Below are 144,179 nucleotides of genomic sequence, written 5' to 3' on the forward strand. Positions count from 1 at the left end.
GAGGGCCAGGGCTGGGCGTTTAAAGAGATAACTATGCAGCCACTCAAGGCGAGGCCTCTGCAATCAAAATTCATTGGGGTCATTTTGGTCTTTGATAGTCAAATACAGCCTGAGGGAGAGGGATTGGGAGCTCTGTCAGAACAAGTGGCCCCTTGGGAGAGGCGTCCCATGCCCAGTTCTATCCACCCTCATTTGTCTTCCGTACTGTCATTCATGAATCCACTCTAAATCTCTTTAAATGTAAAACAGCTGCTGCTGGCGATGGTGCTTGCTTAGGATCCCTCAGCAGCAAGCAGCTCAAAAGCCAACCCTGAATGCTCTCCATCCCATAATATCCCTCATTTGGAAGCAATTAAACCCTCAATTGGAGATCCTCTCAAAAGGACCCCGTTCTACGAGCCCTCTGATCTGCTGCGACCCCCGTCCCGTCCCTCCCTTTCCCCTTTGGACTGGGGAATAGCCGCCGTCTCCTTTAAGAACATCTGAGAGTTGGCAGCTGTTTGCCAGACAGTAACCATATCCATAGTTAGGGGAATTTGCCATCTTAATTTTATTTATTTTGCTGCACTCATCCATACGGCTCAGGGAAAGCCAAGCCAAAAAGCGGGCCAGCCTTGACTCACACGCAGGGCGTTCCAACAAGAATGCACATTTCCTTTTGCTCCCTCCTTGGATCACAGGGGTCTTGTTCATTTCACACATGTTTGGCATCAAGCACTGGGCCTCGCTATCACTGAGTCTCGAGTGATATGATGAACTTGAGATTAATCTCTTTTAAGGAGAAGCATCTGGCTCTAAGCTAATAAAATCTCAATTTGTAACAGGGAAGGAAGAAAGCTCGCTCTCCAAGGCCGCCTTCCGAGAGTTTTGAGACCTGATTTGGCTCCGGAAGTTGAATCTCGCTTTGTATCTCTTTCGAAGCGGTGGTCTTCACTTTCTCGAAAACTTTGCGGTTTTGGAACACCCCCCTCCCCTTTTGTTAATCGCATAACCAAGCCCTGCGTTTTGCCGGCCCGCAGCCCCTCCTCTCTTTTCAGAGTGGTTTGTTGGCCAGATGTGGTGGACCCCTTGCTGGGACGTTAAACTGGCAACACTCTTGATCCAGGCAGACAGACACTCAAATCTGCAGCTTCTGGAAAACGTCCCCCTACACTGGGAGACTCCTGACACAAACCAGCTGAAGACATTTCAGTGCCAGAAAGTGCTACAGCTTGACTGTGTGACAGACTGGCAGCACACAATGCTGACTCGGGGTCCTTCGTGGAGCGGGCGGGAGGAGCGGGTTGCAAAACTGCTCGCTCACTGTCCAGGCGTTGAGCCACTAATCACAGTTTACATTAAGCAATTGGATACTATTTCATTACAGAATGTATCGTGTTACTGGTTGCTTCACCTTCCGTAAGGATGCATGTGTGAATTTGGGCGTAGACATACGAGGGCCTGGAACTGGTTATAGCTGCAGGGCCAGCTCTAGCTGTCTGTGGCAAGTTGGCCTCACAGAGCCCCTTGACCATTTTGGGTACAAGGAGAGAGGGAAGGCCCACCTGGGGAGAGGAGAACAGGGCACACAACCTGAGGGAATGCTGCAGCTAGGGATCTATGGATTTTCTGAAATCCATTCTGTTTGTGTTTCGTGGATTGCCAGGTGCCTTTCGGTCCATCGTCCGCACATTGACAGAATCAGATTTTTTTTTCCAATTCCCCAAATTTGTGCAATTTGCATTTACGCAAATTCACACTTGTCAAAGTGTGCAAATTCTCCCCCCAAATGCATAAATCACCCCCCAAATGTGCAAATCCACTCAAAACACATATTTTCATTCTTCAGCCTTTGGGGAAAATGCACATTTTTGGCCCCTGTGTGTGTGTGTGTGTTATTTTACATATTTTTCTACAACTAAATGTGCATAAAATTCCAGAAAGTAAAGCAACGGGTTTGCAAGTCTGCGGAATCCATGCAACTCAGGAAAAGCCAGTCCGCTACAGAATCCATGGGTCAGATACATAGAAATCCAAACTCATTTGATTCCATTGCAGATTTTTTGAACAGCCCTAACTGCAGGGTTCTCTAGCTGTTATATATATATATATATATATATATATATATATATATATATATATATAAAATCTAAGGTCTGATCGACACATGCAGCAGAATGAGGTGGTAAAATCCTGACATGGGAGAGTGGGTGGTATCACTTCTAGCTTCCGGTGTGGGGTGCCGTGAGGGATGTGTGAATCAGAAAAACCTGAGTTTCTCCGAATTCCACCTTGAGACCTGTTCTGATGTGTGTTTGCATCAGATTGGGTGCCTTTTTTCTTTTCTTTTCACATGAAAACGTGTGCATGTTTTTCTGTGTATTTTTCCAGATGATTTTCCAGGCTTCTAAATCACAGGGAGAGCTCTTTCCTGTAGTGATGAAACTTACAGGTATCTATACAGAGAGTTGGGCATGATGGGCAGGGGTTGTAAAGACTGAGGTCAGAAGGGACTGAAATGCTGAAAGTACAGCAATAACGACTTTATTAAGAGTGGCCATTCACAAAACAAATGTTGGGTGATGACACACACATCCTTGCATTGGTGAGCTAATAAAAACTCATAGGGGCTGTTCACACAACGTGCTAACCCACACTCAGTGGTTGAGTGTGGGTTGTTGTTGTTTGAACCATGGGTTAGTGTGTTGTCTGAACGCAGCACGTTTTCTGCAGGGTGGGTTACCATGTTGTCTGAATGCAGTGAGGGTGGCTTGTTAACCATGCAGTGTGGCTTGTTATTAATTTATTAATTAATTTATTTATTTATTTATTACATTTATTACATTTATATCCCACCTTTTTTCCTCTTTGAGGAACCCAAGATGGAGTACATAATCCTCCTACTCTCCATTTTAGCCTCACAACAACAACCCTGTGAGGTAGGTTGGGCTGAGAGTCTGTGACTGGCCCAAAGTCACCCAGTGAGCTTCCATGGCCAAGTGGGGACTAGAACCCGGATCTCCCAGCTCCCAGTCCGTCACTCTCACCACTACACCACACTGGCTCTCGTAACCAACCACACTGGCTCTCTTAACCATCCATGTCCGAGTGGGGACTAGAACCCAGATCTCCTGGCTCCCAATCCAACACTCTAGCCACTACACCACACTGGCTCTTGTTAACCATCCACAGCAACCCAACAACAAACTATGGGTTATCAAGGGGGTTTGTTACACTGCATGGTTAACAAGCCACCCTGGCTGCATTCAGACAACATGCTAACCCATGGTTCAACAAACAACCCCACAGTTCACAACAACCCACACCCAACCACTGAGTGTGGGTTAGCGTGTTGTGTGGACAGCCCCATATTGTGATTAAATAATAATCCTTATCCCTGTTCAACTAGGCTACCTGAAATATTGCCTTCTCCCACATTTACCCACCTGAAACTTAAGATTCTCTTTGGAGGCCCATCTCCAAGGGCCCCCACCAAGTCAAATGAGGTGGGTGCCCACTAAAGAGAGGGCCTTCTTGGAGGTAGCACCCCAGCTGTGGAATAGCCTCCCCAGAGAGTCTTGCCTTGTGTCTTCTTTGTTGACTTTTCAGTGGCAGGTGAAGTCCCTTTTATACACCCAGGCCTTTTAAACCCTTTGCATTTTAAACAAACAAAATGGACTCTTACTGTTTTAGTTATTGTTCATCTTTAATCTGAGCTGCTAATTTTGTTATTCTGTCTCTGCTAGAAGAACTGTTTTATACTTCATTTTTCTTTTTGCTCTTTTATTATTATATCTTGTATTTTTTAATATTTTGTTTTAGTTTTTGCTCTGTAAACCACCCAAAGACTATTTGTTGATGGGGTGCTACCTAATGGTAATGGGCTGGAACCAGGGTCTGCCTTCCGTTAGCAGAAGGGTTCCACTCATAGTAGGTGCCTCCATCCAATTTTGGGAGCTCCCTTCCCCTTGCCCCCCCCCCCACAGCTCACCTTATTCATCAGGGTTTCCTAATCATCTGTGTGGCATTTTCAGTGAGTTGGAGGTGCTGTCAGGGGGAGGCCATGGGAAAGGAGGAGGAGGAAGAGGAGGATATATAGAAAGCATTTTTAAAACCACAAAGTGGCATATCATTTTTTACCTTTACGTATTTAGTCTTTTTTTTTTATCTATCTGTACACATTTAGGGCAGTATCCAATCCTGCCCATGTGCTAGCAGAACCTACTGCTAGTCCATTGGGAACATCACCAATGACAGAGAGCTTCGGCTATTGGGCGGTATAGAAATAAATAAATAAATAAATAAATAAATAATAGCAGTTCCCCAAAGCAATAGGAAACTAGGATGTAGGAAATCCGGCCTGAACCAACCGTTGCACTACGCTCTGCATCTAAGGCCCTCCTCTGGAAGCCTCTTCCAAGGGAGGCTCAGAGGGCAGCAAGAAGGGAGAGGGCCTTCTTGGTGGTGGCTCCCTGTTTATGGAATAATCTCCATTATGAGGCCCACCTGGCGCCACCATTGTCATCTGTTTGGCACCAGGTTAAAACTACCATCTTCTCTCAGGCATTTGGCAGCGTATAAAGAGTCTGTTGATTGTCTCTGGCTGATAGTTTTTGTTTTAGATATATGTTGTTGTTGTTGTTGTTGTTGTGTTATTTGCTCTATGTTATTATGTGAATGGTTTCTATACTTTATATACTGTATTTTATTTTTTGTGAACTGCACAGAGAGCTTTGGCTGTGGGGTGGTATAGAAATATAATAAATAAATAGATGAATGATGTTGCGAGAGTCTGTGGGGAAGGTGGAGTCTGATGGACGTCCCCTTGCGGTCCTCCTGGACCCTGCTCTCTGAACCGCAGGGTGCTCACGGAGCCTCTCGGCAAGCACCCCACAGCTCGGTGAGTGCCCAGCAGCTTCCCTGTACTCCCTGCAAGCTACCATTGTGCACAACAATGGCGGCTTGGGCACTTCTGGGTAGGTAATGTTGCATACTTGGCAGCCATAAAGGGCCCATTTATGCAACATTATGCAACAGCATCCACAACTGTAATGTTGTGTAAATGAGCCCTTTACGGCCACCAATTACACAACATGACCCAACCGGAAGTGTCTGAGCTGCCATCGTTGCGTACAATGACACCTCGCTAGGAGGATGTGCGGCCCTGTGGGCTTCATCGATGAAGCTTGCACGGCACCCTGAACAGGGCAGGTTGTGGTCGTGGCTTGGTGAGTGCTCGAGGAAGCCAGGCACAAGTGAGTCCATCCATCCCTATAGGAAACTAGTGGGAATGCTTATTTCTGGAACACCACCGACCTGTTCTGTTGCAGAAACGACCATTTCTGCTCATTTCTGGGGCTGCGTTAGGAAGCGTCAGCTCCTGTCGTGGTCACGGTGGGTCGTGTGAGCACAATGGACCCAGCAGAGACCCAGCAGCAGTAGTGGATCCTGTCCGGAGATAGAAAAAGCTAAATTTGTAGAGGTGATGAAGAACCAGCGTGCATAGTATTCCAGGGCATCTACATTACTTTTCTAGAACTTTCTGTTGGGGCCAAGCACAAATCTGCTCCAGCCCTGAAGGGGGCACTTTATTTTATTTTATTTATTTTATTTATTTCAGTTCTATACCGCCCAATAGCCGAAGCTCTCCAATTCACTCTCCAGTTCAAGGCTCCCTACATCAGCTCCCTACAAACTGGAGCCTTAGCCAGGAAGCAGAAGGCAATGCCGCATTGCCTCGCCAGGGAAGGGCGTCTACTTATACCAGGCCTGCCTGACCAACTGAAGCCAGAGGCTTCACACGGCCTGCCAATTGCAAGGGTTCATGCTGCTGCACATCCTGTCCTCTTTCCTGCCTGAAGATGGCATCGAGGTCGAATGCTCATGGTTCCAGGCAAGACGCCGGGTGAAACCAAACACCCCTGGTGACGACTGGTTCCAAACCTCAAGATACTTAGTTCCTTCAGACTCTCTGAGAAAAGCTAGGTACGGTGCAGTGCATATCAAGAGCTCTGCTTGAAGGAGTTAATTGTGATCTTGAAAGCTACTGACAATGCAGAGAGAAGTAGCATTTAATTTGGCACCAGCTGGAGTTAACTTTTCTCCCTTAATAAGGGAAACAACAAAAAGATTACGAGAATGTATATTTTCTTCCCCTGAATTTGCGGGCTTAAAACACATGCACACGCACACACTCACGCACCCACATAAATCATGCACTTGACAAAATGGGAGCTTGCTGAGGATAAAAGACATTTATTAGGTAAATAAACTGTATTAGTCTAACAAGCTGGCATGTACAGACTTGGAGCCTGAGAGAGAGGAAAGGGGAGACCTGAGGTGGAATGGATTACTCATTGAGGCAACTTGGCTGTGCCACTAATAAAATTAAGTGTTGGAACATAAATGTTTTAATTTCAGTGCAAATGTTCCAAGTGAAACTGGTCCCCTCCCCCTCCTATCCCCTCCCAGCCTAGACTAATCCATTTAGAGACAAATTTACATTTTATTTCCCCAAACCCATTAGCATTAATATAAAGGTCAATGCTGAAAAGGCAGCCTCCAGAGCTAACGTGCCAGTATAAGGCACTCTCTTACCAGAGAAGGCCACCAAGGGTCTCTCACCCACTGAGGCAGACAAGAATTTTTAATTTAAGAGGTTGCTTCTTCATCACAACACTTAGGCAGGGAAGTACTCATGCAGTGATCTCCAAACCAAAACCTGAACTTTCAGTTTTGCGATATCTAAGATGCTGACAAAATCCAATTACAAAACACCCTAGAAATTATCCTTCTTGAAACCATCTTCTCTGTGTGCAAAGGGGAGCAGGTTCACACCAGATGGACCCAACTCTTGGCCTCCATGCATTCAGTGGAAGGTCTGAAAAGGGCCTTCACAAGACCATATACACAAGCAGGACATGAGTGCAATAGCACCTTCCCACCCATGTTCCCCTGCTGTTAACCTTGGTAAAATGTGAATAAATTCTAGTAATTCTAAATTAGAATGCATGTATATCCTTCAGAAACTTTGCAGTTTTCTTGCTGAGGGACACCTCTAATGAACTGTGCATTCTCATACAAATTTACCCAAAAACTATTGGGGAAGGGGTGAATGGAAGGGAAAACAAATCAGTCCCTCACCCAAATTGTAGAACTCCCCTTCCACATGAACTGCTGCACCTATCATTCTGAAACTTTGCTGGTTTCTTACTTAGGGACAACTGTAGGCTGTCTGTAATTTTCAGAACAATGGTCCACAAGGAACATAGGGAGATAAGTATGTCCTCTTTTGGAGCCCTCAAAATGTCAAGGCCACCCTTGCACAAAACCCCTTGTGGCTATCATTCTGAAATTTGGCAGACATAATCTCTGATGGGACAATGAATCCTGAAATTTTTATCCAATTCTTCCAAGGAATAAAAATGCTATTGGCAGTTCCATCTTCTGTGCAACTATACACAGAAGTCCCTTTCAGAGCATTCACTGAATGCATGAAGGTGAGCAGATGGGCAAGTGGGTGAAAACCTGCTGTCCTTCCACATGTATGGTATGTGTGTGAAGTAGAAGGTCTCAATGAGGGCTGGACGGATCTGTCAATTTCAATTTCATTTCTTTTCTTATTTTTCCAAAGTTCATTCCGTCCCATTTCTGCATCACGTTGCATTTTCTTTTTCTGCATGGAAGTCCACACACAAAAATGTGTGCATATTTCTGTGTGCATTTCTCAAAAATGTACCCATATTTGATGCATTTTTGGGATGCATTTTTCAAATTATATGCGTCGTCTTCTTTTCTCCAGGCGATTTCCCCTAAGATAACGCATTCTCGTGCATAACTCTCTGTCATATATGTATTTCTGTGTGCACTTTTCTGTACTATATGGATTTAGGACACATTTTGGAATGCACAATCTTTGAATGCGAACTTTGTAAGAGTGCAGAAAGTGATGGTGAACTGTACTGTTGTTTTGAGTGTGGGTTCAGGTAACAGAACAAATTTCTCCTCCACCCTATCCTGTATAGGGTATTGTCTAAAGGATGCAAACGTCTCTCACAGAAAAAAATGTAACAAGAGTATGTATTTTAAAATGCTTTTTTCCCTCAAAATACACATTTTAAAGGGTGTAATCCTATGAAGATAGATGCCAGCCTCCAAACTCTGGGACTGCTGACTATTCAATGCAGGGTGGCCGGAGCACAGAAGGGATCCTCTCCTCTGTGCTCTGGCCACTTTGCATTTTCAGCTAGATGCGCAATTTCATGCATCTAGCCAGTAGGGGTGCACGAAAGCCACTTACCTGGACTCGCAGCTTTTCGCGGTGGGGGGGGAGGCGCTTCGCTGCTCTCCCCGTGAAGTTCAGGCCGGGGGGGGAGGCTTCCCGCCTCGCCTGGCCGAAATTCAGGCCGGGGGGGAGGCGCCTCGCCTCGCCCAGCCGCGAAATTAAAAGTAAAAAAACAAACAAAACAAACGCCCCCGTGATAGGCTACGTGACGATTAACGTAGCCTATCACGGCTAGATTTGCAAAGTCAGCCGTGATAGGCTATGTAAATCATCACGTAGCCTATCACGGGTGACTTAAAAAAAAAAAAAAGCGCGTATGCAAATGGCGGCCCCCATAGGGAGCCGCCATTCGCATTCCTTATTTGGTCGCTGTAGTCTACGTAAAGATTACGTAGACTAGGGCGAAAATAAGGGCAACGCAAATAGCGTTGCCCTTATTTTCGCCATAGTCTACGTAATCTTTACATAGACTACAGCGACCAAATAAGGAACGCGAATGGCGGCTCCCTATGGGGGCCGCCATTATCCGTACGCGCTTTTTTTTTTTTAAGTCACCCATGATAGGCTACGTGATGATTGACGTAGCCTATCACGGTTGACTTTGCGAATCTAGCCATGATAGGCTACGTTAATTGTCACGTAGCCTATCACGGGGGCGTTTTTCTTTCTTTCTTTTATTGGAATGGCGGCGGCGGCAGCCGGTCAAAAGACCGGCTGCCGCTCCCGCCCCAGATGAAGACCCAACGAACTGCCGGCCAGACCAGCCGCCGGGAGGGACATTCAGGAAAGGTAAGTCCCGTCCCGGGGGGGTGTGCGGGGGGCAGGGGGGGCAGAGAATTTCTCCCTGAAACTTCTTCGGGGGGCCGAACATGTTGGCGCTTGGCCCCCTGAAGTTTCAGGGAGAAATTCTCCGCCATCCCTGCTACCCAGGGACTTCAAAGCGGGAGCAGGGGAAGACTGCGTGGCACATAGGAAGCCTAGTAAAGAGGCTTCTGCAGTCTCCTCCCCTCCCCGGCCCTGAGAATTAGGGATGGCGGAGAATTCTGCCACAGACTCCAGTGAGGCCAAATTCTTTAGAATCTGGCCCCCCGGAGTCTGTGGCAGAATGGAGCAGTCCCCCCCCCCACCATCCCTGCGAAGTCCCCACGGACCAGATCCTACCTGCCTCCAGCGGTCTGGATCCGTCTGTTGCTGGCCGCTGCTTTGGTGTGCAGCCGCGAATGGCGTCCTGTGTAGGGGACGCCATTTGCGTCGCTGCTTTAGCCATGATAGGCTACATAAATATTTATGTAGCCCTCTACGCAGGACACCATTTTCGTCTGCAGCAACCCGGCTGCGGATCAGCCTGGCCGGCAGCTCCGCAGCTGGGCAGGGAGGATTCCAGGGGGGAGGAACGAATCGCCTCCCCCCCTGTTGAGGATTCTGGGGGGAGGAACGGATTGCCTCCCCCCCTCAAGGACCCCAGCGGAGCAAGGTAAGTGGGGTTTCGTACACCCCTACTGAGAATGCCTCCTTTTCACCCTCTCTGTGCTCTGTTTCCAAGCTTGGAGACAGGGAAGAACCTCACCAGCTATGAGGGGGAGGGGGAGAGGGAGTGGAGCATGGCTTCTGGGAACTGAGCTTGGAGCCAGGGCTCCGACCTTGGTTCCCAGAAACCCCAAAATCCTATGGCCCTCTAGACAGTGTGTAGTGGCCATAGGATGGCTCCCTAAAGTATAGTTACATTATTATGGTGTTTTTTTTTTAGCTGAGAACTGCACCAGAGCATTCAAAAAGGCCAATTCCATTGTATAATTAAGTTCAGTCCTGCACATTTGTCCAGGAGGCATTGAATCATGGCAGTTCGTATCAGAGTTCACAAATAGCACACTTCTCAAGTAGCTCTAATCCAACATGGGCTGGGTTTGGTTTTTGTCTGGGGATGGGTGAACTTCCCACCACTTGCCCTGCGCACCACTGGCTGGACCCCCACTGGCTGCCTGACCCTGTTCACCATGTGTGGTGAGCCGCTGGACCATCTGTGGGTACCCAACAAGTGGTATATGAGGCAAAAAATGGCTGCTAGACTTGTTCCGCAAAACCCCAATTTTGCACAAATGGCGTCTGTAAATAGGGCCATTTACACAAAATTAGAGGCATAGATGGTCTAATCAGGCCATTCATGCTTGTAATGTAGCATAAATGGCCCTATTTACAGCTGCCAAATGCAAAGCCAGTCTAGGACTCCCTAAATCTGGGTAGGTGAGGAGTACAAAGCTAGAACTATACACGAACACTCTACCCCACCTTTGCCAGACCAACCACCCCATGTGAAGATTGCGGTAGTGGGCTGGGGGGGGGTCTTTTGTGTGGAGGTTACTAACGGCAATGATGCTGAAAGTCCAGGTGGGAGGTTACTAATGGCAATGATGAAGCATTTTTCCTAGAGGCATCCCACCAATCTCAACATCTAACATGCCACTTGGAGTTGCTAGCTTGTCTTCGTTTTTAACATTTTAGGAAAACAAACAGCACCTTGTATAAAGGAAGTAACTCGAGACCCAAACATTCACCTCTGATCTCGGGGGGGGGGGTCTCACCCTATCCCACCCCATCCCTGAAAACTCCAAAACATGGGCCAAAGGTTTGGCCCAGCTGTATGTGGAGCAATATGAACAGAAGAACACAACTTGGGCGCTGCTGGATCAGACCAAGGGTCCATCTAGTCCAGCATTGTGTCCACACACTGGCCATCCAGCTGTCAACCAGGAACCCATATGTAGGGCATGAGTGCAACAGAACCCTCTCGCCCATGTTGCCTCTAGACTGTAAACTCATTGGGTGAGGAATTTCTGTTTTTTTGTCTGTCTCAGTTTTTGCTTTGTTCCTCTCTAAAGCACCATGTACAATGAAACAACAACAACAGGAACATAGTCTAAGACAGACATAATCCAGAGTACAAAGGAAAAACAGTGTATGGACAATGCTGGTGGGTATTTACTTCTCCTGGGTTTCAGCTTGTTGCCTCTAAAAGGATGAGAACAACAACTGGCAGTGTGGTGTAGTGGTTAGAGTGTTGGACTGGGACTGGGGAGACACAGGCTCTAGTCCCCACTCAGCCATGAAGCTCACTGGGTGACTTCGGGCCTAACATACCTCACAGGGTTGTTGTGAGGAAAAATGGAGAAGAGGACGACCATGTAAGCCACCCTGGGTTCTTTGCCAGAGGGAAAAAAGATAGGATAGAAATATAACAATAACTAAAGAAATAAATAAAACAGAAATTGTATTGATACAAGAACAACACCTGGAAAACAATAATTAAAAATTATACAATGATAAGAGGCAAGAAGCTGAAGCCCAGATGCCCATTATCCACCAGCATTATCCATACATTATTTTAAAGAGCATTTGTGCAGCGCTGTAGAGTGTTCATAGCATTCCATAGGTTCTATCTTCTCACAATCCTCACTAAGCCCTTGTAAGGTAGGTCCCCAAATTGCAGTCTGGAGCTGAGCCCAACTGGCATGCCTAAAGCCACCTAATGCCATCTTCCTAGGGATGTCAGAGAATTCCGCCACGGATCTCGGTGAGGCCGAATGCCACAAACTCCATGGCGGAATGGTCTGCCACCCCTCCCCCCGCCGATCCCCCCCGGGATGAGACTTACCTGGGGCGGATGTTCTGGGCGGCGGCGGCGGCAGCGGCGGCGGCTGGTCTTCCGACTGGCTGCTGCCGCCGCCATTTGCATTCTTGTGGGTTTTGTTTTTTTTTAACAAGACGTAATAGGATACGTAAAGATTTGCGTAGCCTATCATGGCTGGGTAAAAAAACAAAACAACCTGCGTACGCAAATGGCGGTGGCTACGGCCGTCGCCATTTGCGTTCCTTATTTTTGGCCATCTTGCTCTACATAAATATTTACGTAGACGATGATGGCGAAAATAAAGGGGAACGCAAATAGCACAGCGGCCGCTATTTGTGTCCCTTTTTGAGTTGCCGTTTTAGCCTACATAAATATTTACATAGGCTAAAATGGTGAATCAAAAAGGGACGCAAATAGCGCCTGCTACACTATTTGCGTTCCCCTTTATTTTCACCGTCATGGTCTACGTAAATATTTATGTAGATTAAGACGGCCAAAAATAAGGAACGCAAATGCGTACGCGTTTGCGTACGCGTTCCCCCCCCCCGAACCCTCCACAGCTGGAAATCCGGCTGCAGACAGCTCTGGCCTGGGCTGGGCCTGGCCAGCTGCTCCGCGGAGCTGCCATGGAGCACAGCCGGCCATGGAGGATTCCGGGGGGGGGGGAGGAACGGAATGCCTCCCCCCCACCATCAACATAATCCGCGGAAAGGTGACTTTCGTACATCCCTACATCTTCCCCAACCTGGTGCCCTCCAGATGTTTTGGACCGCAACTCCCATCAGCCCACCTAGCATGGCCAAGGGCTGGAATGATGGGTGTTGTCATCCAAAACTTCTGGAGTGCACCAAGATGGGGAAGGCTGACCCAAGGGGTTCATAGCAGAGGCAACATTCACAGCAGATTCAGATGCTCAGCTATTGCGTGGTACCAGTTTCTTAGTACCAAATGACACCGGGAGGTGAGGAAAGGTGTGGGAGACAGCATGATAAATCTGCTACTTTTGGTGCCAAGAGTAGACCTATGCAGGGAGCTCACTTTGTTCTCTCCCCGCTGTGCACCAGGGTAAGATGAGAGAGTCCAAGAAGAGCCTTTGTGCTCTCCGGGGATGGGAGTTCCTCCCCTGCTTCCATATTTCTGCCATTCATCAGCCATTCCATTCTGTTAATGCTGCCTCTTTTGATAACGCGCCATGTATAAAGCAATCAATACCTACTGGTATCATTCTATTAATGTCCTGCCACTCAACTGGTTAAAGAGGGCTGTGTGTGGATGAAGGAACTGGGGGCACAGCGTGTGTAACTGGGGGAGGGGGAACGTTGGTGGGGGGAGCAAGTTGCACTCGATCCTTATGGAAGCCCGTTAAAATTAATTGGAAAAAGCTTTTAAAGACCCCAAGATGAAGACCAAATGGATCTCATGCGTACTGCCTCATCCCCATCGCCGAACGGGGAGGTCACTGCGAAGCTGTAGATTTATGCGGAAGGCTACAGCGATGGAAAATTGAGACAAAAGCGTTTGGATTTTATTATTCCATTTACTCTGACCCGGGGCCAGCATGGGGTTTGGGGAGCCTGGTTTATGTATTCAGCTGGTTGCCACACCGACAGGCATTTGGAGGCACTTAAACATCCCCCCTCCCCAGCTCACAGCTGTAACAACACCGTATCAAATACAGGTTAGAGTGGAAATGCAGACCCAGTATCACCAACAGGTGCATGGAGAGGGCTTTTTTTTCCCCCAACTGCCTTTCTCTTGGAAATATTTATCTTAATGGCGTGGGCTTTAAAGAGCATTTAATCGCCACTGGAGAACCTTTGGCAGGACTCAAGAAGCTCAAAAGCCAGCCTGGTTCAACAAAACGGAGCCCCTGGGTGGGCAAGTTATTTCTTTAAGCAGAGCTCAGCTGTTGAACTGAGCAAGGACGGAAGGAGTAGTAACAACAGCTCCACCCCCTGACTCACTCCTAGGAGAACTGAGGCAGGGGCAAAAGGCCTGTTAACTCCCTCTGTCCCAGTCTGAATAGCAAAAGTGTGGGACTGGGAGTTGGGAGATCCGGGTTCTAGTCCCCACTCGGCCGTGGAGGCTCACTGGGTGACTTTGGGCCAGTCACAGACTCTCAGCCCAACCTACCTCACAGGGTTGTTGTTGTGAGGATAAAATGGAGAGGAGGAGGAGGATTATGTATGCCGCCTTGGGTTCCTTGCAGAATATAAATGCAACATATAAGTAAGTTAAATAAATAAATATGCACTTCAGCTTCTGGTTCCCATGTGCCAGTCATGTGCCAGCCCAGGCAGAGGCAAAGGAGAAAGAGTAGCTAAGATGCATCCAGGAAGAATTCGGACAGACAATTCCAAGAAGGGAAGGTTAACATGGCTGGCCCAATACATTTTGCCGCCTGAGGCAGAGCAGCAAATCCAGCCTTTCCACCCACCATATGTCAAGGTGCATACTACCCAAAGCCAGTCAAGTTACTTCGACATCTGAGGCAGATAAACACCTCTCTCTCTTCCTGGCAGTAAAAATACAATAGTAAGACATTAAAAATACAACAGTAAGAAATTAAATAACTATCAATTTGCTGCCCTTTCCTGACACCACAAACAGCCACATCAGTCTAGGGATTGATAGTTAGGGAGAAGGTGGGCTCTCCCACATTGGAGGCATTCAAGATGAGGCTGGACAGCCACCTCTCACGGATGCTCTGACTTGGATTCCTGCACTGAGCAGGGGGTTGGACTCGATGATCTTGTAGGCCCCTTCCAATCCTGCTATCCTATGATTCTATGAATCTCCCCATTGGTAGGACTGGCTCTGAAGTTTAAAATGCCCTTTCGTGGTCAGTCATCTTCCACCTATATCATGATTCAGGGCACTTAAGACCTTAGCTAGAGATATTTTCCTTCAAGAGAGACATAGAAGTAGATTCTTCAAACGCTGGCTTGTCACTTGGTTTGTGCCCAAATTAGGTTCACGTTTGCAATCACTGCTCATTTTGTGCAAATGTGAAAAGCGCACAAAAGAAACAGCAAGTGAACATGGAAGCTGTGCAAAGATCCTCAGATTTGAACAATTTCCCTCCATAGACTAAACCAGGGGTAATTTAGAAACCTGCACAAACCAAACAGGGAAAATTGCGCAAATTGAATGCAAGCATCTTTTCGGTAAATGTTTGCAAACATTTTCGCCGGACATTTTCTCATGATCGGGATTGCAAATAGGGCAGGCTTGCAGGTTTTGTGAGCAGAAATGGAATTTGCATACATCCCCCACCCCCAGGGAAAAGTTCTGCACTGTGGCCTTTCCACCTCACAGTACCATAGGAGCTAGGGTTGGCAGAGAATTTCTCCACGAATCTTCGGGAGGCTGAGCGCCGACGCATTTGGCCCCCCGAAAGTGTTGGGGAAATTCTCTGCCGGCCCCCCGCCCCCCCCCGGGATGGGACTTAACCTTCAGCGAATGTCCCTCTCGGCAGCAGGTCCCGGCGGCGTTTCGTCGGCGTTTCGTTGGGGGTGGGGGTGGCAGCCGGTCTCCCGACTGGCCACCGCCACCGCCATTGCAAAAAAAAAAAAGTAAAGTTTAAAAAAAAAACCACACCTGTGATAGGCTACGTAATGATTTACGTAGCCTATCACAGTTAGATTTCCAAAGTCAGCCGTGATAGGCTACGTAAATCGTCACGTAGCCTATTACGGGTGACTTTGGAAAAAAAAAACGTGTACGCAAATGGCGGCGCCCATGGGGCGCCGCCATTTGCGTTCCTTATTTTGGTGCGTCTAGTCTACGTAAAGATTTACGTAGACTACGGCGAAAATAATTGCACGCTATTTGCGTTGCTCTTATTTTCGCCGTAGTCTATGTAAATCTTTATGTACACTAGACGTGCCAAAATAAGGAATGCAAATGGCGGTCCCAATGGGAGCTGCCATTTGTGTACGCGCTTTTTTTTTTCCCCCAAAGTCACCCGTGATAGGCTACGTGACGATTTACATAGCCTATCACGGCTGACTTTGGAAATCTAGCCGTGATAGGCTACGTAAATCGTTACGTAGGCTATCACGGGTGTGTGTTGTTTTTTTTACTTTTTTTTTGTGGCCAGGTAGACGGGGCGCTCCTACCCAGCCTGAATTTTGCTGGCGAGGGATTGGGTGCCTCCCCCCCTCGCCTGAACTTTGGGGGGAGAACCGAAGCGCCTCCCCCCCACCGCAAAGCAAGCTGCGGGACAAGGTAAGTCCCTTTCGTCCATCCCTAATAGGAGCAGAAAAGCCACACTTCTTGAAACTCTTTCTTTCTGCAGGTCTTACAGATGCAAGAGTAGGGATGGTGTGGGTGCCCGATTCCATCTGGGAATCCGGCGGAACACCCCCCCATGCCCCTGAGCTGTGCTCGCTGATCCCCTGCCCCCACTTGCTCCCTGCCCATGCTTGCTGAGCTGCCTGCCTCATCGAGTTCTGCGAATGCCATTTTTTGAAAGAAAAAAAAGGCGATTGCAAAAATGTGCATATTTGCATATATGCAAAATGGGGCCATGAATCACCCATATATGCAAGATTACAGGCAAGCAAACGCCTGCAATCTTGTGTATATGGGCAGTTCACGGACCCATTCTGCATATATGTGAATGTGTGCATTTGCAAAAATGCACATACTCGCGTACATGCAAATATGGCACATTTGTGAAAATGCACACATTCGCGTATCTGCAAAATGGGCCCATGACTAGCCCATGAATGCAAGTTTACAGGCAAGGAAACGGGTGAGTGCAGGCAGCACAGGGAGCGGCAGGGGGCTTGAATGCAGGTCCAGGTGAACATAAGCGAGGGCAGGGGCTGGGCAGGTACCTGGAGAACCCGGATGGGGAGTGGGTGTGCATGCCCATCCTTATACAAGAGTCCTCTTGATGTCTGCTTTTAGCAACCTAAGCATGGACTCTTTGGACAAGCTCCCTTTCTTAACCCCAATTCCTTTCCTTTCCTGTTATATGGCGAGTAATAGTGCTCTACAAGGCATGATTATTATTGCATTTTTATCCTTGCCTTTCCTCTAAAGGCTCAAGGCTCATACATAGTTTTCTCCCCCCCCCAACTCATCCCTTTTATCCTGAGAACAACCCTGTTAGGTAGGATAGGCTCGGAGATGGTGACTGGCCAAAGGTTGCTCACTGATCTTTACAGCTAAGTTGACTTTTGAACCCGAGTCTCCCCAGTCGTAATCTGACGTGGTAACTACTACACCACACTGGTTCCCAATGAAAACAAGCACAGTAAAGATAGTAAGATGAGAACAAGTCTGTTAATGATGAACAGGGGTCACGAGTAGCCATCGAGCTCCCTGCTCATTTCTGCATAGTTTCTTGCATGTAATCAATAGCGTTGTTTTGTTTTTTACCCAGAGCCCTCTGTGGCCGGAAATCCGGCCGCGGACGGCTCTGGACTGGCCGGGCCGGGCCTGGCCGGCTGCTCCGCGGAGCTGCTGCTGAGCACAGCCGGCCATTTGAGGATTCCGGGGGGGAGGAACGGAGCGCCTCCCCCCCTGGCCAGGATTCTGGGGGGAGGGATGGAATGCCTCCCCCCACCATCAACATAATCCGCAAAACTTAAGTCACTTTCGTACATCCCTAGTGATGAACTAGCGAGATTACATCCGGTGAGGAGGGGGGCGATCAGGGATTTCCTCCCAATGTAAATAGCCGCTTCAAAGGGGCAATTTTCTTCAGGACCACAGCAGATAAGGAAAGGGTTCAGTCCACCCTACCTGTTGCATTCCTGATAATTATCACCCATCTCCAGAGGCTGCTATTTGCATTTTTTTTTAAAGTGCATGTTAAATACAAAGTCACATTGACATCATGTCTAATATATCTAAGCCCTAAGCTGCAACCCCTCAGTTGCTGCTACAATGTTTGGAGCCCAGACTCATGAATGGCTGGATGTTTTATACGTTATATAGACAAATCTGTCCATTTCCAGTCTGTACTTGCATGATTTTACTCATAATTTCTTTCAATTTCTGCATTAATTATGTTTTTTTCCTCTGAAATTTCCTATCAAATTATGTTTTAAAATATGTATCATCTCTCAAAATACTATTTTAAATGTGTATTTTCTTTTAAAAATATTTTGGTACATTTAAACTGCCAAGAACTGAATTGCATCATTTGGGGAAGTGTAAATCTGGTGGATAGAAAAATTCTGAATCTGAGAATCAGTCCGAGAGGTGTGGATCAGGTCGTTGGTATAGGAATTCACAAATACCAAATTCCTCAGGCATCCCTATTCTTGTCTATGGATGTTCTACTATTAACGCCCCCCCTCAACTCCATTTGGTCACCGTTCTTTCTTTCTTGCCTTTTAAGACCCTCTCCTTTCCCACCCTCACCCCCTGACTATCCTATGGCTTCAAAGTTACTTAGCCAAGAAATTGAGTGAAGAATGCACTGTTCTGTGACAGAGGTTCATTGTGTACAATTTTGCTCATCGTGTCTTGAATGCATGTGCATCTTCTACGAAATAACTCTGGTACTCAAGGTCGAAACCTGTGATTGCAAGTTTGAGGGACAGGAAAGATGGCCTGGAGGGATCCAGAGACTGGTGACTGGAAAAAGGCCCTGGTGTGACAAGGCTACAAAAGTCACTGTCATTCAATCCATTTCAGGGCTGTATGCGAGCAGGGATGTATGGATTGTCACAAATCCACTCAGTTTGTGTTTCGCAGATTGTCAGGAGCCTTTTGTTCTGTCGTATGTTCACAGACAGATTTGGATTGTTTTTGTTATGCAGAAAAATACTCAAATAATTCTGTAAGAGGGTTCACAACGATTTACATAATTTACCTTGGTAGGTAACTTTTAGTGTACTGTCCCCCATTCCATTCCACTTATATTTACCAGTCCCAGCAGAAACGTGCACATCATTTTCCTATGAATAAATATGCGTAAATTTTGGGAAAGTAAAAAAAAAAAAAAAGATCCGAAGGACTATGGACTCCATGTGGCCTGAGGATGTTGGTCTGCAGCCAATGCTGCCGGCTGGATTCTTAGAAATCTGAGCTCATTTGAGTCTGTCTCAAATTTCTCCAGGGTCCCTATATGTGTGAGCAGCTATGATCAGGTATGGCATGCCAGTATGAACAACAGCAGTTGTATGGAAGTGCCACGACAAGCCATACATTTTAAAAGAAGGCATGCAACTGTGATCTCAGAATAATATCAATCCTGGTGGGGTCAGCCCTTTTTTTCTTTTTTTTTAAGAGAGGTACCAGGACATAGGCTTGCACGGGAGCCCTGCCACATAATGCTGCAGTTGCTTAGTGCTGAAAAACAGGGACTCTGTACATGCCCAGATATACTTTTCTTTATGGTATAACATTAGTTTGGATTTCTTGGAGGAGAGCCGAGGCCTTCTTTTTGAACTGTGAAAAGGCCGTTTCCATGAAGTTGGTAAACATAAGAACTATATCACATTAAGAATCGGTTCCCGGGTTGTCTTGTTTTCCTTTTCCCACTGTATCCCCCTTTCCTTCCGTGTTGTGTATTTTTAGACTGGGAACCTGAAGACAGGGACTGCTTTCTTTTTTATTAATCTGTTAAGCTGCTCTGGGAGACTTTCTGGGTGAAGAACAGGATATAAATGCAATAAATCGATCCATAAAATGCTCCTTTGAAATAGGCATGACAACAGCTGGAAAGGGGTGGTTAGAAAGAGGAGCCTAGCCGAAAGTGGAAATCTCTTATATATGCAGGACCATTGACAGATATGAGAACTTCAGTGGTATACATATTAGATTTATGATGCAATCCTATACCAATTTACCTGAAAGTAAGCCCTATTGAACTGAATGTTGCTTACTTCTGAGTAGACGTGTATAGGAGTACAGTCTTAGAAACATAGGAAGCTGCTTTATATTGAGTTAAACCATTGGTCCATATAGTTCTTTACTGTTCACACTAACCCTGTTCAGATGGCCACAGGGTGGTGGTGGTTAGAGCAACTTAGGGATGTACGAAACATCTACCTGGCACCTTCCTGGGCAATCCGCGGTGGGGGGGAGGCACTCTGTCCCTTCCCCTGGAATCCTCGACGGGGGGGGAGGCGATCCGGTCCTCCCCCCCCCCCCGGAATCCTGCCTGGCTGGCTCTGCTCCGTGGCCAAGCCGCGGAGCCGCCGGCTAGCTCCAGCCGCCCGCAGCCGGACATCCGGCCGCTGGGCAGCCCTGCAGGGACGCAAATGGCGGCTGTCATAGCCGCCGCCATTTGTGTTCCTGTATTGAGCTGTTAGTAGTAGAGAGAGCCTACAATCAACCCCCTCTCAACCACAAAGCTCACTGTATGGCTTAGTTAGGCCATTCTCTGCCAGCACAGGCATAACCTACCCTACAAGGTCATTGTGAGGATGAAATGGCACAATTGCATGTATATTGTCCTGAGTGTCTTGGAGGAAGAATGGGCTACAGATGCAGTGAGTTATTAAAAAAAAAAATCAAGGAAAAAACCCTCCAAAACAAAACATATGTGTACCATGTCAGTTTTATGCAACTAACTTCCATGCAATCAAAAGCAGAAGTGAAGATGTTGGAGAAACATAAGAGTAGAGATCATTTATGTTTGGGGGAGAGAGAGAGAGAGAGAGAGAAGGAAGACTCAACATGATTTTGTTTTGTTTCCAGATTGATATCTAAATGGGGGGCAAGGGAGCTGATATTTAGAACGAATGCCTTTATCAGAAAACAACACTTGAGAGAGGGAAAAGGAAGAAAAAGTTACATTTACTTCTATTGCAACATGCTTTATTCCTCCCCCCACTCCCTGGCACTGCAATTCTATAGAAAGTGTACACACCAAAAATGCAGAGACGGAATACAATATCCACCTCTGTAGGCAAACTGGTGTCCATTCTTGCAAACAAAGAGAAGGGGGAAATATGTAAATTTCTTTTTCTTTCAACTGCTTCTTTCCCCCACCCTTTTGCTAAACAAGAGAGAGAGAAGAGGGAGAGAAAGCTTTTTCCTGTTATTTGAAAATAGCCAGGCTGCTGCTAGAGTAATGTTCTTACATATAAATTGAAATCCTTTTTGATATTTACACTACTGATTTCTGCACTTTCTTTAATCTCCTCTTTCAAATTAATAGACAATAACAGCAGATTCTTTCCTTGGCTGGCTTGCTGCTTGTGCATATTTACCCAAGTGTCTAGAGTGGAGATTGTACACATCTCTCTAATCCACCTGGCTGTGTTAGTTAAAAGCCCAGATAAAATCAGCTGCACTTAAATCTTAACCTTTTAAGTCTGAAATGTTTTTGAACGTCTGGGATCATGGCAACTGTCCGGAGAGAGGGGGAAAGGGACAGAAGGAAGTGTGGGGGGAGGATTCAAGCATTTCGGAGCTGGAACCATTTATTTTCTCTTCCACCCCCACCCCCATGAAAAGCCACTTGCTCATAACTTTTATGGATGTCCACATGATCAAGTAAAATTGTCTGTAAATGACAAAGCGCCCAGCAACACTTGAAAGGCTAACACATTTATTGTGCCATAGGCTTACAGGAAGATGAAAACCATTTTGTCAGATATAGTTGTCCAGATGCCACAGGGCTTGAATGAGGCATTTCATAGGCCAGACAGGAATTCTCTATTCCCTGTACCACCAGAGGTGCAAGTCAAAGGAGGGAAGCACAGGCATTTCAGGCCAAGATAGAAATACTGTTGTCAAGGTTCCACGTATGACCTGGATCCCCTGAGGAACACCATAAAGATCTCTTGCCTCCTTAAGACTCCCACCTGCCTTCTTTTAAATTTCCCCTTCCCAGTAATGAGGGGTTTACTGTAGACATGTGGTGACTGACACTCTGGACACAGGGTTTAACCACAACAGTTTACTAGTAGATTTAAAGCAAACAAATTACAACTAAAGATAGTTACACAATAGAGCTGAGTGATACAAAAAGCCAAAGGCAAGTTCCTTTACCCTAGCTGTCTTTAGACTTTTCTAGGCTGCTTCTTCCTGCTCTCTCTTCAGACTCTGCTCTCACTTCAGGATCTGGCTGTCTCTGCCCTTATTGGCTCTCTCACTCTCTTTATATACCCTCCTCCCTCAACACCAAAAGTACTGTTTCAAACCTGAAAAAATGAAACTTCACTGGGGAAATGAAACTGAAACTTAACTGGAGAAATGAAACTACTCCTCTCAGGGTTGCCGCCTCCCAACAGAAAACTCCAGGCCTCTAAGCCTGACTTTTTTTTTTAGAGCTGTGTGCAGATGGCCTCTCAAAATTCTCCACCTTATTTGTGGACAGATAAATTTGGCAGACAATTTCACCGCATTTCTCCAGGTGAAGCAGAAATTCTTGACAGTTTCTCACAGGTAGGGTTCTCCATTGGCAGGGCTTACAGCACAGCTTCTTTCATTTTTGGTAAGGGGTTTGGGGGTTTTCGTGCTGCAACAGCATCAGCTGTGTTGGCAGGCTGGCCCCCATTTTGCATCCACCACACTGCAGGTGTGTGTGCATGGTGTGTGTGGGGGGCAGTGTTGTATCCAGCTCCAGGATGAAGTGGAGTTAATGCTATGCCAAAACCTGTCCTCCAGTTTCCAGAAAGTTTTCTTCCCCCATTGCAGGGGCTTCCGTTGTTGTGCCTCATTCAGGATGCTTTATAATAACTTTTTGGTGGTGTTTTTGAGCTTACCTAATCCCAGCTAGCCTCCCAGGCTGCCTGCACGTCCTGATCTGAAAAAGCCCCATGGGAGGAATTACCCCATTCCACTGGGCTTCAGTTGAAGTGTCGGGAGCTGAGGAGGCTACAGGCTGCCAGAGAGATGATTGCACAATGACAGACAGGACACTTGTGTTCACTCCTCAGCCACCTCCTAAGTAAGGTAATCCCAAGAAACCCAAACCCAACCCAGGAGAATTTCTCCAAAATTTCTTCACCACTTAATTTCTTTTTGGAAGCAATTTGCCTTCTATCAAATTGAATGGGAATGGTTGACAAAAATGTGGGAGGAATTTTCAGCACAGAACTACTTTTTTCCCGTTGCCTCTGTAGCCTTCACAACCTTCACACCCATGGACCAGAATCCTTGTGGCCCAGGGAATCAGGTGACTCTGGAGAGCCAGTCATGCTCCGTTGTATGCTACATAGCTCCAAAGTCTGCTATGCTCCCTTAATCTAGTCAGTTTGTTGTTGCAGGAAGGCACTGTATTGTCCCACTCCGTTGCAAGATACAGCAGAACCTCTATGTTCAGAAGCAGTATGCAACAGAATGTCAGTTTCTGGGGAGCAGAAACAGCTATTGTCCTCATATTCTGCTTGTGGACTTCCCAGAGGTACCTGGTTCGGTGCTGTTTTTTTAATTATTATTATTATTAGTAGTAATATTACTACTACTGTGCTATTATCATCATCATCATCATAATGTAAAAGGTAAAGGTGTCCCTGGCCAGTTGTGTCCGACTCTAGGGGGTGGTGCTCATCTCCATTTTTAAGCCGAAGAGCCAACGCCGTCCGAAGATGCTTCCGTGGTCATGTGGCCGACATGACTGAACACCAAGGTGCATGGAATGCTGTTACCTTTCCCGATGAAGCGGTACCTATTTATCGACTTGCAATTTCTTGCTTTCAAGCTGCTAGGTTGGCAGGAGCTGGGACTGAAGACGGGAGCTCACTTCGCCACGCAGCACTCGGGTCTCGAACTGCTGTCCTGCCGACCTTCTGGTCTGCAGTTCAGCGTCTTAACCACTAAGCCACCGCGGCCCCACAATAATAATAATAATTTCCCCCAATTTTGCTCCCAGACTGTGGCACTCCCTCCAAGGGAGGCTAGGTTCACTCCCTCTCTGTTATTCTTCTGCTGGTAGGCAAAGGCCACTTTGTTCAAGAAGGCCTTTGGCCTGTAAAAGGGTCTGTTGGGTTGCATGCTGTTTTTATTCTGTAATTGTTAATGGGCTTTTAATGTTTTTTATTATTATTCTGTAATTGTTATGTTTTTATTGTATTTTAATGTATTGTTTTGTTGTTTTTTATTCAGTCAGTCGCCTCAGACTCTTCGTGACTTCACGGACCAGCCCACGCCAGAGCTTCCTGTCAGCCGTTGCCACCCCCAGCTCCCCCAAGGTCGAGTCTGTCACCTCCAGAATATCATCCATCCACCTTGCCCTTGGTCGGCCCCTCTTCCTTTTGCCTTCCCTAGCATCAGCGTCTTCTCCAGGGCATCCTGTATTCTCATTATGTGGCCAAAGTACTTCAGTTTTGCCTTTAATATCATTCCCTCAAGTGAGCAGTCTGGCTTTATTTCCTGGAGTATGGACTGGTTTGATCTTGCAGTCCTCAGGCACTCTCAGAATTTTCCTCCAACACCATAGTTCAAAAGCATCTCTCTTCCTTCGCTCAGCCTTCCTTATGGTCCAGCTCTCGCAGCCATAGGTTACTACGGGGAATACCATTGCTAATGTATTATTTTAACCAATTTTAATGGTCTCTGTAAGCCTCCTTGACTGCCATTTTTTTGGTAGAAAGGTGGGATACAAATGAAATAAATAATAAATAATTTGCAATTGTTAGGATGTCTGCTTTGAAATCAATAGGGAGACTGAAAGAGGCTGCAACCCCCCAAATGCCTTCCCAGGAGCAGAACTCACCAAAGAAGACCCTAGGACAGCAGCGTCTTCAGCAATGAGTGGCTTTTTGCTATTTACTGCAGGGGATGGACGACTGTGGCAGTTTGCAGCCTCTTTCAACCTCTATATTGATTTTACTCATTCTATTGCATCTTTTCATTACTGCACCATCTCACCATTTCACAATTTTGCAAATCATAAATAAGTGATGATTAAAATACCTGCATTTTCACATATTTCAGCAGTTTTGTTTCCTCTGGGGAAAATATACACACATACATACATATACATATACACACACACACACACATATATATATATATATATATATATATATATATATGAAAATAGCTTTCTGGAATCCGACTGGAAAATGGACTCCACCTTGCCAATCTGGAAGCCATGCTAGAAATATTGAACTGGTAAATCCACTGTGGAATCTGGTTGAGAAGGCTCAGGTAAATTGACTTTTAATCTGATCCAGCACAGCTCTTCTTAATTTCCTTATTTAATTTCCTTGCCTATCTTCTAGGACCCCATGTCCAATCAGCTGTTCCATCAGAAGAATTGTGGCACTAGTGCTGGCTTCCTTTTCTAGCTACAAGCTCCAACATGGCCCAGCTCCTCTGTGTCCAGATACCTTGCAGCTGCTTAGGCTAACCTGTGGTTCTGGGATTGCCAATGTGGTTCCCATGGGGACCACTGTGCCCACACAGATACCTCTCCTGATTCCTGCCAGGCTCCCTGCCTCTCTTGATCTTCATTTTATTTTTTAGATTTTATTTTTTAAAAAAAATTAAACTGGGAGGCCAACATGCTGAAAAGTGAAGCTCCATCCTCCAGAGCTAACTTTGTTCCCTAGAATGCCTACATGGCATTCTTGGCCAAGTTACTTGTCTCTGAGCCTCATCAGTTTGCTTTCTGTGAAATGGGTGCTGGAGCAAAAGAGTTAAAAGCAGTTCACATCCCACCTCTGCCTTGTACTTAGGTTCTTCAGGAAGTTACTTTGCTTTTAGCCTTCTGGGTTGGAACTGGCCACACCTACCATGACAGCCACTTCTGTGAATGAGCAAGCTCTCTATGACAGCCATTTTGTGAAAGTGCACACAACACTCACTCAACGTTCCGAATGTGCCCACCCACCCAATAAGGTTGGGGACCACTGGTCTGCCCTGTAGTAGATACACATGGGTATAAATCTTTCCTGTATTATAGGTTTTCATCTCAGAAATCATGTCCAGAAATCAGGCCCTGCCTGTTCCAGAGACATTGCTGTGAAGCTTGTATTATGATTATGAGGATTGAACTTGAAACAGTTATGTTCTGTATACCAGCCTTGAAATGGATTCACACAATGGTTAATCATGTATATAAGACTGTTAATTTGGAAAGCACTCTGTAATGAAAATATTATCTCTTTTATGGTTTCTCACACAAGAAATAAGTCTCATCTTAATCATAATAAATGCTGAATTACTACAGATGAAACAAAGCACTTAGAAGGATAGCTTTTATTGGACCAACTTAAAATCATATAAGTGTATAAATCTAACATTTATATAGCACATTTCAAGTGTTTGAAATGCTCCACATCTATATGTTTTAATCATATATATATATATATATATATATATATATATATATCTCAATATATACACTTAGCAGAAGTATACAGTCTCCTGAATATTGCAGACGTCTTTATCGTAATGCTTGCATAACACTATATAATGAAGCTGCTGTAGAGAGTGGATGGTACCAAGCAGCATTATAAAGAAGCTTCTAGAAGGTACAAAGAAAGTGTATTGAACAAAGAAACACTCAGGGTTCCAACATTATTTTTTGGTGGGGGTGGGGGACATTTTCTCCAGGGGACTATTGTAGATCAACTGTAGCTACATAGAAAATTCAACAAGGTATGTCTATTTCCTTGCTTCAATAATGGTTTAGCGCACCTTCTCAAATTTTCTTCGTTATGTTGCTACACCACGGACTACTCTGTCCCTAGATGTCGCTGTTGCTGATATGGTGTGTCATGGGAATTTCTTTAGCATGTGTTTTTATTATATTGATGTCTTGAAGGACCAGGGCAGTTGGGAAAAGAGATGGAGGGGGATGTATGTGTGGGTCACCCCCCCACCTTTTGTGTGCCTTTTTCTCTCAATCTCGCTTCAACAAGGATGCTTATAGAACACAGTATAATGGTGCATTGTTTGGCTTGGGATTTAATTTCCCTCCTTCACAAGCTGCCACTGCAGCTCCTGTCATTACAATTTGTCACACTTTTTGTGTGTGCTATATCTTGCTGAAGTCACAGCTCCACCTCAGTGCCCCCCTCCCTTGGTTGCATAATCTCCTCGTCTGGAATGAAGCTCCCCGCCATACTAAGAGAGGTGAAATTTAGAGGAGGGAAGTCAGAAGTCACCATTAACAGTGAACCCTTCCCCATTCTCCACACACTCTACAGATTCACACACATCAAGGAAAGCAAGTAAGAACTGAAGCACATGCTATGGTGTGTTCCTTTACTCTTTCTTTCTTTCTTTCTTTCTTTTTTTCTTTCTTTCTTTGAACCCAGAGGCAGCCCCATTGGCTGACGGGAGACGCAATCCTACCCTCTCTGGTGGTGGACCACCAACTGGAATGATGCTGAGGGATGCCACTCAATCCCACCAGGGAGCTGAAAACCTCCACAAGGATATCATGAGGAAGTGAGGGAAAAGGAAGAGACAGGCCAGTGTGGATTAAAGGAAAGAGCTGACCCTAATCTTGACCTGACCCTACACTAAATTGATGGATTTTCGGGTGGGGAAAACCTTTTATGAATGGTCATTGAAGCTAGAAAGGCACCCTCCCCCCTCCCCGGCCCTTCTACTGTCAAAACTGACAGCTGGTAAAATAAGACAATTTTATTTTTAACCGTAGTGTGATAAATCATTTCTCTCCTGAGCGCATTGTAGGTGTGAAGGAGGATGGTGGCCGGTTAAAGTTACTGCATGAATTCCTCGTACTCACAGCGAAAAGCATTTATTTCATCCATGAAAGAAAAGGGAGAGGTAAAAGCATGCATACTGTTCTTCCTGAGGAAGAAATGAAAGCAAATTTTACCTCCCACAGAGGCGGGATTCAGCTTGTCTGTGTTCACCACAGGAGCTATTCCTTGGATAACAGGGCTAGGCTAGAGCTATGTGTGGCAGTACACAGATCCAGTCCTGGACTGTGGTTCTCCAACCCTGAGGTCAATGGCCGGAGTGCAGCAGGCAAGAAGAATTGTTCTGTTGACCAGATCAGGGCAGAAGGCTTGGCTCCTACTTTAATCCTCTGCCCAGCCTGACCTGGCCAATCTAGAGGCTTCATGCTGCCAGCCAATGATAGAGGCTGACTTAGCCCTATAGACATGGGGCTGACATAGACAGAATCAAGACATTTGCTTTAATGGACTGGATTTTGATGTGGGATTTGACATTTTTGGCACTGAGAATGAATGAATGCAATAAATGAATCTGCTCACATTAGGCATGTACAAAAAACGGGGGTGGGGTGGGGACACCAAACAAACCAGGAGGTATTTACCTCTCTCTTTTTCTGAAAAAGAAGTCTCATAGATCTCTGTTTCTTTATATATATGTAATCAGGTCAAGATTAGGATTAGACACACATACACACACACACACACACACACACACTATTTCAACATGGTGTTTTGATCCTTTTATCCCATCTGCTGTTCACTGCTCCGAAATCTTTGGATGTGGAGTGGTATACAAATATTGTAAATAAATAAATAAATAAATAAATAAATAAGACAGCGTGCAAAATGTGCGATCTTGTGTCAATATAAGCATCCTGTCACTTTTTTTTCTTATTCAGACAAGTGTCTATATTTCTAAAAGTCAAACATCAGAAGGAAGAATTTGCACAGGTGAAGGCCACATGATAATCATGAACAAGGTGGGGGAAAGAATTTTCATGGGGTATGGCAATAAGAAGTCTTTAGTTTCCCTTGTGCCTGGATGACAGTTTCCTTCCGATTTAAGTTTGACTTGGAATACTGACCAAGTAATGAATCCTTCTGTGCTCTTTCTAAGCCAAGGGGAGCAGTTGTCAGCGTGCTTTGGGAGCCATTTTTGAATGCACAGGCCTGCTGCTGCATGGTGTAGTATTTCTGCAGGAGGATCTCTGGGTGGTCTTGTCTTGTGAAGATGGAGAAGTAGATAGCTGAATCCTTTCAGGATTGTTGTTGCTGGCATCTGTCTTTGGGAGGGGAAAAGTTCCACCTTGAAGGATACAGCCTATCTGAAAAAAAACAGAAGGGGGAGAGAGAGTCAGGAAGGAGGCCAGCTAACCAAACACCCACTTGTAAGAAGGAAGCTGCTCTATACTGAGCCAGACCACTGGTCCACCTAGCCCAGTATTGCTGACACTGACTGGTGATGGTTCTCCAGGGTTTTGGACAGGATTCTTTCCTAGCTCTGCTTGAAGATGCCACCAACTCGGATGGCTTTAAAAGAGGGTTAGACAAATTCCTGGAGAAGTCTATCAATGGCTACTAGGCTTGAGGGCTATGTGCTACCTCCAGTACCAGAGGCAGTGAGCCTATGTACACCAGTTGCTGGGGAACATGGGCAGTGGGGGGTGCTGTGGGTATCCTGCTTGTGGTTTCCTAGCGACAGCTGGTGGGCCCCTGTGTGAACAGAATGCTGGACTAGATGGACCCTTGATCTGATCCAGCAGGGCTCTTCTGATGTTCTTATGCCAGGGATTGAACCTGGGACCTTCTGCATGCAAAGCAGGTTCTCTGCCACTGAGGTACAGCCCCTCCCCAGATCTCAGGGCTGGCATCAAAGTTCAGCATGGTTGGGTACCTACCAAGGTCCATGTCCCAAAAGGTCATGATGCTCCTTGCCATGCTGCTGTTTTTCCTTGCTGTTGCTGATGGTCCGTCTGTTCCATCCAAGAGAGCAGCAAGATGAGTGATGAGAAGGAGTTGAAATCTCTGCACACCTTGTTCTCTCCCTTTGGGAGATGGTACCAGTGGCCATGCACATGGATGAGCCAACTGAGCACACCTTGCCCAAGGGCCCTAGAAAGCATGGCACCAGCATTGGTGGGCCTCTTCATTGCTGGGACCAGTGAGTGAGCTGGACTCAGAAGGTTTCATGGAGTATCCCTTGACTTGCTCTGGCTTATTCATGCAAGGTGGCTGGTGTGGCTGTTCTTCCCACCATCTTTATCCAGAGCTGGCTGATGATGGCACACAGGCTTAGCCCTTCCATGCTCTTCTTCCAGTTGCAAGTTCAAGACCTGCCATAGACTTGAGATGTGAGGGGCTGTAAAATTTATAGAGGGATACATTTCTTTCCATTTGTAGCTAGATCCGCTTCTGAGAATGAACTGGATAATATTCACCAGCTTTTGTGAAAGGATGTCTATATCAGGGGTGGGTGGAAGAAGCAGATCCCCAGAAGTTTTGGACTTCTTCTCCCATCATTCCTGACCATTGGCCACGTTGGCAGGGCTTCTGGGAGCCAGAGTCCCAAGCATCTGGAGACTGACATTCTGCCCACCCCTGGTATATGTAACACAGAGGGCTTTATCTGCTGGGCTTGCACAGAAGCTAAAGAATATATTACTAAAATTCTGTGTGATGAAGATACCATTTTATCTTGACTATATGTGTCCTCTTTCCTTCTAAGCCCTGGCATTGGGGGAAAAAAAGTGCATACAAAAGACATGTGAAAAGGGTCTGGGCTGGCATCTGGGGTTGACATTGGTGTGCCTCTGCCTAGGCCCATGCCTAGGAGAGGGTCCACTGCTGACCCCGAGAGCCCCCTTATCTTGCTGTCACTCTTCTTGCCTTTGCAAAATGATGGCTTCTTCTTCTTTCTCTGGTGAGGAGAAGGAACAGCAAGTACAACTGCCTGTTCATTTCCCTACCCTTTCTCTGTGATTGGCAGAGGGAGAGCAAGTGGGAAGTAGTGGGGAGGGGGAGGACCAAGAGAGGCCATCTGGACCAAGGATCCACCCTGCCCCCAGACAACAACCTTGAGCCAACACTGTAAAGGGCAGCCTTTGACTGAAGGCACTGAAATGCCCCAATACAACCGAGTTCTACATCAAGGATAAGTAACCTCTCTATTCTTGGGATGGGCAAATCTATCAATTTCTGTTTCTCTTTGTTTCTTGCCCCCCCCCCTCACTCCCCATCTTGGGTTTTCCTGAACTTTGAGAATTTTTCCAATCTTAAGTTTGGTTCATCAACCCTGAGATTCTGGGTGGTTTTTTTTTTTTAATGCATAAAAACTTGTATGTATTTTTTGTGCACAATTCTCCTGATACATGTATTTTTACAAGCAGTTTTCACTAACATATGCACATGTGTTATCCTGGTATGCACATTTTTTATACACATGGTTTGGTTGGAGAACTCCATTTCAAAATTTGGAGAAGTGTGAATTTCGAAAGAGTTTCGGTTTGCATGTTGGTTTGAAAGTGCGAAAGCAGGTAAGTGTGTATCGAAATGTGAACCAAAACAATTTCTCTCCCTTCCCTAGGTGGGGAGGGGGTGCTCTGTTTTCTGCACTGTAGCTTTGGCACCATGACATGGGCATTAACCCCTCCATGGGTGATCAAAAAGTCAGCATCACCCAGCATCAAGGACTTCACAGTTATAGGGGCAAGAAGCTATGGAGAAATGGACCCTTGCCGGAGGGGGTGCTCTGTTTTCTGCACTGTAGCTTTGGCACCATGACATGGGCACTAACCCCTCCATGGGTGATCAAAAAGTCAGCATCACCCAGCATCAAGGACTTCACAGTTATAGGGGCAAGAAGCTATGGAGAAATGGACCCTTGCCATATGAAGTAACTGCGTCTCTCATTACATTTGAAAACAATGCTCTCTGTCTTATAAATGAATGCTGTCAGCAAGCACTGCTTGATCATGATCTGACAGATCAGATACAATTGCTTAATGGGCTGCATTCACCCCATGACTGACCAGCTACCCATCTCTCCTCTAGATCCAAAGCTCCTGCAATGTTGGTAGCTATATGAATCTCCATTTGCCAATATACAGAGCAGGGCTGCAGAATTGATTTTAGCCCAAGGACCACATTCTGTTTTGGAGATGCTCTCAAGGCCCACATTCCAGTGATGGGTGAGGCTGAAGGCGAAAGGGGTAGATTAGAAACAAACAAACCCAAATACCAGCATGTTTTAACTTAAAGCTCTTACTCCCAGCATTAGGAGAGGCATTTCAACCTTCCAGAATGGGAGCGGGGGAGTACACAAAAGCTGAGAAACCACCAATTGAGGGGGAGGGGGGGAGGCCACAAGAAGATGATATGGCTTGTAGGTAATCCCAGAAGGACATATTTGTGCCCCCAGAGGGGTGAATGTACCCCTGTGCCTCAGTTTCTGCCCCCTGCTGCAGAGCATCCTGATACAAACAGCATACCCTGAAAATCTGACTGAAATATCATGATCTTGGAGCAAAGCGGAAATAAGCCCTCTCCATATGATCATCCCAAGCCTGCTCAGTCCTGGGTCTTGATCTCTAATGGGGTCCGACGGGGTGTTGAAGTCCAAAGCTGATGGACTTGGGAAAGGGGAGGGGGCAAGGAAGTAGAAGAGCAGAAGAGCCGAGCACGACAGATCCCCCAAGTGCAACAGCTGTTCCTTGTCTTTGAGGAGTGAGGATCAAGACGAGAATATGAGATAGGCAAACGTTGGCTTAGACTTTCTTCTCCCTTTGATTGTCCTTGGACATCTGCCCCCAACTCCCGTCAAGAATGCTCGCCATCTGGGAGCTCAGAATAACACCCCCGGCTCACTCTCCGAGACCTCTAATACTTTAAGCCAATGAGTCGCCACTGTGCATCTCCCGACTGAGGTGGAAGTATGCTAATGCCTCCAGCTCATTTTGCCTTTCTAGCCCCTTTGCCAAATGCATAGATTGCGTGTGGTTTATTTGGCTCACGTGCTAATTGGCTTTAATTTGTTGGCCAATTGGATTTTTCACGTGTCCAGAAAGAGAGCTGCAGACAAAAGGAGAAGCCTTAACTGAAGAGCGTGGGATAGAGAGGCTGTTCTGTTTTGGTTTCTAATGTCGTTTGCTTTTATGCAGATGTGCTAAATCTTCAGGCAAAGGGTGCCCTAGAAAGATTTCTGAAGCATAGCCAATGTGGCTTACTTCTTTAAGAATAAATAAATAAATAAATAAATAGATAGATCTAAAAGCCATTTATGCCCCTATAGGCTGCTGAATACCTTAACTTCGGGGACAGGCTGCACCAGTAACCTTGGAGTCACTACAGAATGTTCACTTGTTAAGCAACAGGGTGACGACCAATGCAAACTTCGGGGCAATGCCACTCATTTATGTAACATTTACAATGCAAATGGATCTTGATGGAGCCTAGGGGCAAAGAGTGGGTGAGAATTTTATTCGGTTCATTTTTTGATAAGAACTTACCAAACTCCACAATTTGTTCATAAACACGTTCCAAAGAACTTGAGTTTAAAAAATAAATAAATAAAAATGAATGAGGGAGAAAGGGAAACTGACATGTCCATCCACCCAGGCAGAGGGTTTGGAGTGCTTAGCTCTTAAAAGTCAAACGTTGAGTCCCTGTGAATCCAGCCATCTTTATGTTGCGGAATTAGTGTTGTTACCTCTCTTTTTCTGATAAAAACATAAGACGAGCCCTGCTGGATCAGACCGAGGGTCCATCTAGTCCAGCATTCTGTTCACACAGTGGCCAACCAGCTGTTGACCAGGAACTCCCAAGCAGAGCATGAGTGCAACAGCACCCTCCCACCCCATGTTCCCCAGCAACTGGTGTACATAGGCTCACTGCCTCTGGTACTGGAGGGAGCACATCGCCATCAGGACTAGTAGTCATTGAAAGCCTTTTCCTCCAGGAATTTGTCCAACTCCAATCCCCTTTTAAAGCCATCCAAATTGGTGGACATCACTAGATCCTGCGGTAGCAAATTCCATTTAACTACATGCTGTGTGAAGGCTTCTCATCAGCCACAAGGCAGCCAGATACAACGTGGTCCTCTCTATGCTGGGAACAGCTGTAACTATTAAATTTGGCTGGTGCAGATGGATGAGAATTTTCTTTGGTTTGTTTTTTTTTCTAAGAACTTACCAAAATGCACAGATTTCTTCATGAGGGGGACTGAAAAAAATGTAATAGATTTTAAGACAATGAATGTGGGAGGAGGTGAAACTGAGAGATGTTTCTATTCCTACTTACTACACCCTTCCTTATTCAGCTTCCCATTCCTGCTTACAGTGAAGTTTTAGTTTATCATTCCAATTTCTGATGAATGCATCACTTTCAGGACAGCATATATATATATATATATATATATATATATATATATATATATATATACATATACATATACATATACACATACATACATACATACATACACACATATATACACACACACACACACACATATACACATACATATATATATATACACACACACACTTTCTAAAATATTTTATTGCACCCTTTCTCTAGGTTTCTTCTACCCTAATTTTATCCTCACATCAACTCAGTGAGGCAAGTTACACTCAGAGAGGGTTCCAGTGGAGGCCGGTGGCTCCGATGGCAGTGGGGTGATAAATCCGCTCCGGGCTTCACTCAGAACTCTAAAGGAGCTCTAAAGGATAGCTGCTTTAGAGTTCTGTCTGAAACCCAGAGTGGATTCACCACCCCACTGACATCGGAGCCACTGGCCTCCACTGGAGGGTTCCTACTTCAGGGTGGCACACTGAGTTTAATGGCTGAGTGGAGATTTGAACCCAGGTCTCCCCAGTTTAAGTCCAGCATGCCAGCCATGACACCATACCGGCTCTTCCTTAGCCTTTTAACAGTGTAATTCTATGTATCTCTACTCAGAAGAAGTAAGTTCTATGGCATTCAATGGAATGTACTTGCAGCAGGTAAGTGTGTATAGGATTGCAGTTTAAGTCTTCAAAGCACTTTACTTACCTTGACTAGAAAACCTTACAACAACCCTGTTCGGTAAGTCAATTTTATTATTTCTCCCACACTGCAGTGAGTGAGTGTGTGTGTGTGTGTGGGGGGGGTCAGGTTGCAAGAGGATGGGTATCCTAATGCCACCTAGTGAGTCCATAGCATAATAGAGGGGTGATTTGAACTTAGGGCTGGTTCACAATAGGGTGAATTATTCAGCTTTGTGGAATCTTCTGCCAATAGACGCTTACTAGGCCCTGACACTTTACTCTTTTAGGTGGTATATCCACACTGAGTTTCCTTAGCGAAATAGGTGGGATAGACACTTCATAAATACATACATACATACATACATACATACATATTCAAGAATCATAAAAGGAAGGACTTCTTGACCCAGTGCATAGCTAAACTATGGCTACCACAAGATGTAGTAATGGCCACGTACTTGGATGGCTTTAAAAGGGGGTTGGATAAATTCCTGGAGGAGAAGGCTTTCAATGGCTAACAGTCCTGATGGCTCTGTGCTACCTACAGTACCAGAGGATTAGAGATGGACGAACATTTGATGTTGAAGGTTGTCAAGGTTCTCTGAATTGTTTGTCAAAGCTCATTTTGCCTTACTTGCACTTCCTGAATGCAAGTGTCTCCTGCCCCCCCAAAAAGAATCAGGAAAAATGTGCATTTTAAAAAGTCTGCACCCGCAAATGCACACTTTTCTAGGGGTGTACTTGCTCTGCTGGGGTCTGGGGGGGGGCAGGCGATCCGGTCTTCCCCCTGGAATCCTGCCCGGCCGGCTCCGCTCCGTGACCAGTTCGCCGAGCCGCCGGCTGGGCCGATCCGCAGCAGGGCCTCCATCCGCTGCCGGGCTGCTGCGGACACAAATGGCGTCCTGCATAGGGTACGCCATTTGCATCCCTATGCTAGGCCGTGATAGGCTACGTATTTATTTACGTAGCCTATCACAGCTAAAGCAGGGACGTGCAAATGGTGTAGGGGACTCCATTTGCGTCCCTGCTTTAGCCGTGATAGGCAATGTAAATAAATACGTAGCCTATCACAGCCTAGTTTAGGGATGCAAATGGCACCCCCTACACCATTTGCATCCCTGCTTTAGCCATGATAGGCTACATAAATAAATACATAGCCTATCACGGCCTAGCGTAGGGATGCAAATGGTGGCCGCTACGCCAGCCACCATTTGCAGCTGCAGCAGCCCAGATGGATGGACCGGATGGCCAACACAAGGTATGTCCGTTCTGGAGGGATTTGGGGGGTCACGAGGGGGTAGTCCATTCCACCACAGACTCCGGGGGCCCGAATTCTTTAGAATCTGGCCTCACTGGAGTCTGTGGCAGATTCCTCTGCCATCCCTAAACTTTTCCTTCCTAGGCATAGGGATGTCAGATAATTCTGCCACGGATCTCGGTGAGGCCGAATGCCAGTGCATTCGGCCCCCCAAACTCCATGGCGGAACGGCCTGCCCCCCGCCCCCCCACAGATCCCCCCTGGGACGAGACTTACCTGGGGAGGATGTTCCGGATGGCAGCGGCTCCGGCAGCGGCTTCGGCGGTGGCGGCGGCCGGTCTTCTGACCGGCTGCCGCCGCTGCCGCCGCTGCCACCATTTGCAGTCTGTTTCCCCCCCTATTCATGATAGGCTATGTAAAGACTTATGTAGCCTATCACGTCTCAGTTAAAAAAAAAAAAAGCATACGCAAATGGTGGCAGCTATGGCCGCTGCCATTTGCGTTCCTTATTTTTGTCCATCTTAGTCTACGTAAATATTTACGTAGACTAAGACAGCGAAAATAAGGGGGAACGCAAATAGCGTAGCGGACGCTATTTGCGTCCCCCCTTATTTTCACCGTCTTAGTCTACATAAATATTTATGTAGACTAAGATGGCCAAAAATAAGGAACGCAAATGGCGGCGGCCGTAGCCGCCGCCATTTGCGTACATGTTTTTTTTTTTTTAACCCAGACGTGATAGGCTACGTAAGTCTTTACGTAGCCTATCACGGCTGAATTCAGGGACACAAACGGTGGCGGCTATGGCCGCCACCATTTGCGTCCCTGCTAGCCAGCGGCCGGATGTCCGGCTGCTGGCGGAGCCGGCCGGCGGCTTTGCGGAATCCCCGCGGAGCAGAGCCAGCAGGCCAGGATTTCGGGGGGAGGGACGGAGCGCCTCCCCCCCCCCAGCGGAACCCGGCGGAGCCAGGTAAGTGGGGTTTCATACATCCCTACAGGCAGGGCTAAAGCATGAAAAAGCAGATTTTGTGGGGATTTCTGCAGTTGCACAATTCTGCAAATGTGAAATTGTGCAATTCTGCAAATGCGAAATCTTGCAACTGAACACTTTCAATCACAAACACAAGTTCAGGAAGCTGCGAAAAAATTCTGAGAATTGCACTCCTGCTTGTATTCAGGTTGTGAAAGCAACATGTTTGCATGATCTGTGAATATGAATGAAATTCCTGTAGATCCCTACTTAAGATGCCCAGATGTTTTTGTATCCCAACCCTCCTTCTCTGAACCCCCATCACAAGTGGGGCTAAGCCAGATCAAATGACAAGTACCCATGTACCATACCAAACTGCATTTTACCACCCACATGGATGCATCCACACACAGAAAACCGTTCTGGCAAGGTGTGTTTATTTATTTATTTATTATATTTATATCCCACCTTTTTTCCTCCAAGGAACTTGAGGCGGTGTACATTGTCGCTGCTGTACCAACTGCCACTTGCCCTGTGCAAGGAGAAGCAGGTGTGTAGCAGTTAGGGATGAATGGACTGTGTAAAATCCACTCTGTCTGTGTTTTGTGGATTATCAGGCACCTTTCGTTCCATTGTGTGCTCACGGACAGATGTAAATCATTCTTCTTTCATCATGTGGAAAAATACGCAAATAATTACGTAAGAGGTTTCATATCAATTTACACAATTTACCTTAGTACATAACACATAGTGTATTGACCCTCATGCCATTCAATTCCCCCCCATGTTTTCCAGTCTCAGCAGAAATGTGTGTATTTTCCTACGAATAAATTTGCGTAAATTTCTGGAAAGTAAAACAAAACATCCAAAAGTCCAGAGGATCCGCATGGCCTAAGGAGGTATCGGCGCAGCAGATTCTGCAGGTCGGATTCTTGGAAATCTGAGCTCATTTTAGTCCGACTTGAATTTAGGGATGTATGAAACTCACTTACCTTTGCTCTGTCCCTCCCCGTGGAATCCTCGATGGGGGGGAGGCAATTTGGTCCTCCCCCCCGGAATCCTCGATGGCTGGCTCCGCTCTGCGGCCAGGCCACGGAGCAGCTGGCCAAGGCTGTCCGCAGCCAGATTTCCGGCCGTGGATGTCCTGGTGCAGACGCAAATGGCGGCTGCCATAGCGGCCGCTATTTGTGTCCAGCCAGACAACCGTGATAGGCTACGTAAGAATTCATGTAGCCTATCACGGCTAACCTCAAAAAAAAAAAAAAATGCAGCATATGCAAATGGCGGCGGCTATGGCGGCCGCCATTTGCGTTCCCTATTTTTCACCCATTTATCTTACGTAAATATTTACATAAGATAAAACAGAGGAAAAAAAAGGGGAACGCAAATACGTTCAAATATGCTATTTGCATTCCTTTATTTTTCGCCATTCTAGCCTATGTAAATATTTACGTAAGATAAATCAGCGAAAAATGGGAACGCAAATGGTGGCCGCTGTAGCCACCACCATTTGCATACGCTGCGTTTTTTTTTTAAATGTTAGCCATGACAGGCTACATAAGAATTTACAGTCCAAGGATGGCAATGGCGGCAGCAGCAGCCCTGCTGCGGCCGGCCAGGAGACCAGCTGCCGCCGGAGCCGCCGCCACTGCATCCGCCCCAGGTAAGTGCTGTCCTGGGGGTATTCTGCGGGGGGGGGGACAGGAGGACGTTCCACCATGGATTTACGTAGCCTATCACGGCTAACATAAAAAAAGCAGCGTACGCAAATGGCAGCGGCTACGGAGGCCGACATTTGCGTTCCCTATTTTTCGCTGATTTATCTTACGTAAAAAAATTTATCTTACGTATCTTACAGCAGGACTCACTGGAATCCGTGACAGAATTCTCCACCATCCCTACTTGAATTCCTCCAGCATCCCTAATAGCAGGGAATCGTTTGTGACTCACAAAAGTGAGAAAGGCAAGGCAGGCAGTTGCAAATAGTAAAGCTGTTCTAGTGCCATGTAGTGGTTGCCAAAGGCATCCAATATAAAGGTTTTATGGAGGTGTCAACTGATATAGCACAAACACACACAAAAAACGCTCTCTGGTGTGGTTAACTTTAACGTATGCAGGGGGAGTTGGGGCTATGTAGGAAGCATATGTATGAATACATATGCAAAGGAAAAATTGCTGGCTGTGCACCCTAATTAAAATGAGGCATACATACCAGTATTGATTGATAGTTTATGGTAGGAGACTGTTTTTCTTCCCTTCTCCTTCCCCAAGGTTGGTTTTTAACCTACTACATCCTGGGAAGGTTAATTACCAAATCATTGCCACAATGGGTTTTTCTGGGTAGCAGTGAAGATATTCAGAACAGATTTCACAAGTAACTTCTTTGCAAAACCAGAACCTGCCTGGGATTTTAAGAACAAGAAACATGACCACCGATAAGATATTTGCTTTGTGCGATATACAATAAATATACTAGTGATGCTTATGAAATCCTCCTCATCTGAATTTCTCCCTGGATGGTAGGAACAGAGAAAGCTGCCCTGTACCAGGGCACAATATTCATCCATCTAGTCCAGTATTGTCTACTTGGGTTAGGGATGTCAGAGAAATCCATTTAGGGAATGGGCTTCAACACATTCCCCTAGGTTCGCTCCCACCCCCCAGACTTCATTTTGGTTCCCACTGCAGCACCTGACTCGATCGGCAGTGACATGTGCCTGCTTGTGGATTTTCAAGGCATTTTGTGCATTTTCTCCCACAGGTTCCACAATTTGGGCAATTTTCTGAGCAATTTGCACAAATTCATCTGTAATTCTCATAAATTCAGCCATAGTTTGGGCAAATTGCTCAGAAATTCATGCAAATTGAAGAACCTGTGAAAAAGCATGCAAGATAAGTTCCCAGAGTTTGGGTAAAGCCCACAGCTCAGTTCCTAAACACAAATTGAGTCATACACGCCACAGAACTTTATAAAGTCAAAGAAGGGCCAGATTTCGCAGCGACAGACATCCCTAAATTAGTTTGGCAGCAACTCTCTGGGGTCTTAAGGAGAGATGAGACTTTCTAGAAACCTGCTACCTGGTCCTATTAACTGGATATGGCAAGGACAGATCCTGAGACCTTCTGCAGGCAAAGCATGTGCTTTTCCTCTGAACTACTGAATTGCCAGCTCTTGTTTCTAAAGTAGAGCCACCCTCCATCGCTCAGTGTGTGTGTTTTTCATTGCCAAATTTTCTAGAAACCCCTATGTTTTATGTTCCTTCCTGCCTTCCCCACCCCAATATTATGATTGCATGTGTTTGTTTGTTTGCTAGATGTATGTTCCACCGTTTCCTCCCAGTAGCCTAAGGCAGTATATATGATCCACCTCCTCTTCATTTTATCCTCATGATAACCCTGTGAGGTGGGTGAGGGTAAGAGTCAGTCACATGCCCCAAATCTCACCCAGAGAGCTTCATGGCAGAGTAAAGGCTTGAACCTGGGTCTCCCCAACACTCTAACCACGACATCTCACTAGCACCTCAATGTACATTGCAAAACTATGGGTAAACGAATCTCGAGGGTATCGTACATATAATTGCATCAAGACGCTCTTTGTGCAATGTTCCTGACACCCCTTGCCTCCCCCAAATGCTTGAAATCTGCAGCAAACTGAGCACTCTCAAATTCGGGAATTAATTTAATAAATTAAGTAAAGAGAATCCATGAGTAGATTGCAGGGTGGAGCAAAGAATAATGGAGGAATGGAATGGGGGAAATCTACATATCCCTCATATTATATACAAAAGGCTGTCATTCCCTCTCTTGATCACTTTCTAGTGTGACAAAGACATGGAACCCAGGCTGGGGTTATGTAGATGAGTAGGCAGGCCTTGGCAGATCAGGATAGGGTTGGTTCCCAATTACCACAAAGGAATTATGTAGGACAAAGTAAACACGGGCCAGAGGAAGATATTAAACAATGCCACCCACCCGCCCTGTCACACACACACGCACCTGATATTTCATGGCCCCACTTCTACTCACCAGATTATCCCAGTTGGAGGGAGCACAATACTTATTGCATTTAAGGACCCCTTGGAAAGTTGAAATAAACCTTCCCTCCTCAATGCCCACTGGTAAGCTATGCCTCCCCGACCAGCTATTTTTGGTGCACAATCTTCCAATTCCAAAACATCAGACCAGAGGATGTCATTTCCCTGAGTCAGCCTCGAACAATGTTGCGAGGAAGTTCTCACAGCTTGATTACTCAGATGTTGCCCACTTCTGGTTGTGGCTTGATTCATGAGCTCTCTAAATGCTTTCCCGTTGCGTCCCAGAATCCTAAAGCCGGGGGCGGAGAGTGGAGTGGGGGTGGATGGATTGCAGCATTTTTGTTGTTGCTCCCCCACAGCACTCCAGGTCTGTGTCTGGTCACCCTGATGTCTGTCTGATGTCCCCTCTCAGTCACCCGTGCTATATAACATCAGCCGGCACACTGTGGCGCTCAACCGAGCTGCAAATTCTAACAAACAGAGCCCTTCTTCAAACTCAGTTCCCCCATTTGTCTGCTAAGCTTGTGATGAGCTTGAAATAGCCCATTACCTTCATGATAAAGAGAAAGATCTAGGGGGAATGGGGGAGGGCAGGAATCTCGCACTGCCTCCTCTGAATGAACCAGCCATCAAAACACAGAGAAAACAAAACCCTGAGCACGCAGCTACTCTTTGGAGAAGCACTATTGGGGCCTTTGCCTCTTGTTCTGCCCTTGAGCTGCAGCAGCGAGGAGGACCAGCTGGAAGGAGGAGAGACAAGAAGGAGCAACCTTTTGCATTCCTCTTCAGAGCTGGTGTAGCAAAGTGGCTAAAGAAAGCTGAGCTATGGGGTGGAGATACTTCAGGAATTTGATCTTTGGAAATTCCAATACGAAGCCACCCTATCCACACCGCCCAGACTAATGTGTGGATTGGAACATACTCATCCACTGCATTTTGAACTTCCCAAACGTTGCAGTCCAGTTCTTGGCTCACAAATGAAATGGAATATGTTCAGAAATGCATATTTTGAAAGGAACATATGCAATGCTGGACACAATTTATTTCATTTTTGAGCCAAGAACTGCACTGGATCATATGTGAAAGAGATACAGACTAGATATAGACTAATTTTATTTATTTATTGAAGAAAGGAAGAACAGAAGAAGAGCCCTGCTGGTTCAGACCAAGGTTCTATGGAGTCCAGCATTCTGTTCACACAGTGGCCAACCAGCTGTCTACTGGGAACCCACAAGCAGGACAGGAGTGCAGCAGCACCCTCCCACCCATGTTCCCCAGCAACTGGTGTACACAAACGTACTGCTTCCTAAGCATGTGAGAAGAGGCAGCAAGAACCAGGGACAATAGAGAGATTGATGAGCAACAGCTGAAATGGTCTCCGGTAGGACTTGGTTCTCAAAAGAACATAAGAAAAGCCATACTGGATCAGACCAAGGGCCTGTCTAGTCCAATCTTCTGTTCACATGGTGGCCAGCCAGCTGCCCACAAGAAATCCACAAGCAGGACATGAGTGCAACAGCACCCTCCCACCCATGTTCCCCAGCAACTGGTGTACATAGGCTCACTGCCTCTGGTCCTGGAGGTGGCACATAGCCAGCCATTGGTAGCCTTTTCCTCCAGGAATTTGTCCAACCCCCTTTTAAAGCCACCCAAATTGGTGGCCATCACTACATCCTGTGGTAGTGAATTCCATAGCTCAACTATGCTCTGTGTGGAGAAGTCCTTCCTTTTATCTGTCTTGAGTTGAATCTCCCACTCATCAGTTTCATGAGATGACCCCATTGGGTTCTAGGATTATTAGAGGGGGAGAAATGTCTCCCTGTCCACATTCTCCACACCATGCATAATTTTGTACACTTCTATCATGTCTCCCCTTACCCTGTTTTTTTCCAAGCTAAACAATCCCAGCTGTTGTAACCATCCCTCATAGGGGAGATGCTCCAGCCCCTTGATCATTTTAGTTGCCTTTTTCTGCACTTTCCCCAGCTCCACAGTATCTCTTTTTAGGTGCAGTGACCAGAATTGTACACAGTATTCCAAATGTGGTGACACCACAGATTTGTATAAGGGCAGTATGATCTTGGCAGTTTTATTTTCAGTTCCTTTCCAAATTACACCTACTGTCACTATCCTGCCAGTGGTCAAATTTAAAATATACTCAAGAGTAAGGGGGGGGGACTGATGTACTTACATCTAGGGGTGTACGGATTACTCACCCCATTCCTGTCCAGGGCATCTGCAGTGGAGGGGAGGCGATCCCTCCCTCCCCCTGGAATCCTCCCTGGCTGGCTTCGCTACACGGCGAGTCCACGGGGCTGCCAGCCAGAGCCGCCCACAGCCGCTATGCCATTTGGTCCCTACCTTTTGCTGTGATAGGCTACATAAATATATACGTAGCCTATCACAGCTAACACAAGGATGCAAATAGTGTAGTGGCCACCATTTGCGTCCTTGCTCTTTGCCGTGATAGGCTACGTAAATACTTACGTAGCCTATCACGGCTAAAGTAGGGAGGGAAATGGCAGCGGCAGACTGGGGCAGCCATTCGCGGCTGCAGATGAGGGCAGCAGACAGCTGACAAAAGGTAGGGTCTGTCCTGGGGAAATTTCGCAGGGTGGCGGGGGGCATTTCTCCGTTCCGCCACAGACTCCGGGCGGCCAGATTCCAAAGAATCCGGCCTCACTGGAGTCTGTGGCAGAATTCTCTGACATCTGCCGTCTACAACTGATGCTCTCCAGATGTGTTGGATGGTATTATGGGGTTTGTAGTCCAATACATCTGGTAGGCACGGGGTTGGAGAAAGCTGACTTACAACTTCTTACTAGTGCTGAGTGACCATAAGTTTGGGGCTACTCCACCCTTCCTCTCATCTTGCGGGGCTCAGAGAGGGGGCATCAGTGTAGTGTAGTGGTTAGAGAGCTAGACGAAGACTAGGGAAACCCAGCTTCGAATCTTCCCTCAGCCATGAAGCTGATGGGGTGACCTTGGGCCAGGCACTGTCTCTCAGCCTCATCTGCCTCACAGGATTGTTGTGAGGATACCATGGGAAAAGGACTATTTACGCCGCCTTGAGCTCCTTGCGGGGTGGGAAGGTAACAATTCACAAATGTAGAATGCTGTAATATTTGAAACAGAGGACTTTAGAGGATGTTGTTATATTTCCATTTTTTGTCACGTTTTGGTTTGTTCTGTGTTGTTGAAACTCACAATAAAAACTGATTAAAAAACAATTGACAAATGTAACACTTTTTTTCTTTCTTTTCTGAAACACTGCAATTGTCAGACATGTTGCTCTAGAATGCACTTGAGTGCATGTGACTCCAGGACAGGCTTCACAGCTTCTGAACTACAGCCTTCTACTTCATGGATCCACTCACTTCCTTTTTTAATAAAGCAGGGAAAGGAGCCATAAGCAAAGAAGGACCGCACTTGCATTTGCTGATTAACCCTGCAAACTTGCCATTAGTCATTTAATAAGGGTCTATGGGCAGGGGAAGAAAAGGCTGCCAACATTGCTGCTAAAAATAAGTTTAATGCTGTAACAACATACTCTCTCTCTCCCCCTCTCCCCACCCCCTCCAAAAATAATGATTGTGTTCATAGCAGTTTCACGTTTACAGAACGGCACATCTGAAGTCTGCAGACAACCTAGGGATGTCTGAGGAATTCAGCCTTTTTCGCTACTGGTTTGTTTCCAAGTATAATTCAAAGTGTACTTTGAGTTGCAAAACCCTTAACGGTCTAGGAATGGGCTCCTTGTAGGATCACCTACTCTCTGACAAACTCTCCAACTGCTAAAGTTGACTTCAGACAGAGGCTCTGCTCAGGGTCCCACCACAATCTGAGGTGTGTGTGTGTGTGTGTGTGGGGGGGTATCAACTAACAACAGGGCCTTTTTGGTGTCGCATTCCATTTATTGAACTGCTTCTCCCTGTCTATTCATCTGGCACCTTTGCTTAGGGTGTTCAGATGCCTTACAAAAGAGTACCCCCCACACACATATAACACACACAGAGAGAGAAAGAGAGAGAGGGAGAGGGAGAGGGAGATGCTGGTTTTCCTTCTTGTTCTTTGATTTCTCCTGCTGCTGTTTAATTTGCATTTGCTATTGTTTTTATGTTCGGTTTAGTGTGTGTGTTTGGGGAGGGGGGGTTGCCCTGTTTTTACATTGTTTGTTTTTAATCACATTGTGAGCTGCCTCAGGAATCATGATTGAGAGGTGGGATATAAATATTCTAAAGAAAAGAAAAGAACGTTTTAAAAGAAAAGAACACTTGAAATAATAAAGTCAGACGTTTCCAGGGCAGGGCACCCACTTGGAGTCACCTCTTTCAATCTCTCCCCACTCCCTCCTCAAAGCTTGCTTCTTCTTCTTTTTCCAAACTCACCTTTTCTAGGAAGCCTTTCGCTTAACCCCTCCGTTCTCACAATCTTCAACAGAACATGTAAATTAGCAACTTACTCATATTTGCCCCTTGTTACACCTCCCTCCAGCTGTCCTACCCCCTCATGCCCATGCTATCTTGGAAGTTCCTTGGGGTAAGGACTACTCTTTCACTTATTTTATACTGTATGCATGCATGCATATATTTAAACATGTTTCCCACCTTTCCGCCAAGCAGTTTAAAATGGTGTATATGGTCCCCATTGATTGATTGATTGATTGATTGATTGATTGATTGATTGAATACCCGGATCTCCCAGCTCCTAGTCCAACACTCTTGCCACTACACCACATTTTATCCTCACAACCACCCTGTGAGGGAGGGAGAGAGAAAGTGACCAGATCAAGGTCAGCCAGTGAGATTCATGGCTGAATGGGGATTTGATTCTGGTCTGGGTCAGCTCAGTCCTAGTCTGACACTCAAACCACTCTGCCCAAATGGCTCTCTCTAAAGCACCATTTACATAGATACTCATGTACTACTGCGTGTCTGTATCTCTGGATGTTTGTACCTCTGTGTCTGTGTATTTGTGGCTCTGTCTGTTTGAGTCTGTCTGTTTATTTGTGTGTGTCTCTCTGCATTTGTATCTCTGATGTTTGTGAATGTCTGTATTTGTAAGTTTGTATCTGTGTGTCTGTGTCACTCTGCACTTGTGTATCTCTGTTTTTGTGTCTCTGTGTGTGTCTGTGTGTGTTTGTGTGTCTCAGTGCGTTGGCATGTTTGTCTCTGTGTCTCTCTGTATTTGTATCTCTCTGTGTGTATGTTGTGTTTGTGTATATGTACACATGAGAGAGAAAATCTGAAAGGAAGAAGGAAAACACACACACCCCTGAAAAAAGAAGAAAACGAAACAGGCTTTGCCACAGAGAGCCCAGCTGAGATTCTCCCTCTCCCACTCCCATAGGATGCCCTTGCCTGACAGAGCAGCTAAATGGACCAGACTCAAAACAGCACTAAAAATAAAAATAAAAATAACACTCCAACAAAACTCAGCAACTAAGAGGCTTTGGTGAATAAAAGGGTCTTTTGATAAAGTTCCAGCCAAGTACAGTTTTTCTGATTAATACGTACATACACACAAAATGACATACACTTGCACACACTCTTTTTATATGTTGTATAACTTTTATTTTTACTTGCATTTTACCTGCATTTTTACTTGTTATTGAGCTCCTTCTTGGGCCGTTTTATTGTAGATGTTCCATATGCATATTGGTTAAAGACTAAGATTTATAATTAGTGAATTCCTTTGTTTGTTTAGTAATTTTGATTTATTGTTATGTGCACACTTCTTTTTGTTGCCTTTATTTTGTTAACCTCATTTTGAAATAAAATAACATTTCATGATAAAAAGGGGTCTTTGCCTGGTTCTGGAAACACACTGGATTCAGCACCAGGAAGCCTCCCTTGGGAGAGAGATCCAAAGCTGGGATGCTGTTACTGAAAAGGCCCGCTTTCAGGGTCCCTGCGTGCCTACCTTCTGAAAGCATGGGGCCTGGAGAAAGGCCCCCAAAGAGGCATTGAATAGCCAGGCAGGAGGAACAGCCCTCTAGGCAGCCCAGTCTGAAGTTGTTTAGGGCTTTAAAGGTTAAGCACAACACCTTGGACTGGGCCCAGGACATGTGACTACCCGGTCATGATCATGCAAAGAGGAAGAATAAATGAAGGCCCTCCCGCATGAGGCTCAGTCTGCCATTCCTCCTTTCCACAGGGAAATCTCAGGGGGGCTGGCTTAAACCGGAGTTTGCATTGGGGTAATGGAAAATATGACCTCATTAGCACCAAGTTTGTCATTTGTTCCATAACACAAAAGTAAATTACAGTATATTAATGCAGTTTGTGTTGTTTTTAATGTGCACAGAGACACAATAAAACTTTTTTATGGGGGGAGTGTGATGACATGTTCACACTTCCGTACTACCACCACGGCTCTTGATAGGGCACACCAATTGCATGGCTCCGTGGAGCACTCTTATAATGATGTAGTAAAATTTGACTCTGATGTAGTAAAATCTGTTTATGATGAAGCCGCTTTTCTTCAGGATCCTATTGGGCCAGGACAGGGAGCAGAGTAGGAGTGTGCGTGAGTCGTGTGTGTGTGCGTGCGCGCATGCATGTGTCAAGGGGGTCGGTGTCTCTAGAGCTGTATTTCTTGAAAAGAAATGACTCAGATGAAGTTTTAGAGTTGTTTGGATTCTGAAAAGAAATTAGCCAGTCTTGCTGTTCTACTATTCCCAACAGAGTAGAACACTGTACCTGGGGTCTTAGTGTTCAAGGGGGTCGGTGTCTCTAGAACTGTACCTGGGGTCTTAGTGTTCATGCATGTGAATGGATGTGTATTCTTGTGCACCAGAGGCAAAAGGTATCCACTCCTCATGCTAGCAACATTTTAAAAGTGCATCATCCCCAATATTTCCCCCCATGACTTATTTATTTATTACATTTATATCCCACCTTTCTTCCATCGTGAAACTCAAGGTAGCTACATGTGGTTCCCAGGTGGCCCCCCCTCCAACCACTGACCAGACCCAGACTTGCTTAGCTTCAGCAAGGCGGCTGCTTCATATGCCTTTGGACCGTGTCTTGGGACTTACCCAAGCTTACTTCTGTGAGCAGAAAAGCAGGGCTGTCTCTGTTAGATAGAACAGGTTACTAGAGCACAGTATTATATGTAGTCCACCCTACTTTGAAGTAGTACAAGGTAATGCACATACCCCTCCCCCTTCTATCCACATGACATCCTTGTGTGGTAGGTTAGACTGGGATATAGTAACCAGCCCAAAGTCACCCAACAATCTTCACAGCTGATTGGGAACTTGAACCTTGGACTCTCCACTAAAGTGAATCCTATCTGCTTTCCCTTCATGCATATAAGAACATAAGAAGAGCCATGTTGGATCAGACCAAAGGTCCATCCAGTCCAGCATTCTGTTCACGCAGTGGCCAACCAGCTGCCCACAGGAAACCCACAAGCCAGACACGAGTGCAAGAGCACCTTCCCACCCATGTTCCCCAGGAACTGTTGTACGTAGGCTTACTACCTCTGATACTGGAGATAGCATATAGCCCTCAGGACTAGTAACCATGGATAGCCTTCTCCTCCAGGAATTTCTTCAACCCCCTTTTAAAGCCATCCAGATGGTGGCCATCACTACATCTTGTGGTAGCAAATTCCAAAGCTGATTATGTGCTGTGTCAAGCTATACTTGAATTAGCTTCATGTTCAAAGAGTACACCTGTGTCATATTTCTTTAGGTTTGCCAACAAGCCAGCCAGTGGTGCCTTGGTCTGCCCAGTAAGTCCATGTTATTTCTGACAACCAGTAGTAAGGTCCAAACAACTCTATATTCTGACCGACTGCCTACTATGTGCCAAGCTTGTCCCGGCTCTGCTGTTCCACCAGGTTCTGCCCTAGATCCATCCCACAGGAAGAGAGCTGCCTTATTCTGAGTCAGACCACTGGACCATCTACGTCCAGTATTGTCGAAATTTACTGGCAGTGTCTCTTCAGCATTTCAGGCAGGAGTTTCCAGCTCTACTTGAAGACACTGGGGATTGAACCTGGGACGTTTTGCATGCAAAGCAGGTGCTCTGCCACTGAGCTATAGCACCTCCCCTCTATGTTGCCATGTCCCTCCATGATTTGCCTCTGATCCTGGCTCAAGTTACTCTGGCTGCACCCCTGCTCATAAGGTCTGACTGTTTTGAAGTCATAGGTAGCCATTTTACCTTGCAGGAAGTGATGGAGAAGAATCTGGAAATGTGAGTGGAGAAGTTCAGGAAACAAACTCCTCCTGTCTGGAGTTCCATACCTGGATAACAACTTATGAGTGAAGTTCAGCTCCCTCTGAATTCAGACCTGTCTCATGATACCTTTGGCACATAGCCCTCTGTGTCATTCCCCAAGCAGAGTCCCTCTGTCAGGGATGCTATAGTTGCATCCTTCATTGTGCTTCCTGCACTGAGCAAGGAGCTTGACTAGATGACTTCCATGGTCCTAACCCATTCTGTGATCCAAGCAAACTTACCTGTACAAAAGGGGAGGGGAAACAATGGCAGAGCAGACCCACTAGAGACTTTATAGCAGGGGTGGACAACTTTAGGAGGTCCGGGGGGGATTTTTGCCTGCTGGACCCCCAGGCTGCATCCCTCCCCATGGGTGCCAAAATTGGGGGAGTGATAAAAAATTAAACAATAACAACAACAACAACAACAACAACAACAAAATGGCATCTGGAGTTGCCACAGAGAGCCAAAAGAGTCAAAATTAGCGTGTTTGCATGTTAATTTTGACCCTTTGGGAATTCCGTAGCAGCTATGGAGCCCCCAAAGGGTTAAAATCAGCTTGCAAACAAGCTATTTTTGACCCTTTTGATGTTGTTTAGCTGCTCCATGTGCCATATTGTTTGCAAAAGAATTGGGGGTAACCAAACATCCTGGGGGGGTACATGGAGGAACTGCTGGGGCTGCATGCAGCCCATGAGACATGTGTTGCCCACCCCTGCTTTACAGTTGCTATCCTTATTTGGCTTAGATTCTCCTGAGCACATTAGGGTGAACTCTTTCCTGCTTGAATATGTGGGAGTTGCGATTTCCCATGCCTTCCATTCCAATTCATTAGAATTCCCATGCAACCCAAAAGGAAATGATTCCTGTGTATGCTCAGAGGCATCCAGGCCAGTTATGTATAAGGTCTACAGAGTCTCTCCTGTCCCTAGTGAGCCCTCCCAGCTGCTGGTGTCCCCATCGGTCAGGGAGAAAGGCCTCACATGACTCATGAGACCTCCCCATCACTGTTGCCACCAATGTGAATAGGAAGAGAGAGGGAATCTAAAAGGAGCGTGCTCTAGACCATTTGAAGCATAGTGCGTGAACGTTCTTTTCTCTGCAAGTACACTGATCCAGTTGCTGCTGACCAACCAGCCATGAATGGCTGCAAAAAGGATACTTGTGCTGAACTGAAATAATGCAGAATACATTGCTTTTGCTACTCGGGAATGCATTCTCATGTAAGAAATTATCACCACTGAAGCATCTCTGATTAACAGAGCATCCTGACAAAGCAACAAGAGGGCAGTGGCTCAAGATCAGGGGGTTGCTGATGGCCATCGACACAGAAGTTCAAAATCATCTTCTATGATTCATTCTGTTTTGAAGGGAAGTTGCTTAAATAGATTTATATTTTGACTTGTCAGAAGCTGAAACTCTTTGCAGGTTTTTTTCCTTCACAAGACAGGGAAAGGATTTCCCCATGACTTCCTATGGTGTTTCCTTAATGAAGCCATTAAATGGGTCGCCTTGGCTTTTATCAATCTAATCAGCAAAATGAAAATCGTTGGCATTCCCTCCAACTTATTAAGTGTCGTTATTTGCCATCATGTGTACGTTCATTGAACAAAACAGCCACACTGACTGCTCTGGAATTACAGTGATGGCACTACTGGAAGCATAATTCAGATTGGTGGATGGTGGCATTTCTCCCTCTCCCTCTCCCTCTCCTCCTCCTCCTTTTCTTGAAGAAAAAATGGACAACCCTCCCTTAAAAAAGTTCATACCCTTATTATTCTCAGCTTTCCATAAAAGAGTTATATATGTGTAGATGAAGATCATTGTCAATACACCAGATCTTTCCATAGATTTAAATGAGATATTGGTATACTGAAATTTGTCAGTATTTCTATTAGCATGGGAAATGAACAGATGCCAAATTGCATTAAAGTCTTCCTTCCCTTTCTTTTGGATTCTCTGGGGGTTTATTTTCATAAAAAGTTACGAATGCACTCAGTGCTGAAAAGAACTTGGCTTTAAAAAGGAAAGGCAGAAGGACAACCAGGTCTGATCTGAGTGCACATGAATCAATTTTCTTATTGGGATAGGGAATGTGTGGCCCTCCAAATGTTGCTGGACTGCAACTCCTATCATCCGACCTGAACCTACCCAGACACTACGATCAACATCTGGGGCCTTCCTGTGAGTGCCACCTCCAAGGGAGGCTTGAGGTGGCAACAAAACAGAGGGCCTTCTCAGTGGTGGCCCCTCAACTTGGAATTAGCTTCCCACTGAAGGCTGCCTGGTGTTTTCAGTGCCGGGTTCAGGCTGCCCTCTGTTCCCAGGCACTTAGTGGCATAGAGTGGGGCATTTCTGTCTGCTGTAGACTATTATGGAAAAATTGTACCAAAGTTGTTTTTTAAGCAGTTGAAATTGTTTTAAATGCTTTGTGTTAAAAAAAAAATAGACTTTTTTTTATCATAGTTGAATATTGTTTTATGTTCTACCTTTAACATTTGTGAACTGCCCAGGGAGCTTCAGCTATTGGGCAGTATAGAAATGAAATTAAATAAATAATTATATACTGTCAGATTTTTGTGATATTGTTTGCTGTATCTTTTTATGCATTGTTGTAAACTGTCCAGAGAGCTTCAGCTATGGGGTGGTATAGAAATGAAATAAATATAATTAATAAAAATAATAATCCCTTACCATTGACTATGCTGGCTAGGGCTGATGAGAGTTGCAATTCAACAACATCACATTCCCCATCCTTGCTTTAGAAAAGACTTCGTTGGGTTCTTGATGTAGGGCAGCAGTTTTCAGACTTTCTACATTAAAAGAACCCTTTTGAGAGGGATGAGGATGGACAAACCTGTCTTTTGCTTTCTCCTGCATTTGATTTTTTTTTAAATCTCAAGTTCTTTCTGTCCAGTTTATGAAGAAATGCATGAGCTTTGCCAAGTCCTTATCAAGCAATGAGCCAAACAAAATTCTTGCCAATCTGTGCCATCTAAATTCAACATGTACATTTCTTCCTAGCATGGAGAGGGCCATGTTTTACCTGCCTGCTGTATAGTTGATAAATATGAGGAGCCTGTCAGAAAAAAAGAGCTGGCAGCCCTAATTCAATGCCACAGACATGGTTGACTACACAGGGATTCAAAGCCAGACTTTGAAGAGGTAAGCACTCAAAGCCCTTTGCCTGGATGGGCGAACCAATCAGTTTTCCTTTCTCTTACATTGGAATTATTTATATCTCAAGTTCTTTCGATGCCATTTAAGAAAACGTGTAAATTTTGGTAAGTTCTTATTACCCCCCCAAAAAAAATTCCCACCATTCCCTTGAAGATGTTGTTGTTGTTGTTGTTCAGTCATTCAGTTGTGTCCGACTCTTCATGACCCCATGGACCATAGCACGCCAGGCCTTCCTGTCCTGCGCTCTCTCCCGGAGTGTGCTCAAGTTCATATTCATTGCATCACTGATGCTATCTAGCCATCTCATCCTCTGCCGTCCCCTTCTCCTTTTGCCTTCAGTCTTTCCCAGCATCAGGGTCTTTTCCAGAGAGTTTTCTCTTCGCATTAGGTGGCCAAAATATTGGAGCTTCAGCTTCATTATCTGTCCTTCCAATGAGCACTCAGGCTTGATTTCCTTTAGGATGGACTGATTTGACCTCCTTGCAGTCCAGGGGACTCGTAAGAGTCTTCTCCAGCACCACAGTTCGAAAGCATCAATTCTTCGGCGCTCAGCCTTCCTTATAGTCCAGCTCTCACAGCCATACATTGTTGTTGTTGTTGTTGTTCAGTCGTTCAGTCGTGTCCGACTCTTCGTGACCCCATGGACCATAGCACGCCAGGCCTTCCTGTCCTGCGCTCTCTCCCGGAGCGTGCTCAAGTTCATATTCATTGCATCGGTGATGCTATCTAGCCATCTCATCCTCTGCCGTCCCCTTCTCCTTTGGCCTTCAGTCTTTCCCAGCATCAGGGTCTTTTCCAGGGAGTTTTCTCTTCGCATTAGGTGGCCAAAATATTGGAGCTTCAGCTTCATTATCTGTCCTTCCAATGAGCACTCAGGGTTGATTTCCTTTAGGATGGACTGATTTGACCTCCTTGCAGTCCAGGGCACTCGTAAGAGTCTTCTCCAGCACCACAGTTCGAAAGCATCAATTCTTCGGCGCTCAGCCTTCCTTATAGTCCAGCTCTCACAGCCATACATTACTACTGGGAAAACCATAGCTTTGATTAGATGGACCTTTGTCGGCAAGATGATGTCTCTGCTTCTTACTATGCTGTCTAGGTTGGCCATAGCTTTCCTCCCAAGGAGCAAGCGTCTTTTAATTTCATGGCTACAGTCACCGTCTGCGGTGATCTTGGAGCCCAAGAAAGTAAAATCTGTCACTGCTTCCATTTCTTCCCCGTCTATATGCCAGGAAGTGATGGGGCCAGATGCCATGATCTTCGTTTTTTTAATGTTGAGTTTCAAACCAGCTTTTGCACTCTCCTCTTTCACCCTCAACAAGAGGCTCTTGAGATCCTCTTCGCTTTCTGCCATTAGGGTGGTATCGTCTGCATATCGGAGGTTGTTGATAATTCTCCCAGCAATCTTAATTCCGACCTCTGATTCATCCAACCCGGCATTTCTCATGATGTACTCTGCATATAAGTTAAATAAGCAGGGTGACAATATGCAGCCTTGTCGTACTCCTTTCCCAATTTTGAACCAATCGGTTGTTCCATGTCTGGTTCTGACTGTTGCTTCTTGACCCTCATACAGGTTTCTCAGGAGACAGGTAAGGTGGTCTGGTACTAGGGATGGCGGAGAATTTCTCCCCGAAACTTCGGGGGGCCGAGCGCCAACGTGTTCGGCCCCCCGAACAAGTTTCGGGGAGAAATCCTCCGCCCCCCCGCCCCCCGCCCCCCCCGCCATTGCAATGAAAGAAAAAAAAAAAGTCCCCTGATAGGCTACGTGATGATTCACGTAGCCTATCACGGCAAGATTTGCAAAGTCAGCCGTGATAGGCTACGTGAATCATCACGTAGCCTATCACGGGTGACTTAAAAAAAAAAAAAAGTGTGTACGGATAATGGCGGCCCCCATAGGGAGCCGCCATTCCCCTTCCTTATTTGGTCGCTGTAGTCTACGTCAATGTTTACATAGACTACGCTATTTGCGTTGCCCTTATTTTCACCGTAGTCTACGTAAACATTGACGTAGACTACAGCAACTAAATAAGGAACGCGAATGGCGGCTCCCTATGGGGGCCGCCATTCGCGTACGCGCTTTTTTTTTTTAAAGTCACCCGTGATAGGCTACATGACGATTCATGTAGCCTATCACGGCTGACTTTCCAGATCTAGCCGTGATAGGCTACGTGAATCGTCACGTAGCCTATCAGGGGACATTTTTTTTTTTTACTTTCGTGTTCGCGGCCGGGCGAGGCGGGAAGCCTCCTCCCCGGCCTGAATTTCGGCCGGGCGAGGCGGGAAGCCTCCCCCCCCGGCCTGAATTTCGGCCGGGCGAGGTGGGAAGCCTCCCCCCCCGGCCTGAACTTCGCGGGGGGAGCAGCGAAGCGCTCCCCCCCACCGCGAAAAAGCTGCGAGAAAAGGTAAGTGAATTTCGTTCACCCCTATCTGGTACTCCCATCACTTTAAGAATTTGCCACAGTTTGTTGTGATCCACACAATCAAAGGCTTTAGCGTAGTCAATGAAGCAGACATAGACGTTTTTCTGGAATTCTCTTGCTTTCTCCATGATCCAGCGAATGTTGGCGATTTGATCTCTAGTTCCTCTGCCTCTTCGAAACCCCGCTTGTACTTCCGGTAGTTCTTGGTTCGCATACCGCTGAAGCCGAGCTTGTAGGATTTTGAGCATCACCTTGCTGGCATGTGAAATGAGCGCAATTGTGCGGTAGTTTGAACACTCTTTGGCGTTGCCCTTCTTTGGAATTGGAATGTAAACTGACCTTTTCCAGTCTTGTGGCCACTGTTGAGTGTTCCAGATTTGTTGGCATATTGAGTGCAGCACTTTAACAGCATCATCTTTTAGGATTTTAAATAGCTCAGCTGGAATGCTGTCATCTCCGCTAGCTTTGTTGTTACTAATGCTTCCTAAGGCCCTCTTGACTTCACTCTCGAGGATGTCCGGCTCAAGTTCAGTGACCACACTATCATGGCTATCAGAGACATTAAGATCTTTCCTGTAGAGTTCTTCTGTGTACTCTTGCCACCTCTTCTTAATCTCATCTGCTTCTGTTAGGTCCCTGCCTTCTTTGTCCTTTGTCATGCCCGTCTTTGCACAAAACGTTCCCTTGAGATCTCCAATTTTCTTGAAGAGATCTCTAGTCTTTCCCATTCTGTTGTTTTCCTCAATTTCTTTACATTGTTCATTTAAGAAGGCCTTCTTGTCTCTCCTTGCTATTCTCTGGAACTCTGCATTCAGTTGGATATATCTTCCCCTTTCTCCCTGGCTTTTCTCTTCCCTTCTTTCTTCAGCTACTTGTAAAGCCTCATCAGACAGCCACTTGACTTTCTTGCATTTCTTTTTCTTTGGGATGGATTTCGTTGCTGCCTCCTGAACAATGTTACGGACCTCCGTCCATAGTTCCTCAGGCACTCTGTCTATCAGGTCTAATCCCTGAAATCTATTCCTCACCTCCACTGTATATTCATAAGGTATATGATTTAGGTCATACCTGAATGGTTTAGTGGTTTTCCCTACGTTCTTCAATTTCAGCTGAAATTTTGCAACAAGAAGCTCATGATCTGAGCCACAGTCAGCTCCAGGTCTTGTTTTGACTGACTGTATGGAGCTTCTCCATCTTTGACTGCAAAGGACATAATCAATCTGATTTCGATATTGACCATCTGGTGATGTCCATGTGTAGAGTCGTCTCTTGTGCTGTTGGAAAAGAGTGTTTGCTATGATCAGCATGTTCTCTTGGCAAAACTCTATTAGCTTTTGTCCTGCTTCATTTTGTACACCCAGGCCATGCCTGCCTGTTATCCCGGTGATTTCTTGATTTCCGACTTTAGCATTCCAATCCCCTATGATGAAGAGGACATTTTTTTTTGGTGTTAGTTCTAGAAGTTGTTGTAGGTCTTCATAGAACCCATCAACCTCAGCTTCTTCAGCATCAGTGGTTGGGGCATAGACTTGAATTACTGTGATGTTGAATGGTTTGCCTTGGATTCGTACTGAGATCATTCTATCATTTTTAAGATTGTACCCCAGTACTGCTTTTCCCACCCTTTTGTTGACTATGAGTGCTACTCCATTTCTTCTAAGGGATTCTTGCCCACAGTAGTAGATATGATGGTCACCTGAATTAAATTCGCCCATGCCTGTCCATTTTAGTTCACTGATTCCCAAGATGTCGATGTTCAGTCTTGCCATCTTATGTTTGACCACCTCCAGCTTACCTTGGTTCATTGATCTGACATTCCAGGTTCCTAAACAATATTGTTCTTTACAGCATCGGATTTTCTTTTCACCACCAGACACATCCACAGCTGAGTGTCCTTTCGGCTTTGGCCCAGCCGCTTCGCTCTTTCTGGCGCTACTTGGAAATACCCTCTGCTCTTCCCCAGTAGTATATTGGACACCTTCCGACCTGAGGGTCTCATCTTCCGGCGTCATATCTTTTAGCCTTGTGATACGTTCCATGGGGTTTTCTTGGCAAGAATACTGGAGTGGGTTGCCATTTCCTTCTCCAGTGGACCACATTTTGTCAGAACTCTCCGCCATGACCTGTCTGTTTTGGGTGGCCCTGCACGGCATAGCTTATGGCTTCACTGAGTTACGCAAGCCCCTTCGTCACAACAAGGCAGTGATCCATGAAGGGGTCCCTTGAAGATGATCCATGCCTAATTTGCTGCTAGGGGAGATCCCTGCTATCTTCTTTCCTTTCTCCTAGATAAGATTTCTTTTTCCCCCAGGAAGGGGAACTAGGGTGTGTGTGTGTGTGTGTGTGTGGTGGGGGTACCTGCTGAGGAAACTCTCTGCCTGCCTTGAATTGGGGCCACTTTGATTCTTCAAGCAAGCATGATCACATTCCCAAACTCCCTTGTTTAAGCAATAACCCTATACCTGCCTGATAGTAGCTTGCTTAAGGCCACTAGTTAAAATGCTCATAGATGAGAAGAGAGTTGTACTGCCAGCCTTTGGTATCTCAGCTCATCCTTTTCACAACTATGATATGCCACCTCCCTTCTCATTCCTCAAATTGTCCCTTCCTGGTCACCTGGAGGCAATTCTTCTCACCACAGGTAAAGAGGTGCCTGGCTGTTTACACACCCACATTATCCTCATCTGCCTAGTTAACCAAAGAGATGCAATGATTCCCTGGATTTTAACAACAGACCTTTCTCTCTGTTAATTTGGAAATGTCACATTGAAAAGGTATCCATCTAATGAGAATTATAGCTCCCTGCTTCATTGATCCTTTGTACAACATGTGGATTTTTTCCTCCCAAATGACAAAGCTTTTCAAAAGGCGAAGAGCATTTTTGGCCGAGTTTTCAGCGGGGGGGGGGGGAATTCCAGCAGGGAGAATGATAAATCATTGGGTTTGATGGAACATTGTTATATAGACAAATAACTGGCATGCCAGGAAATAAATGATGTACGTTTTCCAAACATCAATAGATGCCTGGGAAAGAGCCATTTAAAATGGAACAGTGTGTGTGTGTGTGTGTGTGTGTGTACATATAGCAGTTCCCAGTTCTGAAAATGTACCCCATCTACTCACAAATAATTCTCACCTCTAAGCAAATGCACACCAGGTTTATGGATGATTTTGAGTGTTCCCAGTGCTACCATTATAAATAATGATGCTTACATGCCCTCAGATGTACATGCTGGAATTTGCTAAACTAAACTGACAAATTGGTTCTCAACACAAATCCTTTGAAATGAAATATTTGCATGGATAGACTTCACTCTTCAAGGTGCATAGCCACTATAGTGATGGGGGGGGGGATAGTCTCTCCCACACACCCCATACCCAAATTCTCTACATCCGAACTTTTCCCCAGATTTTGGAGTCCTGAATTACCTGGCCTTGTTTCCAAAGCAGAAGTATTAAGAATCCTCCATTGTTCTTAAAAAAAAAAAAAACCCTCTAAATTTGCACAAAGCACAGTCCATATGCATTCATGCAGCATGCCATGTAGTCCCTCACATCTCTTTCCTCTTCCTTGATTAACAATGCTCATATATACACAGCGGTAAAATACTACAAAAACAAAGGAAAAAAGCAATTTTGGTGGAATCATACATATGATTGCATTAGGATTCTTTTTGTGTGGTGTTTTTTTTAAAAAAACTGATGCACATCTACAATTGTGCACGTTGATAAAACACTGCAACAACAGCAATGATCTTGATGTAACCATACTTACAAATGGATCCTAACAAGTTTGCTTTTGCATGGTGTTCTACAAATGCACAGAAGCTCATGTGCGGATCTGTACAACACAACACAAAAATGTGACCATATGTGCGCAGAGCAAACACAGAGAACAATAAAGGTACAGAATGGGGGAAGAAATCCATTCATGCCTGTCATGCAGGGAGTAAATATTAAGAAACATCACAATCAGAGCCTGAAGGCTACTTTAAATGGAAGCTATTTACTACTTACTTACTTACCGCTCCTCATCAGAAGATTTTGGAGCGGTGACAACATGATAAAAGAATAAAACAATGGTTAAAAGAGTTAAAACATTTTTAAAAAATGTGGAAGCTTTGTGGGGCAGAGAGCTGTATTTTGCTTCTTTTGCTCTGCCAAAAGACAGGGGGCATCCCCAGGAATGGGCAGAAGGTAGATCTGGATGTACTGGTTTGTTGGTTAACTATTGCAGCAGCATCAAAAAAACAAAAACAAAAAACCCTACACACACACACACATTATCCTGAGAAAATGAAGAAAGCTTGAAGTAACCAGGGGTGGATTTGTGCGTAAACAGACTGTGTGTGCCATTCACTTCCATTCAAAACACATTTCTGGGCTCAGAATTCTTTAACGCTAAGCGTCTGTCTTTTGCACCAAGCTCTCATTGGTGGATCTCAGGGTTCAAGTAAAAAAACAAAACAAAGCTGATTTTGTAAAACTGACATCTCCTCACCCCTACCCAACAAAAATGGTGGCTATTCTTTAACTAGTACAGTTAATAATCACAGTGGGGCCAGCAAGAGCTGTATGCACAGGGATATGTTTGTCATGTGTGAGCATCATTCTCCGTCAGGATTTTAAAGGCCCATTGTGGGGTGGGTGGGGGGAGAGGGAAAAGAATAGGCCATATCTGGAAACAACAATTGTGAGCAGATGAAATCTTGGTGAGATCTGTTATCTCCCAGTGCTCAAAAGGTCTTCTAGTGGGAGATTAAAGAGCAAGGTTACTGTGACAATTTGTTTACATGCAGGAAGAGATTAAGATCTCATTGAAAAGGAATAAAAATAACATCATCTTGAGCTGTCACAGCATGAGCCCCATTGTAATCAACACTGGTCTGATTTCAGGGATAATTTAAGACCAATTTATTATCTTAATTAAAGAGAGAGAGAGGGAGAGAGAGGGAGAGAAGGAGGGAGCAGAAGGAATCTACAGTTTTGGATGCCAATCTGCTAGCTTTTAGATAATGCTTCTGGATGACCCCAAGCACCACAACATAGGAATGGAGGGGAAGAATATATATATATATATATATATATATATACACACACACACACACACACACACACACATACATACATACATATATATAAATGCCAGTTGTTTCATGACAAATTGAGTTGCCAAGAAATGTTGCCTGAAACTGAATTCTAAACAATTTTGAAAGGCCTGTAGGAAGTTGGGAGAAATGGAAGAATTTTAGCAGAGGCAGAAAAATCTCTTGCAGGGGCAGCAGTGAAGCAAGAGCATTTCTAGATGCTATTGGATTTCATCTTGAGCAGAACCTGAGGAGAAGTTGGAGCGGCTTGTGATAGGAATCCAAATGAAGATACTTTCATAAGATTCACAATATTTCTTGGGCTAAGGTGGCAAACTCTGGGCTCTGGGCACATTTTCATCTTGCCAAATGATTGTGGAATTCTCTCCCTTTATACTTTCGTATGGAACCAGAGTTGGACAAATTTAAACAAGGCTTGGAAACTTATTTTTTTTTTTTTAGTCATAGTCATAGGCATTGGTGAATGGAGTGAGGAACAATTTGGTTTGTAATTGGGTTTCAATTTGTTTCATTGTTTCAATTGATTAGTTGTAAGTAGTTAAAGTTTTGATTAGTAGTTTATTTAATGTGTAATTATTGATTTTGTTTATATTATTGTGTTGTATGTTTTGGGGTTAATAGGAATGCACTCTGCTATAGAGCGCAATAATAATAATAATAATAATAATAATAATAATAATAATAATAATTATTATTCAGGTGGCCACAAATGATTGGGAGAAGAGAGGTTCTCTGCTCTAATATTAGGGGGTTTGGATTGGACCATGAAGCCTGTCTACTGTGTCCCCAGATGTGAGTCTTGGGGCTACCACTAAAACACAGCAGGTTTATTTATTTATTTAAACTATTTCTTGGCTGCCTTTCAGGGCAAAAGCCCTCCCAAGGCAGCTTACAACAATAAGTACATAAAAACAGTTAAGATATTAAAAGTTATAACAACATAAAAACAATAAAAACAACAATAAAAGCCAACAATAAAACCAGCAACAATGTTAACAGCAGTAACAGCAACAATAGCAGTCATAACAAAAGAAGGCCAAGGTTAAATAATACGTTTTCGAGGCCTCCTTAAAAGTCTGCAATGATGGAGCATGGTGGACCTCCAATGGCAGCTTGTTCCAAAGGCGTGGGGCCACTGCAGAGAAGGCCCTCTCACGTGTGATCACCCACCTGACTACTCTCACAGGTATGCAAATGAGAAGGGCCTCTCTTTCTGTTCTTAAAGTGCGGGAAGGCTGATATGGGTGTAGGCGGTCCAAGTAACGTGATCCCAAAACATTTAAGGCTTTAAAGGTCAAAACCAGCACTCTAAATTGGGCTGGGAAACACACTGGTAATCAGTGCAGCTGGCGCAGTATAGGTGTTAGGTGATCAAATCGCCTTGGTTGGAGTCACACTTATTCATACTTAGAGTAGACCCATTAAAATGAATAGGACTTAAGTTACTTTTTTTTTTTTTTTACTGATAAGTACATGGTGTGGCAAAGTGAGGCAGGTCAGAGAAACAGGCCTTTTCTGGTTGTGGCACTCTGACACTGGGGTGCCCTCCCAAAGGAGACCCACCTGGCTCAATCATTGCTAGGGATGGTGCGGGCAACCATTTCAGTCCTGGAGTCTGATGCCCCCGCTGCCTGCACCCCCCAAGCCATGCCTGCCAAGCTCCTGCCCCTGCTAGACCTCTCCCCCATGCTCACTGAACCATCACCGCTCACCAGAGACCTGTTGTCGAGCACCACAATAGCCATTTTTCGAATAAAAAGAGATTGTGATATGTTCACATCTAGTTGTACAGAAAATGCTGCCATGAAGAGCCCATATATGCAAGATTACAGGCGTAAATGGGCCACTGATGGCATAAATGGGCCATCTGTGTGTGTGCGATTGCCATTTTTTTCACAAAATGGTGATCACAGTACTCGACAGCGGGTCTCTGGTGAGTGCTGGCTGCTCGGCAAGCATGAGGGGGGCGGGGTTGAGCATGGGTCCCAGAGCATGTGAGCAGGGGCAAAGGCTGGGTGAGTGCCCGGAGAACCTGGACGGGGTGGGGGGCTGCCTGTCCATCCCTAATCATTGCTTGCCTTCAAGCGAACAGTTAAAGCATGGTTGTTTATGCAGGCCTTTGGCCGTTGAGGAATGGTTCTACTGCAGCTAGAATTTTTTTCATGGCTAGTATGTTTGTTTGCTTTTCTGTTATGTGTGTGTGTCCTTAATGCTGCTGTTTTTGTTTTGTATATTCTAAATGGTCACTTGCATTATTGTTCAGTCCACAGTATATTCCAAAATATATTGTTCAGTCCACTGTATATTCCAAAAAAAATTCACATGCTTTGCTCAAATTGCAACTACACTTTGAGCCACTTACGTCAATTTGCATAAATTGCAGCTGTGGAATCTGCTACCTGGCTCTACTCACTGCAGATCATGTCAGGACAGTTAGCGGAAAATGGGCTGAAGTCCAGGTGGCCGAGCTGACGAAAGCTGGTCAAGCTCCACCCCCCAAATGGATTCCTCCAACAGCCATAGGTGGAGTTAAATGGGCACAGCTAAAAGAGGAGGGGTGGGGCACAAGACCAAAGCCAACTGCACTTGCAAATGTTTTCCGCACATACACACCACCACCACCACCACATAGCATCATAGAATCATAGAATAGTGGGGTTGGAAGGGGCCTACCAGACCATCGTGTCCAACCCGCTGCTCAATGCAGGAATCCAAATCAAAGCATCCCCAGATGGCTGTCCAGCCTCATCTTGAATGCCTCCAGTGTGGGAGAGCCCACCACCTCCCTAGGTCATGGGTTCCATTGTTGCGTTGCTCTGAACAGTCAGGAAGTTTTTCCTGCTGTTCAGATGGAATCTGGCTTCCTATCACTTGAGCCCATTATTCCGTGTCCTGCACTCTGGGATGATTGAGAAGAGATCCTGGCCTTCCTGTCTGTGACCACCTTTCAAGTACTTGAAGAGCACTATCTTATCTCCCCTCAGTCTTCTCTTCTCAAGGCTAAACATGCCCAGTTCTTTCAGTCTCTCTTCATAGGGCTTTGTTTCCAGTCCCCTGATCATCTTTGTTGCCCTCCTCTGAACCCTCCCCAGTTTGTCTACATCCTTCTTAAAGTGTGGTGCCCAGAACTGGACACAGTACTGCAGATGAGGCCTAACCAGTGCTGAGTAGAGGGGAACTTGTGCTTCCCAGGATTTGGAAGCTATGCCTCTATTAATGCAGCCCAAAAGAGCATTTGCCTTTTTTTGCAGCCACACATCACATTGTTGGCTCAACCTACATCACTGACTCACATACCTTTATTTCTGTTCATTCATTCTCATTCCTGGCATTCCAGAGCTTTGGCTATTGGGCGGTATAGAAATGTAATACATACGCACATACATACATATACATACATACTCAAGACAATATTAAGAATGGAGGAGAAATTCGTTCAGTTCGTATTTTAATGCAAACTTGCCCAATTTCGCACATCCAAGTGAACCAAAGCTCAAGTTATCTATCAAAATTTGCATTTTTCTGAATTTTGCAGTTGAGATCTCCACTTAAAAAAGAAGACGTGTATCTTAGGGGAACGTGCACACTAAAATGTGTATGTTAGTGAAAATAACGACTCAGATGGCTTTATATTAGGAACACTGCTTGCAAAAATCATGTCAGAGGAACAATTGTGTACAATGCTACACGCCTCAGGAGAACTGTGCACAACAATGCATATGAATGTCCATGAAAAGAAAGTGTGGGATGAACAGAATTTAAGATTGGAAACATTGGGGACGGAGAGAAAATAAAATTAGCAGATTCATCCGTCCCTTGGCAATATGCATCTATGCATTTGGCCAGCAACACAGTCAATTTAGGGTGCAATCCTATGCATGTTTAGACAGAAAAAAGTCCTACAACTCCCAGCATGCCCCAGCCAGCATGGCTGGCTGGGGCATGCTGGGAGTTGTAGGACTTTTTTCTGTCTAAACATGCATAGGATTCCATCTTTAGTGAATCATCAGAACGTGGACAAAGTCCCTTGAGCGTTCCCAAACATTGCAGGAAGGACTTTTCCCAGAGAAGATCCAGGTGGATGGCAAGCCTGTGCGTTTCCATCACAAATTATTTCCATCAGAAATTATTCCTGGCTTGATGAAGCAGGCTGATTCCCGGTGCAAAGCCCATTGGTCTCCAAGCTTCACCAGTCTCTCACTTTCCCCACTTCCCCCCTTTTGTTTACAGACATGTTTACAAGTACTTGATAGGTGACCTTATTTACTTAGCAACCTGTGGATTCATTTATCTTGAAATTAGCAGGTAATGAACTGGAAAGCTCCAGCAACCCTCCCACTAATTAACATGATAATGGGATTGTTTTGCTACAGAGGTACCATTAGCATGTAGGAGCTAGAGGGAAAGAGGGGGGGGAATCAATAACCTGTCTGAAGGCTACTGCCAAGCCCACTGCAAGAAGACAGATCCGAAGAAGAGATCTCCATGGACAGGCAATGGCAGAACTGCCCTTCATGGCGTTTGGTAGATGCCAAGGGTGTCAGCTGTGGGGTTCCCGGTTCAAATCTGACCTCCGCCAGGTAATTATGATTCGGAAATACTATTTACTGTGCTTGGAATGTGTGTGGTGCATTGAAAGCACTTCACAAATATTGTCTCACCGCAGCAAGTCCATTTCAGAGAAGCTGGGGGGGGCATTCCCATGGTGGGTGGGTCTGAAGGCAAAAGGAGTAGGGTCAACTCTCCTCCCTCCCCAGCCCCGTCAGCATATTGTTGCGTAGATCTCTTCCTGCCAGTAACAAAGGCTTAGGAAAGGCATTCCAAGCTTTGAGAATGGGGGGGAAAACTGCACAATAACTGGGAAACCACCAAATGGTTGGGGGTCAGGGGAAAGAGGGCAGGGCCAGGGAAGGGGCCAGGGCCTTCTGGGGAACCTGATGGGGCCTAATTTGGCCCCCGGGCCTGAGCTTCTCCACCTCTGCAATGCAGTAATTGTTACAACAACCCTGTAGAGCCTCGTGTGGTGCAGAGTGGTAGGCGGCAGTATTGCAACCGAAACTCTCCCCACGACCTGAGTTCGATCCCAGTGGAAGCTGTGTCCCAGGTAGCCGGCTCAGGTCGACTCAGCCTTCCATCCTTCCGAGGTCGGTAAAATGAGGACCCAGCTTGCTGGGGGAAAGGTAGTCACACGACTGGGGAAGGCAATGGCAACCCACCCCGCTACAGTCTGCCATGAAAACGCCAGCAAAAGCAGCATCCCTCTAGGGGTCAGCAATGACTCAGTGCTTGCACAGGAGGAACCTTTCCTTTCCCTCCCCTACAACAACCCTGTAAGGTTGATTTACATTGATTGTCCCATGTAACGCAAATGAGACTCTGTAGTGCAGTGGACTGGGTGTTGGGCTAGGCCTGGGGAGATTCAGGTGCAAATTCCTGCTCAGCCATGCACCAGTTACCTTCTCATGGGCTATCTTACCCCACTGGGCTGCTGTGAGAATTCAATGTGCATGGGGTGCCTGTGTACCACCCTGAGCTCCTTAGATAAAGGGTGGGATAAAAAGGCACTAAATGAGACAGGGTTTGTGGCTGAGAAATGAGGGGCTTCTGCAAGGCTACCTAGTAAGCTCATATCTGAGGTGAATGTGTTCATTTGTTTTTAGCCAGGGTAAGGATCAACTACTCTTGTCAGGTGATGTCTGCTCTCCCAGTTTTGCATGCAGATGCTAATGGGTTCAGGGGAGGAACAGCCATTCCTAATGAGGTATTTGTGTATGCACATGTTAGGTGTGTTCCCCTGATAGGTGCAAGAGATAGATCTGGGTTCCAGATAGGGATGTCAGAGAAATCCATTTGGGGGTAGAGTTCAATGTGTTTTCCTAGGCCCCAGGGAGCCTAGGAAAGGGCTTCCCCAAGCCCCAAGCCCCCAATACTTCATTTCGGTTCCTGCTGCAGTACCCAACTCGTTTTGCAGCAAGTCAGGCCAGGTAGTGGATTTTCCGGGAATTTTGTGAATTCTTTTTCGATGGTTGTGCAATTTGCACAAAGTTCTGAGCAACTTGCAGAAATTGCACCTGAATTTGAACAAATTATGCAAATTACAGCCAGATTAGCACAATCTGCACAAATTTGGCTGTAATCAGCTCACATTGCTCAGAAATTTGCACACATTGCAGAACCTTCCCCCAAAAATGTGTACAAAAAAGTCCCCAGAATTTGGGGAACAGCCCACAGCTCAGCTCACAGACACAAAGTAAGTTGTACATGCTGCGGAACTTCGTCAAGCCAAAACAGGACTAGGGATGTACGAAAGTCACTTACCTGGTCTCGCAGCTTGCTTCGCGGTGGGGGGGAGGCGCTTCGCTTCTCCGCCTTGCCCGGCCGAAATTCAGGCCAGGGAGAAGCGCCCCGTCTCCCCGGCCGCGAACTTCAACAGAAAAGTAAAAAAAAAAAAAAAAGCCCCGTGATAGGCTACGTGACGATTTACGTAGCCTATCACGGCTAGATCTGCAAAGTCAGCCATGATAGGCTATGTTAATCGTCACGTAGCCTATCACGGGTGACTTAAAAAAAAAAAAAAGCGCGTACGCAAATGGCGGCCCCCTTAGGGAGCCGCCATTCGCGTTCCTTATTTGGTCGCTGTAGTCTACGTAAAGATTTACGTAGACTACGGCGAAAGTAAGGGCAGCGCAAATAGCGTAATTACGTAGACTACAGCGACCAAAGAAGGAACGTGAATGGCGGCTCCCTATGGGGGCCGCCATTGGCCATACGCACGTTGTTGTTTTTTTAAGTCACCCGTGATAGGCTACGTGACGATTTACGTAGCCTATCATGGCTGACTTTGCAAATCTAGCCGTGATAGGCTACGTTAATCGTCACGTAGCCTATCACAGGGGCGTGTTTTTTTTTTACTTTTCTTGGAATGGTGGCGGCGGCGGCGGCAGCTGGTCGAAAGACCGGCTGCTGCCCCCGCCCCTGTCGAAGCCCTGCCGAACCGCCGCTGCGACCCGCCACCGGGAGCGACATTCGGGAAAGGTAAGTCCCATCCCGGAGGGGGGTGCGGGGGGCGGGGGGGGGCAGAGAATTTCTCCCCGAAACTACTTCAGGGGGCCGAATACGTTGGCACTCGGCCCCCCGATGTTTTGGCGAGAAATTCTCTGACACCCCTAAACAGGACTGGATTTCCCAGCAACAGATATCCCTAGTCCCAGATTCATTTCATCTTCATTGCACTTACTACATTTTTATACCACCTAATAGCCAAAGCTCCCTGGGCAGCTTACAAAGATTAAAAACTTAACAATACATTATAAATACAACAGGCCTCACTGGGAAGATTATTCCATAATTGGGGGGCCACCATGGAGAAGTTCCTCTCCCTTGTTGCCACCTTCCAAGCCTCCCTTGGAGGAGGCACCTGGAGGAGGGTCTTGGATGATGAACATAGTATATGAGCAGGGTCATGCTGGGAGAGGTGTTCCATCACCTATCGTAGTCCTGAGCTGTGTAAGGCTTCATAGGTCAAAACCAGCACCTTCAACCAGGTTGAGAAACATACAGGCAGGCAGCGCAAGCAGATCAGAATTGGTGTTATGTGTCCAGACCTCCTTGTCCCTGTTATCAATCTGGCTGTCACATTTTGCATGAACTGCAGTTTTTGAACCATCGTCAGGTTCCCAAGACACGGTCCAAAGGCACAGGAGGCAGCCACCTTGCTGAAGCTAAGCAGGTCTGGTCAGTGCTTGAAGGGGAGACCACCTGGGAACCACACGTAGCCACCTTGAGTTCTACAATGGAAGAAAGGTGGGATATATAGGTGTAATAAATAAATAAATAAATAAATAAATAAATAAATAATTCAAAGGCCGCTCCACTTAAAGTGCATCACAGTAATCTAACTTGGAAGTTACCAGAGCACAGACAACTGAAGCCAGATTATCCCTGTCCAGATAGGGGCATCGCTGGGCCTCCGACCAAAGTTAGTAGAAGGCACTCCATGCTTCAGGTGACAAAGATGGCTCCAGAGGAATCTCCAAGCTACAAACTTGCTCCTTTAGGGAAAGTGGAATCCCATTTTGGAGGGAGGGTACTCAACAGGTTGAACACCCTCCCTCCAGAAGCTGGACTACCACTCCCATCATCCCTGGTCACCAGCCACACTGACCAGGAATGATGGGAATTGTAATCCAAGGACCCAAGGTTGAGAAAGGCTGATCTAAATGGTTAGGAGTCATTGGGGGTGGTGGAACCCTGGAGTTAAAGACAACACTTCCAGGTATAGCAAGGTGCCAGGGATTGATACAAGACCCAGATCTGATAGCCAGACTGGGGGCTTTATTTCCAGAGCAAAACTCCAGAAACTGGAGTTCAGGGCTGTAGAAGTGTTCTACCCAGTGTTCCTCAGCACCACTACAGCAGCACCACCCCAGCCAATGGTTGTAGGGATGGATCTGCACATGCAGCAGAAGGAAGGGGTTACATTTTTGAATGGCCTTTTACCTTTAAAAGGGAAGAAAAACTTCCCTGCAAGTAGAAAACTAGCACATCAGGGAGAAGTCTGGGCCAGAATCTTTCTCCCTAAAGTACTAGCTTTTCACTTGCAGGGCTGTTGCTTGTTTGTATGATTCCAAAAGGTTATCATCCAAAGTGGTACCAGTACAAACTACTGCTTTAGGATCCATCCATCTCACTTCGCTGAATGTGTAGATGCAGCTATATCTGGTTTGGAATCAATGGACCACATCCCAGTTTCCCAACCACAAGAAGAAACCTGGAGAGGAGGACTCGCCACATATAAGAACTGAGCTTCCCTTAGGTTTTAATTTGGTTCAGTGGATACCTTGACACCTAGGTACAGCGTTCATGCCACAGGACAGCTTACGGCTGCAAACAGGTCCAGTGTTCCAGCCGATCAGACATTCCATTAGAGATGCTGCCACCTTTGCAGGCAGGGATCAGTGCTTGATGTGGGAAAAGAAATGTGGGAAAAGCTTTGAGCCAGAAATGGCTCAAGAAGAAACAAAAGGGAAGGGGGAGAGAAGGCATCTCTGTCACTATCAATGGGCCACATCCCCAGGGGAAAATCATTATATATGTTTTGCCTCTCCCGCCCTCTTCCGCTCAGAGCACACCTGGCATGATCTTACTTCTTACTTCTTTGTTTACACTGGCATTGTTGAATCTTGAAAGCCGGTGACATGTGGGAGTTCGTTCTTTCTTTTGAAGAAAAGGAAATGCATCCAGAGCTTCCACTGCACCAGTTCCTTCTCCACCTCCACCGTCCCAGTTTGCTGTTGTGGAATGGCTGCAACAGCCTTTCCTACAGAGCTCTTTGAGGGTTATTTTGCAGTGAGATTTGTGCAACCCCTTCCTCCCCACCCCCTCCACTGCCACCAATGACTTCTGGAGTTCATAGCTGTCAAGGCTACCATATTATCAGCAACAGTGGGCAGGCGTGTTTTTGTATTTATGATGATGTATTTTAATCTTTCTCTGTAAACTGCTCAGAGATATTTTTGAATATAATGAGAGGTATATAAATCTATTAAAGAATAAATACATCAATCAATCAGTCGATCAAGACAGGACTCCTACACTTTTAATAATTTCCTCTTCTGCACAACTATTAAAGGTACAAGAGCCCTGTCCTCATTTGCATCTGGCTTCCCACTGTCTTTAAGTCCTTGGGAGAAGATAGACTTGGAACCCCAGGATTCGTCTATCCAAACTCTGGGAAGCTTCGGAATGTAGCTTAAGACAGAAATGAAGGGTAACACTGAGTTTGTTCTCTAAGCTATACCTCCATGTTTACTTGACCTCTTAAAAAAAATAGACAAAAAAGAAAAAAAGAAGTCCTCCCAGATGACCAAGATGTTCAATGCAAATATAATTGTCATTTTATACTGAACACCAAAGGCATTTTGAAGGAAGTCTTTTGGGGGAAAATAATACTTAATAATAAAATAATAAAATAATAAAATAATACTTCTTATGTTACCAGAAATGCTAGGCAAACAATGGGACATGCTGTCCCATTGTCTGACTAGCATTTCTGGTAAAATAAGAAGATGGCTTCAGACTTCTTTCTCTCAAAGTTTAGGACTGTCACATGGTGTGTGTCCATTTTTAAAACACTTGTTCTGTGTGAGCAGCTATTGGGGCTGTAACCAATAGTAGTCCTACCCAGACTAGACCTATTCAGTTCAATGGGTCTACTCTGTGTAGCAGTACCATTGGATACTGGCCTTGGTGTTCAGGAGTTCAACAGCAAATCAAATTTTACATAGCAGTTATGCAGTCTGTCTATGGTGTTTTTGTTAACTTTCCCCAGCTGATCTGCCTCACATTTTGCACATGACAAAAGCATCTGGGCCTCCCATTGAAAGCAATGGCAGGATAATTCATCCTGAAAGAAGGTTTCAGAACCAGCTGCTGGTCATATCCATCACTCCTCTGTGAAAGGTTGCCTTGTCTCCCTCCCTGAAGCTCTTCGGTAGTAAGAAAAAACCAATAGAACCCCGATAAATTCTGTGGTTCGAGATTTGTTTTGTCTCCCACATTTGAAGCTTCGTTCAGGGCAGTAAGAAAAAAAACACAGAAAAGAACCCTGGCAATTTCTGTGGTTGGAGATTTTTGGAAGTTTCACGAGTGGTTTACAAGAGCTGTATTATAGGCTGGAGAAAAAATTCAGCCACCCTCCATGAGTAAGAAATGTTGGTTTAACATAGGGGTGGACGAAAGTCACTTACCTGTCCTCGAAGGACGTTCGCGGTGGGGGGGAGGCGCTTCGCTGGTCCCCCCGCGAAGTTCAGGCCGGGGGGGGAGGCTTCCTGCCTCGGCCCGGCTGAAATTCAGGCCGGGGAGGAGGCTTCCCAGCTCGCCCAGCCGTGAACGCGAAAGTTAAAAAAAAAAACAAAAAACGCCCCCTGATAGGCTACGTGACGATTCACGTAGCCTATCATGGCTAGATCTGCAAAGTCAGCCATGAGTCACGTAGCCTATCACGGGTGACTTTAAAAAAAAAAGCGCGTACGCGAATGGCGGCCCCCATAGGGAGCCGCCATTCGCGTTCCTTATTTAGTCGCTGTAGTCTACGTAAATGTTTACGTAGACTACGGCGAAAATAAGGGCAACGCAAATAGCATTGCCCTTATTTTCGTCGTAGTCTACGTAAATCTTTACGTAGACTACAGCGACCAAATAAGGAACGGGAATGGCGGCACCCTATGGGGGCTGCCATTATCCGTACACACTTTTTTTTTTTAAGTCACCCGTGATAGGCTACGTGATGATTGACGTAGCCTATCACGGCTGACTTTGCAAATCTAGCCGTGATAGGCTACGTGAATCGTCACGTAGCCTATCAGGGGTGTTTTTTTTTTCTTTCATTGCAATGGCGGCAGCGGCAGCCAGTCGAAAGACCGGCTGCCACTCCCGCCCCGCTCGAACACCCGCCGAACCGCCGGCTCCGCCGGCTCCGCCCCGCTCGAACACCTGCCGAACCGCCGGGAGGGACATTCGGCGAAGGTAAGTCCCGTCCCGGGGGGGTGTGTGGGGTGCGGGGGGGGTGCGGAGGATTTCTCCCTGAAACTTGTTCGGGGGGCCGAACACGTTGGCGCTCGGCCCCCCGAAGTTTCGAGGAGAAATTCTCCGCCAACCCTAGTTTAACATAGGGATGTTGGAGAATTTCTCCACGAATCTCTGGGAGGCCGAATGCCAATGCATTCAGCCCCCGAAATTGGTGGAGAAACGGTTCGCCCCCCCACCCCCCCGGGATGGGACTTACCTTTGTCGAATGTCCCTGGCGGCGTCGGCCATTTCCAAGTAAAAAACCAAACAAACAACAAACATGATAGGCTACGTAAAGATTTACATAGCCTATCACGGCTAGATTTTCAAAAAACACCGTGATAGGCTACGTAAATGTTTACGTAGCCTATCACGGCTGACTTTGGGGGGGGGGGGGGAAAGTGCGTACGCAAATGGCGGCGCCCATGGGCGCCGCCATTTGCGTTCCTTATTTGGGCACGTGTGGTCTACATAAACATTTACGTAGACTACGGCAAAAAAAAGGGCAACGCAAATAGTGAAAATAAGACTACGGCGAAAATACGGGCAACGCAAATTTATTCCTACCTCAAATGTCTTGAGGTAGGAATAAATACCTCCAGACGGTACAAAACCCACTCAGCAACAGAAGTGTAAAATCCAGCTGAGTGTTCTGGACTTCACGAATTAATTGGTATGGGTTGTGGTTCCTGAATTACCCCTCAAGCTAGATAACACAAAGTGGTAGATACATATGTATGTATGTATGTATTCAAACAGCAGTAAAGAATAACAAAACTTTGGAATGATGAAACAAGCAAAACACATTACTGTCAGGAGCGCCCTTGCTGCCTTCTGGAATCCTCAATTAGCCAGAATCAACACGCAGATGATAGGGCTCTTTTCCAAGGCTTTATTTCCATTCAGCCTAATGACCTTTGCAGATGCTAATTGCATGAGCCTAATGAGGGGAACTTAAGAGAGCTGCCTATCCGGGGTTTCTAGCCTTAGAGAATCAGTTGATCTCCATTTGGAGGGCAGAGGCAGGAAACCTCTGGATGTAAGGGCTAGGAGGCGAAAGTTCGCCCCTTTCCCATGGGGCATCGGGGTGCAGCTGTTGATGATGCACCAAGCGGGCTGAGCGCCTCCTCTCGGCGCCCCCCTTCTCCCGCTTGTCCCTGTGCTGGCGCCTAGCATCCCGAAGCTCTGAACAATGCGCTGGTTCCTCTCCCACGGTTTCTGTCTCTTCCTCAGAATCAGAACTGCTTTGGGGCTCTATGAGCTCTGATCCAACCCTGACAATTACTATGTACAATGTAATTTGGATGATTAGTAGCATAATAGAAATAGTGGCTGGCATATTTCTTAGTAAAATTAAAGTTCTGTTCCTCTCAACTAATGAATAGGGGTGTACAAACCCCACTCACCATTCTGGTTCGGGGTGTCCTCAGGGTGGGGAGGCAATCCGTCCCTCCTCCAGAATTCTCCCTGGCTGGCTCCGCGGAGCTGCTGGCTGGGCCTGTCTGCAGCCGGACTTCTGTCTGCTGCTGGTCTGTGGCCACAAATGGCGTCTGGCATAGCTGACGTCATTTGCGTCCCTGCTTTAGCCATGATAAGCTATGTAAATCTTTATGTAGCCTATCATGGCAAAGAGGTCCCTGAGGTTCATACACTCAGGGACTCAGCAGGGGCAGGGGCTTGGCAAGAGGGGCTTGGGGGTGCAGGCAGGGACAGTTCCACCAGATTCCCAGACAGAATCAGGCGCCCGCACCATCCCTACCATGAAGTACCTGCCTGCCATGTAGCTGCCATGTATGCACCATTACATTTATGGAAAAACCCGAAGCGCCATATTTTCGCAAACTGGCAGCTCACTGAGGGGTCGGGAGGCTTCCGGGTGCTTGCAGACCACATGGCAGCTTGGCGAGTGGGTCCAGTCAGCACAGTGACTTAGCGAACAGGGTCTGGGAGGATGAGCAGGAGGGACTCCGCCAGACTGCACCCCCCTCTCAGACTCCCGCAACATCCCTAATTGTAGCTGCATTCAGCCCAATACAGCTGCCATCTGTCTTGAGACTTTCCTGGTCGACATCAGGAGCTTGGGGGATGGAGGAGTGGGGCCAGTGCTTATGACACTCCCATGCTTTCAGTGTTGTCATGCTTGCATGGGGCTAGGTCCCCCAATGAAATGGATCAGCAGGAGATTCAGAACAGAGAAAAGTACCACCTACACAGAACACAGAACAAACTTACTACAAAATGTGGTGAGGTTTACTAGTTTAGATCACCGCTGCTTCTTTCTTTCTTTCTTTCTTTCTTTCTTTCTTTCTTTCTTTCTTTCTTTCTTTCCTTTGACATATTCATGAACGATAAGTCTAATACTGTGTCAGATCTGAGCTCTAGGTAAGTACCAAGCAGGATCCAAGACTCAGAATTCCCCGGCCAGGGGTTGGTGGCCAGGACCATAGCTGCACTGGCAAAGTCTCAGCCTGCAGACTGCACAGGTAGATCTTGACCGAACAGTGATTAGGCATAAGAGTGAAAAGAACTTCCACAACCAGGAGCAGTGTACCTTTACTATGAGATGCTGTGCCCAAACAAGTGGAGAAGCCTGTTGCTACCTTCATACTCTTCTAGATGGCCATTGTCAGAGAGAGAAGAAATGGGGCTAGGTGGACCCTTGTGTAGATCCAGCAAGGTTTTACATTCTTATGGTGGAGCAGAAATGCAACATCAGAATTGCCCCTCAGGTTCTAGAGCAGGGAAGCAAACATTGCACCCTGCAAGACACAGGCAGCCTCCCAAGCCTTGTTTGGCAGCCTTCAGACCCCCAGCATCTGTACCACTGCGGGGGGCACTCTAGGAACAGGCTCTATGGTACTTGCCACAGCAGCCTCATCCTTCGAGTGTCCCTGGAGCATCCTAAGAATCAGTACTTGAAGGTTCCTGCCAGCTTCCTGGGATTATCTGGGGACACCCTAGGAAGTGGGCTTCTGTGGCAGGAACCATAGAGCATTTCCTAGAGCATTTCCCTGTGTTTTTTTTTTTGTGTTTTTTTTGCGTAGGGTGATCAGGTGAGGGTGGCTGAGGAGGGGGCTTCAAAACGCTGATGCTGTGACATGAAACAGAGGCTATTTCTGCAAGTCCAAGATCTTTTGCTGCTGATGTGTAAGTGGTGTGTGTGTGTGTGTGTGAATGTATGGGGATGTTGTGCAGTCCTAACCATCCCAGGAGACACCCAATGCACCCTTGTTCTAGATAATGCTGCCATTTCTAATATGGTCTAATGTGATTTACACAACTCATCCACACATGAATCCACTTTTTCATGACCCCTTTTTAATGGGCGACATTTCTGATTTGTTTGTTCTTTTGTTATACTTGTGTGCTTTATTTTAATTAAATGTGCCTAAATCACAGTTCTCCAGGTGAGAATCATTCTTCATAATGCCCAACAACTTGCGTACTAACGATGTTTGAGATAAATCTTTGGACTGACTAGTCGGGGGCTGAGAGTGGGGAGAGAAGGAGGAGGAAATTGCTATGATTTGTTGATGCTTTTTGCCCATCACTAAGCTTGGAATAAATATAAATAAGTAGAATTGCATTTAAAATATCTATCACATCACAATGTGGACTGTGGCAATGAGTGAGCTATAATAGGAGAATATACTTTAGATGTGTCATAATCATTCAGACACCAGGAACTCATAAGCCTCTGGTCCAACAGCTGGATTATAAATCACTACACCTCCCCCCTCCTGTCTCCTTCAAAGTCACATGTGTCTCTTCCATGTGCACTTTGGGAATTGTAGTTCAAGTAACCTTTCCTGAACAACTGCTCCAGAGTTTGATTTTGCATCTTGCAGGAAGTTGAGACCTTTTTTTGAAAATGTGATGCTTCCATACCTTTTAGCCTTTCACTGGTGAAATGAGCGGATCCACTTGTAATACCCCTATATTCATAATAAGGATGGATGAACTGGTCCATTTCAGTGTCTGTCAGTTTCTCATTTTTCAGGCCTTAAGCTGCATTCATCCCGAGCTTTGAGAATTTCTCCAGTCTCAAGACTGAATCATCCCAAACATTTAAGATTGCATGAAAAAATCCTAAGAATCTTTTTGCATATATTGGCACATGCATGTGTATTTTTGTATGTGTTTTGCCTAATATACACATGTTTTGCAAGCAATTGGCCTAATATAAGATATGTTTAAATGTTATTTTCCCTAATATATGCATCTTTGTACACATTTTTCCATGGGGGAACTCCATTGCAAAATTTGGAGAAGTGCAAATTTCAAAGGATAACTTGAGTTTTGGTTTACATGGTAGTTTGACAGTGCAAAATTAGACAAGTTTGCAATCAAATGTGAACTGGACATAATTTCTCCCCCATCCTGAATTCAAAGCAATTATGAATGCCTGAGAACTCCCCCTCCCATCCTACATACTAGTAGATAACTCATTCTCTGATTCTGGATCCCTATTAGGAGTGTACGAAAGTCACTTACCTGGTCTCGCAGCTTGCTTCGCAGTGGGGGGGAGGCGCTTCGCTGCTCCCCCCGAAGTTCAGGCCGGGGGGGGAGGCTTCCCGCCTCGCCCGGCCGAAATTCAGGCCGGGGGGGAGGCGTCTCGCCTCGCCCGGCTGCGAAATAAAAAGTTAAAAAAAAAACACGCCCCCGTGATAGGCTACATGACGATTTACGTAGCCTATCACGGCTAGATCTGCAAAGTCAGCCGTGATAGGCTACATTAATCATCACATAGCCTATCACGGGTGACTTTAAAAAAAAAGCGCGTACGCAAATGGCGGCCCCCATAGGGAGCCGCCATTCCCGTTCCTTATTTGGTCGCTGTAGTCTACGTAATCGTTACGTAGACTACAGCGACCAAATAAGGAATGCGAATGGCGGCTCCCTACGGGGGCCGCCATTAGCCATACGCACTTTTTTTTTTTTAAGTCACCCATGATAGGCTACGTGACGATTTACGTAGCCTATCACGGCTGACTTTGCAAATCTAGCCGTGACAGGCTACGTTAATCATCACATAGCCTATCACAGGGGCGTTTTTTTTTTTTTTTTACTTTTCTTGGAATGGCGGCGGCGGCAGCCAGTCGAGAGACCGGCTGCCACCCCCGCCCCTGTCGAAGCCCTGCCGAGCCACCGCTGTGACCCGCCACCGGGAGCGACATTCGGGAAAGGTAAGTCCCATCCCGGGGTGTGTGTGTGCGGGGTGCGGGGTGTGTGTGGAGAATTTCTCCCCGAAACTACTTCGAGGGGCCGAATACGTTGGCACTCGGCCCCCCGAAGTTTCGGCGAGAAATTCTCTGACATGCCTAATCCCTATATAGCCAAAACAGTATGACCAGCAAACAAGAGGGAAGTATCAGCGAGCTTGGGAGAACCCCAAGGTTTGCAGAAGGTGATTTTTTTTTTTAAGGACCAAGGGACAACCCCACCCCCCAAATTCAAGCAGCCCAATCAGAAATACTCAGAATATTTGTCAGGGAGGAGGAATGGAATCTGAAGCTCAAATATTTTGGCCACCTCATGCGAAGAGAAAACTCCCTGGAAAAGACCCTGATGCTGGGAAAGACTGAAGGCAAAAGGAGAAGGGGACGGCAGAGGATGAGATGGCTAGATAGCATCATGGATGCAATGAATATGGACTTGAGCATGCTCCGGGAGAGAGCGGAGGACAGGAAGGCCTGGCGTGCCATGGTCCATGGGGTCACGAAGAGTCGGACATGACTGAACGACTGAACAACAACAACAACAAGGAATGGAATCTCCTGGCTGGCTGGAGTGATGAACAGGAACACTGACTCCACACCACAAAATTTTGTTGAAGGCCACACTGGTTATTGCATATTGCTTCAGGCTCTTCTTTGCCTGATGTACTCATTTGCTCTGTAATAGCTTTCCTTCCCCTGATTTAAAAGCAAAGAGCTTTATCTTCTCGTCCTTCTTTTGTGGTGTTTTTTCTTCAGGAGGGGCCAGAATTCTCCAGCACTCTCTGTGTGTGTGCGTGGAGGGGGGAGGCTTCTCATCTACTCAAACAGGGCCAAGAGGAGGACTGGGCGGTTAGGGCCCAAGACCATGGCTTCCTTCAACACTGTTACAATATATTGGGTTGGAACCACATTTGCACCTCAAATACTCCACCCTATTTGCAGGCAGTGAAATGGAGGGGTGGGGTCATTTCAGTGAATATTGTTGGGCACAAGGCTGGAATCCCCCCCACAGATCATGGGGAAATGTATCGAAAAATTATTTCCTGGGAAATGTTGGCCCAGCTCTATGGAGGGGGAATGGAATGGGCTATCAAGGAGGAAGGCATGACTGACTGACTGACTGGAATGGTGAACAGGGACACTCAACTAGGGCTGGATGCGCGCACCTCCAGCCAGTCCCTTCAGGCAATCGATGAGCTATCCTCACCGTCTGCCTGCAGATGGAGCTTCAGGATGGCTCAGCGATCGCCCGAGAAGCACTGTGAGGCCATCTGTCCCCTTACCGAGCTCCAATCGTGCACGGAAATCACAGCTTGGGTACCTCCGCATATGTAAAGTTGTGTCTCTGGCTGCTTTAAAGGGGCAAAGACTCAAGATGACTGGTGTAAACGGCCCTTTACACTGTAATCTTGAGTCATTGCCCCCTTAAGGCAGCCATAAACGCAAATTTAGATATGCGGAAGTACGCCGAGCCACGAGTGTGCGCACAATCGCAGCTCGGTAAGGGGACGGAAGGCCTTGCAGCGCTTCCCGCCAGAGCAGGCAAGCGAGCAGGCAGAGCAGGCAAGGGGGCAATGACTCAAGATTACAGTGGCCCACAGCCCAGCAGGTGGGGTCCAGGTGGCCGGACTGCGGGGGGATTCCATTGGACTCCACCTGCTCCTCAGTCTCCGGCACCATCCCTACACTCCACACTGCAACATTCTGTTGCAAAACGTAGCTGTGTATGAAATTGGGATCAAAAATGGAATTGTGTGTGTGTGTGGGGGGAGGTTGGTGATTTTGGTGATTTTCAGTGTGTTGGGGCTTGTCAAATGCCCACCAAATTGACCAGTGGCCACAGTGGGAATGGTGGCCGCCTCTCAGCAGCTGGAAGCTACGTGATTTTCTGGCTGAACTCTGCTCCGTCCTCATGTAGCATTGCTCAATAGACAGCAAAGACATTAAGCTGGGCGGGGAGGTGGGGCTGTATGTGTTAAGAAATTAAGGGTGGGGGCAACATTTAACTCTAAAACAGGGATGGGGAACATTCAGCTATGGACCAATTGGGGAACATTCAGCTGTGGACCAATTGGGGAACATTCAGCTGTGGACCAATTGGGGAACATTCAGCTATGGACCAATTGGGGAACATTCAGCTGTGGACCAATTGGGGAACATTCAGCTGTGGACCAATTGGGGAACATTCAGCTGTGGACCAATTGGGGAACATTCAGCTGTGGACCAATTGGGGAACATTCAGCTGTGGACCAATTTGGCCTGCCAGCCTGACCATTCTGGCCCACAGGGCTTCAAGTGAACCTGCCACACACACGTTCCCAAAAGCCCCTCAAAATGGAGGCAGGGCAGGAGGGCAACTCAGTTGCTTCACCTTCAGCTGGTGCTTCCAGCAGCTGGCTGAGGTGATCGAATTCCGCATGAGGAAAGGGACAGAGAAGCAAAGCTGGCTTCCTGGCTGGGAGCTTTGGCAAGGAGGACCCCTGGGCCTAATACACTTCCCCACCCCTGCCCCAAATTAAGTTTGAATAACAATATAAATGAACAAACACATAAACTAGGGATGACGGAGAAATCTGCCATGGACTCCAATGAGGCCAGATTCTAGAATCTGGCCCCCCGGAGTCCATGGTGGAACGTACTGCTCCCCACCACCACCACGTGAACCAAGGTCGGGACGGACCCTACCTGGCACCGGCCAGTTCCGTCCCATCCTTTTTGTTCCACAGCCATCTGCAGATGCAAATGGCATCCGGCGTAGCGGACACCATTTGCGTCCCTGCCCTTTACCGTGATTGGCTGCATAAATATTTACGTAGCCTATCACAAAAAGAGCAGGGACGCAAATGACGTCTGCTACACCATTTGTGTCCCTGCTCTTTGCTGTGAGCTGGCGAGCTGGACTTGCTGTGGAGCGGAACTGGCCAGGGAGGATTCTGGGGGGAGGGACGGATCGCATCCCCTCCCCTGGCGGACCCCGGAGCGGACTGCTAAGTGGGGTTTGTACACCCCTAATATAAACTGAACCAAAATATGTATCGGTACTCCATAAGCAGTAAATAGCATCAATAAACCAAATAATAGAACACAATATGCACAAATCCAGAAATAACAATGGCCCAAATGCTTTCCCTTAACTTCTTTGCTTTTTTGGGTGTTTATTTTTTTCCCACCTGGTTAAGGTATGTCTATTTTGTCTTTCTTGTTTCTTCCATAATTCTGTAGAATGTCTGAGGGGGGAGTGGCAGCTTGGCAGTCACTGCACTGAGTGCTGGGTCTGCTGCCAGCAAAGTGCTGCTGTGAAACATGTGATGGGGGCAAAAAAAGGGAGGTGAGGCCATGGAATCCGTTTTGGGGAACCTTTTGCCCCAGCAACATTTTGAACTGAAAGTTCAATATAGAGAGCAGTACTTACAGTATAGAGAAAGTTCAGTATAGAGAACAATATAGAGAACAATACATGCCAATAAAGAAAAACACAAGGGTTTACTTTCCCATTCTACTATTTGTTCCGGTGCCCCCCATACACAATGACCACTTTCTTACCCCCCACCCTCCAATTGCTGGCCTTATTCTACCCTTACATAATTAGTCCGTTTTAGTCCGACTTCTTATGACACAATCAAAGGTTGGAGCTGTGCATGGCTGGTCCAGATCAAAAGTAGCACTCATTTTAGCAGCTGTTATGCCTGCATGGTACGCATTTCCAGAGCTGACATTTCAACAGCAACACTTCAGACAGATGCCTGAATGGTATAGCAATTTGGATTCAGGCAGATACAATATCCTGAAATCTCCTGTCGTTTCCCCCCCAGTATATTTCCTCCCAACATTCCATCCTGTATAAGACACTTCCAAATTACATGAAAGTAGACCTGCCCTGATAGTGTTACACCAACACTTGCAACTACTAAGTGGACTCCCCCCCCCCCCGGCCTTTTAGAAGGCATTTAATACAATTGGTAGTGGATTTTCAAGAAAATGTCTCCAGAGGGTAGAAGTACGACTTATTATGGCAAATGTGGATTCTAGCTGACATATCTGAGGGAACACTGGGATATGTTTAGGGGTGAATTGGCGGGCAGGAAAGAGAGACGTGTAAACCCAGCATCAATTATTCCCAGCAAGTGCTTCTAGGAGGTCCCCACCCACCCCATGGCATGTTTCTGATCTTGGCACACAGCTGGAAACAAAAAATTAAAAGTAGCCAGGGGGAGTAGAAACTAATTGGGTGGGGAAGGGTTAAGCACCCTCTCCCTCTTCCAGTTCCTTCCTGGAAATGCCCCCATATGTCTTGCTTTGGCTTTATGAGAACAGGATTGGGAAACTCCTTCATTTCCTTTATAACATCTAATTGCACCCTTGGTCTTGGATGAGACCAAGCAGATGTCCTGGAATATATATTTCCAGATCCAAAGCCATGCAGATTTTGAAACCGCTTGCCCCATTTCACTCAAGAGTATGGATTAGGGATGTCAGAGAAATCCGCTGTGGATTCAAATGAGGCCGGATTCTTTGGAATTCGGCCTCAGGAATCCACAGTGGATCAGGACCACTAACATCCGCTCCAGGAGGACTGGAGGCAGAACGGCACTCAGCTGCTTCTTGCCAGCCAGAGCCGTTCACCTCCTCCCTGTCCCTGCTGATTGCCATGTCTTTAAAAAAAAAAAAAAAGGCAATTGGGAGGATGTGCCCATAGACTTATACACAAATGGAGTCATGAATCTTGCGTATAAGTCTATGTGTCCATAGGATTATATGCCAGATTCACCGCTCTATTTTGCGTATAGGTCTATGGCCACATGCGATCAGCAGGTATAGGTTTATGGGCACATCTTCCCGATCGCCTTTTTTTTTTTAAGGACATGGCAATCAGCAGGGACAAGGAGGAGGCGAACGGCTCTGGCTGGCAGGAGGGAAGGTAAGCGCCCCCAAGCCAGCCCCCCCCCCAGAATCTGAGCAGAGCGGAAGTGCTCTGGAAGATTCCGGGGGGGAGGAACAGATCGCCTCCCCCCCCCATGGATTCCCCACCAGAACAGACGGTGAGGAATCCGTACACCCATAGTATGGATTTAATACCCCCATCCACTCAGTAGACATTACAGTGATTTCAGTGGAACTCCTCATGAGTCAATCATTGCAGGCCTGCCGAGCTTTGCTAGGATGGATGGATTGCACAATGTGGCAAATGAGATGCAAAGCAAAAACAAATAAAGAAACACATGGCTGGGAGTCAATTCCATTTGGGGGTCTTGATACCATCATCAAACCTCTTGAGATCCACTTGGTTGATTGACGGTCTCACCAGCAACCTTCAGTGGGATCATTTCCCGTCGAAAACCCTGCCGTCATGTGTAATAAATAAATACGTTTAATATACATACACTTGTGTGCCTTTGTTTCCATACATATTAAACAAGATTAGACAACCCTCTTGGGAGCTTCATGCCTTTGGATTCAAGGAGTTTGAACTTGGTGATCTGTGAGGCCTCCCGATCTATAATTCGGTATGAATTGTCACATATGCTGGATAGATAATTATACACATACCAAAATGAAACCAGCATGCATCATTAAGCCCCGGAATTGAAGTATTATCATCTTATCGGCATAACAAAGCTAAGATTTACCGGCTCCTTTAGAGGACTAACACCAGATCTTCCACAAATCATACGCCTCTTAGCTCTGTACTTGATAAACTTTGGATGCTTTTGACAGGTAGAGTCTACTTCAACCCTCTCCATCCTGACAAAAAAAAAAAAGTAACAAATGGATTTTCGGTCACCCGCCAAATGTAGTTGGATGACAGCGAGAAAGAGAGAGAGAGAGAGTGCTTCCCCTCCCTTTAAAAAAAGAAGTGAGCAGCCTTTTTTACTTGATGGATGAAATTATATCTAAATCTGGTAGATTGGAGACTTCAAAGGCATTTTTCCGTACTTAGGGTGTCCCTAGATGAGAGGGGTGCATGCTATTTGTACCAAACTCCCGTGCTCAAGTGGTTTGCTAATTGACCCCTTTGTAACAGGTTAAAGGTTCCAAGCTAGATAACAGCGCTTCGTTTTGATTAATTATGTCAAGGAATTAATGTATGATTACTAACTTTTAGCAGACCCTGCTCTTTCTGACCCCGAGCTGCCTGTTTGTGTGGCTGGTTGTAATTTTCGACCGATGGGTTACGAGAGGTCATGGTGTGGTCAGCGTACTTTAAACAAAGAAGAAGGGATGGTGGAGGGGGAGAGAGAGAGAGAGAAAGGACAGAGGGAGCGATCATATCTGGGAAGGCATGGTTTTGTTTATGACTTGACAGGCAAGATGGGTATATGTGTGTGTGTGTGTGTGTGTATACACACACACACACACACACGGAGACATTTATACATTTAGCTTTTCCCATAAAAGATTCTTTCAAAAGAAAGTGGAGAGTGGGATTGGAGCAATGAGGAGTATAATTGAACAGTTGAATGTTGCACCCATAAATTGCACTTTATACTGAGTTTCAACAGCAGAGGACCTTGTTAAAACTGGGCAACAGTGAGGCTTCCCCATTCATGGGGAGGGATGTAAAATATGAGCACACTGCCAGAGAAGCTAATGCCAGAGAAGGACTGCTGGGGAGGCAAGCTGGGTGCAGTTCTTAAATTTACAAAAGGAGAAGCATAACAATAAAACAAGAACTGTCGCATCTTCATGTGTAGCCATATAAATTCTGGGTCTTATTTCCCTATCTTCTTGACAATGCTGCTGCATATCACTGGAATACCTCCTCCCCCTCTAACCATCAGACTAACCCCATGCAGGCATTCAAAGAATGCATGTGGGTACAAAGCATGGAGGATGTGCAGGGGCACGCATGCCAGGTCTACTCCATCCCTGCCCGCTCCACCCCTGACCTTCTTGCACTGAGTGGGAAGGTCTGCATCGGGATTCCAAGGGTGCAATCCTATGCATGTTTTGGCTGAACAAAGTTGGAGGACTAGGGTTGTGCGAATCAGCTAAGCTCAAGCGCGTGAAAGTTTGCTGAATTCCTTCTCGATGGTCATTCTGACTTGAGTCCCTATCAGAGAGTGAGCTTTGTTTTATTCTTTTCACATGGAAATCCAGCATATTTTCATGTGTATTTTTCCAAATGTACACATCGGTTGTCCACATCTTTGAAATGTATGCATTCTTCCCCAATTGATTAAAGCGTATCTGTGTGCATTTTTCAAAAGTATGCATTTTTCGAACATATGCATGTCGTCAAACACATTTTTCCTTTTTCCTTTTTAGTTCGGGAATCACAGTGCCAGCTCAGAAATGTAGGGACGTTGACTGCAGATTGCGTCCGAGTCCGTGTTCATTCCGGAAGGTGTGAACTGAGTCAATCCTAGGGATGTCAGAGAATTCCATGACAGATCTCGGTGAGGCCGAATGCCAGTGCATTTGCCCCCCCCGAAATCCATCGCGGAACGAAGCCCCCGCCCCCCCAACCCACGAAAGGCGCACGGGATGAAGTCCCCGCCACCCCCACCCCATGAAAGGTGCGCAAAATGGAGCAATTACCTGCTCCCGTCCATGCTGCTTTGCGAATGGCGGCCATCCTGTGGCCCCCATTCACTTTGTCTTCATAGCCTATCACGGCTAACGAAGGGACGCCACCATTTGCATCCCTGTGGAGGCCATGATAGGCTACGTAAGTATTTACATAGCCTATCACGGCTAACGCAGGGATGCCATTTGCATCCCTGCGGAGGCCATGATAGGCTACGTAAATATTTACGTAGCCTATCATGGCAGAGGGGAAAAAAAACCAGCGTACACAAATGGCAGCGGCTCCTGCCATTTGCATATGCTGGGGGTTTTCCCCCTGCTGTGATAGGCTACGTAAATATTTACGTAACCTATCACAGCTCAATACAGGGACGCAAATGGCGGTGGCTATGACAGCCACCATTTGCATCCCTGCAGGGCTGCCCAGTGACCGGATGTCCAGCTGTGGGCGGCCGGAGCCAGCTGGTGGCTCCGTGGCTTGGCTTGGCTGTGGAGCGGAGCCGGCTGGGCAGGATTCCAGGGGGGAGGACCGGATCACTTCCCCCCCCATCGAGGATTCCGGGGGGAGGGATGGAGCACCTCCCCCTCACCGCAGATTGCCCGGCGCGGAGCCAGGTAGGTGTTTCATACATCCCTAGTCAATCCTGTTCAAAAATGAACTGAAACAGATTTCTCATACATCCCTAGTAAAACACCATGCCAAAGGAATCAGTTTTCCCCATTTGTATTGTGTGTTTTAACAAAACAAAACAAACATACAAAACATAACAAAACAAAACTAGGGATGGCGGAGAATTCTGCCACGGACTGCAGTGAGGCTGGATTCTTTGGAATCCAGCCCCCCAGAGTCCGTGGCGGAACAGACCACCCCACCCCGCGAAGTCCGACTAGCCGGATCCTACCTGGCAGGCTGGCACTGCCAGCTCCGGATCTGGCCGGGTCCATCCGCAGCCAGTCTTCGGACGTGAATGGCGTCCGGCCTAGCAGATGCCAATTGCATCCCTTCCCCGTCTGTGATAGGCTACGTAAAGCTTTACATAGCCTATCATGGAAGGGGAAGGGATGCAAATGGTGGGCACTATGCCATTGGCATCCCTTCCTGTAATAGGCTACGTAAAGCTTTACGTAACCTATCATGGAAGGGGAAGGGACGCAAATGGCATCTGTTAGGCCGGACGCCATTCGCGTCCAGAGACTGGCCATGGCCGGAAGTCCGGCAGCGGCTGGCCCCGGCCAGCGGCTCCATGGACTCGCCACAGAGCAGAGCCGGCCGGGGAGGATCGCCTCCCCCCAAAAAAAACCCCCAGCGGATGCAAGGTAAGGGGGTTTTGTACACCCCTAAACAAAACCAAAGAACTGAAAAATATGACAACATATTCTAAAATCCTCAGTTTCAAATATTACAATATTCTAGGGAGAAAAAAGAGAGAAAGAATAGGTTACACATAAATGTCAATAAAAGCAGACCACAAATCCAAATATATAATTCCATTTGCAGGTGATGCCTATATACCACTCTTTCAAATGTTCCTAGCTCTGTTAATTCTTCAATCCATTACAGTATAGGTGGTGAGCTTTTATCCTTCCAGTATCATAGTATCAGTGCTCTAGCAACCAAAAGAATCATGATGCCGTCATATCTGTAGGCCTTTCTGTAGGCAGAAAAGAGTCCTACTACTTACAGCTGGAAGTTGTAGGACTCTTTTTCTGTCTTGGACCGTAATCCCCATCATTCCCAGCCACTGGCCATGCTGACTGGGGAGTTGCGCTCCAACACATGGACAAATCATGGAGAAGAAGTCTATCAATGGCTACTAGACTTGAGGGCGATGTGCTACCTCCAATACCAGAGGCAGTGGGCCTATATAGACCAGTTGCTGGGGAACGTGGGTGGGAGGGTGCTATTGTGCTCATGTCCTGCTTGTGGTTTCCTGGTTGACAGCTGGTTGGCCACTCTGTGAATAGAATGCTGGACTAGATAGACCTTGGTCTGATCCAGCATGGCTCTTATGTTCTTACATCTGAAGGCCACCAGGTTGAGAAAGGCTGCTGTAACCACTAGTGACCAGTGATCCTCTGGAATTAGATCCTCTGGAATTTCTCGAGCAGGGCATGCAGGTGATGGCCACCATTTTTTATTGTGTGTCTCTGATATGCAAAGCTTAGATGCATCCTAATACAGTACACTGAGGTTCTCCATAGCCATTGTGGCTAACACCAGTTGATAGATCTATCATGTATCTTTTAAGAAGCCATGCAAGCAAGTGGCCACAACAAAATCTTCTGGTCATGAATTCCACATGTTTATTATGCCTTTAAAAAAAGAAACAAAGAAACAAAAAGAAGATGCAATTCTTTCTTACACAGTTTTGCATGCCACCCAGACAAGATATGTTAATGAGAGAAGCAGATAAATATGGGAAATATATTCATGGTAAATACATTATAAGAACACAATTCTTCCTTCAAGTCAGACTTCAAGCTTCAGGTGTGCACCAAAGACTTTCCGCATTCACCATCACCTCACCGTATCTGTACCAGAGATTAGAAGCATGAGCTAGGGACGGCATGGCCTCCAGCTGTGTGCTGACTTAATGAGCAATGCAGAAGGGTACTGGATGTCAGGGTGGACACTGAGCCCATAGAATCCCAGAGTAGTTCTGATTCTGAGGAAGAGGAGTCGCTCCTGGGAGAGGAGCACGCTCCTCTTTCCCAGGACCAACAGCTGACGGAGATTCCTCCCACCAGCATTCCTAGCTTAGATAGCAGTCCTGGGTGTGACAGAGCATGGGAAGCAGACTTGATGGACGTGCAACGCTGACGCAGAGAGCGGCGCCAAATGGAGGGCGCAGAAAGGAGGCGTAGTGCCCGGTTGGCGCGCAAACAACGGCTGCACCCAGAGGATCCAAGGGAAAAGGGGAGGGACTCTTCTTAGTCCTTAAGTTCAGGGGTCTCCCAGTAATTCCCTTTCAAATGGAGAACAACTGTTCCAACGTAGGGCATAGGTACTCTGCTGCTCATATCTAGTTGCTAACAGTAGAGTTGTTAAGTTGTAAAAGAGGAATAAAGCTTTGAAAAGAATCCATTTGTCTGCGTCTGGACTTGGCTACTGGATTAGACTGAGAGTGGCCTCCAAGGAGCCCTTGACACTGGACAGAGTGAGATTTAGCAATACCATTGGCTGGTGGTATGACGATTTTCCAGGCTAGGGTAAATACTAGGAATCTGGTCTTATACTCTTGCCTTGTCAGGAGAATAGCATCTTCTGCCTTGAGCTTCCAACAACTCAACTCATAGACTACAAACTGGAAAACAATACTAGGGATGTCATGAGCACCCAACTGTGCCCGTGAGTCTGGTGGAGTCCCCCACACCTGGACCCCTGGATCCCGCTCACCAAGCCATGGGGTGCTTGCGTGCACCTCATTGAGCCCTTTGTGATCCAGGAGCGCCCCACAGCTGCTGGCTCCATGCTGCAAGCCATCATTTTTATGAAAGTTGGGGGCTATGTAATTTTCTTATATTTAATGTTGTGCACAATGGCGGCCATACAGGGCCACCTCTGCAACATTAGAGACACAGAGGACCCCTGTACAGCTGCCATTGTGTGCAACATTAAACATACGAAAATTACAGAGCCCCTATCTTGCATAAAAATGGCATCTTGAACTGGGGAGCAGGTGGCTATGGGGTGCTCCTGGACTGCTCGCTGAGCCCTCCAGGGCTCACACAGCCTGATGAGCAGGGGTGGGTGGCAGCAGCAAGTTGGCGAGCACTCGCACTCAGCAGGCATGGATGAGTCCATTTATCCCTAAATAGTAGACCTTCCAGTCTGAAAATTGTTTAAGACAGAGGTGTTGAACCTCTGGCCCCACGGGCCAAGTCAGGCCTATCTGGGGTCTCAGTCTGGCCCTCTGTTGTTCCATCCCTCCCTCCCTTCCTCTCCCTCCCCTCCCCTCCCCTCCCCTCCCCTAGCAATGCCCCTGACCATTGATTGTTTGGTGGTTTCCCAGATTTTCTGCAGTTTCTTCTGCAATCTAAAAATAGAGATCTTCCCACCTATGTTCCTAGGTATCAAAAGTAGGGATCAGCTTTTAGGGATCTAAAATGAAAGATTGTCTTTTAAGTAGGGATCGTGTCACCTATGATCCTAGGGATCAAAAGTAGGGATCGACTTTTAAGGATCTAAAGATCATCTTTTAGAGTTTGACTTTTAGGGATCTAAAATGAAAAAGCGTCTTTTAGGGATCTAAAACTTTTAGGTATCTAAAAGCAGGGATTGTCTCACCTATGATCGTCTCACCAATGATCCTAAGTAGGGATTGTTTCACCTATCATCTCACCTTTTATGCACTTCTTTCTCCATTCTAAAAGTAGAAATCATCATCTCACGGTTCTCACCTCATTCTTGCTCCTGAATGTGAGCATCTTTTTTTTTATTTCCCCCAAACATGAAAAGTGTACATTTTCCCAAGCCCACACCACAGATATGCACTTTCCCCCATAGGCTAAAGCATGAAAATGCATTGGGGAAAATACACATTTTCGGTATGTGGTATGAAAATACACATTTTCGGTAACAAGTGCACACGTCTGAATGCGAATGCAAGCTTGGAAAATGACAAAAAAAAAATCCTGAGAATTATGCTCCTGCTGTTGTTTACATTTGGGGTTGCCAATGGGACATGTTCATATGATTGACAGACAGGAATGACATTCTTGTACATCCTATCTCAAAGGCTGAAACACCTCTGCTAGGGCCTAGTGACCAGCAGTAAGAGCTTTAAGAACAAAATATGCTGATATTTTGGGTATTTTTGGTCCAGCCTATTTTGCCTGTGGTCCACCCACCACTGGAACGCGGCCCCTAAGAACTTATCTGAAATGGAATTCAGCCCATGTGCTGAAAGAGGTTCATCACCCCTAGTTTAGGCAGGCACAGGATGGTGTGGATGCCTGACTGGGTCCAGGAGTCCATTGGGATCTCCCCCCCCCCCCGCCCACACCCCTGGACCATGCCCACCAAGCCCCTGGCTTTGCTTGCCCCTGCTCACGTCTTCCTGGATGCTCCCTGCACTCACCCAGACCTGTCCGCGAGCGCCCGCCATTTTGCCAAGCTTGCTTTTTCGGAAAGAAGGATGTAATTAAAAATGTGCATATTTAAATATGTACAGTTTCAGGGTGGGAAAGCTTGATCTACGCACTATTAGAGGCATAAAACAATCCCTAAAAGTCAACCTCCTATTTTTCTGTAAAAGCAAGCTCAGCAAAATGACGGGAGCTCGTGGATGGGACCCAGGGTGAGTGCGGGTGGCTCGGCGAGCTCATGGGGGCTCGAGCATGGGTCTGGAGGGGCTCAAGTGGGAGCAGCGCTTCAGTGGGCACCCACTGATACTGGGCGGGGGTGGATTCGTCCATCCCTAATCAACAGGTTCTTCCATCTACATCTGTGCAATTATGGCATTATCAAGCCATGGTCCCCATCCCTTCCAGCCTTTTGTTGAATTGTAGACTGCGGGCTCTCTAAACTTAAACTTACTAGCAGTGACATGTGTATCTAGAAGTCACACTCTGTGTGTCCCCATACCACTTTGATTGCATCCCCCACTCCCTGGTCACTCGCTTGCTCACACACACACAGAAGGAGGTTGCACGTGCTCACTGGGTATTTTGCAGGTGTGCTGACATTAAGTATTTTGAGCTGTGCTATTAATTTGCACTTAATGAGTTATAGAGGGGCTGGGGGTGGTGGAAAGGTCCCAAACAATTGTACATGTTTCGACATGCAGAATAATTAGAAGGGGCTATAAACTCAGTAGGCCAACCGTGTGTGTGTGTGTGTGAGTGTGTGTACGTGTGTGTTTAAATGAGATCAGAGGTGATTTGTGTGGGTTTTTTTTTTTTTTTTAACCCAACAAAACTTCAAAACCAGCCGGGCTAACAATGAACGGTGCTGAGCCCTGTTCTCATTTAATCATCGGCAAAATCTATCACACATGTTCTTTCAAGTAAAGTTTATTAGAACAAAATTGCTACTAGGGAGCCGCATGTGAGCTCCGACTTGGCAAGGTCGGGCCGGGGCATAAAACCCTTGAACTTTACAAATATGCAAAGCTGACATAAATAACAAATTAAACTTAGCCAGGTGTAGAGCCGTGTCAAGCCACTTGCCCGAGAGAGATTTCAGGTCTTGTTAAAATGACCCCGCTTGGCTTGAGTGCGAGACACTGGCTTGTCTCATCAGAGTGCTCTCGGGTAGGTTCACATCTGAGGGTCATGCTGCATGCAACTCCTTGGGTTAGAAAACATCTGCCTGTTTTTAGATGATATCATTCATTCATTTTTCAGTTTTTTATGACACTTCTGTGCTTACGAGATCTGATGTAACGTGGTGGCGAAATGACTCCGCTGCAGATCAAGAGTCTCTGGTTCAAAACTCGCTTTTGCCATGAACTTACCAGGTACCCTTTAGGCAAAGTTGCCTCTTGCCCAGCCTCAGATCTTCAACTGCAATGGGAATAACAACACATATCTACCTTATAGGGTTGTTGTAAGGCTTACAACCAGATAACGCACGTGAAACATTTTGAGCATTCAAAAGCACTGCAGACATGTGGAGTGTTGTTATTTAAAACAAGCTGAACCTGCAACTAAACGTTGCAGTGTATTCTCACCACCTAGAAGGCATGCTTTGTTCCACCTAGCCATGCCCTCCTCTAGGATATTATAAACTGCAAGAGATGGAAGCATGGAATTCCATTATCCCCCCAGACCTGCTGCTGCCACCTACAACCAGTTTTCCTCACAACACCATTAGCCAGTCAGATGTGCTGACTGCTGACACTATTGGCAACAAGCAAAGTCAGTTCAGAGTGAGGGCAATGGTTCCTGGACCAGTCTCACAGATGATCTTAGTGCAGCGTCTTTCCTCCTAGCATGCAATGGACCACTCGCAAACTGAGAAGAGCATGGTGAACCATTGCACTCAAACAGGGAGCAATGATTGGGCAAGAAGAAGAGGTGGAGATCACGCTGCAGGAGAAGCCCTTTGCCACACACTGGGTCTCTTTGATTCTCAGCATACTTAGATTTGAAAGAGTGAAACCCCCTATGTTGGATTCTGAAGGTAACTGTTTTGATTTTTTAAAAAGGCAGAAACATTCTGTAGTGGATCCTGGATGTCTGGGCAAGAATAAGGTGGTGGGGGGGAAGGATTTTGCTGATGTGGCATCAGCCACATGAAGAGGGGGAAACTTCAAGCGCCTTTGGCAGCCATTGCAAAATAAGTTGCTGAAAGGGGGATGCAGCAGCTTTCGCTGTTGAAGAAAATGTTCGCAAAATTGCCCCACCCTGCTGGCTCAGCCCTATTTAACAAACAGGGGGTCATTCTCACCTGAGACTGTGTGTGTGTGTGTGTGTGTGTGTGTGTGTGAGATGCAAGTTTTCCTGTGTCCCTGGCTCACCTTTTGGGGAAGAAACAAGGATGGTGTGTTTGACCCTTCCTTCAAAGAAGTCAAAGGATCTGTTGTGTTTTGTGGCCTAGCTGCAAAGAAGTTGGAAGACTTGTCATGACAAATAATTAAAAGTCCCCGTGGGAAAGACTGTATCGAAGAGAGAAAACACAGAGCTGACAGTTTAGGGAGGAAAGCACAGAGTCCCTCGGGGGAGATAGAGAAATAGATCATGTTTCTTTGCTTGCGGTCTTAGATCTGGCAAGTGTAACTTTTCCTGAAAGGTTGATAGGTAGGTCAAATGGTAAATCAAGCTGAGATAGAGTTAGGACTTCTACCTATTATATTGTTAAAACACAGCTTGTGGGGGAGGCAGTCCTAGAGAGGCCCAACTGTTGGCCTAACCTCCAAACATTGGAAAGAGATTGTTATTGTTAAATTGATATTCCCTACGACATATGTTATTAGTGTTGCTTGCATTCTGTCCTTCTTCCAAGGAGTTGAGTACAGTGTTTAGGCCTCTCAACAGCCCTGTGTGTAACACAGAGTTAGATTGCAATCCTGTGGTGCCTGGGAGGGTGTCCCAGGTGCTCTGGGATTTTTGGGGTCTCCCTCTCTCCAAGGGTGAAGAGACAGAACCACCTTCAGAGAGGGAAATCCAACCTTGTAGGTCTCCTCTGTGGGGCTGCAGGAAGTGTCCACAGCCAGTGCTTCTCTGACATCAAAGAGGACAAAAAGGAGTGTTCCAGGGACATGACAGGAGGAGCTGTGAATCTGTGGAATCCAAAGCCCTCCTGTTCCCCAATATGCCATTGGAAAAGAGAGGAAACTACACCAGTCCTGGAGCTGGCATGGTTTATTTCACTCCCACTGGAATCCATGGGAGAGAAACTATCTAAGAAAGGAATTCCCTGCCACACCCTTCTGCCCTGCCAGAGCTACCCCAACAGGTCATAATAAAAGGTAGCTCAAAAAAGTATCTCAATATTCCAGATGATCCAAACTTTTCTAAGGAGAAACTTAGATAAACCACAATTCACAGATTCATCCATCCTCTACTGGATGAATAACTTGGAGTTATTTCTTACATATCGGATAGACCAGTTCATACATGCATGTGCATCACTTGATTTCTCATTCTTCACTCAACACACAATGCTGTATCTATGATGGCCCATTCATGTTGCATTGTCAACAGATGACTGGCAGCTGAATAGGTGAACTGAACTGCCTTGAAATGTCTTGAGTTTGAGGTCATGTGAGGTGACATGATAGTTTCATCTGTGGCATTGCACCTCTGCGGAAATTGAAACAGTCAAACATTCATCAGCTGCTACACTCATTGCCTGAGACCTTGGGCTCAAACTTGAAATTGATTTTTACACTCAAAATTCAGCCAAAAAGATAGCCAATTTCACTATACCATTGCTGCATACAAAAATGTTCAAATTAGAAATTTAAATGTGGAATTTTAACCTCAAAATTTGAGTGTTTCATTTTAGATTGATCATTTGTCGTATTTCAAATTCATCATCATAGTGATTTTATACACAGAATTTTCCTTTTTCTGTTTAAAGCTACCATCCTTATAAATTGTGCCTGATTTACAGTGTGGTTCTGTGCATGTCTACTCAGACGTAAGCCCCATTGAGTTCAATAGCACTTATTCCCAGGTAAATACATATTGAATTAAAACCTTAGACTTGTTGGCATCTCTTGATGGTTTTGATTTTGACAGGCATCAAATACGAAATCTCATAAACTGTCAACTGTCAACTACACTAACAGTGCAATTCTAGATATGTTTACTCAGAAGTAAGTCCCATTGATTTCAGTCAGGCTTACTTCCAGGAAAGTGCGTAGGGGATTGTAGCTTAAGGGTGCAATCTTATGCAAAGAACATATTGAACGCAAATATCACATACTGAAATCAATTACAGTCAGAATTCAAATGCAGTTATCAAGCATAAAGCAAATATATTTCAAAATTTGTGGAGAGGGAAGTCTGAAGAAGATTTAGGGGAACAAATTCACATCAGCTCGTTTCTCTGTTGGGAAGAGAGGGGTGATGTGAGGAGGAGAATGACTTGAGTCAGAAGGATAAGACTTGATAACTTCCATTGCAATGCCAGCCTTAGGTTTCTACGGTTAGTTTAAGCCATTTCTTGGTGTGAGATCTAAGAGATATAGTCACTGTAAAAACATAATTCTCCCAGCAGAAATTCTACACACAGAGGAGTGAAGAGTGAAATATCTTAAGGTCCATTTGATAAGTTGCTTAGAATGTGGAATTTAATTTACCTGCTTGGACTCCAACAGTGGGCACAACAGAAGTCCCTAAGACAGATAGATGGATAAGTCTGGTAGCCAGAGGGCATACACCACTGGAAGAGTATTAAATATTTTAAAAGAGGTTTATTTAGAGTCCTTCTGAACTGACAAGTTCTTAAATACAAGATCATATGACAAGAAGATTCAACATCGTTCTTGTCAGGGGATGAGTTAAGTGTGGAATTGAGCCCTGTATGAATAAACAGCCATGTAAATATCTTCTCTGCAGCACACCATTTAAGCATTGGACTGTAGCCTCTTCATCCTGCTACCTTCCCTCTACAAGCAGATTTAAGAAGTGGAGCATGTCAATTTTAGTACATGTTTCAAGTCAAATCCTTGACCCGTTTCAGGCAGGTCTCTCCATAGACTTTTGGGACAGGGTAAAGAGAAAAAAAACAGCAATAGCCAAATAGCCAAAGCGGAAGGCAAGTAGGGGTACATGAAACAAATGATAAACTGAGATCCAAAAGCTTTGGCTGTTGTAACATTTAGAGCTGTGTGGAAATGACCTCTCAAAATTATCCACCCTATTTGGGGAGAGAGAAATGGCCGGGGGGGGGGGGGTTGTCACCGAATTTCTCCATTGGGAGGAGAAATTCTCTACAGTTTCTCACAGGTAGAGCTCTCTGTTGGCAGGGGTTGTAGCACAGCTTCTTTGTTCTTCCAGAAGGGTTTGGGGTTTTTGTGTGTGCTGCCACCACAAATGGCAACAGCATCGACTGTGTGGCAGACTGGGCCCCATTTTGCATCCACTGCAATGTCACGGTAAGGGGGAAAATGTTGTGTCCAACTCCAGAGAAGAGGTGGAGCTAATGCTGTGCCAAAATCCACCCTCCAGTTCCCTGAAAGTTTTCTTCCCCCATGAAAGAGGCTTCCATTGCTCTGCCTCATTCGCAAGACATTTTCATTTGTTTTTGTGGTGTTTTTATGGTCCATGGGGTCACGAAGAATCGGACACGACTGAACGACTGAACAACAACAAATCACTGTGTGATGACCGATGGTGCTTTGTGTATGTTTTCTTTTTATTAAACGTCTCTCCATTGCTCTGCAGCCTCCCAGGCTGCCTGCACTCCCTGAGCTGAAAAAGCCCTATGGGAGGAAATACCTCAGTATGTCTTTTCCTGGGCTTTAATTGACGTGTGGAAAGCTGAGAGGGCTACAGGCTGCTGGAGAGATGATCGTACAATGAAAGACAGTACACTCGCTCACACTTCGCCACCTCCTAAGTAAGGTAGGTGAAAAAAACTGGAACCCAACTCATAATAATTTCTCCAAAATTTTCTTTTCAAAAGCAATTTCTTTTCTATCAGAATGCCTGAGAATGGTTGAAACAATGTGGGATAAATTTTCAGTGCAGCACTAGTAACATAATTCTGTACTCAGGAGAACTGAGAATGAAATAGCTTATTGTCTACTCAACCTGCAGTTGGAATGCATCCCCAGCCCACCCCCTGCTTGGTTCCCAACACTGGGCATTTATGAGTTTCATGCTGCAAATCTCCATTCATTTGCATTGATAATGCGAAACAGAGAATCTAAGAGTTGGAAGGGAGCATGCTGGGGAAAGGTCATGTGATGTAACCATAAGAACATAAGAAGAGCCTTGCTGGATCAGACCAAGGGTCCATCTAGTCCAGCATTCTGTTCACACAGTGGCCAACCAGCTGTCAAACGGGAACCCACAAGCAGGACAAGAGTGCAACAACATCTCTCCCACCCGTGTTCCCCAATAACTGGTGTACCTAGGCACACTGCCTCTGATACTGGAGGCAGCACATAGCCATCAGGAGTTGTAGCCATTGATAGACTTCTCCTCCAGGAATTTGTCTAACCCCCTTTTAAAGCCATCCAAGTTGGTGGCCATCTCTACATCTTGTGGTAGTGAATTCCATAGTTCAACTATGTGTCGTGTGAAGAAGTGCTTCTTTTCATCTCCCCTGAATCTTCCACCAATCAGATTCATGGGATGACCTTGGGTTCTAGTATTATGTGAAAGGGAGAAACATGTCTCCCTATCCACATTCTTCACACCATGCATAATTTTGTACACCTCTACTTTGGACAACCAGCTAACAGGAATGCGATGGCCTGCTGTCTGCTGAAATTCAGTGCCACCTCTGCAGATGGCCAGATGGTGGTATGGCAGCTACCATCTCAGCAGGGGTCAGGTGACACGAGGAGCCAATAGGATTCTCTGGAACTTGTGGTTTGGGTATAGACTGAACTTTTGGGCAGCCTGCTGAGCTGCTTTCCTATTTGATTCCAAACCACCACCACCCCTGAAAAATACTGCCACTGCTTGTCTGCCCCCCCCTCCTTAAAAAAAAGAATGACCTTGGTCTGATGTGCTACAAAGGCAAGTGATCCAGCCTTTGGTAATTGAATGAAAGGGTGGCTAGTCCGTTCACCTCTTCTAGGCTTCTCTTCTAGGCTGCATCGGAATGATCTTAAGGATCTCGGTGTGTTGGAAAAGTCTCTCCCTTTTAATGTTGTAACGGAGTGCTTGCCGAGCCGGCATTTCTGCCGTCGGGGGAGTCTCCCTCTGGAAGGTCAGTGGGGAACTGTAATCAGTTTAGCACTGACTGTTGTAACTTACTCGAATGAAAGATTTTTTCTAAAGGTGACATTAAGATGAAATATTTAAGATAAACTGAAAGATTTGACTGGAAATTCACAGTGTCCCTCTGAAACGGCCTGTGCTGATTTACTGATCTTCCATTTTCAATTTATGAGCTGAGACCTGTGTATACCACTGGAGGATGAGAATAGAGTAGTCGTATTAGAGCGAGCTCATATATCCTAAAGACAGACTTTGGAAGAATTAGAAAGTATAATAAAGTGTTGGTCCCTTTAAGGCTGAGACTGGCTTACTGCCCGCTCAGAACCTGAAGCATTAGATATTTTAAAAGCCCTTAAAGCTGCCGTTTTAGAGGGAATTTCTTCACTTATGAGTGTGTGAGTGTGTTTTCCCTGTATGATTTCTCTTTATCCTTTTGTCAACAAACAATAGCAAAGATTCTCTTTCCTTTAAAGATATGTCTCTAGATTACCATGGCAGGTTTAGTTTCCCTTTCCACAATGCTAATGCATCTATGGCATGAAATAAAAGGCAGTGCCATAGGTTCTGTAATTTCTACAGGGCATGAAAGAAGACAGGTGGATACCTTTTCTAGGGGTGTAGCTGCCCCCTACCCCATTGTGTCGTGGCTTCGTTGTGGTCTTTTCAGGGCTAGGTGAAGACATTTCAATTCTCCCAGGCCTTGTAAACCATTCTTGGGCCCCCACTGTTTTATTAATACAGTTTTAAATTTGATCTGGTGATGGTTTTTGGCTGTCTTTATTAGAAGGTAAGTTTTTCTCCCCATGCTACATTTTTTATTGTTATTTTGTTGTTATTGTTGCCTTTCATTATTGTATGTTGTATTTTTAATATTTTCTTTTGTTCCTTTTGAATATTTCTTGTCGGGAAGCGGAATACAAGTTTAAGAAATCCAGTCCAATCATGTGAGCGGCCAGCCAGAGCACTTGGAACTAGGGATGTACGAAAGTTCCGCCACGGATCTCGGGGAGGCCAAATGCCAGCGCATTCGGCCCCCCGAAAACGGTGGCGGAACGACCCGCCACCCCCCCGCCACCCCCCCGGGATGGGACTTACCTGGGGCGGATCTTCCTGGCGGCGGCGGCTCCGGCGGTGGCTCCGGCGGTGGTGCGGTGGCGGCGGCCGGTCTTCCGACTGGCTGCTGCTGCCGTCATTTCCAGGTTTAAAAAAAAACACACAAAAACACGTGATAGGCTACGCAAAGATTTACGTAGCCTATCATGGCTAGATTTTTAAAAAACACCGTGATAGGCTACGTAAATCTTTATGTAGCCTATCACGGCTGACTTAAAACAAAAACAAAAACATGCACATACGTAAATGGCGGCGGCCATGGCCGCCGCCATTTGCATTCCTTATTTTGGCACGTCTTAGTCTACGTAAACATTTACGTAGATTAAGACGGCGAAAATAAGGGGAATGCAAATAGAGTAGATGCTACGCTATTTGCGTTCCCCTTATTTTCGCCGTCTTAGTCTACGTAAATGTTTACATAGACTAAGACATGCCAAAATAAGGAACGCAAATGGCGGCGGCCATGGGCACCGCCATTTGCGTATGCGCGTTTTTGTTTTTTTTAAAAAATCAGCCGTGATAGGCTACATAAAGATTTACGTAGCCTATCACGGCTGACTGCAGGGACGCAAATGGCGGTGGCTATGGCTGCCGCCATTTGCGTCCCTGCTAGCCAGCAGCCGGATGTCTGGCTGCTGGCGGAGCCAGCTGGCGGCTCCGCAGAATCGCTGTAGAGCACAGCCGGCTGGCGAGGATTCCGGGGGGGGGGAGGAACGGAGCGCCTCCCCCCTCGGCGAGGATTCCGGGGGGAGGGACGGAATGCCTCCCCCCGCACCATCAGCATAATCCCCGAAAGGTAAGTACCTTTCGTACATCCCTACTTGGAACTGGTGCCTGCAGCTTGCTGTGGTGGAGGCAGGGTGGCCCTCTGTAAAAGAGGACAGTCCTCTATTTGAAGGCACCCCTTCTTTGAAGAGCTGCCCCAGCCAATTCTGGTTTCAAGATACAGGACCATAAGAACAGTTGCCCATCAACAGTTATCACCCGAACAGCAGACTGAACAGGCAGGCCCACGGGTCACCTGGTCACCGTCTTTCACCCCATGGCGAAATGGACTGTATTTCTGTTTAAATTATAATAATGATTTCTAACTTTGCATCAATACCTATAAATCAACACATGCAAGTCATATGCAAATCAGTGTCCTCTTTTGTCCTCTTGCCTGCCTCTCACTCTGGCCCAGACAACAGTGGTGATGAGAAGGAGGAGCAGGAGATGCCATGGCCTCCTTGCTCCCTGGCTCTCTCCGCCAGTCAAGCAAGCAAGTGGTAGCGATGATGAGAAAGAGGGTGAGGAGCAATAGCAGCTGGTGACAATGGTGGTGAGTAGGTGGGCTCACTGAGGTAGGGGGCCCATTGAGGGTGTCTTGCCCAAGGGCCCTCAAAAAACTGAAGCTGGGACTGGATGGATCATCACCAGCCTGGCTATGGGAAGACCTTTCCCAGAGACGTTTGCCTGGAGCCATCCTTGTGGTCTTTCTGGTGCCATGTAAACACCTTGCTGTTCATCTGGGTTTTCAAAATATATGTGTGTGTTTAATTATATTTTGGGGTTACTGTGAGTTGTGTTTCTTGTTGTATTTGACGCAGGGATGTATGAGAAATTTGTTTCAGGTCATTTTGGATCAGGGTGTGTCCAGTTCGCACCATCCGGATCAAACATGGACTTAGATGCAAGCTGCAGTCAAAGTCTATACATTTCCGAGCTTGCAGTGTGATTTGCAGATCCCTCCCCCCAAACGCATTTGATAGCATGCGTACATTTGAAACATGTGCACAGATACACTTAAATTGATGGGAGAAGAAGAATACATAATTTCCAAGGTGTGCACAATTGATGTATACATTTGGAAAAAAAAATATGCACAAAAATACACATGGATTTTCATGCGGAAGAAGAAGAGGAAGAGGAAGAGGAAGCAGCAGCAGCAGCAGCAGCAGCAGCAGCTTCCAATCTGATACAGACTCCCGTTGGAATGGGCTTAGAGATGGAATTTTGAGAACTCCAGCAAGCTCAACTTTTGCTGATTTGCACAGCCCGCATTTAACATCATTTTTTATTTCATGGTTATGGTTTTATGATCTATTTTTTTTATCACATTTTGTATGTTTATTTAACGTGGGAAAGGGGCTCTGGAAACTGTAATTTTCCCAAGGCACCTCTGTCTTTTGAATGGGCCTCAGATTGAAGTACATTATGACCTGCCAAGGTTTGTATCCCAAACCAGGAAATTATAAAATTCATTGACATCCATATTAAATGCCAAGGCACACATACATCTGCCTCATGTATCCCCATAGGTGTGCCAGACCTCACAGAGATATCCATTAATAATGCATTAAAAAGATAACAATGTCCTAGTTGCTTTTTGACTGATCTTTTTGAGACTGAATATTTGGAGGATATGAATACCTTACATCATGTTTTCTATCTGTAGCTGTTTCCTTTTTGGGAAGTCATAGCTTTAATCCCACTATTTGTCTCCAATTTCCAGTGCCTTTAAAAAGTTGGGAACTCAATTTGATTATATTGCTTTGACTTGAGCGAAGTTAGTTGGGGGTGGGGTGGGGATTTCAGCATTGGGAGAGATTGTGTAACTTTTAGTTCTTTCTGTGTGTGCCAAAGGGAATATTATATATTCCTATCTTCTGAATATTGTCTTCTTGGAGATGATGAGATAATGCATCTGGAACAACATTAGCTCATCCAGGTTTGTGGTTTCCTCCCCCCCGCCCCCAGCCCTAAAAATCAAACTGCTGTAATCTCATTCTCCATCTGTCTGGATATTTTTGAGTAAAGGGTCAGTACTGGTGGTGATTGCACAGGAGTGTGGTCAGATATTTAGAGAGTTTCTAAACGCTATCAGGAAATTTCTCTTCTCCAAAATGCCATCTATATTTATTTATTTATTGCATTTATACCCCGCCTTTCTCCCTCTGTATATGTACTTCTTCCAAAATTCTTTTATAGTATATTTTCTTTCAGCAACCAGATCAGTTATTCCAGCCTAAAGACAGCAAAGTGTGTTTATTTCTCCTTCGGTAATGTTTTCTCAGCAGATGGTTAGCCTGGTATCTAATCCAATCCTTTCATAATTCTATTCTGGGCTAAGGCAAGGAATCAAGGTCTGGGATCCAATGGACAGATGAGATCTCAATGTGCTCCATGGAGGATTTTTTGTTTGTTTGTTTGTTTGGGAGGGGATCAAACCATTGTAATCTCCTTCTCCAGAAACTGATATTGAAATACCCAGATTTTAAAAGCCATCTGCCATGTGACACTGGATAATTGCAGATTGCAAAACATCGCTCCAAAGACCTGTTAGGCACTGTTGCTGATTGGTTCTTTACATCCAAGACAGGATATGGGTGGAATAGTTCAGCAGCCTTTGAATTATATCACTACAGGTGATTTGCTCTAACCAGCAGACAGGGCTTAAGGTAAAACATGTGGTGTGTGTGTGCGTATCTATATCTAGATATGGAATCAATTTCATCTGGGGGTTCACCACCGTCTGAGCCTGTGCATCTTCTGGAAGCAGTGTATGACATCTTTATTCAAATGGGCATTTGGTGGCCATGGCTAGGAAGGAGTATGGTTACACAATTAGCATAGTACAACTTGCCCTTTTGATGAAATGGACTAAAATGTCAAAATGAAATTTGCAAAAGTGGGCTTTGGGGATTGGGAAGAGGTCACACAATCCCTATCACCCAATGCGAACATAGCTAGTTCTTTTTAAATATGTTATAGCATAGCTTTCTCTGCCCTTGGAGACAATGCAGTCCCCTTCAGTGTTCCCCAGAGCAGTTAGAATGTTCTTGAACATTCCACAGCATCCAATGGCGACAGAAAGGGAAGTGGGAAGTGGGCTTTTAGCTTCTTGCATATCAAAGAGTAGAATCAGAGCAGTTTGGGCAATAAGCTCAATAAAATCCAAACTGTTCTAAAGACTTCCAAGAGAAGTCAATAGAAATACCTGCCTTCTGAGAGTTTTGCCTCTTAGCGCAGAGATTTGAACAACAACAACAAAAGGGTATTCAGAGTATGGCAGGGATAAGATAAGTAGAGTGAACTGGAGAAATGTCAGAGAGCTGAGTGCGTCCTCTGAAAAGGAAAAGAGAGAGGCTGGGGGTGGGGGGGGGAGAGAAGGAAAGAGAGGGAGAGAGAGCGCCAGTGCTGATTATTGCCAGGCGAGCTGAGGTGAAGCCTCATATCTTTGAAAGTCATACCAAATCCCAAAGGTCAGTGCAGCACTGAAGCCCTTCCCATCACATGGTTGGACGCGCGATTTGCCTCTATAAAAATGTCGACAAATTTATGTGGAGTGTGGTCACTCACGTCTCAGGGCTAGCACGTAGCAGGGCTTTCACAAGAGCACAACAATGACATCATCGAGTTCTAATGCGAGGTCATTTTTAGACCTGGGACATGCCAATCAACTTCTTCTCTTTTTCTGAAAAAGAGAGGGGCTTTTGTGATGTCATGGAGAGCTCGGTTGCATAAATCAGGATTACTCTGGAGTTCAAAAAAGACCACATGTCCTAGGGAACATCAATGGAGATTTACATAGCTTTTTGGAATGACCTTACTCATACAAGCCCTGTTTGGCCTCTTCTTTCGATCCCAAGGGTTCAGCTGGTAGAAAACTACAGTTGGGTTGGCCTTTAGGAAATAAAGACTGTCTCTCTCTGTCTTTCTGTCTCTGTCTCTCTGTCTCTCTTTCTCTCTCTCTCTCACACACACACACGCAAATAACCTGTGGCTAGGCATTTCTGCTTGCCATTAAAGTTGTGGAGTTGGCATTCTTTAGGACCTTGGAGAATTGCTGAGTTTCCCTGGAATGCAGCAAATGCCTTGTAAATTAAGAGTCCCTAATGCAAACGCGCTGGTGTCCGAGCGGAGCAATCATCTGGTTAAAATCAGGCAGTAATTCCACTAATTTTACTGCCCTTCTCCCAGCCCTCAACGCCTCATTTAGGAAAAAATGTTTATGTTCTCCTCGAAACACCTGTGTGTTTTAACTCAGGGGTCCCTCAAGCAATTATTTTTATTTTATTTTATTTTCATTTTTTTAAGGCTCCGTGTTGGGAAATGTACCGACATCCATCCTTCTTTTGAACCGAAACGCATCGATGTCCTGGGATTCCCCACATTCAGACATGCTTAAATAAGACTGGGTGTGTTTTTTTCTCCCCCATTTACACACTTCACAAAATCTGTCAGCCAGTATCATTTCCTCCTCACAGCTGCTCTCCAGAACCAAATGAGGTTTCTCGACTACCCTCTCATTCAATCCACATTGCGACACAAACTAGTTCACTAAGACCATAGTCCTTAGGAGTAAGTCCCACTGTAGTCAATAAGACATACTTCCAAGTAAACATTGTAGGGACTGGGCTGCATGTTAGTTGATTAGGGATACTCATTTAGTATAAAAATTACCTGGAAAAAAGTCTACCTCCAATGTTGCTGTTATGCATCCTACAAATAGGGATGATGTTGGCGACATCCTGAATGGATTCAAATGAGTTCGGATTTCTATGAATTTGACCCATGCATTCCACAGTGGAGCAGCTTTTCCAAATTGCAGAGATCCTGCAGAATTGCAGACCTTCTTTTTTTTTTTTTTAACTTTCTGGAACTGTATGCAAATTTAGTCATGCAAAAATACAGGAAGGAAGGAAGGAAGGAAGGAAGGAAGGAAGGAAGAACACTGACCAAAAATGTGCATTTCCCCCCATATGCTAAAGCATGAAAATGTGGATTTGGGTTGAAATCCAACATAAGTCCGATGTAGAATAGGATCCAGTGAAATGAATGGGACTTGAGTTAATCATGACTAACTTAATTGCCATTTATTTCTATGAGTCTACTCTAAGTAGGACTTATGTTGGATTTTATCCTTTGGGGGGATTTGCATATCTTTTCATTTTTTTCACTTTGGGAGGGATTTGTGCAAATTTGCATTAACTAATGCATATGAGCACAAGTAGAATGAAATTCCTCTACAAAAACCCTGATTTTGTCAATGAATGGACAATGGAACAAAAGATGCCTGACAATCCATGAAACACAGACAGAATGCATTTAACAAAATCCATACATCCCTACCTACAAATTCATCAAATACAAGCTACTTCTCCTTAGTCACCTGTGCGTAGGGATGGGCGGATTCCTACCTTCTGGTCTGTGGGGAATCCTCCGGCAGGGGGAGATGATCCGTTCCTCCCCCTGGAATCCTTTTCAGCCAGCTCCACTCCGCAGCGATTTCGCAGAGCCGCCAGCCAGCTCCAAAGCGCCAGCGATACGCCTGCCATGCTGTATTGCTGGCTGAAGGGGACTGACTGCAGGGGACTGACTGCAGATGCAAATGGCATCCAGGATGCCAATGCCATTTGTGGCCGTAAAGGCCTTAGTTTAAGGTAAATGCAGCTGTAAATGGCTGCATTTAGCTTAAACTAAGACCTTTACGGCCGCAAATGGCATCCTGGATGCCATTTGCGTCCGTGCTTTTCATTCATGCGATAGGCTAGGCAAATATTTGTGTAGCCCATCATGTGAAAAAACAGGGCCACAAATGGCATCCAGGATGCCATTTGCATCCCTGTTTTACATGATAGAAAACTACCTTCCACCATCTTGCACAAAAAAAACCTGCCGCCTTGCACAAGTGGCTGTTGTTCTGCTGTTGCTCTGTTGTTCTGCTGTTCTGTTCTCCTGCTGTTCTGTTCTGTTCTGTTCTGTTCTGTTCTGTTGTTCTGCTGTTGCTGTTTTGTTCTGTTGTTCTGCTTTCTGTTCTGCTGTTTTATTCTCCTGCTGTTCTGTTCTGTTGTTCCACTGTTGTTCTGCTGTTCTGTTCTGTTCTGTTCTGTTCTGTTCTGTTCTGTCGTTCTGCTGTTCTGTTCTCCTGCTGTTCTGTTCTGTTGTTCTGCTGTTGCTGTTTTGTTCTGTTGTTCTGCTTTCTGTTCTGCTGTTTTATTCTCCTGCTGTTCTGTTTTGTTGTTCCACTGTTGTTCCGCTGTTCTGTTCTGTTCTGTTGTTCTGCTTTCTGTTCTGCTGTTTTATTCTCCTGCTGTTCTGTTCTGTTGTTCTGTTGTTCTGCTGTTGTTCTGCTGTTGTTCTGTTCTGTTCTGTTCTGTTCTGCTGTTCTGTTCTCCTGCTGTTCTGTTCTGTTGTTCTGCTGTTGCTGTTTTGTTCTGTTGTTCTGCTTTCTGTTCTGCTGTTTTATTCTCTTGCTGTTCTGTTGTTCTGCTGTTGTTCTGCTGTTCTGCTGTTCTGCTGTTCTGTTCTCCTGCTGTTCTCCACTGATCTGTTCCCCTCTTGTTCTGCTGTTCTGTTTTCCTGTTCTCCTGTTCTGCAGTGTTCCCCTCTCACTGCAACATCAGCGATGTTGCTGCCACCGGTGCTACCGCAGTAGTGGGGATGGGAGGAGGAGAAGGGAGTGCCACTTCCCTCTCCTCCTCCCATCCCTGCTACTACGGTGGCAGCAGTGCCAGTGCAACAGCAAGGCTAGGAGGATCCTTCTGCCCTTGCTGTCACACTGCTGCTGCTGCCATGGTAGAGGAGACAGGAGGAGGAGGAGGAGGAGGACGAGAGGGTTGTGGTGCTCCTCTGTCCTCCTTTCCTCCCTGCTACTGCCACAGCAGCAGTGGCAGCATGACAGTAAGGGCAGGAGGATGTCATGCCACCTGAAAATCCCTCACTGGCCCAACTCAGTGAGGGCCAAGTCGAGCCAGCTGGTAGATATTGGACTGGAGTCAGGAGGGATTGAGCTGGCCAAGGTTGCCGAGCTCCACCCCCCAAATGGATCTCTCCAACACTTCCTAACTGAAGTAGGTGGAACAACAGTCAGTAGGAGGCGAGCAAAGGGCTGGATGCACCTGATCTCGTCCGATCTCGCAAGCGAAGCAGGGTCAGCCCTGGTTAGTACTTGGATGGGAGACCACAGGGAATCAGGCTTCCTGCACTGAGCAGGGGGTTGGACTCAATGGTCTTGCAGGCCCCTTCCAACCCTATGATTCTATAAGCCACAACATGATTGAGCAAAGCAGATATAGCTATGTGTTGCCATCACTGAGGGCTTGTGTAGTCAAGGGAGAGCAAGCAAGGGCAAAATAAATGAATCAGCAAGCCCTTTCGAGAGGAGTGTGAAAAATAACTGGGAAAGGGCAGCATTTCTCAACATTGCCAAAAATATTCATGGAACGCTGAGGGTAGGTTCAGCTTTTCCCTAGTTGGCACACGATATTAGTTACACAATAACCTTAACTGGTCCATTTACAATACTAATGGCAATACTAATGTGGCCAAGTAAGGTCGAACACCTTGATCCACTGTTTCTCCTTCCCCAACTCTGTCTGGAAAGTATATTGTCTAAGTGGGAAAGTATTTCCATTTGCAGACTGCTCTTCCTCCTAATTTCATACATCTGCAGGCCTAAGAGAAGTCATAGCTGACCACAAATGAGATCAGGGAACTGGAAAACTCAACTTGGTAATATAAACCTCAGGCCTCTAAAACGTCTAGTAATAGCTGTAGCAGGGAGGGGCTGTTGTTTTGTGCAGCTGCTTTGTTTAAAGAGTAAAAACATATAACGTGATTTTTATATTCTAACATGAAGCCATTTGGATTTCAAAGCAGGAGGTCTTTCTCCCATCCCTTTCCCTTAACAACTGTGCAAAAGCTGAGTGCTCATTGGAAGGACAGATCCTGAAGCTGAAGCTCCAATATTTTGGCCACCTAATGAGAAGAGAAAACTCCCTGGAAAAGACCCTGATGCTGGGAAAGACTGAAGGCAAAAGGAGAAGGGGACGGCAGAGGATGAGATGGCTAGATAGCATCACGGATGCAATGAATATGAACTTGAGCACGCTCCGGGAGAGAGCGCAGGACAGGAAGGCCTGGCGTGCTATGGTCCATGGGGTCACGAAGAGTCAGACACGACTGAACGACTGAACAACAACAACAACAACTGAAAGACCAAACTGTCTTTCTTGCTATAAAGGGAATGAAGAAAGAACTTGATCTCGATGGAAAGAATTGCCAATGAAAAATCCTAGCACTGTGCACAAATAGCTTCTCTAAAGTCTCCACCCTATTTATGGGCAGAGAAGTTGGGGTGACGATTTCATCAAATTTCTCCACAGGGAGGAAAAATTCACCACCAGTTTCTCAGGTATCTCAGCTTCTTTATTTGGCTTCATTCAGGCATTTCGAGCGGGGGGGGGATGGGTGGCCAGATGTGTCATAATGATGCTTCCACAGTCCCCTCCTCACCCCCCAGGAACACCCCCTTTCCGCCCACTCCACGCTGCTCTTATGAGTGCAGAGACAGGGATGAACTGCATTGCCTATGAGGTGGGGGTGGGTGGGAGTGAGGTTCCCGGAAACTGCAAAGGCCTATGGTCATCTAGACACTTGCGCCCTTGGGCATAATAGCCCCTTTCACGCAGTTACCCCAGCATAAAGTAAAAAGCCTGGGGTGGGCAGGGCTACACCCCTCTTGCCCAGCCTGCTGATTCTGTTTGTTTATTTATTTATTACATTATATCCCATCTTTTTTTCCTCTCGCAAGGAACCCAAGGTGGCTGACATAGCCCTCCTCCTTTCCATATTATCCTCACAGCAACCCTGTGAGGTAGGTTAGGCGGAGAGTCAGTGACTGGCCTAAAGCCACTCAGTGGGCTTCATGGCCAAGTGAGGACTAGAACCCAGATCTCCCGGATCCCAGTCCAAGACCACTACCCCACACTGGCTCTCTGTTGCATTCATCTCGCCTCACTCCTGATGAAAATGGGTACCTACAGTTGTACGCTCATAAGTCATAACCATCCTACACAATCAGAGCACCAGATCGCATGGGGTGCATACATGCACACGACAGCACACCCATCAGCATCCCTTTTCAGATGCCCCACTATCTGTGTGGATGCTGGGCTGGGTCCTGCAGGGTTCTGCAACACTGAATCTAGTACTGAATCTAGTACCATCAGGGCACCTGCCCCCCCCCCCGCATTTAATGTGCACATGGGGGGAAGTCTGAAAAGGGCTTCAGTCTCTCTTAAATCTCCCAATCAATTCTGTGTCACTTCCCCAAGTGTTACTGGAGAAATGTTGTGAAGGGAGAGTGGAATTGTCGTTTGGTTCACATGAACATGTAGGAGGAGGAGGAGGAGGCCAATTCTGCACAAATATGGTATAAGAATGCTTCACATTTGTGTAGCACTTTCAAGTGTTCAGTGATGCATTATCTAACTGCAGACCTTACAACAATCCTGTAAGGTGAGTATTGTTATCCTGATGCAGTAAGTTCATAGCAGAGGCAAGATTCAAACCAGATGTGTAGCTCAGTCTCTTTGGCTTCTACTCTACACCAGCTCCACCAGAGTGTTGTTGTTGTTTTCATCTTCATAGAATCATAGAATAGTAGGGTTGGAAGGGGCCTACAAGGCTATCGAGTCCAACCCTCTGCTCAATGCAGGAATCCAAGTCAGAGCATCCCTCATCTTGAATGCCTCCAGTGTGGGAGAGCCCACCACCTCCTGGGGTAATTGGTTCATAGAATCATAGAATCATAGAATAGGAGGGTTGGAAGGGGCCTACAAGGCCATCGAGTCCAACCTCCTGCTCAATGCAGGAATCCAAGTCAGAGTATCCCTCATCTTGAATGCCTCCAGTGTGGGAGAGCCCACCACCTCCTGGGGTAATTGGTTCACAGAATCATAGAATAGTAGGGTTGGAAGGGGCCTACAAGGCTATCGAGTCCAACCCCCTGCTCAATGCAGGAATCCAAGTCAGAGCATCCCTCATCTTGAATGCCTCCAGTGTGGGAAAGCCCACCACTTCCTGGGGTAATTGGTTCACAGAATCATAGAATCATAGAATAGTAGGGTTGGAAGGGGCCTACAAGGCCATCGAGTCCAACCCCCCGCTCAATGCAGGAATCCAAGTCAGAGCATCCCTGACAGATGGCTGTCCAGCCTCGTCTTGAATGCCTCCAGTGTGGGAGAGCCCACCACCGCCCTAGGTAATTGGTTCCATCGTCGTATTGCTCTAACAGGACATTTTTCCTAATGTTCAGCTGGAATCTGACCTCCTGTTACTTGAGCCCATTATTCCGTGTCTTGCACTCTGGAAAGAACGAGAAGAGATGCTGGCCTTCCTCTCTGTGACAGTCTTTCAAGTACTTGAACAGCGCTATCATATCTCCCCTCAGTCTTCTCAAGGCTAAACATGCCCATCTTGTTCTAGTTGGCTGCATGTCTGCATTTCCCCCATTTACAAAGGACAGAGGAAATGCCTGGTTGTCTGTCCTGTTCATCTTCAGAAGCCAGCAGCACACACAGACTGAACTGGGAAATGGCACGGAAACAAAACTGTATCTTTAAACACAGGCGTTTCCCCCTAAACTTGCAAAGTTTGACAGAACTGATATGAAAATCCCACAGACAGCAACTTAAAAAGCTGAAGTTAAGAACATAAGCTGTGGAAAAGGCCCCCAAGGTTCTTGGCAAATGGTATTTCCTAATACATTTGGAATTTGCACATTCATTTTCTTCTTTTTTCTCTTTATATATACATTAAAAACATGTTTTCCAGTAAAAACATTCAAGACAGTTACAATATACTTCATCTTAACACACATATCTGTAGTTGCTAGATCACCTGGCTGGAACCTGTTCCAAGAATTGATAAATGACATCCAACTTTTTTGGAAAGAATGCATGGAGTTCATTCTTCCCTCCCATAGCAACTTATAACTTGTTATTTTATTCATCACCATAGTAGTCCAAATCCTCTTTTCCCATTGTACCGCGAGATGGTATGTAGGTTGATCACCAAGCTTTTACCAAGAGGATGTTTGCAGCTATTAAGATATAACTTGCCATCACCACTGCACATTCACGTTCTCAAATGAATTAGTGCTGGGAAGCAGAGTTTATACAAGTGGAGATAATCTATAGGTAAAGGGATAAATGTGTGTTGATGTAGCCTCACTGCCTAAAAAACCAAAAAGTAAAGACAAGTATTTTTTTCCTGCAGGTCAAAATAAAACTGCAGGTCAAAATAAAACACACACGCACACATCCTGTTCCCTCATCCATTTGTGGTAATTACTAACAGTAAGTCATTTTTTACCAGCTGCAAGGTTCATGGATAAACTGAATTGGGATGCATTACTTTCTACTCCTGAATTTGTTTGTTGTCTTAGGCAGTGGCGGTGGCGGTGGGGGGGATGACAATCTTGTGTTTCATTTTCCTTATGGGATATAATTTCATATATCCTGCACAGTCATGATTCCAGTTTGGTGGTGTACTTTAGCACTGGGTTCGAAAGACAGATGTAAATACAAAACCATATGTATATAAAACATGTAACGATGTCGAGAGGAAGAAATCTAAAACCGTGCTTGTTGGCTTTGTGGTTGGGGTGTGTGCTGGATAGGATAGCTACTCTTGAAACACAAACACTCTCTTTATGACCTAAATCTTATGAGCTCATAGGTTCGGGTGTACCACCACAGGTGCAACAGAAAACTCACCATTTAGTGAGCGGCCATTGATACCTCCCCTTCCCCTCTTCATGCACAGCTCTGGGATCAGAAACATGTGATGCGTGGCCCTGTTGAGAAAGGCAGACAGCCCTCTTCAGGCAATGTAGAACCCTGATTTTCAAGAGTCCTACGTCACACAGAGGGGGGCCACGGTGGCTTAGTGGTTAAGACGCTGAACTGTGCAGACTGGAAGGTCAGCAGGCCAGCAGTTCAAGACCCGAGTGCCGCGTGACGGAGTGAGCTCCCGTCTTCAGTCCCAGCTCCTGCCAACCTAGCAGTTCGAAAGCAAGAAATTGCAAGTCGATAAATAGGTACCACCTCGGCAGGAAAGGTAACAGTGTTCCGTGCACCTCGGTGTTCAGTCATGCCGGCCACATGGCCACAGAAGCGTCTTTGGACAGCGCTGGCTCTTCGGCTTAGAAACGGGGATGAGCACCGCGCCCTAGAGTCGGACACGACTGGTTGGGGACACCTTCACCTTTTACCTTACATCACACAGACAGCCTGCCTCTGTGGAGAGAAGAGGCTCCCTGCTTTGGGAGTTCACCCCAAACATGTGGAGGGTGACAGAAATGGGAACAGATGGGAGCGGAGATAGTGTGCTTGTTCTCACCCTCCCTCCTTGCATGTTAAGTTTCAAAATGCTTGAAAAGGTCTCATGGTACTATTCAGAACTGGCACTAAGATTAGGCTTATTTGGGCAAGTCCTGAGAGCCCACGCTCCAGCAAGGGCGCACTGATGAGCGCCCCCCTGGACTTGCTCCTGCTCTTCACCATTACAACCTGCTTGTTCACCTGCCTCTCCTCTGGTCAAGACAACAGTGGTAGTGAGAATGAGGAGGAGTACATACAACTGCCTACTTGCTCACTGGGTTTTTGCTTGTGAAGCAAGCAAGTGGTAGCAATGATGAGGAAGAGGAAGAGGGGCAAGAGCGGTGGTGAGAAGGAAGACTCACTGAGGGCAGGGGGCATTGGGGGTGTCTTGCCCAAGGCCCCTCAAAATCCTGGAGCAGACACTGGTCACATTCTTAACAGCGGTCCCATTGGGTTCTTCACCCACGGTCTCAACCTGGCTTCACAACTTGCCTTAAATGAATACATGTCTCAACCTGGCTTCAACCTGGTCTCAACCTGGTCTCAACCTTAAATGAATACATGTCTCAACCTGGCTTCAACCTGGTCTCAACCTGGCTTCACAACTTGCCTTAAATGAATACATGTCTGCAACATGCTGGGATGTCTCAATGTTTCTCCACCTTTAGTGTTGCATATCATTTATACATACACACATTTTACAGCTTATATTGAATTTTAATAGCTGTGAGAAGCTTTGGGAGCCAATGTTTGTCTCAAAAGTGGGATAAAATATGATATATAATGGGCATGATATGGTCACAGTTAAGCACCATTTCATCTCAATGGGAGTACATGCTTAGCTGTCTCCTATGCATTTCATTGAGACTTCTTAGTGCTTAGCTTTGTCTGGATTATGGTGTGTGTGTGTGTGTGTGTGTGTGTGTGAGAGTGAGAGAGAGAGAGAGAGAGAGAGAGAGAGAGAGAGAGCATTAGCATATATTAGGGATGGATAATTTTTTTAATTTATTTTCAGTTTCTTTCAGTTCCCATTTTTTCCCATCTTAAGTTCAGTTCATCCTGAATCCTGAGGGGGGTTTTGTTTGCTTTTGTTTTTAAGTTTGCATGAAAATTCATAAGCATTTCTGTGCCTTCTTCTCCTAATACATGCTTTTGTGTATGCATTTTGCCTAATATATATATATTTTGGCAACCTATTTTCCTAATAGAATACATTTTTGAATGTTATGTCCCCTAATATACACACTTTTAATATGAATATTTTGATTTGTGAACTCCATTGCAAAATGCAGAGAAGTGCGAATTTCAAAAGATAACTTGAGTTTCGATTTGCATAGTGGTTTGAAAGTGTGAAATTAGGAAAGTCTGCATTAAAATGCAAAGTGAATTAATTTCTCCCTGATCTCTAGCTTATATGCCTTTATACTTATTTATTTTCATTTTTCACCTCCACAAAGGAAGTCACACACATTTTTAAAACAGTTGTGAAACTGCCCTGGCAATGTGTGTGAGTGTGTGAGTTGGGGGGTGGGGGTGGGATGGGGAGAGTTTTGATGCTGCTGTCACAACAGTGCCCATACAATTGGCTTTTACTTATTATTCTGAAAATATGCTGTAGTATCTTGCCCAAGACAGTGATAGAGTCCATGTTTTGTATGTAGATAAGAACATAAGAAGAGCCATGCTGGATCAAACCAAGGGTCCATCTAGTCCAGCATTCTGTTCACACAGTGACCAACCAGCTGTTGACCAGGAACCCACAAGCAGGACATGAGTGCAAGAGCACCCTCCTACCCATGTTCCCCAGCAACTGGTTACATAACCTTACTGCCTAGAGGTAGCACATAGCCATCAGGACTAGTGGCCATTGATAGCCTTCTCCTCCAGGTATTAATCTAACCCCCTTTTAAAGCCATCCAAATTGGTGCCATCTCTACATATTGAGGTAGCAAATTCCATAGTTTAACTCTGCGCTGTGTGAAGAAGTCCTTCCTTTTATCTGTCTTGAATCTTTCACCAATCAGTTTCATGGGATGATCCTGGGTTCTAGTATTTTGAGAGAGGGAAAGGTCCCAGGTTCAATCCCTGGCTTCTCCAGGTAGGACTAGGAAAGAATCCTGCCTGAAACCTTGGAGAGCCAATGGCAATCTGTGTCGACAATACTGGGCTTGATGGACCAATGGTTTCATTCAGTATATGGCCATTTCCTCTTTTTCTGTGCTCTTTCCTCCCCATCCTTTCCCTCCAGACCATGGTCCAGGGTTCTAAATGTGCATGGGTTTTCAGGGTAGAGAAGGTGTCACTCTGATGATGTTATATCTACCCTACCTTCACCCTTCCCCAGCTGTGCTGATGAAATTTTCTAACAATTAAGAGAGCGGTCCACAATGCTAAATTTCCCCTGCATCCTTCATGGTTTTGGCCACAACTCATGTAAGTGGAACGTGAGTGTGGGTGAGAAGATAAGCATTTCTTTCTCCTTCATCCTTTTTTACACTGCACTTTTTTATACTTCATCCTTTTTTACACTATCAGGAAGACAGCCGGTCACTTGTGTTCCATTTACTCAGTTTTAAAGTGTGCCTCTCGTAACCCAGAGAGCCAGTGTGGTGTAGTGGCAAGAGTGTTGGACTAGGAGCTGGGAGATCCGGGTTCTAGTCCCCACTCGGCCATGGAAGCTCACTGGGTGACTTTGGGCCACTCTCAGCCCAACGCACCTCACTGGGTTGTTGTTGTGAGGATGAAATGGAGAGGAGGAGGATAATGTAAGCCGCCTTGGGTTCCTTGCAAGAGGAAAAAAGGCGGGGTATAAATGCAATAAATAAATAAATAAATAAATAAATAAACTTGCCTGCTGCCAAGTGCAAAGGGACATTATGCAGGGCGATCTTTTGATTTCTTACTGCATACAGGAGAGGGCAAGTCAGAAGCAGCTCTATTTTCTTTATTATTCTGTTGCACAGTTGAAGTTTAGTGCAAAGCTAAAATCTATCTATCTATCTATCTATCTATCATCATCATCATCATCATCATCTGTAAATCACGCCACAAAATGTCTTCTGATTTTAGAACATGGTGGCACAATTGTTTTGATTCTAGCAGAAAGAGAAAAAATGGTGAAGGGTAAGGCAGGGCGGTGGAGGAAGACAAGGAAACAGCTTGGGACTTAATAAACACCTTAGCCTGAAGCTCTAAGCTTTTATTCATGAGGATGTTTATCTTCTCTTCCATTCTCGATGTACTCGCCGCGGCTCCTTTACTGCGCAGTCTTAAATTACCATTGCAAAGGTTATATGTTTATTTACAAAAAGCTGGCTCTGAATGGTGATCCTTAAGGCAAAGAGGGTGTCTCATGCCAATAAACATCACTTGCTCTCTTAAACGCTGAGGCCAGATGAAGGAGGTGATGTTTAGTGCCGCGGACATATTACAGTTTATGGCTTCATTAACTACCTGACCTGTATTATGTGAAAATTTCATCAAAGCGCAATGCATATTTATTCCCTGAGGTGGGCCGGCAGTTGATGCTTGATTCTTAAAGGAAAAAAAAAAGAGAGCAGGTAATTACTTATAATTAGAGTGGCGGGGAAATGTGAGGGCATTTTGGGAGGGAAGGCAATTTTCCTGGGCCTGCGATGGCACTTAGCAAAGTGATTGCTTGGTGCAACGAATATGCACGCCAGGGTGAAATAGCAGTGGGAAGAAAGAGGGTGAAGAGGCTTCTGTGATAAGAACAGAGGAAACTGCCTTGTGCCTTCTAGTTAGTCAGACAGTTGGTCCATCTAGCTCAGTATTGTCTCCACTGACTGGGAGCAGCTCTCCTGGGTTTCAGACCAGAATCTTTGCCAGCCGTACCTGACAGTGCCAAAGACTGAACCTGGGAGCTTTTGCATGCAATGCATGTTGTCTGCCACTGAGCTACAGCCCTTCCTGAACAGAGTGATGTGGGTTGGGAAAAGGGTCTCTCTCCAAACTCCCAGAAGGTTTTTAGACTCTCCTTGTCAACCCCAAACACCAGGAACCCCAATACAAATCTTAGCCCCCATGAATGGCCACAGTGTAAATACACTGCACAGCATCTCTTCCCAAGAGAACATTAATTTTCCATCAGGGTGGCCTTTTCATAGGGCAGTAAGACTCTGTCATATCATTAAAATCCAACTGCAGGGAAAACCCAGCAGCTAAAATGTTAAGACCACTTGTGTGACCTCCTCAAATACGCATGGCCTGGCTGTTTGCCAACACTTAAAACACCCCAAACCTGCTAAAGCTCTTTCTTAAAACAACTGTAACTCTTCCCTTTCAAGTTTTTCAACCTTTCACCCACCAGGTTCCTAGCCCTTCACCCTTGACCCACTGCTGTGTTTGCTTAGCATTGTGCCAATTGAGTTTAGGTGTGTGTGTGTGTGTGTGTGTGAAAAGCATTATTATATGGTGTGAAGGAAGGAGAAGCTTTCAGAAAGCAAATCTTGGAAAAGAGAAGTAAAGCAATACATTTTTCCTTGTCAAAGGTGTGCCATTTTTATGGAAAATATCATTCAATGGTTAAGAAAAATAGTTGTGTTCCAAAGATATACATATGCTAGCCATTAACTAAACATCTACAGGAACTGTTGGGCATGTGCAATACTCCAGCAGAGAACCTGATGGGAATCAGCAGGAAGGAATTCTGCTTGCACCTTTACCCAGAAGAAAGAGGCAAGGCACAGATGTTGGGTAAACTAGGGCCAGTTTATTAAGGAGTGTCAAGGTTCCCCTTATGACCTGGACCCCCTGAGCAACTCCTTAAGGAACTCTTGCCTTCTTAAGAGTCCCACCTTGCTTCTTTTACCTTCCTCTTCCCAATAACGTGGGGTTTAGGCTGTAGGTGTGGGGTGATTTACACTCTAGACACAGGGTTTAACCACAACAGTTTACTGGTAAATTAAAGCAAGCAAATCACAACTAAAGGTATCTACACAATAGAGTTGGGGGTGATACAAAAGGCATTAAGGGAAAATAAAAGTTGCAAAGAGCAAGTTCCTTTACCCTAGCTGTACTTAGACTTCTCCAGGCTGCTTCTTCCTGCTCTCTCTTCAGGCTCTGGTCTTCCTAACTCTGCTCTTACTTGCTCTCTCACTCTCTTTACATATCTTCCTCCCCCAGAACTGAAGGTTCTGTTTCAAAACTGAAGAAATGAAACCTATTTGGGGAAATGAAACTGAAACTTAACCAGGGAAATGAAACTACTCCTCTCAGGGATGTCTCCTCCCAACAAAAACTCCAGGCGTCTAAGCCTGACCTTTTCCACCTTTGCCTCTGTAGGCCTCAAGCCTTCACAATGAGTCAAGGTACCAGCAGCAAAACTCAACAGTCAATGATCTGGGGGGGGGGTCTATCTGTGCCCCCCCCCCCGGAATCCAAGTGAACTGAGTGAGCCTGGTCCTGCCCCCAGACCCAAGGCTGGGGATCTTCTACCTCAATCTTTGCTGGCCACATCTTCCTGGTGTAGAGGGAGGCTCCTCTGAACTGTCTCCCAGGTTTGGGGGCTGTTGTTGTTGTTGTATTTAAGAACATCAGAAGAGCCATGCTGGGGTCGATTGAGTCCAGCCAAGCAGCTGTCGACCAGGAAACCACAAGCAGGAGACAAGTGCAACAAGTCCTCCCACCCATGTTCCCCAGCAACTGGTGCATGTAGGCATCCTGCCTCTCCTTAAAAAAGAAAAAAGAACATTTTTGTAAAAGTAAGACTCCCTCCCTCTGTATGGCTTTGTAAAGGTAGGAGCAGCAGCAGAATGACGTAGCATCATTTCTAGGAGCACTGCACAGGAAAACAAGATGGCTGCCCCTTCCAAGGTCACCCCTGCACTGGAATGTCAGCCCCTGCCTGCCCTTCAAGTGGGTTTCTCCTCCCAACCGCCTGGGTCCTCCAGACTTCAGCTAGGCTGAAACATTTGGCCTGGCTCTAGATGTGGGCCTTGGCAGTTGCCCAATGATGCCCATGTGCCTCTGTCATCCAACCCCATTCATGCTACCAGTGAGAAGAATGTACTAGGGATGGCAGAGAATTCTGCCACGGATCATGGTGAGGCCAAATGCCGGTGCATTCGGCCCCCTGAAATCTGTGGCGGAATGGCCTGCCCCCCCGCCCCCCCACGGATCCCCCCCAGGACGAGACTTACCTGGGGTGGATGTTCAGGGCAGCAGCGGCTCTGGCGGCGGCGGCTGGTCTTCCGACCGGCTGCCGCTACCACCATTTGCTTGTTTTTGTTTTTTACAGAGTTTGTTTTTGTTTTTTACAGAGACGTGATAGGCTACATAAGTTTTTACATAGCCTAAAATGTCTGGGTAAAAAAAAAAAAAGGCGTACGCAAAAAAAATCTTTTTTTTTTTTTATAGCCGCCACCATTTGTGTTTCTTAGTTTGGGCCATCTTAGTCTACGTAAATATTTACGTAGACTAAGACGGCGAAAATAAGGGGAACGCAAATAGTGTCAGCTATGCTATTTATGTTCCCCTTTCGTACATCCCTAGAATGTACTGGTGTTTATAGCACCCCCATGAAACATGTTGAAAAGCTGCAGTGTAACGTAGACCCTCCCCAGAGCCATGGCAGAAAAATTGCACCTCCTGGGTGTTAAATGGAGAATAGTTTCTCTCCCCCTCCTGTGAGAAGCACGCGTTTCAGCTGCTTCTTACATTCTAAAAATCACCAGGTGTGAAAAAAAAAGAAAAGAACACATCCAGAGGTTTCCACATAGGAACTGTGAATGAATTAGGCTCATTGATTCAGAGATAACCTGGTAGGCTGTGATTAATTTCACTATTTTCTGCTGGAGCAGATTTGTACCACATCATTCTATCACGTTGTACCAATAAATTACTTGAGGATGCTGTGTTGTTGTTCTTGTTGTTTTAATATTATTTAGCATAATGTTGCATTTTGGTTATTACATTATTTATCATGTTACATGTCATCAGCCCGTCTTTAATTAAGGTGATGGAATCTAGTATGATGGAGGTTTACTCTATCCTAGTACTTATTCATATCATATATATATATATATATATATATATATATATATATACACACACATATACACACACACACACACACACATATATATATATATATATATATATATATATATATACACACACCCGTGTGTGTTTGTGTATTGATGTTAGATATGTTTTTGGTTTTTTACAAGCAAACAAAAACCCACCGCCTGCTTTTTTGTTCGGTAACTAAGCTACATAGACATACATAAGCATGTGTTTCTGTTGCAAATTGATCACAGGGATGCCACAAAGACATCTTGCATCACCAAAAGAGAATGCAGCATGCCCAGGAAACCCTGAAGGGAAAAGAACTAGAATTACGGGCTTTGCTAGTGCTCCTGGTCTGTCAGTGAAACCACTGTGGATGCCAGGAAAAAAAAAAATCACCAAAGAAAGTTTACAGCTCAGTAGAAGTGAAATGGCCCTTCGGATCATGTTTGGGACTCACCCAAGTGAGTATATCACTTTATTTCTCACCACCAGGCATCTTGCAGGTGAATGTGCAGACTGGCTCCATCCTAAAATGCTGTTGCATTTTAAGGGGATGCAAGATGCTATGAAAGTATGACGTTTGATTTGTGATGGCTCTCATTCATGTGTGGTCTGCTACTGCCGTCATCAAATGCATGTGTGAACATGCATGTGTGAACCAATCTTTGGTCACATTAGGGGTGTTCACAAGAACACCCCTCATATCTTAGGGTTGCCAAGGTTGAATGGAAGCCAGCAGACTTCCATTGGTTATCTAATAATGCTGTGCTGAGATGCCACCTACCCTTTTGCAATCTCTTCATTCCCCTAGGAAAGAGGCAGCCATTTTTCTGCTTCTTTCCCAGGGATGTTGAGAGTTTTGGAAAAATTTCTCAGTGTGCAGGGCTTCAATGCTTACCTTACTGTAAGGAGGTGGCTAAGGGTGGTGGTGGTGGTGGTGTGAGCACTCTTTATTTTACCATATTTATCCCTCTCTTTCCTTCCAACCTCTTTGGCTGCTTGAGCTTCCTGGAAAACCCCCTACAGCAGGGGTCCCCAACCCATGGGCCATGGACTGGTACCAGTCCGTGGCCTGTTAGGAACCAGGCTGTACAGCAGGAGATGAGTGTAGGGGTGTGCGAAACCCCCTTACCTTGGGTCTGTGGGGGTCTGCAGGGGGGAGGCGATCCATCCCTGCCCCCTGGAATCTTCACTGGCCCCGGCCGGCTCCACTCTGCAGTGAGTCCGTGGAGCTGCCAGCCAGCTTGAGCCGCTGGTGCACTTCTGGCCGCTGGGACGCAAATGGCGTCCACATAGCGGAAGCCATTTGCATCCCTGTTCTTCAAGTAATAGGCTATGTAAATCTTTACGTAGCCTATTACTGCAAAGTAATAAATGTAATGCGCTTGAATCTAGGGGTGGACGAAAGTCACTTACCTTTCGTCGAAGCTTGTTCGCGGTGGGGGGAAGGCACTTCGCTGCTCCCCCCACGAAGTTCAGGCTGGGGGGGAGGCTTCCCGCCTCGCCCCGGCCGAAATTCAGGCCGAGGGGGAGGCTTCCCACCTCGCCCGGCCGAAATTCAGGCCGGGGAAGAGGCTTCCCGCCTTGCCCGGCTACGAACTCGAAAGTTGTTTTTTTTTTTTTTAAATGCCCCCGTGATAGGCTACGTGACGATTAACGTAGCCTATCACGGCTAGATCTGCAAAGTCAGCCGTGATAGGCTACGTTAATCGTCACGTAGCCTATCACGGGTGACTTAAAAAAAAAAAAGCGCGTACGCTAATGGCGGCCCCCATAGGGAGCCGCCATTCGCGTTCCTTATTTGGTCACTGTAGTCTACGTAAATCTTTACGTAGACTACAGCGACCAAATAAGGAATGGGAATGGCAGCTCCCTATGGGGGCCGCCATTATCCGTACGCACTTTTTTTTTTTTTAAAGTCACCCGTGATAGGCTACGTGACGATTTACATAGCCTATCACGGCTGACTTTGCAAATCTAGCCGTGATAGGCTACGTTAATCATCATGTAGCCTATCATGGGGGCGTTTTTTTTTTTCTTTTATTGGAATGGCGGCGGTGGCAGCCGGTCGAAAGACCGGCTGCCGCTCCCGCCCCGCACGAACACCCGCCGAACCGCCGGCCGGACCCGCCGCTGGGAGGGACATTCGGCGAAGGTAAGTCCTGTCCCGGGGGGGTGCGGGGTGCGGGGGGGTGCGGAGGATTTCTCCCTGAAACTTGTTCAGGGGGCTGAACACGTTGGCGCTCGGCCCCCCGAAGTTTCGGGGAGAAATTCTCCGCCATCCCTACTTGAGTCATCCCGAAACCATACCCCCCGGTCCGTGGAAAAATGGTCTTCCACGAAACTGGTCCTTGGTGCCAAAAAGGTTGGGGACCACTGTCCTAGAGGACTTAACCAGGACTTCCTCCCTTGGGGCTTTCCAGTGCTGCTGCCTGCTAAATACCTGAAAGTTGAGTGAGGTGTTGTTGTTAAAAGTCCTTTAAGGCATTTTAAGAAGACCTTGAAAGTTAGACAGCCAAAGGCCCTTTTTGTGAAAGCACTGAAAGAATGGTGTAGATGAAGGAAAAAAATTGATTATTCCATGGCAGCATCTGATGAAGGTCAATGAAATGGGATATTATCAGATGCCCGTACTTTGTTTCCCTTATTAATGAATTACTAACTTATTTTTTTAAAGCACGTATTTATTTAGGAACTTAATAGAACTTGGTTCTGCTTTCTGTGTCTATGTGCTATTTCCTTAAAAATATACACTTGCTAGTTTAGGAATTTAGAACTGTGCCCCTTTATTCCAACATCATATGTGTGTATTTCAGTTGTTAGTTCTTTTGTCACAATCGACTGTCTATTAGTTTTCAGGCATTGTATATTTGGATTTTATTATTCCATGCAAGTTACATATGAGAGTAATAAAAGGAATGTATGACTTGTGCATAAACATCAGAATCTAGTGGTTGAACCCTTGTGTGCTTTTTAGCATTTTTTGGTAGTCTGGAAATTAAGTAAGACGCATGTTTATGAGGGTTTCCCCTTTACATGCTTTATCAATCTTTAAATAAGGAGGAGGAAGGTGGATATTTAATGGCGGTCAGAGATGCAGGAAGGAACACAGGAAGCATTGGTCTATCTAGCTCAGTGTTGCCAACACAGACTGGCAAAACCTCTCCATGGTCTCAGGCACCCTGGAAGGGCGGTCACTTAGACCTTCAAAAAAGGACAAAAGAGGCTACAGATCTGCATAAAATTTTGATATGCCAGTGTAGATGTACATTTAGAAATAATTTTTGCAATTTAAATAGAAATATAATACATCTCAACATGAAGACTGTCTTCGGCAAAATTGGATACATGACCACCCTGCTATCCGGAAGTGCCGGGAATCGAACCCGGGACCTACTGAATGCAAAGCTTGTACTCCGGCAGTGAGCTACTACGGTGCATAGGGGAAGCTGTTATTACCCCCGCCATCCTCATATTTTGATCTGGCCACTTAAAAATCCGGCTTTTAGAACAGAGTTGCTTTTAAAGGGTCTTTGACCTTTGGTTGATATATGTCTCCATTTCTGAATGCAAATGTTAATACCGAAAAAATGAAAACAGGAACACCGTTGTATACTTTTCTGGGGTAGACATTCTCACACCACACTGCCTGAGGCGGGATATAAATCTTTGAATGAATGAATATCTGAATGCAGGGCAGATATCTGGACTCTACCGCATGCTTCCATTTCACACGGTGCACTCGTTGAGGTTTCATTTTGACCTGTTAAGACATGGAAGGGTGATGTGTGTGCGTGTATGTGGGTTTTCTTGTATACTTTTAAACAAAAGAGCAACCACCCTCTTTATTTCTCAGTCATGACCAGAACTCAAGCAGTAAGAATAGGGGTGTTAAACAGGTAGGCGAGAATCGTCCTGTTTTCCATCTGTGAAAGGTTGGAGGCTCACTCCTCTCGATCTCTCTGAATTCTTCCACTTCAAGTTGCCCGCACATTGGTGTGTCGGTGTGTTTTAGAAAAGGATGTTTCATGTGACATTGCTCTGAAGACTGACATTAAGACTTCTATCACAGTCTGGTCAGCAAGGACCTTTCAGCATCTCCAGTTTTCCACACACACACGCACACCCTCCCTGCTAACTCTTCACTCGCTCTTTTGTTACTGTCGTTCCCAGAAAGGAAAGTGAGTTTGAAAGTGTCAGGACAGTGTAAAATGCTGATATATAGGCCGCTGTTGTTTGAAGGCCTTTTGAGAGACAACGCTCCTCCCTCCTCCTCTGTTCCCTTCAAGTCGGGAATGATTCATCAGCTGGCCTTTCGCAAGAAAAAGAGGCCTGCCCTCAGGTTGAAGGCCTTTGACCTCTGTGAAGAGAGGGGTCAGAATCGGAGCAACTGTGGCAGCGCCAGCATGGTGGCTACAGGCCTTGGAAACAGAAGGGAAAGTCGGCGGAAAGAATGGAGCGGGACGGTGGGAAAAGTGGGAATTTCTAAAAGTTAAGAGTATATTTCTAAGAGTCTCAGTGGATCAGCTGACAAGTGAGGTCATAGGTCATATTTATGCTTGATTCCTTGAGCATGTTACAGTAACATCTGCTTGTTAAGGGTCCCCGGGGACCAAATGTTCCTGACCCCTGCCTACAAAAAAAAGGTGGGGGGCACACAAATGAAGAGATTAGATGTTCATATTAACATTTTTGTCAGAGTTTAAGGTTTGGTTCTCCTGAGGCTGGCTTGGCAGGGTCAGTCGCTTCCTTAACAAACATTTTTGTAAAAAAAAAAAAAAAAAAAATCATCACCCCTGATCTTTTGGCGCAAAGTTTGCAGCCCAAGTTGGGCATTAAAAACTGTGCATCAGAAGCCAAAATGTCTGGACCAAAAGAAGAAGGAGGAGGAGGAGAAGGAGAAAAAGAAGAAGCATTCCTACAAACCTTGCCTGAATGCCTTCAGATTTCATGGGCAGCCTGAGATGGTATGTGAATTAGGTTGCAAAGTTTTTGTTTGGTTTGGTTTTCCCTGCATTCCAAAAAGTAGTCATTTGATATTTAAATGCCCCAAGCAAAAGAGTAAGATCTGGCTAGAACTGTGTGAGAAAGTTTGAAACGTGGCTCTGGAATCTTGCAAAGTGGATGTAGTATTATTATGAAGGGGGAAAAAATATATGGAAATGCAATAGTTGCTTTTCCTCTTCTACCTCACCAACTCCCAGTTTTTAAACCCTGAGTTAGGGATGTATGGACTGTGCAAAATCCGCTCCGTGTTTCACAGATTGTCAGGTGCCTTTCGTTCCGTCGTCCACCCACAGACGGATGTGAATAGTTCTTTTTTCATCATGCAGAAAATATGCAAATAATTATGTAAATATTTATGCAAGTATTTACATAATTTACCTTAGTCCGTAACATTTAGCATCTTGTCCCCCATTTCATTCAACGTCCCCTCAGCAAAAACGTGCATATTTTCCTACGAATACAAATGTGTAAATTTCTGGAAAGTAAAAAAAAAAAAAATCATCCGAAAGTCCACGGACTTCATGCGGCCTGAGGGGGTCACTCCGCAGTGGATTCCGCAGGTCACATTCTTAGAAATGCAAGCTTGTTTTAGACCATCGCAAATTTCTCCAGGATCCCTACCCTGAGTTGTTGGTGAGGATAGCAATAGATCAGTCTTAGGGACTAAGAAGTCTTTATACGGTGCTAGATATATCCTGCCCCAAAGGTTTGCTCTTTTGCCCAGGTCTGTTATTTTTAAGTTGGTTGCTATGCAGCTCCCCACTTCTCCTGGTTTCCGCCCCTTATTTGGCGGGGAAAACTGTTAAAAACTCAGTTAAAATATGTTTGTTCAATTCCTTAGAAGCCAGGAAGAAAATGGAAAACTTGATGTTTTGATGTTGCTGCTGCTGCTATTGTTGTTGTTGTTGTTTTAATCACATGATTTTTGAGGTCGTCTCACAATTTGGGGTGGATGGATGATGATTTAGACAATTTCGGTTTAACAAATTCTGGGCCCAATCCTATGCTAAATCCACACCAGCTGGATTTGGGATAGGGCCCCCTGTACTGGCAGATCTTGGAGATCCACCAGGACACAATGCTTTGATCATGCCAAGGATGCATTACAACAAGATACCTCCACTACTGACACATCTGTGCCAGCAGAGGGCCCAAAATGGTAGCGGCGGGGACATCGGGGAAGGGGCTGAATTAATCTGAATCCTAAATTCCTGGTCTCTACACCAGCAAAACACTACCCCTCACTGCTGCTGTTGTGCTTAGGGATGGACGAAAGGGACTTACCTTGTCCCGCAGCTTGCTTTGCGGTGGGGGGGAGGCGCTTCGCTTCTCTCCCCGAAGTTAAGGCGAGGGGGGGAGGCGCCCCACCTCGCCTGGCCGAAATTCAGGCCGGGGAGAAGCACCCCGTCTCCCCGGCTGCGAAAGAAAAAGTGAAAAAAAACCCCAAAACCCCATGATAGGCTACATAATGATTTACGTAGCCTATCATGGCTAGATTTCCAAAGTCAGCCGTGATAGGCTATGTAAATCGTCACATAGCCTATCATGGGTGACTTTGAAAAAAAACACGCTATTTGCATTGCCCTTATTTTCGCCGTAGTCTACGTAAATCTTTACGTAGACTAGACGTACCAAAATAAGGTACGTGGGCGCTGCCATTTGCGTACGCGCTTTTTTTTTTCAAAGTCACCCGTGATAGGCTACGTGACGATTTACGTAGCCTATCACAGCTGACTTTGGAAATCTAGCCATGATAGGCTACGTAAATCGTTACGTAGCCTATCACGGGTGTGTGTTGTTGTTTTTTACTTTCCTTTTTTATTTTGCAATAAAATAAATAGAAGACCGGCCACCGGCGCCGCCCCCGCCGAACCGCCGCCGGGACCCGCTGCCGAGAGGGACATTCGCATGAGGTAAGTCCCATCCCCGGGGGGGGCGGGGGGCCGGCGGAGAATTTCACCATCAATTTCAGGGGGCCGAATGCGTTGGCATTCGGCCTCCCGGAGATTCGGGGAGAAATTCTCCGCCATCCCTAGTGCTGTCATAGTTTGATGGTGGGAACAGGGGTTCTTGATCCTTCTTGATCCTGTCATAGATGGCTAGATGCATGGGCTGGCAGGTAGAGAGAAGACAAGAGCCCCATGGTGTGAAGTTTGCATTGCTGTTATGCTTGGGTTAATTGGGAGCTGCTTTGCACAGTACACAGCGTGGGACTGAGTCCTGCCTATTCCTTTTTGCCTTGAATATGACTGCTGCTCTTTAGCAATATGCAAGGAGAGACTGGCTGTAATTCTAACATCCCCCGAGCGGGGCTGACATCTCCCTCACCTGTTTCCAAAGTCAGTGCTCTGTCCAGGAAAGTACCAGCCTTGGGTTTTGGTTGAAGTTCCCCTTGTTGCTTGTGCTTGTAACTTCCCCTGATGTTTCCTGTTATTTCAAGACTTCAAAGCTAGCTCAGCCCACTCTTGTGCCAGAGAAAATTCATACCATGCTCTCTCTCACTGATAGGGCTTCTCCATGGCCCATCAGTGGCTTATCAAGTGGTTGCTTATCAAGCCCCAGATGTGCCGTTCACCCCTGCTTCTCCACCCCTGCTCTATTCCAGTTGCAGAGAGCCAGCAAATGCCATGACCCACCCTGGACTCCTCAAACTTCCTTTCCCATCCTGACAAAAGATCAGTGCCTCCACTTCAGAGGAGCATTGTTCCCCTAAGGGGATTTGAACCCTTGTCTCAGGGGTACTTATGTGTGTTGTTATACATGCCTCCTTTAAGGGGCAAACAAAATGTCCTCCTAATCTGGTGTGATTGTTTTCCCTCTCTTGTGGAAGTGCACATGGCCCCGGTTCAGATCAGGATGTTGGTGCTTGGAGAGAAGAGGGTTTAAGCCTTCTGTTTCTTTCCCAAAATTCCCCACACACCCCCTATGGGTGTGTGTGTGTAAAAAAAATAGAAATAAAAATAAATGGATTCCCATGGAGACTTATTTCTTTCTCTCTGTCTCTTTCAACTCCCTTGTTTCTCAGCCAGGCTTAGGGATGGGCAAACAAGTGATGTCTGAGATTGCTAAGATTCTCTGAACATCGTCTTGCCACTCGTCGTGTGCCCAGTTCCTGTTCAGGTTTGCGTCGATCACTGCTCGCTCTGTGGGAACACAAAAATAGCACAAATCAAGCAGCAACTGAACATAAAATATGTACAAATCCACCCAAATTAATGCAGTGTCCTAATTTGCGCAACTTTCTTCCATTTACTAAAGTAGGGCTGATTTAGTCTGCAGGGAAATTTGCACAAACTAGAAAAGTTGGGCAAAATTGAACTGGGAAAGTTGTGCACATTGAATGTGAGCACATGTCCAGCAATTTACAAACATATTTGGTGAACACATGCTCATGCTCATCTTTGGGGCTTCAAATAGGGCATGCTTGCATGTTTTGCAAGCAAAAATGAAATTCTCAAACCTCCCTTCCCTAGCCTACTTGCTTTGGGCACTTAGGGATGGCCACTGTGGGGAAATCCAGCCCTTTCTGGGCTCACCAGATTTCCCAGGAGCTCCTGGCTTGGCTTGCATTTGTGAGCTGAGCCATGGGCTCCCCCCGCCCTGCAAATTCAGGAACTTTCTCAGATTATTTTTAAAAATCATGATTTACATTATTGCAGCCACAATTTGTGCAATTTATGCTAATTTTGGCCATAATTTACTTAATTTGTAGAAACTGCAGATGTAATATGCTTAATCTTGTGCATTACGGGCACAGTTTGTGCAAACTAAGCATATTATAGCTGCAATTTGCGTAAATTACACACATTTCAGCCAACATTTGTGTGAATCACGCAAACTTTGGGCAACATTTTCATAAATTATGTAAATTGCACCTGCAATTTGCATAAATGGTGATTAAAAACAACAACAACAACTCTGAAAATCCACAAACTCACCTGAGTCTATACAGATGGTGGGTAAGCAAGCCAGAATCCAAGGAGATGACATGTTGAAAGCTCGGAGAACTCCCCCCCCAAGACAGATTCCTTTGCCATCGCCATGGACACTAGGGGAGGGGCTGGCAGATTTACACGTTGCACCTGCTTGCATATAGGCAACCCTTTGTAGCGTCTGCACTTGATGCATGGACATGGGGTGGGGGTAATCATGTTACATTACGTTGGGGGCAAAACCAGGAGATCTCACCCCCTGCTTGGTCCTCCATGTGCTTAGCCCTCCATTTTGTGGAATACATTAATAGGTCTATTGTTTCCTTCACAACTTTGATCCTGGGCATGTCAAGGATCCCAATTATGTGATGCTGATGTTGCACTAGTAGAATCTGACTGCTGGTGTAGGCGGACTATAGGATTGTTCTGCCCAACAGCCTGAAACCTGTTTCCTGGGACATTTTTTTTTTTAATTTGAGGATGTGCAGTACACACAAGCCACAAAGTCATACCAGCCATGTGATCATCAGGGTTGCAGTCTGGGAAATCATTGAAAAGTGGCTTAGCCCAAGGCATCTTGTTCTACACTGCAACTGGATCTTCAGCTGCCCAGGTGCATGCTTGCTGTGGTCTGTGCGACTTATGCGCAAATACAAGCACATACTTTGCTGAGAATAACACAGTAGGGATATACAAGTATTTCATGTATGTTCACAAATCATGTTCACAACCCCAAACATGAGCAGGAGAGCATTTTCTCCCAAAATGTCCACACATTCTGGAAGTTTCATTTGCAAAAATGTGCATTTTCACACTTTACTCTGTTGTGGGGAAGGGGAGTATGCATTTCTGGTGTGCTTTTAAAAAATGGTACATTTTCCCCATTCGAGGAAAACAAAAAAAGAGCCCAGTTGAACATGGGAAACAAGGCAAGCTGAGCTCAGTGATCACAATAATCACTTCTTCACCCATCCCTACAACACAGTACCCATTATTTTGACTCTATTCACATTGGGTCCCATCCTCTTAGGCTAGTACATCTCACTTTAAGCCCTTTGGGGTAAGTGATTATTAGCCAAGCTCAGAGTGAGCAATTTCTCTCAAGCCTGCACCAAATATTTCAATGTCCATGCTGAAAAACTACAAAGTTGGTGGGGTAGAATTAGGGGTGTATGAACCCCACTTGCCTGTCTGGTCCAGGGAATCTGCTGGGGGGAGGCAATCCGTCCCTTAACCTGGAATCCTTCCTGGCCGGCTTGGCTCTGCGGCGAGTCTGTGGAGCCGTCGGCTGGACCCGTCCGCAGCCAGACTTCTGTCTGCTGCCATGCAAATGGCATCTGGCGTAGAGGATGCCATTTGCGTCCCTGCCCTTGGCCATGATAGGCTATGTAAATATTTAGCGGATGCCATTTGCATCCCTGCCCTTGGCCGTGATTGGCTACGTAAATATTTACATAGCAAATCACAGCCAAGGGCAGGGATGCAAATAGCGTCCGCTACGCTATATTTCGATAATAAATACATACTTTTTTAAAAAAATGAATTGTGCTCACCGCCTTGTTTGTCGGTGTTCTTTTTCAATTGAAATCCTCCATCTCCATTTACTGTCAGCCAAAACACTTCCTCCTTCTTGGGGCTTCCCAAAACAAGGCTGCCCTAGGTGTGCCTGAGCGATGCACTCTTTGTTTAAAGCAGTGCTATTTGAAAGGAAGCAAGAAAGCAAGAAAGCAAGCAAGAAAGAACCTTTTAAAATGACCACGCCAGTCTGGAGCCCCGCACAAGTATTATTCCCCCTGCTAGGCTTTCTATTTCCACATTATTATCGGAATATACTACCTTGCGTTTCTATATATGAAAATTTCATGACTCTGTGTGGATGACAAAAAAAAGCCGCATGACTGCTGGCTCCGCAGGACCTCGTGGTGCCATTCCGCAGAGGATTCCGTGGCACAGACTGAAGGGAATTCGATCCCATTTCAGTCCGTGGCGGAATTCTCTGACATCCCTTGATATCCCTTTCTTGATATTCCCAAGAAAAATGAAATGATATTCTGATCTAATTCAGTCTTCTTCATCATATTCCTGACTTTTCAGTAGGTGTACACTTGCAAGAACAACAAGAACAGCACAGCATTCAGTTCAAGTTGGTTGATCATTGGGGGGGGGGGGAACCCACCGTCAGCAGCAAACAAGAAGCAACAATACTACGACCTAGCTGAAATCGCTACATTTTTGGCAGTTGTGTGTGTGTGGGGGGGACCCCAGTTTTTTACACTTCCTATAAAAAAGCCTTAATAACATAAGAAGAGCCCTGCTGAATCAGTCCAAGGGTCCATCTAGTCTAGCATTCTGTTCACACATTAACCAACCAGTTGCCTCTGGGAAACCCACAGGTAGGACAAGATTGCAATAGCACTCTCCCACTCGTATTCCCCAACTAGGGATGGACAAACCCACCCCTGTCCAGTATCGGCAGGCACCTGCTGAAGCACTGTCCCTGGTCGACTCCCAACAGACCCACGATCAACCCCCCATGAGCTCACTGAGCCACCTGCTACGGATGTCAGAGAATTTCTCCACGAATCTCAGGGAGGCCAAATGCCAGCGCATTTGGCCCCCCGAAATTGGTGGAGAAACGGTCTGCCCCCCCGCCCCCCCCCCGGGACAGGACTTACCTTTCTTGAATGTCCCTGGCAGCGACGGCTCCGGCAGCAGTTCGGCAGCGGCAGCGGCGGCAGCCGGTCTTCCGACCGGCTACCGCCGCCGCCATTTCCAAGTAAAAAACCCCAAACAAACGTGATAGGCTACGTAAAGATTTACATAGCCTATCACGGCTAGATTTTTAAAAAACACCGTGACAGGCTACGTAAATCTAGCCTATCACGGCTGACTATGAAAAAAAAAAAAAGCACGTAAGCAAATGGCGGCGCCCATGGGCGCCGCCATTTGCATTCCTTATTTTGGCACGTGTAGTCTATGTAAACATTTACGTAGACTACGGCGAAAATAAGGGCAACGCAAATAGCATTGCCCTTATTTTTGCCGTCGTCTACGTAAATGTTTACGCAGACTACACGTATCAAAATAAGGAATTAAAATGGCGGCGCCCATGGGCGCCGCCATTTGCTTACGTGCTTTTTTTTTTAAAGTCAGCCGTGATAGGCTATGTAAACATTTACGTAGCCTATCATGGCTGACTGCAGGGACGCAAACGGCGGCGGCTACGGCCACCGCCATTTGCGTCCCGGCCACCGCCATTTGCGTCCCGGCTGGCCTGGATTCACGGCAGGACGGGGCGCCTCCCCCCCGGCCAGAATTTCGGTGGGGAGGGACGGGGTGCCTCCCCCCCGGCAGAATTTCGGCGGGGAGGGACGGGGCGCCTCCCCCCCGGCCAGAATTTTGGGGGGAGGGACGGAGCGCCTCCCCCCGACCGTGAAGCAAGCTTCGGGATCAGGTAAGGGTCTGTCGTCCATCCCTACCACCTGCACTGACCCTGGTTCCTGTCCGCGAGCACCCGCCATTCTGCTGTGCTTATTTTCACAGAAAAGGAGGTCATTAAAAATGTGCTTATTTAAATATATGCAAAGTTGGGCTGGGGATAGGGATGTACGAAAGTGACTTACCTTTTCACAGATTCTGTTCATGGTGGGGGGGGAGGCGTTCCGTCCCTCCCCCTGGAATCCTCGACAGGGGGGGAGGCGATCCGGTCCTCCCCCCTGGAATCCTTGATGGCCGGCTGTGCTCCGCGGCGGCTCCATGGAGCAGCTGGCCAGGCCAGGGCCGTCTGCAGCCGGATTTCTGGCCACGGTGGCTGCTGGGTAAAAAAAAAGGTGTACGCAAATGGTGGCGGCTACGGCCGCCACCATTTGCGTTCCTTATTTTTCGCCATCTTAGTCTACGTAAATATTTATGCAGACTATTACGGCGAGTCAAAAAGGGACGCAAATAGCGCCCACTACACTATTTGCGTTCCCTTTTATTTTCGCTGTAATAGCTAATGAACTGGATGTGGAAATACAAAGTTGAGCAGAGAGGAGAACCAACTCTGTGCATGTCTACTCAGAAGTAAGTCTTACTGAGTTCAATGCAACTTACTCCTATGCATGTCAGCACCGCACTTAGGGATGTACGAACGTCACTTACCTTTTCGCAGGGGTGCTTTGCGGTGGGGGGGAGGTGCTTCGCTTCTCCCCCTGAAGTTCAGGCGAGGGGGGGAGGCGTCCTGCCTCGCCCAGCCGAAATTCAGGCCGGGGAGAAGAGCCCTGTCTCCCTAGCCGCGAAACAAAAAGTAAAAAAAAAAACCAACCCCCCCCCGTGATAGGTTACGTAACGATTAACGTAGCCTATCACGGCTAGATTTCCAAAGTCAGCCGTGATAGCCTACGTAAATCGTTATGTAGCCTATCACGGGTGACTTTGAAAAAAAAAAAGCGCGTACGCAAATCTTTACGTAGACTACTGGGACCAAATAAGGAATGCAAATGGTGGCACCCATAGGGCGCCGCCATTTGCATACGCGCTTTTTTTTTTTTTTCAATGTCACCCGTGATAGGCTATGTAACGATTTACGTAGCCTATCACAGCTGACTTTGGAAATCTATCCGTGACAGGCTACGTTAATCGTTACGTAGCCTATCATGGGGTTGTGGATTTTTTTTACACTTTACTTTGTAATGGCGGCGGCGGCAGCCGGTCGGAAGACCGGCTGCCGCCCCCACCCCCGCCGAAAGGCCGACGAACCGCCGGCGGGACCCGCCGGCGGGAGGGACATTCGCCAAAGCTAAGTCCCATCCGGGGGGGGGTGGCGGAGAATTTCACCGCCGATTTTGGGGGGCCAAATGCTTTGGCACTCAGCCCCCTGAAGATTCGGGGAGAAATTCTCCGTCATCCCTAACCCCACTTGCCCCGATCAGATTTGTATTTCCACATCTAGTTCATTAGCAAACCTCCTGTTAGTTATCTCAGAAGACCCTTGGGTGAATGGGGGGGGGGGGTTTCCCAGGGAACAGCTGTATGGAAGGAGATTACACACACACACACACACACACACGTAATGGAAGAATATAGTTCTTCATATACCCTGGTATGTTTATTCCTCATTTTGTCCATTCTCTGAGCATGTGCAAAGTGTGCTTTTTATTCAAACAAAGAGAAGGTTGCTGATCTTTCCCTTCATGCTGCATTTGTACAAGCAAAGTGTGACTGCTTCAGAAACAACTTTCCATTATACTGTCTCTTTTTCTTCATGAGTTTCATAACAGAAGTATGATCTAGTGGTTAGAGTCCAGCCCAAAGTCACCCAGTGAGATAACTAACAGGAAGTTTGCTAATGAGCTGGATGTGGAAATACAAAGCTGAGCAGGGGGCAAGTGGGGTGCTGACATGTGTAGGAGTAAGTTGCATTGAACTCAGTAAGACTTACTTCTGAGTAGACATGCACAGAGTTGGTTCTCCTCTCCATGTCACCAACAAGGCTGGATGTGGAAATAGAAAGCCTAGCAGGGGAACAATACTTGTGCAGGGCTACAGACTGGCATGGTCATTTTAAAAGTTTCTTTCTTTCTTTCTTTCAAACAGCGTTGCTTTAAACAACGAGTGCATCGCTCAGGCACACCTAGGGCACCTTGTTTTGGGAAGCCCTGAGGAGGAGGAAGTGTTTTGGCTGAAAGTAATTACTGCACGTCTCAGGGCAGGGGAAAAAATACATAAATATCTACGAAGAATAGCCTTTCTTATGGAAGTTATGCAGAATTACGACTGTCGGTACGGATTTATCTTTGTAATTTTCGGAGCGGAAAAAAGAGGAGAATTCTGGGGGCTTGCAAACGACGGTACGGAGCACTGGCTGCAAACTGTGGAAGTCAAGCGGCACAGAAGGTACACAATTTGTACATCCCTAGCATATATTATTTCTCCAAAATAAGGATGCGTAAGAATTTTGGTTGTTTTGTATTTTGATCAGAACTTCACAAAATCTGCAAATTTCCTCATATACAGAATGGAAAGAACTTGTGATTCAAACAAAACAAAACACACACGCATGCGTGCGCGCGCATGCGCACAAGAGAAAGCAAAATGGAGAGAAGCATGTATCCACGGAGAGATTCGACACACATTTGAATACCTGTGTTTTCAACCACGTTGGTGATACTGAATTCGGATTTCCAACTATCCCTTTTTTTTTCTGATGTGCTCCTCATCTATAACATCTACAAGGCAGGCAGGTACAGTGTGGTTTTCTCCGTGCTGGAAATAGTTATATTTATTGATTGGTGAGGATTTTGTTTGGTTCATTTTTTGATATGAACTTACCAACATTTGCCAATATCTTCATAAACAGGATGCAAAGAACTCAAGTTTGTTTTTTGCTTTTTTAAGAATTGAACATAGGAAGAAGCAAAACTGACAGATTCATCCGTTCCTTAATCCAAACTCATTGGAATATTTTGAAATTAATTTGGCTCCTTTTGGTTTTGCCCTTTGTGTCATTCTACTGGGTGATGTAGTCTTCATTTGGCTGCAGATCCATTTATGTTTGGCAAACTTCAGTTGTGTGAATCCACCTCAGTTGTCTTTCCCTTCTTATTCAAGCCATCCTCCATGTGAGTAGGATATTACTTGCCTTTTAGGATGTTGCATGCGTTTTGAGCTGAGTAATTACAAAAACCAGCTTTTCAGTTAATGGACATTTTCTCTACACTTCAGACATTCCTGCAGCACAGGCTCAGGAATGTTCCCTTCAGACATCATGTGAAGATGCATTTCTGTAACAGCTATGATGACAACAAAGTTTTCCATCCATGGAAAACATTGTAGAAAGTTATTTAAGGACAGTAAGTAATGACTAAATATAATGGACACCAAACCGATGTAACATGCATACATAGCCAAAGTTCTCAAATCTGTGAAGAAAAAGGAAATACGTGGTTAAGTCCTCAATGAAAATAGCTAGGATTCATTCTAGAATGAACTATGGAAGATACGCAGCAGAATCATGTGTATGTTTATGTGGAAGCAAGTCCTGGTGTTTTCAGTGGGACTTACTCCCTGGTAGGGATGTACAAGAACGCCATTTCTGTTCATTAAAGACCAGAACTTGCCCTATTTGCACCCCTAAATGTCAATGCAAGCACTTTTTTTGGGCAAAGCTCACACATTCCCGATACTCATTCATAAAATGTGTACTTTAGAAAAATGCACTCTTTAAAAAATGTGCATTTTGGGAAAATGCACATTTTCATGCTTTAGTCAATCTGGCATAGTACTGTGCTGAAAATTTCTCCCACATTTTCTTTTTTTACCATTGTCATTCAATTTGATAGAACAGAAATTGCTTCTGAAAAGAAATTGAATGGTGAAACAATTTTGGAGACATTCTCATGGGTTGGGTTTCGGTTTCTTGGGCTTACCTTAGTTAGGAGGTGGCCGAGGAGTGAGCACAAATGTTCTGTTCTTCAGTGTACAATCACCTCTCTGGCTGCCTGTAGCTTCCTCAGCTCCCTACACTTCAGTTGAAGCCCAGTTTAAGGCACCATGAGGTAATTCCTCCCATAGGGCTTTTTCAGATCAGGATGTTCAGGCAGCCTGGGAGGGTAGCTGTGATTGGGTAAGCTCAGAAACACCACAAAAATACATTATACAACATCATGATTGAGGCAGAATAATGGAAGCCTCTTTCATGGGGGGAGAAAACTTTCAGGAAATTGGAGGATAGATTTTGGCATGTCACTAACTCTACCTCATCCCTGGAGCTGGACACAACCCTGCCCTCACCTGCATTGCGGTGGATGCAGATTGGGAGCCAGCCTGCCAAGTCAGTTGATGCTGCTGCTGCACCCCCCCCCAAAAAAAAAACCCTTAGCAAAAAAGAAAGAAATTGTGCTACAAGCTCTACCAATGGGGAGCCCCACCTGGGAGAAACTGGAGAATTTCTCCTCCCCCTGGAGAAATTTGGCAAAATTGTCCCCCAAATTTCTCTGCCCATGGGTAAGGTGGAGAAGTTCAAGAGTCCATCTGCAAACAGCTCTAACTACAACCCCAGCAAATAGTGAGCTCTAGGGATGTCAGAGAATTCCGCCACGGACTCCAGTGAGGCCAGATTCTTTAGAATCCGCCCCCCCCCGGAGTCTGTGGCAGAATGGCCTCCCCCCCCGCCACCCCGCAGAATCCCCCCGGGATGGATCTACCTGGTGGCAGATGTGGCAGTGGCAGTGGATCCAGCCGCTGCAGGGCTGCTGTGCCCACAAATGGTGGCCATCATAGCGGCCACCATTTGCGTCCCTACGCTAGCCTGTGATAGGCTACGTATATATTTACGTAGCCTATCACGGCTAAAGCAGGGACGCAAATGGCATCCCCTATGCCATTTGCGTCCCTGCTTTAGCTGTAATAGGCTATGTAAATATTTACGTAGCCTATCACAGGTTAGCCTAGGGATGCAAATGGTGTCCCCTATGCAGGACCCCGTTTGCGTTAGGGATGGCGGAGAATTACACCTCGGATTTCAGTGAGGACGAATGCACTGGCATTCGGCCCCCCCGAAATCCGTGGTTGAACGGCCTGCCCCCCCTGCCCCCCGCGGATCCCCCCCAGGATGAGACTTACCTGGGGCAGATGTTTCAGACAGCGGCGGTGGCGGCGGCGGCTGGTCTTCCGACTGGCTGCCGCCGCCGCCATTTGTGGTCTGATCTTTTTTTTTACATAGACATGATAGGCTACGTAGAGACTTACGTAGCCTATCATGTCTGGGTTAAAAAACAAAACGTGTACACAAATGACGGCAGCTACAGCGGCCGCTATTTGCATTCCTTATTTTTCGCTGTCTTAGTCTACGTAAATATTTACGTTGACTATTACTGCGAAAATAAAGGGGAATGCAAATAGCGTAGTGGGCGCTATTTGCATTCCTTTTTGATTCGCCGTTTTAGCCTACGTAAATATTTATGTAGGCTAAAACGGTGAATCAAAAAGGAACGCTAATAGCGCCCACTACGCTATTTGCGTTCCCCTTTATTTTCGCAGTAATAGTCTACATAAATATTTACGTAGATTAAGACAGCGAAAAATAAGGAACGCAAATGGCAGCCGCCGTAGCCGCTGCCATTTGCGTACGCGTTTTGTTTGTTTGTTTAACCCAGACGTGATAGGCTACGTTAAGTCTCTATGTAGCCTATCATGGTTGAATACAAGGACGCAAATGGCAGCAGCTATGGCAGCCGCCATTTGCATCCCTGCTACCCAGCGGCTGGATGTCTGGCAGTGGCTGCTGGTGGAGCCGGCTGGTGGCTCTGCGGAATCCCCACGGAGCGGAGCCGGCTGGTCAGGACTCTGGGGGGAGGGATGGATCACCTCCCGCCCCACCACGAAGCAGATCCGCGAAACGGTAAGTAACTTTCGTACATACCTAATTTGCGTCCACAGCAGCCTGGCAGCTGATGGAGGCCCCGCTGCGGATCGGCCCAGACGGCGGCTCCACGGACCGGCCGTGGAGCAGAGCCGGCCAGGCAGGATTCCGGGGGGAGGAATGGATCACCTTCCCCCCATCAAGGATTCCGTGGGGAGGAACAGATCACCTCTCCCCACCCGTGGACCCCAGCGGAGCCAGGTAAGTGGGGTTTCATACGCCCCTAGTGAGCTCTATCTGTGAGAAACTGTTGGAAAATTTTTCCTCCACTAGTAGAAATTTGGTGAAATTGTCCCCCCAATTTCCCTGCCTACAAATAGGCTGGAGAAATCTAAGAGGCCATTTGTGCACAGCTGTAATGTGGGGGAATGTATGCATTTTGGTGCACAGTTGTTTTTTTTTTTTTAAATGCAGACGCAAATGTGTATATTGAACAGGGGACTCACAACACGGAGGAATTGGAATGAGGTGGACCGAGCTTCAAGGTGGAATTTGGAGCTCAACAACCTTGAGCCTCACCTATTGTCCCTTTCCTAGTCCCTAGTAGGAAATGGTGCAGGTACCCGGTTGAGTCAGGGAGTCTGCCCCCCCCACACACACTCGCCAAGCTGCCCGCACTCACCTGGGAACTGTCGACGAGTGCCGCATCCGCCATTTTACGGGAAAAATGGCGCTTGCCAAATGCGCACACATCTAGTTGCGCAAAAGGGGGCTGTGAATGGCCCACATACTCTGTATTCTGGCATACATGGGCCATTCACAGCCCCCTTTTGCGCAACTAGATGTGCGCATATTTGCTGAGCGCCATTTTTCCCGTAAAATGGCACTTGCGGCGCTTGCTCCTGGGTGAGTACGGGCAGCTCAGCGAGCGTGGGGGTAGGCGAATGCAGGTCCAGCAGTTTATGAGCGAGGGCAGAGGCTGGGTAGGGCCTTGGGGAAAATGGGGGGGGCGTCCATCCTTTCCTAGTCTCTAGAAACTGGGTTTGGATTGCCACCCCAGAGATCAATGTGATGCATTAAGAGGAGCGGGAGGAGGAGGAGGGAAAGAAACCTAATTGATGTTGTGAGCTGGAGTTTTGTTTAAAGGTGGGGACTTCAGAGCAAGGGTTACAGAACACTGGACATTGAGAGCCACCCCTCTGATTACAAATATGGGGGGGGGGATACTTTGGAAGTACATTCTGCCACAAGGCACAATAAGTCTCCTAGCAAGTCTTTCAAATTGTCTTAATCAGGGTCAGAACCCACAAGCCAGGGCCTGCCCTGTGAGTTCAGGGGGGGGGGAATCTGTCTTCCTAACTTTAAACCTCGCTCCCCCTACCCTGCTTTAGACCGACTCATATCCATGCACGTTGTCCTTTTATATATATTCCCCTCTGTTTCTCTTTCATTTAGAAGGGACCCCCTCATAAACATGCAGAGCAATTTTCCAGCACATTAACCCAGGATGGGAGAATCCTTGCTCTCCAGGCAAGGGGGAGGTTGAAGAAAATGGAGGACCAGGGTGCGCTGAAGATGGATGAGCCTGGGATATAAGGCAGGGGAGTTTTTCCACTGTCCTACCCAATACACCTAGGACAAAAGCTTCATTGAGTAAGATGCTTGACATCGGCCCCATAAAATAGTAGCTGGCACAAAAGGTCTGACATTTGAAAGTAGCGGTTCCTGCCCTCTCCCCATTGCAGCTCCGTACAGGGGCTGGGCTTAACAGTTGTGGCCTTTTGTTGTCCACCATGACAAGGGGTGTCAATAAATACTGTTGACTTTAATGCAGTCACACCACTTTGTGCTCTCCCTTGCACCCCTCTTGCCCTACACACTACAAAGATCGTGTTTCCTTCCAGACTTTACATTATTACTAGTGCTGTGCTGAAAATTACTCCCAAATGTTCTCAACCATTCTCATTCAATTTGATAGAAAATAAATGGCTTCCAGATAGGGATGTACGAAACACCTACCTGGCTCTGCGCAGGGCTAAGGATGGACAAAAGTCCCTTACCTGGTCCCGCAGCTTGCTTCGCGGTGGGGGGGAGGCGCTCCATTTCTCCCCCCGAAATTCTTGGCGGGGGGAGGCGCCCCGCCCCTCCTGGCCGAAATTCAGGCTGGGGGGGAGGTGCCCCATCCCTCGCCGCCGAAATTCAGGCCGGGGGGGAGCGCCCCATCTCCCCGGCCGCGAAATAAAAAAAGTAAATTGAAAAAAAAAGTGATAGGCTACGTAACAATTTACGTAGGCTATCACGGCTAGTTTTTTAAAGTCAGCCGTGATAGGCTACATAAATCTTTACGTAGCCTATCACGGCTGACTTTGGGGGGGGGGAAAGCACGTACACAAATGGTGGCGCCCATGGGGGCCGCCATTTGCGTACGCGCTTTCCCCCCCACCCAAAGTCAGCCGTGATAGGCTACGTAAAGATTTACGTAGCCTATCATGGCTGACTTTGAAAATCTAGCCGCGATAGGCTACGTAAATTGTTACGTAGCCTATCACTTTTTTTTTTTTTTAACTTTACGGGGAAATGGCGGTGACGGCAGCCAGTCAGAAGACCGGCCGCCGCCCCCACCGAAACGCCACAGAAATGCCGCCGGGACCCGCCGCTGAGAGGGACATTTGAGAGAGGTAAGTCCCATCCCGGGGGGGGCGGGGGGGGCCGAGAATTTCCCCAACATTTTCGGGGGGCCGAATGCGTTGGCATTTGGCCTCCCGGAGATTCGTGGAGAAATTCTCCGCCATCCCTATGCAGGGCAATCCGCGGTTGGGGGGAGGCGCTCCGTCCCTCCCCGCGGAATCCTCGACGGGGGGGAGGTGCTCTGTCCCTCCCCCCGTAATCCTGCCCGTCTGGCTCCGCTCCGTGGCCAAGCTGCGGAGCCGCTGGCCGGCTCTGGCCACCCGCAGCCGGACATCCAGCTGCTGGGCAGCCCTGTAGGGACGCAAATGGTGGCTGTTGTAGCCACTGCCATTTGCGTCCATGTATTGAGCCATGATAGGCTACGTAAATATTTACGTAGCCTATCACGGCAGGGGGAAAAACCCCAGTGTACGCAAATGGCGGTAGCTGCCATTTGTGTACGCTGGTTTCCCCTCCCCCCCTGTCGTGATAGGCTATGTAATTACTTACGTAGCCTATTCTGGCCTCCGCAGGGATGCAAATGGCGTCCCTGCATTAGCCGTGATAGGCTACATAAGTATTTATGTAGCCTATCACAGCTATGAAGAGGAGGAAGCGAATGGCGGCTGCAGGACGGCCGCCATTCGCAAAGCAGCGCGGACGGGAGCAGGTAAGTGCTCCATTTCTCACACCTTTCATGGGATGGGGGAGGCGGGGACTTTGTCCCGCGCACCTTTCGTGGGTTGGGGGGGCAGGGGCTTCGTTCTGCGACGGATTTCGGGGGGCCGAATGCAGTGGCATCTGGCCTCACTGAGATCCGTCGTGGAATTCTCTGACATCGCTACTTCCAGAAAGAAATTGAAAGCAGGGGAAATTTTGGAGAAATCCTCATGGGTTAGGTTCAAGTTTCTTAAGCTTCCCTTACTCATGAGGTATCTGAGGAGTGAGCATGAGTGTCCTGTCTGTCACTGTACAGTCATCTCTGTGGCAGCCTGGAGCCTCCTTGGCTTCCCGCACTTCAGTTAAAGCCATCGTGAGGAAGCCATCGTGAGGCAATTCCTCCCATGGGGCTTTTCAGTTCAGGAAGTGCAGGTGGCCTGGGAGGCTGCAGGGCAATGGAAAGATGTGCAATAGAGAGGGAAAGCAAACACAGCCCCCTCAGCCCCTCGCAGGGATTAGGCAAGCTCAAAGATACCACCAAAATAAATTCAAAATCCTGCCTAAAAAAGTGGAAGCCTCAGCACAGTTGACACTGTTGCCACCTACAGAAGCAGTGCAGTAAACCAACAACCCTGAGGAAAAAGTTGCATTCAACAGTGAGCCCTATCTGTGAGAAACGGTTGGAGAATTTCTCCTCCCCTAAGAGAAAATTGGTGAAATAGCCCCCCCCCCCAATCTAGGGATGTATGAAAGTCACTTACCTGTTCACGGATTATGTTGATGGTGGGGGGGGAGGCATTCTTTCCCTCCCCCCGGAATCCTCGCCGGGGGGAGGCGCTCCGTTCCTCCCCCCCCAGAATCCTCTGTGGCTGGCTGTGCTCCGCAGCAGCTCCGCGGAGCAGCCGGCCAGGCCCGGCCAGGCCAGAGCCGTCCGCAGCCGGATTTCTGGCCGCGGAGGGCTCTGGGTAAAAAAAACAACAAAAAACTGCGTACGCAAATGGCAGCGGCTATGGCCGCCACCATTTGCGTTCCTTATTTTTTCCCTCTTAATCTACATAAATATTTACGTAGACTACGATGGCGAAAATCAAGGGGAATGCAAATAGCGTAGCGGGCACTCTTTGTGTCCCTTTTTGATTTCCCGTTTTAGCCTATGTAAATATTTACGTAGGCTAAAACGAGGAATCAAAAAGGGACACAAATAGCGCGCGCTACGCTATTTGCATTCCCCTTGATTTTCGCCTTCATAGCCTACATAAATATTTATGTAGATTAAGAGGGCAAAAATAAGGAACGCAAATGGTGGAAGCCATAGCCGCCGCCATTTGCGTACGCCTTTTGTTTGTTTTTTTAACCCACCCGGCCATGATAGGCTACGTAAGGATTTACGTAGCCTATCACGTCATGTTTTTTTTTTTAAACCTAGTCATGATAGGCTACGTAAAACTTTACGTAGCCTATCACGTCTTCCTTTTTCTTTCTTTCTTTTTTTTTACAAGAGTGGAAATGGCGGTGGCGGCAGCTGGTTGGAAGACTGGCTGCCACCGCTGCCGCTGAAGCCGCTGCTGCAGCAACCGCCACCCAGACGATCCACCCCAGGTGTGTCTCATCCCGGGAGAGATCTGTGGGGGGGTGGGGGGGCAGGCCGTTCTGCCACGGAGTTCGGGGGGCCGAATGCACAGGTATTCAGCCTCACCGTGATCCGTGGCGGAATTCTCTACCATCCCTACCCCCCGGCAGAACCCGGCGGAGACAGGTAAGGGCAATTTCGTACATCCCTATGTCATAGTGGCTGCCATTTGCATCCTTGCATTAGGCTGTGAAAGGCTACATAAGTATTTAGGTAGCCTCTTTGCCATGATAGGCTACATAAATATTTACGTAACCTATCACGGCCTAATGCAGGCACGCAAATGGCGTCTGCTACGATGGCTGCCATTTGCGGCCGCAGCAGTCTGGCAGTGGCCGGAAGATGAGCCGAAGACGCCGCCGCTGCATCCACCGCCAGGTAGGGTCCGTCCCGGGGTGATTTCTGGGGGTTGGTGGGGGGAGGCCATTCTGCCACGGACTCTGGGGGTCCGGATTCTTTAGAATCCGGCCTCACTGGAGTCCGTGGCGGAATTCTCCAACATCCATAGCACATGGCTCAATTTATTACTGTTGGCAGAAACTTGCTTTAACTTCTTTGGTGGGGGCAGAGGGGTAGGAATGGGTTTGTAAGACATTTCAAAAGAAGAGGGAAAGGGGGAGAAGTGTGCCTGCTCTAGGTTTTTGAGGGCCTGTCAGAAAGATGTCTGCAATGGGCCCCCTTCCCTTGGTGAGCCTACCTTCTCATCACCGTTGTCACCTGCTGCCCTTGCTCCTCCTTTTTTTTCTCATTGTTACTACCACTTGCTTGTTTGACAGGCAGAGCGCCAGGGAGCAAGTGGGCAGGGGGTTCTTCCTCTCAGCACCATCGTTGTCTGGGCTAGAGTAAGACTCGGGGTGTAATGATGGAGAGGAGGTACAACTCCAAGGGCTCTTGTCAGTGTGCATGCACTGGGGTGTGTACCATGTGGGCCTTTGGCAGGTGCCCAATCATGCCTACCCTTGATGCCAGCCCCGGGGAAGAAGAAAGAGAAGCTTTCTTTGTCCCTTCCTCAGAAGGTTGGCTACTGTTTTCTCCCTTTGCTCCTTGCTTTACTACTAGGGATGGCGGAGAATTTCTCCACGAATCTCCGGGAGTCCAAATGCCAACGCATTTGGCTCCCCAAAACTGTTGGGGAAATTCTCTGGCCCCCTCGTCCCCCCCCGGGATGGGACTTACCTCATGTGAATTTCCCCCTCGGTGGCGGGTCCCGGCGGCGTTTCGGCGGCATTTCGGCGGTGGCAGGGGCAGCAGCTGGTCTTCCGACCGGCTGCCGCCGCCGCCATTACAAAGTAAAGTAAAAAAAAAAAAGTGATAGGCTACGTAATGATTTATGTAGCCTATCACGGCTAGATTTTCAAAGTCAGCCGTGATAGGCTACGTATATAGTTACGTAGCCTATCACGGCTGACTTTGAAAAAAAAAAAAGCGTGTACGCAAATGGCGATGCCCATGGGCGCCGCCATTTGCGTTCCTTATTTGGGCACGGGTAGTCTACGTAAAGATTTAAATAAAGGGCAATGTTGCCCTTATTTTCGCCGTAGTCTACGTAAATCTTTACGTAGACTACCCGTGCCCAAATAAGGAACGCAAATGGCGGTGCCCATGGGCGTCTCCATTTGCGTACGCGCTTTTTTTTTTTCCAAAGTCAGCCGTGATAGGCTATGTAATGATATACGTAGCCTATCACGGCTGACTTTGAAAATCTAGCCGTGATAGGCTACGTAAATCGTTACGTAGGCTATCATGTTTTTTTTTTTTCAATTTACTTTTTTTATTTCGCGGCCGGGGAGACGGGGCGCTCACCTCCGGCCTGAATTTTGGCGGTGAGGGATGGGGCGCCTTCCCCCCGGCCTGAATTTCAGCCAGGAGGGGCAGGGCGCCTCCCCCCGCCAAGAATTTCAGGGGGAGAACCGGAGCGCCTCCCCCCCACCACAAAGCAAGCTGCTGGACCAGGTAAGGGACTTTCGTCCATCCTTAACTACGACTGGTTTGCTCTTTCTCATGGAAAAGCTGAGAATCCTCAGAAAATCTAGGGACTGCATCTAAAGTAGCCTTCCCAAACCTAGTGCTCTTCGGGTGTTTTGGGCTTCAATTCCCATCAGCCCCAGCCAACATGGCCAATGGTCACAAATGCTGGGAGTTGCGGTCCAAAACATCTGGAGGGCTAGGGAAAGCTTATGTAGAGTTTAGCATTTTTCCCAGTGGAGGCTGGTAGCTCCAATTTCGGTGGGGCTGTAAATGCATCCTGGGTTTCAGTCAGAACTAGCCAGAACTCTAAAGGAGCTACCCAAAGTGCAGAACCCATTTTGGGGATAGGGTTCAGCACTCTGGCTAGCTTTTTTTTTTTTTTTAGAGTTCTAGCTGGTTCTGACTGAAACCCAGAATAGATTCACAGCCCCACCAAAATTGGAGCCACCATTGATTCTTTCCCTGCTAAAGCAAAACAGATAAGTGTGTGTGTGTGTGTGTGTGTGTGTGTGAAGTGAGCTAAATAGCACCTTACCCAGTACTTTCAAAATCTAGGGATGGTGGAGAATTCCGCCATGGACTCCAATGAGAGAAGAACTCCCCCCCCCCCCGAGTCTGTGGCGGAACGGAACACTTACTTCCGCCTCCCTGTGGAATCCTCTTTGGCCAGATCCTCTGGCTCTGGATTGCCAGCGATACGGCTGCCATTCCATATTGCTGGCTGAAGGGGATTGAATGCAGACGCAAATGGCGTCCAGGACACCATTTGCAGCTGTAAAGGTCTTAGTTTAAGGTAAATGCAGCCATTTATGGCTGCATTTACCTTAAATTAAGACCTTTATGGTCGCAAATGGCATCCTGGATGCCATTTGTGTCTGCAGTTAATACCCCTCAGCCAGCGATACGGAATGGCAGCTGTATCACTGGCGCTTTGGAGCCAGCTGGCAGCTCCACCGAATTGCCACAGAGTGGAGCTGGCCGAAGAGGATTCTGGGGGGAGGAATGGATCGCCTCCCCCCCGAAGGTGGATTTCCCACAGACCGGCAGGTATGGAATCCGCCCATCCCTATCAAAATCTCAGGAACATCGGCGAGCAAACATGCCCTGTATGCATTTATCCTGAGCCTCTTCAACACCCAAATACAGAAGTAAGTTTTTGGTCAGAACATGTGTTCTAGTTTTAGCCCTAGTTAAAGAAATGTGGCTACTAGTAGGGCTAGGAATGGCCTCTTTTCCCAAGACCTTGGAGACCCTTTATGATTCAGACTAGACAATATTGAGGTAGATGGAGCAATGCTCTTATTCCGTTTTAAGGC

Source organism: Heloderma suspectum, chromosome 11, assembly GCF_057233095.1.
Source record: "Heloderma suspectum isolate Gila_16-S chromosome 11, 16-S_ref, whole genome shotgun sequence".
NCBI classification, from domain to species: domain Eukaryota; kingdom Metazoa; phylum Chordata; class Lepidosauria; order Squamata; family Helodermatidae; genus Heloderma; species Heloderma suspectum.